This window comes from Pyrus communis, chromosome 5 (assembly GCF_041283825.1).
Source record: "Pyrus communis isolate YQ-2024b chromosome 5, ASM4128382v1, whole genome shotgun sequence".
In the NCBI taxonomy this organism is placed as follows: Eukaryota; Viridiplantae; Streptophyta; class Magnoliopsida; order Rosales; family Rosaceae; genus Pyrus; species Pyrus communis.
In genome coordinates, this window is record NC_142569.1 from 10509147 (window position 1) to 10650135 (window position 140989).

At 36.6% G+C, this 140989-nt stretch overlaps 15 protein-coding genes, 2 non-coding genes and 2 pseudogenes across 35 annotated transcripts in view; 11 read left to right on the forward strand and 8 right to left on the reverse strand.

Annotated features, from left to right (window-relative positions):
- Nucleotides 1-1422, reverse strand: part of LOC137725696 (F-box/kelch-repeat protein OR23) — a 3018-nt gene extending 1596 nt beyond the window's left edge. The window contains exon 1 of one of the 2 annotated variants that reach the window (XM_068464465.2): nt 363-1422. In XM_068464465.2, coding sequence (XP_068320566.2) covers nt 363-1348 — 986 coding nt within the window. In that variant the 5' untranslated portion in view covers nt 1349-1422. The remainder of the gene's footprint in view (nt 1-362) is intronic. The other variant, XM_088694250.1, reaches the window with a different exon arrangement.
- Nucleotides 1423-2071: 649 nt separating this feature from the next.
- LOC137725337 (myosin-16) lies at nt 2072-12406 on the forward strand. Of its 11 annotated transcripts, none has more exons than XR_015962551.1 (31): nt 2096-2234; nt 2345-2391; nt 2797-2919; nt 3564-3707; nt 3822-3967; nt 4051-4207; nt 4410-4468; nt 4836-4995; nt 5075-5224; nt 5338-5474; nt 5572-5718; nt 5829-5930; nt 6218-6275; nt 6358-6459; nt 6808-6845; nt 7155-7281; nt 7375-7545; nt 7731-7862; nt 7942-8051; nt 8185-8245; nt 8672-8849; nt 9095-9294; nt 9437-9505; nt 9609-9677; nt 9796-9870; nt 10092-10151; nt 10442-10657; nt 10782-10921; nt 11331-11597; nt 11859-12077; nt 12163-12406. XR_015962551.1 is itself a non-coding variant. In XM_088694249.1 (30 exons), the coding sequence occupies exons 4-30, from the start codon at nt 3697-3699 to the stop codon at nt 11900-11902; spliced, it is 3216 nt and encodes a 1071-aa protein (XP_088550375.1). In that variant the 5' UTR covers nt 2079-2234; nt 2345-2391; nt 2797-2919; nt 3564-3696; the 3' UTR covers nt 11903-12406. The 11 variants fall into 11 exon arrangements, 6 of the variants coding, with proteins under 6 accessions (XP_088550375.1, XP_068320085.2, XP_088550372.1 ...); XR_015962548.1 differs by having other exon boundaries at nt 11341-11597; XM_088694249.1 differs by having other exon boundaries at nt 2079-2234; nt 3782-3967; nt 11341-11597; nt 11859-12406.
- A 6913-nt stretch (nt 12407-19319) lies between these two features.
- LOC137721537 (transcriptional regulator SUPERMAN-like) lies at nt 19320-20623 on the forward strand. The gene is made up of 2 exons (XM_068460634.2): nt 19320-19577; nt 19718-20623. The coding sequence occupies exon 2, from the start codon at nt 19763-19765 to the stop codon at nt 20351-20353; it is 591 nt and encodes a 196-aa protein (XP_068316735.2). The 5' UTR covers nt 19320-19577; nt 19718-19762; the 3' UTR covers nt 20354-20623.
- Nucleotides 20624-29835: 9212 nt separating this feature from the next.
- Nucleotides 29836-32727, forward strand: LOC137724379 (uncharacterized). The gene is made up of 2 exons (XM_068463124.2): nt 29836-31415; nt 32359-32727. Exon 1 carries the CDS (start codon nt 30043-30045, stop codon nt 30652-30654), a length of 612 nt encoding a protein of 203 aa, XP_068319225.2. The 5' UTR covers nt 29836-30042; the 3' UTR covers nt 30655-31415; nt 32359-32727.
- Nucleotides 32728-33265: 538 nt separating this feature from the next.
- LOC137726595 (bet1-like SNARE 1-1) lies at nt 33266-35444 on the reverse strand. Its single transcript, XM_068465531.2, has 6 exons — nt 35307-35444; nt 35126-35188; nt 34332-34479; nt 33801-33857; nt 33619-33678; nt 33266-33497 (listed from the first exon to the last, which is right to left on the reverse strand). Exons 2-6 carry the CDS (start codon nt 35137-35139, stop codon nt 33408-33410), a joined length of 369 nt encoding a protein of 122 aa, XP_068321632.2. The 5' UTR covers nt 35140-35188; nt 35307-35444; the 3' UTR covers nt 33266-33407.
- Nucleotides 35445-35984: 540 nt separating this feature from the next.
- On the forward strand, nt 35985-38515 carry LOC137726431 (deoxyhypusine hydroxylase-B). Its single transcript, XM_068465361.2, has 7 exons — nt 35985-36301; nt 36900-37033; nt 37115-37341; nt 37427-37565; nt 37790-37916; nt 38014-38132; nt 38226-38515. The coding sequence occupies exons 1-7, from the start codon at nt 36118-36120 to the stop codon at nt 38256-38258; spliced, it is 963 nt and encodes a 320-aa protein (XP_068321462.2). The 5' UTR covers nt 35985-36117; the 3' UTR covers nt 38259-38515.
- A 570-nt stretch (nt 38516-39085) lies between these two features.
- On the forward strand, nt 39086-45930 carry LOC137725386 (poly [ADP-ribose] polymerase 1). Its single transcript, XM_068464049.2, has 19 exons — nt 39086-39467; nt 40109-40158; nt 40250-40445; nt 40628-41064; nt 41476-41671; nt 41752-41907; nt 42021-42081; nt 42184-42244; nt 42336-42587; nt 42719-42956; nt 43046-43158; nt 43252-43328; nt 43468-43628; nt 44093-44284; nt 44411-44519; nt 44695-44777; nt 44898-45035; nt 45285-45467; nt 45633-45930. The coding sequence occupies exons 1-19, from the start codon at nt 39318-39320 to the stop codon at nt 45678-45680; spliced, it is 2901 nt and encodes a 966-aa protein (XP_068320150.2). The 5' UTR covers nt 39086-39317; the 3' UTR covers nt 45681-45930.
- A 2677-nt stretch (nt 45931-48607) lies between these two features.
- Nucleotides 48608-49819, forward strand: LOC137722870 (LOB domain-containing protein 16). Its single transcript, XM_068461980.2, has 2 exons — nt 48608-49037; nt 49381-49819. Exons 1-2 carry the CDS (start codon nt 48729-48731, stop codon nt 49708-49710), a joined length of 639 nt encoding a protein of 212 aa, XP_068318081.2. The 5' UTR covers nt 48608-48728; the 3' UTR covers nt 49711-49819.
- A 17135-nt stretch (nt 49820-66954) lies between these two features.
- LOC137724366 (LOB domain-containing protein 29-like) lies at nt 66955-67813 on the reverse strand. Its single transcript, XM_068463114.2, has 2 exons — nt 67535-67813; nt 66955-67409 (listed from the first exon to the last, which is right to left on the reverse strand). Exons 1-2 carry the CDS (start codon nt 67811-67813, stop codon nt 66969-66971), a joined length of 720 nt encoding a protein of 239 aa, XP_068319215.2. The 3' UTR covers nt 66955-66968.
- A 29054-nt stretch (nt 67814-96867) lies between these two features.
- LOC137724733 (LOB domain-containing protein CRL1-like) lies at nt 96868-98109 on the reverse strand. Its single transcript, XM_068463446.2, has 2 exons — nt 97665-98109; nt 96868-97548 (listed from the first exon to the last, which is right to left on the reverse strand). Exons 1-2 carry the CDS (start codon nt 97941-97943, stop codon nt 97243-97245), a joined length of 585 nt encoding a protein of 194 aa, XP_068319547.2. The 5' UTR covers nt 97944-98109; the 3' UTR covers nt 96868-97242.
- A 6378-nt stretch (nt 98110-104487) lies between these two features.
- Nucleotides 104488-109366, reverse strand: LOC137726402 (uncharacterized). 2 transcript variants are annotated; one of them, XM_068465328.2, is made up of 8 exons: nt 108759-109366; nt 108362-108652; nt 107846-108045; nt 107357-107707; nt 107015-107215; nt 106799-106869; nt 105411-105550; nt 104488-104951 (listed from the first exon to the last, which is right to left on the reverse strand). In XM_068465328.2, exons 1-8 carry the CDS (start codon nt 108802-108804, stop codon nt 104596-104598), a joined length of 1656 nt encoding a protein of 551 aa, XP_068321429.2. In that variant the 5' UTR covers nt 108805-109366; the 3' UTR covers nt 104488-104595. The 2 variants fall into 2 exon arrangements, with proteins under 2 accessions (XP_068321429.2, XP_088550377.1); XM_088694251.1 differs by having other exon boundaries at nt 107846-108060; nt 108759-109194.
- On the forward strand, nt 109291-109378 carry LOC137727190 (small nucleolar RNA Z102/R77). The gene has a single exon (XR_011067760.2). It is a non-coding gene; the product is annotated as a small nucleolar RNA Z102/R77 (small nucleolar RNA).
- A 144-nt stretch (nt 109379-109522) lies between these two features.
- LOC137727189 (small nucleolar RNA Z102/R77) lies at nt 109523-109611 on the forward strand. Its single transcript, XR_011067759.2, has one exon. It is a non-coding gene; the product is annotated as a small nucleolar RNA Z102/R77 (small nucleolar RNA).
- Nucleotides 109612-112990: 3379 nt separating this feature from the next.
- On the forward strand, nt 112991-115046 carry LOC137724734 (1-aminocyclopropane-1-carboxylate oxidase homolog 11-like). The gene is made up of 3 exons (XM_068463447.2): nt 112991-113629; nt 114413-114731; nt 114831-115046. The coding sequence occupies exons 1-3, from the start codon at nt 113121-113123 to the stop codon at nt 115035-115037; spliced, it is 1035 nt and encodes a 344-aa protein (XP_068319548.1). The 5' UTR covers nt 112991-113120; the 3' UTR covers nt 115038-115046.
- Nucleotides 115047-115274: 228 nt separating this feature from the next.
- LOC137723759 (early nodulin-like protein 2) lies at nt 115275-116292 on the reverse strand. Its single transcript, XM_068462952.2, has 2 exons — nt 116074-116292; nt 115275-115823 (listed from the first exon to the last, which is right to left on the reverse strand). Exons 1-2 carry the CDS (start codon nt 116246-116248, stop codon nt 115564-115566), a joined length of 435 nt encoding a protein of 144 aa, XP_068319053.1. The 5' UTR covers nt 116249-116292; the 3' UTR covers nt 115275-115563.
- Nucleotides 116293-118255: 1963 nt separating this feature from the next.
- Nucleotides 118256-120696, forward strand: LOC137726838 (basic helix loop helix DNA-binding superfamily protein). The gene is made up of 2 exons (XM_068465793.2): nt 118256-120098; nt 120300-120696. The coding sequence occupies exon 1, from the start codon at nt 118315-118317 to the stop codon at nt 120052-120054; it is 1740 nt and encodes a 579-aa protein (XP_068321894.2). The 5' UTR covers nt 118256-118314; the 3' UTR covers nt 120055-120098; nt 120300-120696.
- On the reverse strand, nt 118302-121291 carry LOC137724735 (1-aminocyclopropane-1-carboxylate oxidase homolog 11-like; annotated as a pseudogene). The gene is made up of 2 exons (XR_015962554.1): nt 120741-121291; nt 118302-120634 (listed from the first exon to the last, which is right to left on the reverse strand). The product of XR_015962554.1 is annotated as a 1-aminocyclopropane-1-carboxylate oxidase homolog 11-like (transcript).
- Nucleotides 121292-121872: 581 nt separating this feature from the next.
- Nucleotides 121873-134162, forward strand: LOC137724736 (1-aminocyclopropane-1-carboxylate oxidase homolog 1-like; annotated as a pseudogene). The gene is made up of 4 exons (XR_015962553.1): nt 121873-122702; nt 122802-123123; nt 123480-123696; nt 133718-134162. The product of XR_015962553.1 is annotated as a 1-aminocyclopropane-1-carboxylate oxidase homolog 1-like (transcript).
- A 6187-nt stretch (nt 134163-140349) lies between these two features.
- Nucleotides 140350-140989, reverse strand: part of LOC137725569 (transcription factor bHLH155) — a 5904-nt gene continuing 5264 nt past the window's right edge. For all 5 annotated transcript variants that reach the window (XM_088694253.1, XM_068464297.2, XM_068464296.2 and 2 more), the window contains 2 exons: nt 140842-140967; nt 140350-140755 (listed from right to left, as the gene is read on the reverse strand). In XM_088694253.1, the coding sequence (XP_088550379.1) occupies nt 140666-140755; nt 140842-140967 (216 nt within the window). In that variant the 3' untranslated portion in view covers nt 140350-140665. The remainder of the gene's footprint in view (nt 140756-140841; nt 140968-140989) is intronic.

Consider the following 140989-nt stretch of genomic DNA (forward strand, 5'->3'; position numbering starts at 1 on the left):
GGCACACCTCTCGGTCAAAATTCCATTAACCAACAAAGATAAATTCAACACCCAGTGAGGTCTAAGAAAATGTAATACACATCGATACACCAGAACATGAGGCAGCGCCAAGTATTCCCTATCTAGATCACACATAGTACATTCAAAAAACCAACTGTTACCCACTAAACTAAACTTAATTGACATCCAATTCAAACCAATCCAATAATGATACCGAAAGACACTTGAACTTGAAGCTTTGTATAGATATTTAATGCTGACACTAACATTGGATTGTCACTAGCAGAACAGAACAAGCAATGTTACTTCAAGCCCGAGATTAAACACAAAACCACAAAAGCTAAAGATAATGGAAAAACTACCTGAATATAACATTCCGATCAAGCATGAAAACAGCAGGTCGACCGCGATCATCGCCATCTTCCACGACAACAGTTTTGCCCAGTCTCATCCTCTCCCCTGCTTCCCACATATCTCCAACCTCTCGCCACCTGCAACCACCATTCCCATTCTTCAATTCCATTACCACGGCATCTCTGTAATGCTCGTCCACCGGAAAAAGCCCTGATATTGTTCTGGACTCGCCGTACCCACCCATAACCCAGAACTCCCTCTCCTCGCCATCCCCAACAAAGAACCCCGCGCACCCAGCCCGAAAACCTGGCAACCCGTCCATTGCAACCCATTCATTTCTACCAATGTCATACCGCTCGACTGAGCTCATTCGGCTTCCAGCCGCGCTGAACAGAGTGTGCCGGGATCCGCCGCCAGCGACGAGAATCTCTCCCGAATTTGGAACTGCGGCGCAGGCAAAACTTCCACGCGGCGTGAGCATCGGAGCGAGGAAGTCCCACGAGGAAGTGCTGAAGTCAAATCGGAAGACCGCGGAGGACGGCGAGGGGCGGTCGATCGGAAACGAACGAGTGTCGAAGAGCGAGCCGCCGATGACGTAGAGATGGGGCCCAATGGAGAGGGAGGTGAAGTTGCAGAGGCCGTAGACGTGGGGGTTGCAGGGCATGGGCGGGAGGGGGCACCAGGCTAGGGTTCGGGGATCGAAGAGGTAAGGGGCGGCGACGGAGGGGTCCTGGGGGAAGATGCAGAGGAGGTGGGAAAGGTTGCTGCGGTGGTGGGTCTGGCGGAGGGCGATTAGGGTTTTGGAGGAGAGGAAGAGCCTCCATGATTTGCAGATGGGTCGGAGACGGGCCTGGTGGGAGAAGGGGATGAAGGAGAGGATCAGCTCAGCGACGTCGTTTGGGAGGCCGGGAATTAGGGTTAGGGATTCGTCGATCGGAATCAATAGCGAAGATGAAGAAGAAGGAGGAGGAGATGGAGGTGGAAATCGGGTCATTTCTTCCTCTTCGGGTTCCCAGTGGGCGTTGAGCTTTTTACCTTTTTTTTTTTTAATTGCAGTTTGGTTTTTTTTTTTTTTGGGAGATGCAAATTTTGCAGAATGTCCAAAATGCTACAGTTGAGCAACACGTGGATTGGCGGTTGATAACTCCCTCCAATTTTTACAGCTTACAGTTTAAAGTTAATTTTTATACAATATAATAAAATATTATGTTAAAAATATGAGTTAGCAGAGAATTGATGGAGAGTGCCACTTTTTTTGAACAAACAATATCATCTACACTAAGAGGTGGAAAAGTGAGTTAAGCCTCAAAATGAACTAGCAATAATGTGATTTAAATTAATCTGCAACAAATGTCAAGTTTTCTTCTAATCTTCTTTGTCAAGAGCACAAACCAATAAGAAGCACAAAGGAGTCACAATCTATGAATTGTTTGAAAGCATTTTAAAATGACAGAAAGCGATTTTTGTGAAAATATTTTTAGAACTAAATTTTAGTAAAAATACAAATAAATTTAAAAAAAAAATATTTAAAATGCTTTTAGGACCTAAAAATTTTTTTTTTTATTTTTTTAAACACTTTCTAAACGAGCTTCTAATCTCTTTAAATTGATTTGAGATTGAGCAGTAAGTTTGGACCCAATACGGAATTCATTTTCCAAGCCGTTGGATCCATTATTTGGGCCCAATAAAAAACCAAGGAATTTAACAGCGGTCGTCTGTTTCTTGTGAAGAAAGAGTGAGAGTAAGGCGCGAAGGGAGTGAGAGGGAGCCACAAGAATGGCGAAAATGTGGGAAGTGCGAAGACTGCCACTTCCACAAACCAAACGACACGAACAACGCAACCCCAAACCAACGAAGGACAAAAGGAAGAAAAGCAAAGAGTAAGCTACTTCTGCAAGTTTTTTCGTTTCCACTCTAAAAATCTCTGATTTTTTAAGAGAAAATGGGACCCGAATCGCTGAAATCTTGATGGGTTTTGATTCTTGTGTAGAAGGGTATCTGCGTTTCTGGGTTTCTGGTTGAGAATCAATCGTAATGGTATTTTTAATTTCGAAACTTTGTTTACATTTCCGGTTTCTATTTGTGAATTTCCCATGGACATGTAATTTGATGCTGAATGCTGCTTCTGTAGTATGTGGAAAATGGGATCATTGTAATTTTTCTGAAAAGATGATATTTTGAACTGCTCTAAACTACAGGAGGTGGATTCGAACTTGGATGCAAAAGGAATATCATTGTAATTATCTTAGATTGAAATCTTAGGGGGATAAATTATGAGATCCCATTAGTTTTTTTTTGTTTCGTGGTCAGTAATCCGATGAGCTTATTACCTACTATTACCTACTGAAGGCTTAAACTGACTATTGTGCTACATATTGTGCTAGCAAAATGTGAAAAAGGAGATGAACTGATTATGTGGTTAAAAACTTTTAACTGCTGCAGGCCAATCCAGTGACCATTGTTGTTGGTTCTCATATTTGGGTTGAAAACCCAGTTTGGATTGACGGAGAAGTACTAAACATTAAGGGTGATGACGCTGAGATTCAAACTAGTGATGGGAGTAAGGTAATCTATTATTTGCTAGTTTCATTTTCAAGGATTTTGGGTGCTGAATCTTCATTGGTATTTATATGATTTTGTATGTGTTTGGTTCATTAGGCAAAGATGTAGCAGTTTGTAATGTGATTTTTTATTTTTGGCTTACTAAAGGGAGAGTTAATAACTGGAATTCAAGCACGATAAGATTTTGTATGTGTTTGTTAACCCAACTTCGGGCAGGAGTTTTCTGCATCATTCTAGTTTCTGCTTAGAAATATCAAGATGTTATTTAAGAAGAGACCGAACCTGCTGTTATATTTTTTGTGTTGGATGGTTCTTCTTCTGCATGGTCTATATCATTGTGGTTTGCCCCTTTCTTCCATCCTTTTCCTTCTCCTCTTCTTTTGTAAGATTATCTATATTCTCTTGGAAGATTTCATAGGCATATCCTTTTTTTTTTTTTTTAGTTTTTTGCAGGAAAACATGCAGTTCTGATATCATTTTGGGACTGACTAAAAAATCTCATTAGAAGCTTCTGTTCTATTTTTCAGTCATTAGTTTCCTTATAAAAAGAGACTCCACGAGTTATGTGCCAAAATATCACTTAGATGCAGCTGTACTGAAAGGCCAATTTGTTATTTTGTTAAGTCGACCTACTTTGTGTTGTCCAGGTTGTTTCAAAGCTGTCAAAAATATATCCAAAGGATACAGAAACTCCTCCTGATGGAGTTGATGACATGACTAAGCTATCATACTTGCATGAACCCGGAGTGCTTCACAATTTGGCAACTAGATATGAGATAAATGAAATTTATGTAAGATTTTTCTCATCTTCTGTTTTGTGTTAATTAATGTACACCCTGGTGAAGAAAGTGATTAATCACTGCAGCTATGGGCGTCTCTGTTATAATACTTTGGCATCATGGCAGACTTACACTGGAAACATTCTCATCGCCATCAATCCTTTTCAAAGTCTCTCACATCTGTATGATGCTGATATGATGGAACGGTATAATGGAGTACCATATGGAGAACTGAGGCCTCATGTTTTTGCAATAGCCGATGCTGCATACAGGTTAACTGTGTTTCTTTTGCATCCTACTCTTTATCCCTAAATGATGATGCAGTTACTTAAGTGAATTTCCCAAATGTGATCAGGGAAATGATTAAGGAGGGAAAAGGAAACTCGATTCTGGTTAGTGGGGAAAGCGGAGCTGGTAAGACCGAAACAACTAAAATGCTTATGCGCTACCTTGCCTATTTGGGTGGTAATGCTGCAGCTGAAGGGCGGACTGTTGAACAAAAAGTTTTAGAAGTAAGCTGTGTATTTTGGTATCTAACATTTTTAGTGAGTAGAGTGAGATCTGAAACCTTGCATAACTATCCTTTCCCATATCACTAAAGAAAATGATGTTAAGTGCCAATCCTTTATTTATTTTCTCAACCGGGTAATATTCATTTTATTGTTTCCACTTGTACCATTCTAATTTGTTTTGGTTGTAACTGACATGGTGCAGTCAAATCCAGTTCTTGAAGCATTTGGTAACGCTAAGACTGTTAGGAATAACAATTCCAGGTGAGAAATTTTTAAATGCTTTAATATTTTGTGTTGTTTCTGCTGTTAGTACTTTTGTAGGCGCCGCATGACTTTTGATAGACTTTTACATTTTAGATTCATGGGCATTCAGTGTATATTTATGTCAAGAGTAGAGAATGATACCGGTTTGCATGTACACTCAAAAAACCAGGGTTGCAAGTTGTTTGTGATGAGATTCCTGGTGGAAAAAAATACATTGAAATTCATAAAACCCTTCTTCTTCTTTATTTTTCTTTTTATTGGGTGGGGGGTGATTATTTGGCAACATGATCTATTTTGAACTGTACGACAGTGAAACTTTCGTAGTCCGTAACTAACTTTTGTTCTCTTGAAAATATTGGTGAAGCCGCTTTGGGAAATTTGTCGAGATTCAATTTGATAAATGTGGTAGAATATCAGGGGCAGCCATTAGAACATATCTCTTAGAGAGATCTCGTGTTTGCCAGATTTCGGATTCAGAGCGTAACTATCACTGTTTTTACCTCCTCTGTGCTGCTCCACCTCAGGTAGATAGCTCAATTTTCTACTTTAGTGCATGTATATGATATTTCCAAAATTTCCGTTCACAGAATTTAATCTTACCAGGAAATAGAGAAATATAAGTTGGGAGAACCTAAGTTATATCACTATCTTAATCAATCAAATTGCTATGAACTTGATGGCACGAGTGATCAGCACAATTATCTCTCCACTCGGAGAGCCATGGATGTTGTTGGAATAAATGCAGTAGAACAGGTATTTTCTTTTGATTTGAATCTAACATTTGTTTACTGCTAAGTTAAGCATCATTATACAGAACTTCTGGGAATAATTCTCTCTCTCTCTCTCTCTCTCTCTCTCTCTCTCAGGAGGCTATTTTCAGAGTTGTAGCTGCAATTCTTCATCTTGGGAATATTGATTTTGCCAATGGGGGAGATAATGACTCATCTGTTCTGAAAAATGACAAATCCCTTTTTCATCTTCTAATGACAGCAGAACTTCTCATGTGTGTCTCGAGCTTTGCTATGGACACAATTCCTTTTTCTTTTTCTTTTTTTATGTCAATCAGAGTGCAGTTTTGATCTGTCTTATTCGTATTTCAGGTGTAATCCTCGGGCTCTGGAAGATGCACTGTGTAAGCGTGTAATGGTTACTCCAGAAGAAATTATTAAAAAAAGTCTTGATCCCCATGGCGCAACAGTTAGCAGGGATGGATTGGCCAAGACTATATATTCTCGTTTGTTTGACTGGTAAGATGCTAGCTTCTGAATCATTCTCACTCAAATGATTACCGTGGAAATGAGGCATCTAACAATATTGGTTTTATCTATTTATGTATTATTTACGTTTTTATCTTCAGGTTGGTGGATAAGATCAATTTCTCAATTGGACAGGACCCTAACTCCAAATGTCTGATTGGGGTTCTTGATATATATGGTTTTGAAAGCTTCAAAACTAACAGGTAATGGTTGAATACAGAAAATGTTTCAACCTGATTATGTTCTGTGCATGTGAAAAAACAAAAACTTTCTAATCTATATTTGGTGCACATAAGAAGACCTGACACTACCTAGCATCAGGTGACTTGAACTCCTGATCTGCACTAAGGTACTTGGGAAATCGTCCATATATTGCTGAATCCAAATTCACTCAGTTATAGATAATAAAAAATTGAGGAGATGAAATTAAATTTACCTAGACTCTCACTGAGTATTTTCACTTCTAACTTATTATGTCTCGTTAATGCAGTTTTGAGCAGTTCTGTATTAATTACACTAATGAAAAGCTGCAACAACATTTCAACAAGGTATGAGGTTAGTCATACTTGAAAACTTCAGTTTTAAGTAACTTTTTTTAATATATAATCTAAGTGGTATGATTTGATTCAGCATGTATTCAAGACGCTACAAGAGGAATACACTAAAGAGGAAATTGATTGGAGCTACATAGAATTTGTCGATAATAAAGATGTCCTTGATCTCATTGAACAGGTCTTCTTCTTACTCTCTCTCTCTCTCCCCCCTTTAAAAACGGAGACTTGTCCCTTTCCTGTGCTGCATCATTCATGATATTAGAGTGTATTATTGTGAACGGCCATCTCTGTGGGACATCATGTTTGTTGTTGCAACCCTTATTTTAGAACCCCGAATGTCTTTCAATGCCATGATAATAATTGGTAAAATTCTGCATGTGTTTCTGAATGGTACATTGAATTTACTCTCTTGGTTTTATTTTAATGTATTTCTGATTTGCTCGTCCAGCAGTTAATTTATGAGTAGTATACTGAATTAGCTGCCATACACCCATACACTCATCACTAGTTGATTTCGTTTCTGCAGAAGAAAGGTGGGATTATTGCTCTGCTTGATGAAGCTTGGTATGAACATCTCTTCATTCTTAACTGCAGTTACATGCACACACACACTTGCTACAAAATGGTTCTTGCTCAGATACTTCATATTAGGTGAAGTTAAGATAGAAAATCTCCACTTTCTTCACTGAAATGCTCACATGTGCACAGAGATTCCTGCTCAGATACTTCATATTAGGTTGGATGGCACACACGTGCACAGGATCTCCACTTTCTTCACTGAAATTGAACATTATTGTGTTGGATGGCACTGAAGTTTTCGGTTCATCTATATTTCTAATCACATTTTTCTTGGACAACATTTTCGCATTGCAGTATGTTTCCAAAATCAACTCATGAAACATTTTCAACAAAGCTGTATCAGACATTCAAAGATCACAAACGCTTCATCAAGCCAAAACTGACCCGCTCAGATTTCACCATTGTTCATTATGCAGGAGAAGTGAGCTTGGTTTCTGTATTTTGCACTGAAATCTATCTTTTGTAATGTGGTTTCCACTGAACTGTCTTTTCTTTTTACACTTTTTTTTTTCAGGTACAATATCAGTCTGATCAATTTCTTGACAAAAATAAAGACTATATTGTTCCTGAACATCGAGATTTGTTAAGTGCATCAACCTGTTCTTTTGTAGCAGGCCTTTTCCCTCCACTTACTGAGGAGGTGGCCAAATCTTCCAAGTTTTCATCCATCAGTTCTCGTTTTAAGGTATCTTCTATTCAGGCCATCTGCCTACAATTGCGGTCTTGGAAAGAATGAGTATTGTACTATTGGTTGTTTTGGATTATACCTGACTAAATACTGGAAAAGCAGTTACTCATGTTTTTTCTTGTGTCATGAGATGATTTAATTCACAAAGGTGAAACTTAATTTTTCTGACCGTGTTGATGCAGCTACAACTCCAACAATTGATGGAAATACTAAATTCTACAGAACCCCATTACATAAGATGTATAAAGCCGAATAATGTTTTAAAGCCCGCTGTATTTGAGAATGATAATGTCATGCAACAGCTACGTTCTGGTGTAAGTATAATGTGAACTGTGTGTATACTACTATGACTTATAATGAATTGGTGGCCTTAATACTTTGTCATTTGCATAGGGTGTTTTAGAGGCTGTCCGAATAAAATGTGGTGGATACCCTACTTACAGGAGTTTTTCTGAATTTTTAAGTCGATTCCATGTCCTGGCCCCAGAAGTTTTAAAAATGGAGTAAGTACCAACTTACACTTTCATTTTTAATTTTTTTCACATTTTCATCTTCAATCTCGTTGGTATCTTTTCTGCTATTTCACTGGTATTTTGGTTATGTTCCCATTTCTGAACTTAATGCCTATATGATCAGTTGTCCTGAAAATGAAGCCTGCGAAAAGATTTTGGTGAAGATGGGGCTTAGAGGTTATCAGGTAATAAGAACATTAGTGCTTATCAATCACTTTTACATTGACAATCACATGACAAGTTCACAACAGAAAATTGTGGAACTCCAGATATACTTGGATTTGCCGTGGTGGTTCACCACAACTATCATATAGTAGGAAGCTCCTAACCTATGACTATTATTGATTGGATAGCTAAGATGCAGAACCCAATTGAAATAACTGAAAACAGAGAGAAGAGGGAATGAGGAGGGGAGGAAGGAAAATGGGAGGACCAATAGAAATTCAAGACACAAGATTCCTTTGTAAATAATGAAAAGTTTCCCCCAGATTTTGATCATGGCTTATTTATAAAGCCAGTGTGAAATCACCTTAAAATCAAAGATTACATCATTTAGTTGCAAGATATCTTTATATATTCAACTAAGCTTTATTTATGTATTATTTTTGCAGATAGGGAAAACAAAGGTTTTCCTAAGAGCTGGTCAGATGGCTGAGCTAGATGCAAAGAGAATACTCTTACTTGGCAACTCATCTAAGGTGATTCAAACACGAGGCAGGACTCGTATAACTCGTAAAAAGTATGTTTCTACACGGGAGGCTTCTATTTGTGTACAATCATTTTGTAAAGGTGAGTGCATAAAAAGAAGAGGTAGCCATTTTCTTGAGATGTTCTTTTTTTTTTTCTCTCTTTTTAAGGCAAAATCCTGAAAACTTTTAGTAGATTTGATCCTCCTGATTTTATGTAGATTTGCATTACCCTAGCAGTTAGTGCACTTATCAGCTATATATACTAAATACCTTTGCAATTATCTGCATATACTCGCTAGTTTTTTATATACGATATTTTACCAGTATTTCATTGTTATGATTCAGGAGAACTGGCTCGCAAGTTATTCAAGCGCAAGAAGAGGGAGATTTCTGCAGTTAAAATTCAGAAGACTGCCCGTAAACGCCTGGCAAGAAAAGACTATCTCAGAATCAAGTTCGCTTCGACTATCTTGCAGGCAGGTGTACGGGCAATGGCTGCCCGTGATGAATTTAGATATAGGGTTAATGCGGCAATTATTATTCAGGTGATTATCCAGCTTCCTGTATTGGTAACTTTCTATGTACAATATACGTAGTTTGTTGCTCTTCACTATTTTAAAGTTTAAACAAATTGTCTTAATGCCTGGTGAGGAAAGACTCTCAACTTTGTTCTCCTTGCTCTTACAGACAGGTTTAAAGGCAATGGCTGCTCGTGATGATTTTAGATGTAGAATTAATGCGGCAGTTATTATTCAGGTGACCTAGTTCCTGTTTCTCTATATTACATATTTGGTTGCTTTTCACATTGTGAAACACCTAGAGAAAATCTCAAAATTAAATTCTCCTCAATTGTCTACAGACAGGTTTACGGGCAATGGCTGCTCGTGATGTTTTTAGATGTAGAATTAATGCGGCAGTTATTATTCAGGTGGCCTATTTTCCTGTTTCTCTAATTTTACATATTTTGGTTGCTTTTCACATTCTCTAAGGATATGTGAAACACCTGGAGAAAATCTGAAAATTAATTTCTTCTCACTTGTCTACAGACAGGTTTACGGGCAATGGCTGATCGTGATGGTTTTAGATGTAGAGCCCAATCTAAGCCTAAAGTTATTGTTCAGGTAATAAGAAACTTAAATGAAGTATCAATAATGCAGCACCAAATTTTTTACTTCTAAGCTCTTGTTAAGAAATCATGCTTCGCATGTGAATGTTAAACCTTGATGCTACGGTTAATGTGGCACCAAATATCTTCACTTTTAAATTCTTGTAATGGAACTATCCTATTTACAGACGACTATTGTACTTTCAAGTTCGTTAACTGGTTTGCTCATTTGTACAGACTGATTTGGAGACAAAAATAGCAGAAACACCGAAGTTGGAGTCCTCCATGCAAGCTAATGTAAGCAAAGTTGATGGAACAGATTTGTTGCTTTATTATCAGGTTTCACTGATAGAAATTAAGAAAGCGTGCCCTATTATTAAATAATACCCAATTCCTGATCAAAGTGCTGAAATCAATGGATGGCACTGACAATAATGTGGCACGAAGTATCTTTACTTCTAAATTCTCATGATGAAATCTATTTTCTTCAGAGGAGTATTATACCTTGTACAAAATCAGGAGCATTATGCAAGGTAGTGTTTTTTAAGTGTTTTTACTTTTTACTGAAGTTTAGATTATGTTTGCAGACTGACTCGGAAAAAGAAAAGGTTGAAGAGGCAACAAATGCAGAGTCCTCCCTGCTTACTAATGTAAGCAGAGGGTTTGAAATAGATGCGTTGTCTAAAAGTCAGGTTGCACAGGTAGAAATTGAAGATGCATGCTGTATAACCAAAGATCTTTCAAGTCCTGATCAAAACGCTGAAAGAGTTAAAATTCTTACTGCAGAAGTTGAAAGTCTGAAGGTAATGATATTGAACATATAGATAAGAGAAATACCATTCTATTTATTCCGTTATTGTTGTCATCTTAAACTGGCTTAGGAATTACAGCATGTACAATTTGATACTCCTGTCTGTTTTCACATAGGTCATGTTGCAAGCTGAAAAACAAAGAGCCAATGAGTGTGAAAGGAGATACGTAGAAGCTCGGGTATCAAGTGAGGAAGGACGTAGAAAGTTAGAGGAAACTGAAAGGATAGTTCTTCAACTTCAGGAATCTTTGAACAGGTAGTACGAATTATACTCTATCAGTATTTCGGTTCTCATTCATCTTGTGTATGTGCTGGTCTAGTTCCTTCACAAAAAAAAAAGGAATCAAATATAGTTTCTATGTGTTAGGACTATGAAATCCTATTTTTGCAAGCGTGTTATAGGTTTTTCTTTTTGAAAAATAAAAAAGTAATTCAATTTAGAATCACTGTAATGAGATTCCCAATATAAATTTCTTTTGACCATTAATTAAGATTTTTCTTTCTTTGGGTACATGCTGCAATAAGCTGGAAAGCACCAGAGACAGCATTTCAGTGATGGTTGCTTCTAATTTGTTTAGATTTGTGCATATATGACAACTTGCAATCATTCTGATGTTTGTAAAGCTGCTCATAAATTCATTTGACTAATACTAAATATAATCTAGTGTGTTTCAGGATGATATATTGCATGTCAAACCAAGTTTCCGAGCTGAAAACAATATTATCTACAGCATCCAAGTCAAGTTCAACAACTTCAGGACCTTTTGTTAGACACGAAGGGTTTGATAGCATTTCCAGTAACTCTGATTATTCATCCACGGACTCAGATTTCACTTTTCCAGCTCCAGCTACAAGTTCAGCAAACTTTTCTTCTACTGGCCCCAGTTCTATCCAGCTTATAGTTCAGGACGTTTCAGGCGGAGAAGTTTCAGGTTAGTTTAGTTGTATGTATTTTGGTTTTCTGGTCATATGTAGGTACTTTTTAATTCGGAACAACCATCAATATTCTAAGTAAGTTTACAACTGGTCCCCCACTTTGTAAGTGGTTTCACCAAAGACAGTGGTCCTATATCATACAAAACATGCAATATTTCTATGGCGAGATTAATTTGCCACAATTCAATATGTTTATGACTTGTGAGTTGTATTTCGGTGTTTTACGTTTTCATTTTTCCCTCGATGATACATTGCAGGATCTGAAAATGAGAAGGAGGGGGCTTTTGATGACTTCTTCTGACGGAGCTTGTTCTAATTATTTTCTTCTTTCTTGCTTAGACATGGGTCTCTCATTAACTGTCGGACTTCTGGCACTGTAAATAGATCACCAGACTTGAACATATACGTCCCATATGCTTCATACCGGTTCATAGACCAACAAGTTTCTCTCAAGAGTATACAGATCCATTGGCCAGGTAGTGTGTAGCAAGGGATCAAATGTAGTAAATTTGGAGTAGTACGTAGTCGGAGCTCATTTACTAACGTCCTTTGTGATTTCAGTTTGCCTTGTTAGCTGGCCACGGCCCTAACGTGCACAAGAAGCTTCCTCCAATTTTACTTTAGCATTTCACTGTAATTGATTTTATTAGACAGCTTCAGGGTGTTAAATTATCTCAACTCAATGTATATATTGTGGTGCTTTTTTTTCAGACAACTGCTCAAGCCAAATTTCTCGTTTTCTCATAATTTTTTTGGTATAACTGTAGCACCGTCATGTGAGTAAAATCTTAGAAATTTCAGGTTATAGTCAGATTCGATAACGGGGAACTATCCCGGATTTACTTGTAAAATTCTCTTATGTTTTGATTATATTTTTCAGCATTTTGGTTTTTGGAGTAAAATCCCAAATCCCTTTCATGCATAGCATATAAGTGGCAACTTGTAATTATATGCGGTATAATCCTGCAATTCATAATTATAAGGCTTCAATCATTCATAATGCATAATTAAAACCGGCATTAAAAAAGGGTGCAAACAATCATTGTAATGATTGTCCATCATTGTATTGTGAACGATAAAGCCTCAATTTATGTCTACCTATAAAACTCAACTTGAGCCTGATGCTTAAATTTTGCTACTTAATCCCTTAAAAATCAAACTCGCGTCTCACCTTGTCCATGTCGTCAAAATATGTTAAAAATCCAGCAAAACTATTTTTGTGGCACGCATCTCAACAACAGCTCCTATTTGTACCATGTAAACAGCTGCAACGGATTTGTCAACAAATTTGGACTGTAGGTAGTAAAGTGAAACGCAAGTTGAGTTTCAAATACGTAAGTAACCAAATATGAATTTCAAGAAACTGAAGTTGAGTTTAGAGGAGTGTTTCTGTTTATAGGCCATATATAAAATATCGCTAAAAATTAATCACATTGGTGTATTATATTGAGTCCACCAATAGAAGTATGCCTACTAGAGAGGTTGTACACAACTGCATTTCCTCCAACTTAATCATGTTGTGGAAAATCAACAATAATGAGATACAAAACTTGTTTGGGCCTTAAACAAAAATAAGGCATGCTACGGGGCCAATTTATTTTTAGGAAATTTTCATGAAAATGGTTTGAGTTAAGTTTATTTTAATAAAAAATTATGATATAACTTAATTTAATGAAAAAGAATTAAATAGTAATGAAAAACCCTTACATTTTAATAAAAAAAGACAAAAGAACTTAAATTATAATGAAAATGACATAATTTTAATATAAAAAAAAAAGGGGGTAAGTTACAAAAAACTACATCAACTATGGGTCGAACACAATGTCATACCTTATGTTTGAAAAATGACAATGTAATACCTCCCTCAGTTTTTCTGTTAAGTTTGACTGTTAAGTTATGAGCTGGCACTCGTGGAACCCACATCCTTACCCAACTAAATTGAAAAATTAATTAAATACTAATAAATATATTTCAACAAAAAAAACAACTAATAAATATAGGAAATCATTTTAAAAAATTATTAAGAAATTGTGGGACCCACCCTTATCCCTCACCTTGTCCCTTCTCCATTCATCCTCTACCTTTGTCCCCCCCTTCTTTTTCCAGAACCCCCTCATTTTCGAAGATTTTCGACCCAAACCCTAACCTTAATTCCCCAATTTCAAACAGAAAACCCCAATCCCCCCCCCCCCCCCAAAAAACCCTAACCCTAAATTTCAATTCTCCATGCCAATTGCAAACAGAAAACCCCAATACCCCCCAAACCCTAACCCTAAATTTCAAATTGTTGGCCCCAATCACCCCTACATCAATGTCTACACCACCACAATCGTCGCCCACAGCCTCCGCTAAGAAGCCCCAGCCATTGTTGTGGACCCAAGAGGAGACGGTGCAGCTAAGGAGGGTCCAGCAAAACTCGAGTCAGTGGGAAGATTTAGTGGTGATCGTGGCAACCAGATGCAACTACGAGTACGGCAAGCAGTTGAAATCCACACTGCGTTTTCGAAGATTTTCAACCTATCTTCCCACATCGCATTTGTTACCGTCGATTGGTACATTCTCGGCTAGAGGCTAATAGGCATTCGGGTATAACTGTTGTGCCCATCTTGGGCCAAAGTCGGGTTTTCGAAAAGGGAAGAGAGAGTGGCGAAGATGGGAATGGCATTGGGTGAATTGGGAGTGGCAGGAGAGGAAGAGAGTGAGTGAGTGAGTGAGTGAGTGAGGCAGAAAGTTTTCCTGAGGACTAGGAAAAGACAAATGTCACATCCCGGTCCGGGGGGGACCACTTCCTGGGCCCGCTCGACCACCGTAGCACGATATTGTCCGCTTTGGGCTTTCCATTCCCTCACGCTTTTGTTTATGGGAACTCACAAGCAACTTCCCAGTGGGTCACCCATCATGGGATTGCTCTCATGCGCTACTCGCTTAACTTCGGAGTTCCCATGGAACCCGAAGCCAGTGAGCTCCCAAAAGACCTCGTGCTAGGTAAGGATGAGAATATACATATAAGGATCACTCCCATGGGTGATGTGGGATGTCACAACAAAGGCGGTGGGTTTTGTTGTTGGGGGCTACTGGGGATAATTGCAGAGGAAAAAATGGGAGGGTCTGGAAAGCTAGAGGACGGACAGAATAGGGAAAAGGGTGAGGGATGAGGGTGGGTCCCACAATTTCTTAATAATTTTTTAAAATAAGTTTCTATATTTATTAGTTTTTTTTTTTTTTTGTTGAAATATATTTGTTAGTATTTAATTAATTTTTTTAATTTAGTTGGGTAAGGATGTGGGTTCCACACTTGCCAGCTCATAACTTCATGGTCAAACTTAACAGAAAAATTGATGGAGGTATGACATTGAAACGAATTTGTAAGATGAGGTATGACATTGTCATTTTTCAAACATGAGGTATGAGATTGTCATTCGACCCATAATTGAGGTAGTTTTTTGTAATTTACCCAAAAAGAAAATTAAAAGCCTCGCCCAAGAAAGAGAATCAAGGCCTAATAGCCCTGCTAAATGGTGATTCTTTTGAAAAAAGCTATTCAGGAACAGATGGAACGTTTTTTACTTCAGGAACAAGTATAAACAAAGTAATTACTTTGAATCTTCATCAATCTTAATTTTATATAAATAAAAACAAATTTAAATAATAATAAAAAAAATTCGGGGTTCTTTTCTTGATAGTGTGCTTCTTCCCCTTTTGGCCACTAATGTGTGTGGTGCCCCTCAATTCATGTAATAAACTATTGTTATTAGGTTGTAAAAACCTGACACGTGATACCTGTGTGTCCATCATAGACACTGTTTATGAAACTGAACACTATTTATGAAACTGAACAGTACTACACTATTTATGAAATTGAATGATACTACACTATTTATTGGTCCAATTTCATAAATGGTGCCTGGTTCTTGGTTCTCTTTCAGAAAATAGTGCCTAGTTCTTGGTCATGTTTCATAAATAGTGCCTAGTTATTGGGTTCAGTCTCATTAATAGTGTATAGTAATTGGTACAGTTTCATAAATAGTGTATATTTCTTAGTTCAATTTCATAAATAGTGTCTAGTTATTGGTCCACTTTCACAAATAGTGTCTAGTTCTTGTCATGTTTCATAGATAATGTCTAGTTCTTGGCCTAATTTCATAAATAGTTTCAACATATTGGTTTAGTTTTAGAAATAGTGCCTAATTATTGGTTTTGTTTCATAAATAGTGTCTACTTATTGGTCCAGTTTCATAAATAGTGTCTAGTTATTGGTCTAGTTTCATAAATAATGTCAACTTATTGGTCAAGTTTTATAAACAATGTATAATTCTTGGTTCAGTTTCATAAGATTTGAAACTTAGACCCTTTTTGGTCCTATAAAAGCACCTATTACGCTGAAAACAATGAACCTATAAGTGGTCCTTTATATTAGAACCTTGAGAAGATTATTACGTTCTCAGTAATTATATTTAAAAATTGTTTTCAATTACCAAATTAAAACTCCCTCACATTTTTACATACCTAAAATAATAAATGGAGCTCTTCATCCAATTTCTTGATCATGGGTGTCATCTTGGAGAAATTTTTCCTTGTGCCAGTAACACAAATGGTACACCACGTGTTAATATATAAGTGGTGAGAAAATTTAATATTTTATGTTATTAATTTTTTTAACAGAAGAATCTCATCAGTTATATAGAGACACTTAGTGTACCACCCACCAGTGTTCTGGGTACATTGAAAAATCTCTCGTCATCTTTACTACTATTGGGAAACAACACCACAAAAATAAAACTGGGGAATTTAATTTAATTTGAAGTTTTTTTTTCTCTTATTCTAAGCAAAAATAATAATAATCTTAATGCAAATGACGATGGGGGAAAAGAGGGAAGTGTGGAAAGGGCCCAAAGCGAGTTGGATTTTTTGTGTTTCTTTTTTTTTTTCTTTTATCATTATTATTAAATAAAGTTAGTGGATGGTTTTTTTTATTAAAATGCAAAGATTTGAAGTCATTTTCTTTAGTTTTCCTTTATGTTTATGGTTTTTATCATAAATGATCTTTGAAATTGAAACAACCTATCAAGATGGTCCCTAAAATTGAAAAGCGATCAATGTAGGCCCTGAAATTGAGTGTTGCAAAATCAATTTGGTCATTCCGTAATAATTTCGTTAAAAATTTTGCTATGTTCTAATGTGTCACATAAGTGAGTCCTACAACTCTAATTAAATTTTACCATGGAATTAAAAATATTTAAATAATAAAAAATAAAATTTTATGTCAAAATTAAAAAAAAAAAAATCTCCTGTCGTCTTCGCCAAGCAAACTTGGCTGCCATGGCAGTGCTGCCCATCGTGGCAACCAGTGGAGGATCTACAGAGGGATCTAGGAGGTCCCAGGACCCCTCAGTGACCCTAAATCCCTGCTAGAAATTTTTCGGGGGACCCGTCAAACACAAGGTCTGAGTTGCTGTGTAGGATGCAGATAGCAGCAGAGAAGAAGACAACGCAGGGAGAAGAAAGAAAATAAGGGTTTTTAACAATTGGTCCAAAACGACAGTGTTTTGGTCAATTGTTTTAAATTAAAAAAAAAAAAAAAAAAAAAAATAGGGAGACAAACGCTGTCGTTTGCCATGCCTGATGACTTAATATTGTTTTAATTTTAAAGCCCAGCCCCTGAGCCCTGCATCTTTCCCCAAAGTTCCCTCTTTCCCCACTGCTTTTCCCCAATTCCCCATTATTTGGTTCCCTCTTTCCCCCCATTTCAAAACCCTAAATTTCTAATCCCACCCGTGACCCAATCCCATGTTATAATTACGTAAGTCCAATATCATACCTCCACTTGTTTTAATTCTCCACTCCACCACTATTTGGTTCAAAATTCAAATAAGTTTTTTGGAATTCTAATCTAATCTCAATTAAATTATATTAGATATTGATGGAGATTTTTAGTCTATTATTCATATGATTCTTGATATGTTTTATGTCTGTATACTGATTTTATCATTGGAATTTAGATGGAATTTTTGTTTATTGGTTAATTGGTATATGCTTTGTGTTTTTGGTTAAATGTGTAGTTTAGAAATAAGAAATATGGAAAGATTTTTCCTTCCAAAGCCAATAGCACCATTTATTTGTTCGAGTAGTTCGAGCTCAAGACAAAATGAGTGTGACATTGATTTTAATAATCTTGAGAGAGAGCCAGGAAAAAGAATTCGAATGAAGGACTATTCTTCTAATATTCAAGATGAGGTTCAAAGAGCATATTTGCAAATGGGACCTTGTATGCCTACAAAGCATGAGTTCCCATACACTTTGCATGCAAAGAAAAAGCGATGATTTGTTGTTTCGTGATTTTATAGCTTGTAATGTTGTTTTGTGTATGATTTTGAATGAAATGTATTATATTTAACTTTTTAATGTTATTTTTGTCTATAAATTTTTTGACATTTATTATTGGGACCCCTCGAGTTTAAAATCCTGGATCCGCCATTGGTGGCAACTCTGCCCACCATGGCTCAATTTTTGGCACTCGACCCATTCTAACATAATCGGCGCCACCTCACCACCCAATCGAATTACCATGATAAAAATCTAGTTGAACCAAACCATCTTCTCCGTTTCTGACTCCAGCGTCGCTGACACCAACCTTCTCCCCATCATATCCTCCGATCTACTGCCGCACCCGAGGCCTAGACTAATGGCCCCACACCAATCTTTCCAACGAGTAGCATAAGATTTTGGCAAAACCCTCCACACCCATGGGATCTGCTAGGAGTGGGCAGGGCTGCCATGGCAGCCAAACTTGCGCGAGGAAGACAATGGAAGGAAAAAAAAAAGTATTTTTTAATTTTGAAATAAAAATTATTATTTTTTATTATTTAAATATTTTTAATCCATATGCTAATGTATTATTAGACTTGTGGGACCCACTTATGTGACACATTAGCACGTAATAGAATTTTTAATGGAATTGTGACAGAAGGACCGCATTGAATTGCGACACCCATTTTCAGGCACTACATTGATCGATTTTCAATTTCAATGACCATCTTAATGGGATGGTTCCATTTCAGGGACTATTTGTAATAAAAACCCTTATTTTTATTTACTCAAGGTCATGCAATATCAGCCCACCAGCTTCAAACCCCAATCTAGGATATCTCCCTAGGACTCGGACGACTACCTCTCACTACTCCACTGTTGTCCTAGGGCTCGGACTCGACCCTCCCTGAAGAGCATCTGCCACATCCCACATGGACGACCAGACACAGGAATCTCTTGCTTCCTTAAATAACAAGGAATGCATCACCAGACATGATGATGTCATCATGCCAATTGTGCAATACGCCGTAAATCTCAAAAGAAGGCCAATAACCACAAATTGCAGTCATTATCAGCGTCAAATGACTAATCTACTCTTGCTTCAGGTCAACGATCCAATATGATCGAGGTTACTCCTTCAACTGCCTATAAATAGAGCCAGAGTTCTTCAAGCTCAGAACTTTCGTCAAATTCAATCTCTATGAATATACAAACCTCAAGGGATTCTTCTATAATACAACCACAATTATTGGGATTAATGCAAAATCCTGTTGAGGGACTTCATCAAGCTATACATGCTATTATATACTGCAAGTCCTGTACAAATAATTACACACCCTTCAAGTACGTAGTGTGCTTTTAAACGTCATATACTTTTACATATTCCCATATTCCTCCAATTCCCACTGACCACAAAACCTTCGCATCATGTATTAAATTTGTAGAGTAAGGCACATTTGCTAGACATCTCTCTCCTAGAATCAGCGAAAAGTTAAAACAGTGTCTTTTAAGTCTGTACACTTCCATTGCTAAGTAATATCCAGATATAGTATCAGCATTTGCCCTTTATTATTTAGTAGTTTCATATCAAATAGGGTTTTCATTATTTCAGTCTCAGCTCAGCTAGCTTTCCTCGATCCGAACTACTAGTTCTCTGATCCAACAGCTCAGTGAGTCTCTCTCTCTCTCTCTCTCTCTCTCTCTCTCAAGCTGTGAAATTGAAAATGGGGTTTTCATTTTACTCATTGTAACATGATTATAAATTTGTTTTATTTTTTATTTTTTTAATGTTTCATTTGATGAACTGAAGGATCACTTGAGTACTTGTGGCAAGATACCGAAGAGATCAAGATCAATGAATTGTATCAACTTCTTTGAAGGAGAAAATTTATGTGATATTTCATGGGCTACAAGAAACTTCGCATGTAGCTTTTGCAAGAGAGAGTTCAGGTCTGCTCAAGCTCTTGGGGGTCATATGAATGTCCATAGAAGAGACAGAGCTAGGCTGAGACTCCTTCCTCCTACCCTTTCTTCAGAAATATGTCCTCAAAACCCTAACCCTAGTTCTTATTTTGCTACTTCATCATCCTCATCTCCTTCATCATGTCATTCCTTGTTTTCTCCTTCTCTGAGGACTCGGGTCTCTGCACCTTCATCAGCTTCATCTATGGATGAAAATAAGAAACCGAGATACGACTACTGGCCGGAAAATCACTTTCCTGATCTGATTCCCAAGAAAGGCATGGGAGGTGGTGTTGATCATGAGGCTGGACACATATTTAAGGGTTTTTCACAAAGAGATGATGAGTACTTCAACAAGATTGATCTGGAGAAAGAGAATAATATAATTCGGGTTGACTTGGGGTTGGACTTGGATTTGGACATAGGGTTGGTCAAAGATCACAAGGAGGAAGTGGATCTGGAACTTCGACTTGGGCATCTTTAGGTGCAATGTTCTTCACTACTTTTGGGGTTTCTCTAATTACAATGAAATTAGATCAGATGCTTTGAGAAGGCGGAGTTTTTAGAATAGATCTATTGCGATGATTAAATTATATGTCTGTGCAAACTTCTATTTCTGCTTTTTTTGTCTTTATTTCTCAGTTAATTTCTTTAGTACTTAAGCTACTAATCTACTTCATGGCATGCTTAATTTCTGTACAAATTCAGTCCTGCAAAATGTCTTTAGTCTAATTAATCTTGAAATTTTCATTTTTTTTTCTTGTTCTGAGATTTCATGTGGTGGTATATTGTGGGGTTACTGGCTGGTCCTTGTTTGGGTGATCGTGCAAATAGAGCTGAGCTGTCTCATAAAACGGCATTGGATTGATACACTGTTTGAGATATATCATTAATTGTTGCAAAGAAAAGGGATGGTTGTATAGTTGATATTCTCTCTTGTGATTGTTCTCTAGGAAATGCAAACCAGCATCTTCTTTCTCTTTCTATTTTTTCTTCCTTTACTTTCTTGGAAATGGGAAAACTGGAAGCAAAATTGTATGGAAAGAGGGCCTTTTGTTCATAATTAAATTTAAAAGTTATAAGTTCCTGCAAGCTTAGTTATTTGATCTTTGTTGCTCTATCCTTTCTTGTGCAAATGAGCACAAATTTGATCATGTATGTTAAGTGCATATATGTAGTACGGTTTGTATATAATGTTATATAACTACATATATAATTAATCTTCATCAATAATACTTACATATTGAAAATATTAGATCTGCATGTATGTACTTTTGCTTTTTTATTCAATTATTCCAATGTTGAGCAGTTTAATTAGCTAACTAACTAAGTTAGTTCGGTCAAAGAAAAAGCCTAGCATAGTTAAACCAAGCAGAAGATTCAAATCTAATTACTTAGGGCTGGTTTGGTATTGCTGTGAAGAAAAAAACCACTTCTGATGTGCTGTGAGAATAAGCTCATTTTTGCTGCTTCACGTTTTCAACTTTTTCTTCACAAAAAACTGTGAAAATAAGCTGTTTTTAAGTGTTTACCAAACACCTTTTTGAGCTCAGTTTTTTTTTACACCCCCTTTTATAAAAGCACCTCAGTACCAAACCATTACTTACTACACTACGTGGTTGCGAGTAATTACAATAACTATAAGTAAAAGAATATTAGTTTATAAAAAGTAAGATAGTCAAAATAGCAGTTCTAATTTTACTTGAAGGGAATGAAGATTTTTTAAGGCTACGCAAATTTAAGAAGCAGAAATTAAACACCAATATTTTTATTTTCCCTGGCTTTAACCTTTTACAAATCTGTAGTTTACAAAAAGGAAAATTGGATTTACAAACGAGTAGTACTATATATTATACAATTTACAACCGGAATAAAACTTGCTCCTGCTTAAATCAGAGCTGTACGTGCACTCCATTGGATTCAAAATATTTTCATGAAAATATATGAGAAAAAAGAAAGAACAACATTTATGGCTACAGCACATAGCCAGGATATTGTAATGACTTATCAGCAGCTGGAGGGAACATTAACATGTAATATCTGCATCATGATTTGATCCCCTACGTACGTACGTCAAATATTACAGATATCACAATTGCATGTCAAATTAATGCAAATTAGAGCAAGACATAATTATGAATGCAAAATAATCAATATTTTTGCATGTCACGTATGTGTTGCCTTGTCGAATGTCCAACTCGATGCAACAAAGTGGTGGTTAATTTTGCGTTTTTTGCCCTCTCTCTCTCTCTCTGCAGCAGAGAAATCGGGAGATCACTCTCACCAGGATCCAAAGATTTGCATTTCCCGACTTCTGATGTTTTGCATGTTCCCCATAAATCCCCAGTCTCGCAGTTGCATGATGGCCTTCCTTATTTGGAACCTCATAATTTGCCCAATGCAACCCAAAACTAGATAAATGACACCCCACACACACACACACACATACACACATACACACATACACACACACACACACACACACACACACACACACACACACACTCTCTCTCTCTCTCTCTCTCTCTCTCTCTCTCTCTCTCTCTCTCAAAATCTCCACTATACTACTACTATTCAAGATTTTTATTTAATAAATTAATAGATATTGTTTCAGGAAAGAAAGATGAACAGTTAACGGGATATTTGTGAAAAGGAAATTGGTAAATAAAAGCTAGGGTGGTCATTGGGGGAGTTGGATGGAGTTTGAAGTTTGAAATGAGGTGAGAAGATTAAAGTTTAATTTGTAGAGAAGAAAATGGCAAGAAAAATGGACATCTGGGTGAGTAGGACAGAACCTGCCGAAGTGCTTGATTTTGTGAAAGATGAGGGCATGGGATAAAGTAGGCTAGTCGGCGCACGTCAGCATCCCCACCCTCTTAATTCTTTCTCCCAAATCAAATGGTACATACACCTCCTTCCTCTATTCATTATATTTCTTACTTCTTTTTCTTTTTACCAAAAACAAAATCGAAATCCTTTTCATCAAATGTTTTCATTGTATTTTGTACTAGTCTTATTAAAGATATGGAGATTTCTTATAGTTAGATATTGAATATTGAATCTTTGACAAAGGAACTCGATGTATATAGTAAATTGAAGCATAATAGAAAATTAAGATAGGTTAATATAGCGAAAATGAGAACAAGGTTGAGGATGAGAGATTTTTCAATGTGTCAGGAATGCTAGATTGGTTATGTCTTTTGTTGGGGGGGGGGGGGGACCGAACTGAGAAATAAATTGAAATCAAATCAAATTGAAGAACGTTGAGGTTTCATCATAGAATCAATTGGTAATATAAGGAGTAGTCCAACTCTTTATAAGCTCTTGTATGGTTTGGCCACTCACCGATATGGGAATTTGTCCTCACATTCTCACATGCCCCTCATGTGTGGCAAATTTTTAAGTCTAACACGTGGATAACACAAATTGGATGACTTGAAGCACATGTGACTATTGGGCTTCACACGTGGGTCAGTCTTCTTTGATACCAAAAATATTGGTGTTCCCCCATAAAGCTAATATGACAATATGAGAAGTAACACAACTCAATATAAGTTATTACATGGTTTGGTCTCTCATGGATATAGAACTTTGTCCTTGCATTCTCATACAAACTCACCATAAAATGAGGAATATTTCAATCTTTTGGATTCTTTTTTTCCTTTCTCCAATTCTCCCCAAAACACAACATTGGATTAATATTAAATAATAACAAACATTATATTGTTTGGACGATTGTTTTAGGCTAATCAAGTGCTCTCCTTTTTTTTTCCTTTATCTAAAAGGGATTCAAATTCGAAATGTCTTTTAATATTGGGAGAAAAGAAAATACAATTAGACTGAAAAATCTATTGACACTAATCCTAAAACACTTCACAGTACTATGCTACAATCAGGAGGGAATTAATAGATCTTTGTAGCCAAAAGAAAAAGGAAGAAGAAGAGAAAAAACAAGAGTAATTAGAGTGTCCATCTATTTAGTTCTAATCATCTTTCTTTTGGTTCTTCATGTATAAGTTTTAAACTACTTAGAGTGTTAGACACACTAAGCAATTAATCTGACATTTTGTTAAATATTCTCGTTCTATTCATATGTTTCAAAATTTCTTGACCGTCTAGCATACACCATTTCATATCCACAGCAAAACAATGAATTAGTTAATTACAAATAATTAAGGTTAAGTACCATCTTATTATTATTATTATTTGAATATAGGAGGTATCCCACCATATATTCGTGATAGACTAATCTCATTATTCATGCAACTTCGGTAATGCATGAGACAATAACATATTTTTAGTCTCTAGGTACGGTGAAGCATATCTGTTGACCCTAAAAAATGTATCCGTTGGAGTTCGAACTCAATTCAGGGCTCCAAACTTTTGCTCGCTTTCTACTAGACCAACCCGTTGATGTTTAACTGTGGAACATTTCTTTTTTCTTTTTTCTTTTTTCTTCCTCAAAATAGCTTTCATCTCTTCTCTTTAGATTTAGTTTGAACTTTGAAAGATATTCCCATTTGAAAGCTTGACTATTTGAGAATGTTTCCAAACTGCAAACGCCAAGGAATCCATCAATTTCGGTCTAAACCACGAACTTCAGCAAGAAACTCAATAAAATTCCAAAAACTTTATTTATATGTTAATGTTATTGATGCAATGGGTCTGGAAGCCGGTGGGTCAATTGTTGAAAGGGAGTCCGTCTGCCGACTTTGGTTCTAAATTTTTTGTAAATATTCATGGCTCTGTTTTATGTTCAATTTTAAAGTAATCCTAAGAGCAGAAAAAAAAGTGTGATTGATACACTGTTACAAAAAGTTTTAAAAAATAATTCATGAATTTCTTTAGGAAAAAAGATTGAGTATTGTGAAGATTTAGAGTTCGATTTTGGTCGGATAGAGGAAGTACTAATCAAATTCCCTTTTTTTATTAGCTAACAAATTAAAGGCAAACAAACAAACATAAAGGTCATTAAAACTCAAATTAAAAGATGCAAATGATTTTGATTGAGAATTGAGGTTTGTTGCAGCATTACTCGCGTTGTTGTTGTTGTTGTTCATGTTCATGATCATCTTCTTGCTTGTCCATGAATGTATGTAATTCCATCTTTTCATCATCTTCTTGCTTGTCCATGAATGTATGTAATTCCATCTTTTCTTCTTAGAAATTTCCCTGCAGACTTAGTCTTAATCGTCTTCTTAATAATTCTTAAACCCTTCGTCTTCCACTTGAAGACAAAATTCAACGATAAAGATTAACATGAACTGAGGTTTTGTCTACTCATTATTTTAAACTATGCACCTTTTTGTCGCCCACATCAGAAAAGGATATGATACAGTGATTAATTTGAATTAATCAAATATAAAAGAATAATGCTTAGCTACTAAAAGAAAGCAGCAAATTTTTCTGAAAATCCAATCACTAGTCTAAATAATTGAAATTAGAAACTATGAGAGAAAAAAAAACACCACTATTCCAAATGACTAGGCCAAGAACCAAGGCTCGACCTCTAAGGCTCAATCCGGATTTCAGAATGTGTTGGGAGGTCGAAGAAGAGCTTTGATGTGAGGAAGTCAGATAAAGGTGGTTGTGTGGGGAGGACATCTATGAGAGATTACTTCTTTGCAGGTTGTTGATATTTTTTTTCGGGTCATTTGGAGTGATGTTGGTTCAAGTTTTAATTCTTTAATTGTTTAGACACGTATTCCTTTGTAATTGGACACTAGGCCTCGTTTGGCAGCTCGGACTGTACTGACTATTTCTATCGGATAGGATAAATAGCCACCGGATAGTAATGACTAAATTAATCAGGCGTTTGGTGCGGTATCAGACTAATAACCGTATTATTTATACTGTGTTTAGTACTGAATGGATAAGAAAAGGGAAGAAAAAAAATTGACAAATCTTTGTTTTTTTGTTTGTTGAGATCTGAGACGGAGCGCCGAAAAGTCTATGGTGGAGGAAACAGAGAGAGATGCAACGGCGGAGAAGAGGGAGGGAGATCCTGCGGTAGCCAGAAGAAGATGCAGGGAGAGAAGAGTCTTATTCTGGGTGGTTGGATGGAACTTGCTGGTGGTGGTGGTTCATGGTGGCTAGCGGAGGAATTGGGTTTTGGGATTTGTGGGATTCTTTGGTTTCTTGGAAGCTACTTGGAATTTTGGGGAGTTTTGATTGGGAAAATGGAGGGAGTGTGGTTGGTTTTTGTAAGCAGAGAGAGCCGGCTGGGAAGAAGAAGAGAGAGGGGAGACGAAGAAGAAGAATAGAGGGAGGGAGAGAGCCCCGACTAAATTGTCCCGTGGTTTTGGAGAGTATAAGGAAGCGGGTATTCACAAGATAAAATAGGTGGGTCGGATTATTTAATCCGATGGCTATTTAATACGAACAGACACCAAACACCGTACTCCGTATAATTAGTACTATCCGGTGCTTTATACGGTGTGCCAAATGAGGCATTGTTCATTTCAGGAGTACTTCCTGCTTTTTTTTTTTAGCAGCCAAACACTATACTAAAAAAAATAAGGAAAATTAATGAAAAGAGCTTGAAAACTTTGAGTTTTAACGATAAGGACAAAATAAAGAGTAAAATGATTAGTACCATGTTTGACTTTTTAGTGTAAAAATGTGGTTTTTCATTAAAATGAACAGTACCGCGAATTTTTTATTAAAACTCCCTAAAAAATAGTGTGTTCTTCGGTTGTTTTCGTACATATTCAATAGTAGGATAACAAGGTAGAACTTGTATGACGGATTCATACTAAAAGCGTGGACTGAATATTAAGATGTTTTTGTCCACGTATATTATATAGTGACAGCACATGTTCATTCACGCATATAGAATGAATTTCATTTTTTTCAAGAAAAATATATAATTGCAGAAGATTAATTATTATTAACTAATAATTTGTGGACTTAATGCAGTCCAGTCATTTTTCATGTAAACCTCTTGTGCTAATTTGCAGACGACATATACCTAATGCCAGTAACCTGCTACACTAAATTATTACATTTTGGCCTGCATTCTTATACATATTATATACACATGATGTTATACAATATAATATATATATATATATATATATATAGGCGCAATGGAGAGTTATGTTTAACATACCACGTACGTATGATATCACCATGAGTCATGATGAACGAACCAATATTAACAATTTCATATTATAAACATTTTATGTTGCAAAACAATTCGCCGAAAGAAACATGTATATAGAAATATGTACCTGTTAAATCCAGTCGTGCTCAGAGTTTTTCTTATCACTTTGAACAATAATATACAAATTAAAACCAGAAGCATGAGCTACTGAAATTAGGGCACGATGTTGATTGTGATGACACAAAACTGATGTATGTTTTGTAATTGATTTACACAACTATATGGTGTAATCAGTATATGCTTACATACAACTGTAAGCTCCAAAAATGCACTGTTCGTTGCTTATTATATGTGTATATATATATATATATATATATATATATATATATATATATATATATATATCATGTGGAGGAAGTTTCCTACAGCTTTCCTCACGAATGCGATGAGTAACGTCGATCAGTTCAGCATGAAAAACTGTTTTCAATTATTATTTTAATTTGTTTTCGTATCTGCATGTCATCATTTAATTTGTGGGATTGTTCAAACTTGACTACATCTTAATTGGTCTCTAATGGTTAAACCACGTATTGAAATACGCTTTGCTTTTGAACTAAAAGTTTCTAAGTTATATGTGTATATATGATCATCTGGTGCTTTAATCTAAAAGGGTTTGTTTCTATTTTGAAAGGGAACTGTTATTAACACTCTAAAATTCTCAATCTACATTCCTTACAAGTGTAACTTTCTTTCTAATTATAAAAAAAGTTTGGAATGTCAAATGAGACTTTTAAAGTGCTAATAACAATTCCCTTTTGAAAATATAGTTTTACTACGTACCATATTGTAACTCCAAGGGTCACTAAACCATAATAATTGATGTTTTATTATCGAATGTGTAAATTAGTTTAATGTTTTATATTGGTAGGTGGTTAATATTTTGGGGGTTTTGAGTGGAAATGGAAGTTAGACAAGTATAAATAAAACGAGAAAATCATGAGGGAATAGTTGAGTTATAATAGGGCATTTAGTTGCCATAATTGGGCGGATAATTAAAATGATTTAACATAATTAGGACATTGTGGCATAAGTTGTGCTAGCCTATTGTGAGGCTAAGCCCACATTTCTCCCCTAGTGTAAATAATATCGTTTGTTAAAAAAAAAAGGTTTCTTTTGTAAAAAAAGGGACCAATTGATGGTTTCGGCACAACAATCTACCCATTCAGGTGCAACTCATAGGGACATTTCAGCTTCCTCAAACCACCATCATGTGATTTAACATCACCAAATAATTAAACTCAAGACATCTCTGTGGAGCCAAAAATAATCACAAGGCGACACGTGAATTTTTGGTTAAAAGGACAAAGTTACCCTTGAGACACACTGGTTGTCTTACACACGAGGAGTGGACAATCATTCTTTAATTAATCAAGCCAAGAGTGTCCAAAATAGGTAACAAATTCCAAATTATCTCATCCATCCTCATCTTAGGTAATTACTTCATAACCTACAAATTATTCCATATAAATGGAGATTAATTGGCTAATTAATGGATTAATTCCTAATTAATCCATTAATCACCAATTAAATCACCCATTTTCACACAAAAAACCTCTAAGGGCTAGCCACCTCCATTCCCTATATATATGACCCTATTTTCTCTAAAAAGCTAAGTCCACACTCTTGCTAAAATTTTCCAAAACTCTTAAACACTTTTCTCTCTAAATTCTAACTTTGGCATCAGAGGTTCTTCGGCCAAAGCCCACCCCCCCTCATTTCATCGTGGGCACGTGAGGCTCTTGGCCTTAACCTAAGGTGTTATTTGTTTTGTAGGTGCAATTTTATCCAAGATCAATGAGGAAGAAATTTGCATCCATAACGTCGTGTGAGCCAAATCACTGAGTTAACCCGTAGTAATTACACGGACCAATATCTAAAAAACCCTAAATAATATACATGTAATGACTAATTTATCATCTTCCTTGTCTAATCTTATTTCATTATATTATTTTCTTATTCAACTTGCATGTGACATGTCAACCACTAGACACAAGAGTTTCACCACAACTCAAAAGAAAAAACATTTAAAAGCCCCAAAACTCAAACCACATTGGATCCTAATTACTGGTCATTCTGAAACTCTAAACCTTTATTTCACATTCTAAATTTCAAAAGTAATCAACCACAACTTAACTAACTTTGTTAATCCCAAATTTACCAATTCCTGAAACCTAAATGCATAAAAAGTATTAAAATTCAAAATCTTGATTAATGTACTAGAACTCCAAATTTCACTCAATTTATTTATATTACAATTCCACAATCATCGTACTAAAACCCAATATATAATACTAATTTGACTCTACACATAGTCTGAATCTAAGTAACTGCATAATAGAAACCGCACCGCAGTTTATGATTTCAACTTTCAAGTCTCTATCAAATCATTAAGGATAGAAGAGTCATTTCCAACTATTACCAAAGATTATATTGATTTTTTTTCATTAAAAAATTTTATATTGATTTTACCTATATTTTCTTAAAAGTTATACAATAATTTCATTTTGACACACAAAAATAACACATACTTATGTGCTTTTTAATTCTTCCTTTTAACAACATAACTTTTAAGTGTAAGTCACTTGAGAACTGCGCATGCAATAATTTCTTTCAAGTAAAAAAAGCAAACATTAAGTGATGACTGTGTGACAATCACACCTACAATAGAGATATGACAAAGAAAGACCCTCCCAAATTAAAGACAAATAGAATAAGGAAATAATATTAAATAATTAAGAAAACGCGTGTTCAATTAGCAGTGAACAAGAAGAATCCAGTTTCCGCCGGCTTAACAGAAAGTACTCTGAGCAAAGTTTTAAGATTTTTCCCCAACAACACCTTCAGTCCAAAGTTCCCAACCCTCTCATGACAATACCTATGCCTTGTGCTTGTTTCCTCTCGCCCCCTTCACCAACACCTCCTCTCTATAATTACAAACCCTAATTTCCGATCTCCATATTACCATCATATATATCCAAGAAAACCAAAACTTGAAGGTTTTTTTTAGTATGGAATCCAACCATCCGGATCATCAAGATTCGAAGACCTCTAGTACTGATGAAGAAGCTGAATACCGACGGGATGTGAACGATGACATGGGCACAGGGCGGTCTTACGAGTGTGTGTTTTGCAAGAGAGGTTTCACAACGGCGCAGGCCTTGGGAGGACACATGAATATTCACCGGAGAGAGAGAGCCAAGACCAGACCTAGTTCGGATCCTACTAATTTGGCTTCGTCGACTAGCAAGGCAGTAGAAGATCAGAGTCATCCGAGGGCAGCGGTATACCATGCAATTCAAAGCTACCCGCCACATTATTTTATAGCTCCTCCGGATGACCATATGAACTATAGAACATATGTGCCTGCACCTAATACATCAGGGGTGTTAAGGCCCCCGCATGCAAATCATATTAGTGATGAGGACTTGTGTGCAAGAAATTATTTCCCGAGGCATCGGAATTTGCTAAGAGATGATCATCAGGATTGGAGATCAGGGAGTAGTTCGAGCTTGGGAATGGGCCGGCCATCAGATGATTACAAGGAGAGAGTGTTTAACGGTGGCAGTGAAGAAGCGGATGATGAATTGGATTTGGAGCTTCGACTCGGTCATGATCCCTAAGTATATATGTTATTTTTATCAAACATTTGAGAGATTATAAATTATACATTTTTATTAATTAATTTGTACACTACTTTTTGGTTGTGAGCGCAATTATGGATTTATCTGTACATTTTTCCATGTTTTCTGTTTTTTTTTTCATGGCGAAAAGGTGAGAAGTTTTTAGAATATGCCAACATCCCAAATTTTCTTGGCAATTTTCTAATGGCCGGCAGGATTTAAAGGCAGGAAGAAGGAGCAATTATACCCAGATATAGTAAAAAAAAAATGTATTTTGCTTCATCCATAAACACACCTAGCCCTAATTTTGGGTAGGTTTCTGTGAGAAGTTTTCTTATAATGTATATGTCTTCTTCTTCCTTCCATTGTGTCTGTTTCTTAATTATCCCCCCTTTTATTTTTCACCTAGCTAGCTAGCCCAAGTTTTGCTTACAAATTTGTGCTGCTGTACTTATATCATATTGTATGATTGAAATTTCTAATTATCCAGCATTACATAATTAATTTGCTTGAATTCTTGCTTCACTAACCTATATGTCAGTTATGTTTAATTGCTTTTTTTTTTCAAGAAAATGAATAGGTACAGGAAACTGTTAACACTAACTGGGGAAGCTTGCTTGATTCACTTTCAAGTGCTCTACATGAAGTTTTTCTTGTGCCATATGATCTGTGCCAAATGGTCCTGTGTACGTCTAAATCATCGCATACCATTGGTCATTGTACCTCGATTGTTCAACCCCAACTTGCCATTCACATTTCAGGTGAGCTCTGAGATTTTAGATTAAACTATATATTCATTTTTGGTTACATTAGAGAGATTTGGAATCTGGAGTTAGGATTTTCGACCGTATATGAATTGATATATGAATTTTAGGTTGCACACATAAGCTTTGTGCCGAGAAAATTTGTTTCATACCGCAAATTCTTGGGGAAAAATATATTTTCTTGTAGTGTGATACAAAAGTCTGAATAATTAATTGTCTAAGGTTTTCAACTCGATTTTAGTGTCACTCTGTATACCTATACAGTAACAAATTAATTTTCACTCTTAAGTTGTAGTTGTCACTCTCCTCTAATAAATTTGGCACTCTTTTAGATTGTCTGTAATATATCTCCACTTTTTTGATCATTTGGGAAAACGAGTGGCGTATTTTGTGGGGCTTTGGGAACATTTTCCAAGGTTAACCTAAAACGATGCAGCTTCTAACTTTCATTACATGATAAAACAATCAGCAGCAGTACTAATTTACTCACTTATAAAGGAATAGTAAAACCAAGAATGAAAGATCCTTTATTTCATACAAATGATAGTGCCCACACGTACATGGAGATGAGAGTCGAACTTAGCTAAGACATTTGGTGCAGAAGTAAATGTTGCAATAATATTTTCTTGCATTTGGGTATATGTATATCTGCAGACTGCAGACTGCAGTAAGGATTAATTTGTGATATATCTGCAGACTGCAGTACTGTTTATATTCTTGATATATAATGGACACACAAATTAAAAACCGTAGGGGAATGTAGGCTGAATATATATTAAACTATATAACAAAATATTATACGTACATAATCGGCTAAACGTATTAATATATATATATATATATATATATATATATGTGTGTGTGTGTGTGTGTGTGTGTGTGTGTAAGAGAAACCTGACTTGACAAAAGAACTAATATTTGAAGAATTTTCAACATGCAGGCCATGGCCGCCATGGGACTACATGCAGTTAACAATTTCATGATGACTATGGGGCGGCTTTGACCCGCTCTTTCTTCAACAACAACCACAAGATCAACACATATCGTGCTAAAGAAGGCCGTTCAGCCTGCAGCCCAGGGAATATCTTCTCAGAATGCGTTTTTCTAAATTGCTTTGATTTACGGTAAGGGAATTGTTATTGACATTTCAAAATTCTTATTCTACACTCCAAACTTTCTATATTTAGAAAGAAAAATACACTTGTAAGGCGTGTAAAATGAGATTTTTGAACTGCCAATAACCTTCCCTTACTGTAATCGTATTTTGAATTTGTTTACAAGTTTACGGTAATAGTGATTCGGATTTGGCTGCAAAACTCTTGTTAACTCACCTAACGGTCCTAACCCAATATCTTTTGAACACTTGTAAATTGCATTTTAAGGTTCTAAATTACTTTACCACAAGGTTAAATGTTCCCGAGAGTTAACTTCATGCATGTAAACCTGTCGTTGTACAAACAAAGGGAAGTCAGTCAAGTGCATTTGAATATTCGATGGGAGGATTTTAAGGATTTTAAGCCCCCATTTTGTTCTTAAATTCAGGACGTTTAGAAGTCAAATAAAAGAAAAAAGAGTCAACTAAAAGAGGTTTGACGAGAGGATGCGAAAATGAAATCGTAAGAGGCTGATCGCCGTCGTCAACATTAGTGGTTCTCTTATTGTTCTGCGAGTTGACAACGGCGACAGCTTGTTCAAATCTTGTCTTTGAAAAAACTAGCCGCAATATTACTCGACTCAAAGACCGTACAACTGTACAACCTAGGTGGAGCTTGAAGGACACAGCAACTGATTGAAACAGACTCGCCGGAACAAAGATTTATGCACTTAATTATTTCTGCAGCTAAACATAATTAGAAGATCGATAATCTTTATACAAACATACGAGAATATCTTTACAAGCAGAATTTAAACATCGGATCACGGCTAAGGGCAAGCATCTCCCATATTCAGCTTAAAACTAGCGGCTGTACCAAATCCATCATGGATTAATTACCTAGTGAGATAGTATATGACTAGAAAAATGACCACAAACGATGCGACTAGTGTAAACATTCTCTGGCTTGACTTGGTCTCAAAAACCTGAACAAAACGAAACCCGTCAGGACATCAGGAATCAGAAAGGGACCCTGAGAAGGATGAATGAGGGAAAGAACCCTCTAATCTCAGAAGGAAAAGGATAAATTTGGAAAGGAGTACGTACCATCTTAAACTTGTCCATTGTACCAGATAGCACTCCCCTCGATGAATCCATATCATTTCCCTGAATTAGACAATGCACGTTATTAAAACAACTTGTACCATTGTCCGACCAAAACAAATGTAAATTGAAATCTATGGTAGAGAACGCTGTAATAATAATTGGGCTAGCAGCAGCATACATACCATTCTGTCTAACATGTGATTATGAGTCTCCACCTCCTCATGTATATCACCTGACAACTGTTTGAGAGAAATGGATAAGTATTTGGCGGGGATATATTAAAACCAATGAAGCTATAAAAATACTGACATCAATTGCTATAAGATAATATTTTGTCAAATCTAGCTTATAAATGTTTAGTAACTTTGTTAAAAGAAAAGCCAAAGAATCATACAAACCCGTATTCCTAATCGAAGGATTTCATAGTTGCTTTATTTGTTCCCAATAAAGCAAAGGTAAGGATCAAGACGTTATGCAAGATTTCAACACATAATCATACTACAAATGCTACAATCTTCCTCCTCGAGGTATAAAAAAATTTGACGAAATCATGCACTGACTAGACAACAACACAAAATATTAATATCATGACTTAAAAACCATGTATATCAAAGGTAGTAAACAAACCGGAACAGTAAGACTTGCATTACAACTTTCAAAGTTTCCAGTCATTGAAAGACAAGGGAATGAGGGGTAAGGAGAGCAGAGCTTACTCTCTTCAGCAAATTGACTCTATCTTGCAATCCATCCACTGCCCTTTCGTTATCATGTTCATCAATTTCATGTGAGTAGGAAGCTGAGGACCTGATGCCGCCCTCCTCAATGCCATCAAAAAGAGCAACTTTGTTGCCACGGAAGTCCCTAAACATAAAGAGATAAGTTCATTTTAATGTAAACGAAACATGCCACATTCACAAGAGATGTTTCCTACAAATGTAACATGGGAAAGCTCCACAAAATTTAACAGAATCCTTTTTTCGGGTGAAAAAATAACAAAAGCTTCTGTAACAAGCACCAGTAATCAAAGAGGTTGCAGTATCCAATCAATCAAACCCTTTTCTCATCAAATTATTGTTAAGACATCCCAAACAGGCAACTCCATGCCGAATGAAAGCTTACTCGAATACAAATCTCGTTTTACTTTGTACAACCGAAAGCAACTCGTACTCAAATCGGTCCAAAACAGCTTAAACATAACTCAACAGAAACACTGACTGAACCCGAAAACTAACCCAAAAATGATCACAGACCCAATTCCAAAACGGGTTTTCGAGTTTTCGAGTTCACGAAATTCTCAACGTTTATCACTCAGTTAGTAATCAGCACACACACCAAACATCAAAATCGCATAGCGAAAACCACACTACATACACAGATCTAAGTACAATTTTACTATTTACGTAACACAATCAGGTAAATTTGCTTCAGAACGTTCTAGAAAACAAAAAACTAAAACTTGAAAAGACCAAATGAATCGGATTCGTATCGGAATCGGAACCGAGCTAACCTTCGAGCATTCATGGGTGACTTTGATCCCGGCGAAGCTTATTTGATCTTTGAATTTGATTTACTGCAAACAAATTCAAATTTTTACAAAAATCTAAAAAAATTGAAACCCAAAATTAAAATATGATACGAGCAGAGGAGAAGGGCGATTCAGATCTGAGATTGGGAGCAACGAAACGTACCGTTTTGGAGGGAAGCGGAGGATTTTTCCCTGCGGAGTAAGAAACGAGGGGAAAATTGGAGGGGCGGAGTGGAGTCGCTGGGATTTATATTCTGTAACAACTGATCTAGCGGGGGAAGGAAGGAACGTTACTTTTGTGGGTCCCATTTGGGTTGTGAGTAAGAATATTGGATAAGAAGTGGAATGTTTTTACTGTGCTGGGTCTTGTTGCAGTAAAAGGATTTTTTACTGTTCACAATGTGGCCGGTTACAAGTACGTATCTATCTTGCATTTACGTGAGTTAAATTTAAAATTTATTCGACTAAATGTAAATGAAAACAATTATCAGGGTGAAGATCAGCTTAAATGATCCGATGATTCTAGGGATGATAAGTTAATCTTCTTCAAAAGATCACATCGACGTAAATGATTGACAATTATATGTCGGTTTTTCGCCATTCAAGTTGTAGTATATTTTAATGGTTAGATTATTCGACTGTTAAAATGATATGTGAGTTGGACGTACTTGAATAAGATTACAAAACATAAAGAAAAATTAAGGGCTGATATTTTTGAGCACGTGATAAACATTTTAATGGACCGGGGATGCTTCAGCAACTAGTGGGCTGGGCTGATCTAAATAGGGTTCTTTTGACCCGGACACAGCCCATTCTATATAAAGTGAAAAATGTAAAAAGCAAAAAAAAGGTGGGAACTTCATCGTCGTCTTCGATTGGCGGGCATCCGATTCTGGTCTGACTTTGACAAACAAAACCCTAATCCGAAAAAGGTAGGGCTTGTTGGAATTCGAATACCTCACATCTCAAGCTCAATGGGTTCATTGAATGATGACGCCGCCGCCACCACCGCCACCAGCTTCGAGTCCTCAACGGAGATGGTGAAGTTCCTATGCGACCGGTTGCTCGACACGACACAGCCCATCTCGGAGCGCTTCAGAGCCTTGTTCTCTCTCCGCAACCTCAATGGCCCTGCCCCTCGCGACGCCCTCATTGCCGGTTTGTTTTCTTTATTTGTCTGCAAGTATTTCTTGTTAATCATTATATTTGCGGAGCCAATTTGCTTGGAATTTCAGGATTTGTCTGGATTTTCAGTCTCTAGAAAAAGGTTAATTATTTTATGGATTGGTTAGAAATTTGGAAGTAGTTTGATTCTTAAAGCAAAAATTCACTATCTTTGAGCTGAAGTAAAAGTTTGGAACTTTGGAGCAAAGGGCTGGTAGCTCGGTTAGTTAAGAGCATTCATCCGTGCACCCATGGTCTTGGATTTGCTTTGCCCCCTCCCCCGCATGTATTACAAGAAAAAGTTTAGGACTTTGGATGAATATTACGACGGTGATCGGTTTTACTAGATAAGTGAACATTGATCATTAGGTGTTTGTTGATGGAGAGGGTGTTATGCTGCACCTCCGGCATTACAATTATGAATGCTGGGAAAAAGGGTTGGAAGTAAACATGCTATATATTGTGGTTTTGTTTTTTCTTCGGTAAATTATTAAAGGAGGTTTTACCTTCGTTGATCTCCTGACATATGTTATTGTATATGTTGATGATTAGTGTTTTTCTAATCGGATTATGGATGTGTTTTCCTCTGCAGCAACAAGAGATTCTTCCAATTTGTTGGCACATGAGGCAGCATTTGCATTGGGTCAAATGCAAGATGTGGATGCAATCCCTGCCTTGGTAGCCGTTCTCAATGATCTCTCTTTGCATCCCATTGTTCGTCATGAGGTGAGTTTACGTTGCTCTACTCTGCTAATATTCCTTGTGTTCTTATAATATGTCTCATTATTCTTGTTGCATTTTATGCAGGCAGCAGAAGCTCTTGGTGCAATTGGTTTAGAGAGTAATGTTCCTCTTTTGAAGAATAGTCTAGCACTAGATCCTGCTCAGGAGGTCAAAGAAACTTGTGAATTGGCCCTTAATCGGATTGACCAATTGAAGGATGCTAATTGTCAATCCAAGGATGAAAAATCACCTTTTATGTCAGTTGATCCTGCTGCACCAGCTACTTCTGGTTCTTCTGTCTATCAGCTAAGGTGTGCCTGGTTATCATCTGCGGCTTAAATTTTTGTCCACTTATTCGAATAAGTTAGATATCTGACTTGTGTTAATCGTTTTAAGGGAAGTTCTTCTGGATGTAAACAAAAGTATGTATGAGCGCTATGCGGCTCTCTTTGCTCTGCGGAATGATGGTGGAGATGAAGCTGTCACTGCTATAATTGATTCCTTGGGGTCAAACAGTGCTCTCTTGCGTCACGAGGTTTGTTTATTACCTAATCGAATCATACTGAAAAATTATAAATGTAGACCGGACATGCACACACTCACAAGGGTGTTTAAAGATTAATGTTTCTAATTGCTTTTAGAGTATTGATCAATTGACACCCATGCAAGACAAGAAACTTTTGCACCACTTAACTGATGTAGATTTTTTCAGAAGTCGGTGTCATGTGATCTTCATATCTTCTTTGGTGTGATTTACAGGTTGCTTATGTGTTAGGCCAATTGCAGAACAAAGCTGCTTCAGCCGCTCTTTCCAACATACTTATGAATAGAAATGAGCACCCAATGGTTAGACATGAAGCTGCAGAAGCTCTTGGTTCCATTGCAGGTATGACTGCTATGTTCCCAAATGCATCTGTCTGTAAATAGAGTAGTAGTATATCGACGTTTTGGGCTATTTAATTGAGTTACTGCTTTGTGTGTAGATGACCAAAGTGTATCACTTCTCGAAGAATTTGCGAGGGATCCTGAACCAATTGTGTCACAGAGTTGCGAAGTTGCTCTAAGCATGCTGGAGTTTGAGAGATCAGGAAAATCCTTCGAGGTATGCATATCAAACTACTGTTTGAAACCAATCAAACTATAGATTTAGTGTATCTTATCAGGAAAACGACTGAAGTCTCCGTTTTATGTGCAGTACCTCTTCATGCAAGCTCCTCTAGTGCAATAGATAATGACATATAGTTTCCATCACGGGCGCGTTTCATCCGTACACCCCGAATAGCTCCAACGGAGGCAGTTTGTCCATGTTGTGCAGCATGGAGTTGGGGAGAAGCAGAAGGAAGCAAGTTTTTTACTTGTCCGTACCGAATGAATTAAGCTGTATTGTTATACATGGCTGTTCTAATATATGGTTACAAAGTTGTTAATTTGGGATTATTGGACCTACACGATCATTAACAAATAAAATCACATTGATATGCAGCATTGCATCGTGTAATATGACGAATGTGAATCTTTTGTTCCTTTCAAGTGTCGCCCACGTGTGAGTGGACGATCGACATGATGTGAGCGGTTGCCTAAACCATTCACGCGATCGACCGAACCAAGCACAGCTCTTAAATAAAAGGGAGTTTTAACGAAAAGTTTACGGTACTGTTTATTTTAACGAAAAATTATATTTTTACATTAAAAAGTCAAATTTAGTATTATTCACTTTACTCTTTATTTTGTCCTTATTGTTAAAACTCAAAGTTTTCAAATTATTTTTATTAGTTTTCCTTAAATAAAAAGTACCGACATCCACAGCCAAATTGAATTTGATTGACTTGGTTCCAAAGGAAAAAGATCTTCGTCGAATTTTTTTTTAGAAATTCTGTGATCGTGATCGTTTATCGTATATTGTACGATCAGAAATCATTTCAACATTTAAAATTAAATATAAATAATATTTAACAAAAATTAACACATGATGCATAATGAATGATTATGATCGTAAGATTCCTAAGAAAAAGCTCCAAGGATTGACAAAAAGCTTCTTTAGCACGAAGTATTGACAAAAAAAAAAAACAAAAAAAACCAATAAAGCTTCTTCAACACGTTGTGATGATTCGGGCCGGGTCGGGTGAAAAAGGGACAGAGCCCTCGGTCAATTGAAAGCAGACAGACAAGGAGCCAGTGTGAAAGCACGTTGCTCTTCTTCTTCAAAATCGCACTGCGTCTCACTTCTCAGTTGTAGAGAGAGAAAGAGTGGAGAGAGAGAGAGAGAGAGAGAGAGAGAGAGAGAGGAATGGAGAACCCGCAGCCCCAAAAGCCATGGAAGGTGGAGTACGCCAAGTCGTCGAGATCGTCGTGCAAGACCTGCAAATCCCCCATTGAAAAGGAGACGCTCCGCCTCGGCAAGATGGTCCAGGCCACCCAATTCGACGGCTTCATGCCTGTAATTCACTCCCCTTCTCTCTCTCTCCTCTCGCTTTCTCTCTCTAACCCCCATTTCACCTGCACTGTTACTCTCATTGCCATTGGTCCATTGCCAGTAACCCAAAACAGGAAAAAGTTTAAGAAAGAAAACGAGAACCTTGAAAACAGCGATAGTGTGAGAATTTGAGTTTCTAACATTTGGGTTTTTGTTGTTTTTTGTGCATTTCCAATTACTTCGCATGTTTGGTAGTTAAAAGTTGGGTACTTTTAGTTGGGTTTGTTCAACGTTGTTTAGCATTTTAGTTACTGTTATGCAATTGGGAGCTTAAGCTTTGTTTGTTTTGAAGCAAATAATGCTTGTGTTAGTCGTTGGTCGTTAGTCGGACAGTGTTCTTCGGCAGAAAGCTTTTCGAGATTACATAAGGAAATGCTTGTCAGGAAATGTTTTTATTTTTGAGTTTTAGAAAGGAGACAACTTTTACAGCTCTAGTTTAAAGTCGAAACCTGGTTCAAACCATAATCAAGAAAACTTAATTCTATTTCTGCTCGAACAAAATGGATACTTTTGCTCTCTTCGACACCCCTCGTATTTTCTTGTTTGATTTCCTCTAAAGTACTGCATATGTAAATGTTTCGACTTGTTTTTGTTTTCTGAATCAGATGTGGAACCATGCTCGTTGTATAATGAAGAAATCGAAGCAGATAAAATCGTACGTGTAGCTGTAGTGTTTATCATAATCTCCTTTGGATTTAGTGGATGAATGCAGTGATTTAACTGATTTTCTTTTGTCTTGCACTTAGAACTGATGAGGTTGAAGGCCTGGAGCTCCTTCGTTGGGAAGATCAGCAGAAAATTAGAAGTTATGTACAAAGTGGTGGACCCCCAGATACAAGACCGGCAACAAGCAAGTTCGCTACTAAAGAATGTGGTATTTCAGTTTCACCAACTTCTCGCGCTACTTGCAAGCAATGCAGCCAAAAGATTTTAAAAGCAGAGGTTGGTAATTATTATTCAGGAAGTAAATTTTTGTATTTGTTGTGTGACAAGCTTTCGTCTCAGTTTATCCATAGAAACCCATCATCATCATATACAAGATACAGCATATTTCTGTAATTCTAGTTAATATGGTGTAACTGAAGTTGACTACTCTGCATGATTTCATTTTATTCCAACTTTAGGTCCGTATATCATCCAAGCCTGAAGGTCAAGGGCCTAGGGGCCTGGCATGGCACCATGCCAACTGCTTCTTGGAATTATCACCATCCATCGAAGTGGAGAAGTTGTCTGGATGGGAGACCCTCCCAGTTTCTGATCAGGACGTTGTACGTGCCTTGGTTAAGAAGGTTCCTTCTAATGCTGGCACAAAACGAAGAAAAGATGCTGGTGATGATCAGAAGTTAAAAGTTGCTAGGTCTGAAGGAGATGTGTCAACGAGCAGGGATGTATCTGTGAGGAATGCTACTGATGTGGGGAGTAAACTGGAGGCCCAAACTAAAGAGCTGTGGGCACTGAAAGATGATCTTAAAAAGCATGTGATGAATGCAGAGATGCGTGAAATGCTTGAAGTCAATAATCAAGATTCAACAGGATCAGAGCTTGATTTGCGTGAGCGCTGGTAATCCTCTACATTCTTCTTAGTGTGGAAATTGGCTATTTTCTTCTCTCTTTAGTTTCTTCTGTTTTTAATTTCACTTTTAAAAAACAGTTTTTTTCAATTAAAAAAATTGTTTATCCATAAATGCTTTTATGCATATTCCTTGTTTTGTAAAGGTTCTCATAGGCTTGTTAGATTTTGTTGCCTGATTTGTTTCCAACCCCACTTAGTGGGATAAGGCTTTGTTGTGGTTGTTGTATTTGTTTCCATAATGTAGACCTTTTTTCTTCTAGACGTAACCAGCTATGCATAAATATATGTGTTAATTGTTATTGGGTAATCATCATTTCTAAGTGGAACATTTTTTATTTTTTTATATTTTAAATCTGATTTACTTGAAGATGACATTTTTTTATTGCTATACTTATTTAGTGCTGATGGAATGATTTTTGGAGCACTTAAGAGCTGCCCACTCTGCTCTGGTTTTCTTCGATATTCTGGAGGTATGTACCGGTGCCAAGGCTACCTATCGGCATGGAGTAAGTGTTCTTACTCTACTCAGGAACCTGAACGTCTTGAAGGGAAGTGGAAAATCCCAAAAGATAAGGATAATCATTATCTTAATAAGGTATTCAACTATGGTTAATTTCATATTGGTTTTGGTAGACAAGTTATGAATTGAGTTTTATTTATTTATTTTATTTGCAGTGGTTTAAATCACAAAAGCTTGCAAAACCTGTGCGGATACTGCCTCCATTAACACCTAGCAAGCCTTGTGGAAGTCAAGGCCAATCTCAGTCATCTAACAGTACAAGCTTGGCGGATTTAAAAGTTGCCTTTTGTGGATTACCAAAAGAATCAACAGTATGGTCTTTTTTGTTCATTTTAATTTGCATTTAGTTCTTATTATCTGTGGAATTATCTTTTTTCCTTAGTGTCAGTTCTGTCTATCTATCTCATCGAGGGTGATATTGCAGGAAGAATGGTGTAGAAAAATTGAGGGTCTAGCTGGAGTGGTTCATTCAAAGATCAAAAAAGGCATGTGCTTATAATTTTGATTTAGTGCTTTCTTTGGGTTATGGCTGTGTTGGTAAAAGATGCATAACTTTAGTTATTCTTGCTTAACAAATTAAAGTGCAGATACTAATTGCTTAGTTGTGAGTGGAGCATTTGATGATGATGCTGAGATGAGAAAAGCAAGGTTAAGCTGCTATTAAATTGCTGGTCTTGACTTTTGGGTATATTTCTACATCGGTTCCTTTTTATCTAACTGGGTTAGGTTACGTTTTCAGGAGGATGAAGTTACCAATCGTTAGGGAAGACTATCTGGTTGATTGCTTTAAAAGACAGAAGAAGCTTCCATTTGATATTTACAAAGTCGAAGCGCTCCGTGAATCCTCTAGCATGATCACTGTCAAAGTGAAAGGTCGAAGTGCTGTTCATGAATCTTCTGGTCTGCAAGATACAGGACATATTCTTGAGGATGGGAAGAGCATCTACAACACAACTTTAAGCATGTCTGATTTGTCAACTGGTGTTAACAGGTGTGTTCGGTTTATTCTATCTTTCTTGCTCACATATTTGAGCCTATTATATCTCTCAATAAAAATTCACAATATGCGATATAAATTCTTCTTTATAACCCTCTCTTGCTGTCTCTCTTTTCTATGTAAAGTTACTACATTCTCCAAATTATACAAGATGATAAGAGTTCAGGCTGCTCTGTGTTCCGTAAATGGGGAAGAGTGGGGAATGATAAAATTGGAGGAAGTAAACTGGAAGATATGTCGAAATCAGATGCGATCCATGAATTTAAACGTTTGTTCCTTGAGAAGACTGGGAATCCGTGGGAAGCATGGGAGCAAAAACAAAATTTTCAGAAGCAAGCTGGAAGATTCTTTCCATTGGATATTGTACTTCTCGTTCTTTTCTTTCTTTTATATTTTCCTGAACTCTGTTTTTTGTTCTTAAATGATATCTGACTAAAACTTGGATTTTTCAGGATTATGGAGTTAATAAACAGGTTTCCAACAAAAACCAGAACAATGCAGACAGCAAATTGGCTCCTCAGTTGGCAGAATTGATGAAGATGCTTTTCAATGTTGAGACATACAGGTTAAACAAGTTGATTTCTTTAAATGTTTGTCTCTCCCCCACTCCGACTTTTTATTTATCTGTAACTCTGAGACCGATTACTAAGTTTTGCAGAGCTGCCATGATGGAATTTGAGATAAATATGTCAGAAATGCCGGTTGGCAAACTGAGTAAAGCCAACATCCAAAAGGGTAAACATTGAAAAGAGAATCTCTTCAATTTTCTGCAGAGCTCAAATATAAACTGTTCTATATTCAAATTTAATTTCTAGCTCTTTGGATAATAAAGTATTGTCGTTTAACTTCGTCATTTCCTGTTCTCTCTGTTCAGGGTTTGAGGCATTAACGGAAATACAGAATTTATTGAATAATAATGGTCATGCTCCTTCCACAAAAGAAAGCTTGATTATAGATGCAAGCAACCGTTTTTTCACTGTGATCCCTTCCATACACCCACGGGTTATCAGGGATGAGGATGATTTTAAGTCAAAGGTACATAAGGATGTTTTGCATATGCTCAACCCAGTGGTTTCCTTCATGCCTTTCCAATACCAAAAAGATGGTTTTTCTGCTCCTATATTTCATATGCATGTATTTAAATGATGTCATTGAGTTTTTTTTTTGTTGATGATACCAATCTCTTCCTTGATGGGTTGCTTATATTAATTTTTATGATAGCACTTTAATATTAAATGTTTCATAGTACAAATTTATCTTTATAACCATGATTATTTTGATAAGTTATTTACTTCAAAATATGTGATTTTGGTAAGAAAATATATTTAAAGTTTCATTACTTATCATATGTTAAAAGATGAACTCATGGAAAAAGAAAAAGTTCATGTAAATGGTGGGAAAGTGGAGTTACTGCTGCTATGTTCACATTGCAACTGATATTGGCAAGTTCGCATAGTTACAAGCGAGGGATAAAATGTGCCTTCATTTATCCTTGGCAGGTGAAAATGTTAGAAGCTCTCCAGGACATTGAAATTGCTTCCAGATTAGTTGGTTTTGATGCTGATAGTGATGATTCCCTTGATGAGAAGTATAAGAAGCTCCGGTGTGATATTGACCCAATCCCTCATGATAGTGAAGATTATCAGTTGATTGAAAAATATCTTCTTACTACTCATGCCCCTACACATACGGTGGGTTTCCATCTTGATACTTTCGAGTTCTGAGCATGCTGTGCTGGTGACCTATCTTTATATACTCAATATTTAATGTTGATTTATTCCCTAAATCTTGTGTCTGGCATCTTATTTTATTATCAGGATTGGAGTCTTGAACTCGAAGAAGTTTTTGCACTTGAAAGGGAAGGCGAATTCAATAAATTTGCTCCCTATCAGAAAAAGCTGAAGAACAAAATGCTTCTTTGGCATGGTAAGTTGCACCACCTATAAACTTTAATGTAATAAAATTTTTGTGTTGTGAGATGGGATCGCCTATAGTTGCTTGCAATCTTTCTCTTGCCAAGGTTGATAGAAATGTGCTTTTAAATGTAATTTCAGACCTATAACCAACATTAGGAATAAAACTGATTACTTTATCCTCCCAGGTTCTCGGTTTACAAATTTTGTGGGTATACTTAGCCAAGGACTGAGAATAGCTCCTCCTGAAGCTCCAGCTACTGGTTATATGGTCTCTCTCTCTCTTGCACATTTGTGTCTATATATGTATTGCGCGTCTCTTCATGTGCATAGCAGTAGTGTATTATTTTTTTTTCTGCAAGACTAAGAGTGTAAACATTTTGCATTACAGTTCGGCAAGGGAATTTACTTTGCTGACCTTGTCAGCAAGAGTGCACAGTATTGCTATACAGATAAGAAAAATCCTGTTGGCCTCATGCTTTTAAGTGAAGTCGCATTGGGGGAGGTCTACGAGCTCAAGAAGGCTGCAGTGAGGACATTTTCCATTATCTTCTTATGCGCTTTGATTGTGTGTTTTGATATTCTTTCTGAAATTTGACATTGTGCGTCCACTCATTCGAGCCCGTGGTATATACTTGCCATGTGTAACTTAAGCAGTAGTGTGTGGGGGTTCTTATGCATCCTAAAAATTTCTAATCTTGGCGTCTGGAGCCAAAAAATAGCCATTTCTGATTTGAGTTTTGCCCATTAACTTAGTGTTTATGCCACGATCTTTCAGTATATGGACAAACCTCCAAAGGGAAAGCACTCTACAAAGGGGCTTGGCAAGAAAATACCTCAGGAGTCACAGTATGTAAAATGGAAGGACGATGTCGTCGTGCCTTGTGGCAAACCAGTGCCATCAAATATCAAAGCTTCTGAGCTCATGTATAACGAGTACATCGTTTATGATACAGCTCAAGTAAGTTCTAAGCTTTGTTTTTGTTATCTCTGGCATGTGCCACTTTTGATACTATTTTCACTTCTTGTGCTGATTTAAAACAAATAGTATAGAAGTAAAACTACAACTGTAGTTTTACAGTTTTTAGGAACATAGTAACTTTACCGGGCAATGACATGTGGACAGGTGAAGATGCAATACCTGTTGAAGGTGAGGTTTCATCACAAGAGGTGACGGAGACGTATTGATGTTCAGTATTTTGGCTGCGGTGTACAGTCAGGTGGTGGTTTGCTAAGAAACTCACACGATGTTGATGTTGGATGTTTATAGCGGTAAGGTCTATTTTGGGGATTTGTGTGAGATCTTTGAACTTTTGCTTCCGGCATTGTAAAGAATGTTTTTATGCTACGGAATCAAATCCTCTTCGGACATTTTGTTCACTTTTGCTATATGTTATCAATGAGGATGTCATCGTTCTGCCTTCTTTCCCCACGATATCCACAATCTTTCTATAGCAAAAAATGCCTAGTGTTTGAGACCAACTTACGTGAAACAGATTTACCGTCATATTGAGACACTGGATGGACATGTTGCAATCCAGCAGGCAACTGGAGCATCTAACTGGGCTGGGGTATCATACCAAAAAACAACTGGACTGGGACCAAAGGGAAAAATTAGAAAGAAAGATGGACTGCTTCTAAACGTAAATGTCAAACCTTTCCCAATTGGACTACAACTTGGTGTAAGTTGGTTTTCTTTTGGAGAAAGACTTTACCAACAGACAATTTGTCAACCTGGCAATCAAACAATGGTACACAACAATGGTATAAAGGTAATGTGTTCTCACTTGTCCACATAACATTGTTTCATTGATTAATTGTTTCAAGGTGTAGAATCATCATTTAGAGTTTAGACTTTATGGTTCTAGTCTTGGATTGGATAATCTCTTCGGTTTTAGTTTGTAGGACCAAAATTTGATACTTAACCTAAAATTTGAAGCTCTAAATGATAACTCTACACTAAATAAAGAAGATGAGCACATGCTAGCAGTGGATTGCTAAAGCGGTTAGGGTCTTCTTCCTTAACTTACTACATCCCAGGTTCAAACCCTTCATATGCCAATTAGTATAGAATAATGTAGAATATCGCTTGTACCAAAAAAGAAAATGAACACATGAGATATAGATATATTTTTTTGGGTAATCTAAATGCTATGTAACGGCAAAAAGAAATAAACTACGACCCAAAGAAGAGAAAATCGTAACCGATGTGGGATCTTGCAAACAGCTTTGCATGTGTGCCATGTGCTTTGATGATGATCAAAATTTGACTCCAACTGAATGTTAAGCTAAGCTGCCAACGTCATGTGTGAATGGATAGGAATTTTTTCTTTATATATTATACATTTTGCATATTAATATACTACCGATCGTCCATTCACATTCATATGTTTTCATATTAAAATACCACCGATCGTTCATCCATTCATTCATGTGCTCAAGTGCTTTGGTGGTAAGAGCTTGTCCAGTAAGCTGATCTGCATGCAGAAGCAGAAGCTGAAAGCTGAGCTCAGAAGCATGAATCTGTGACATGGGAGTGTAGCTTTTGTTGCAAACAGCCATTTTCCTCTGTTAGGATGACGACCCTTCTCATTCATTTGAGTTGAAACCTCTTCTCATGCACCAAAAACATTTTATATATGCACCCAAAGGAGGTGGCAGGTCAAAGTAACTCCGACCTCACTGAAGCACGTTTTCTATGATTCATATCCATGCATTCATTCATAGAACTTTCCCTTGGCATAAATTGGGTCATATATATACTTGGATTGACCAAGTTCCATTTTAGGTTGGTAATTGTGTCTTGTAAGCGACTCATACTAGTTGAAGCCAAGACTAGGGTTTTTGCCCTAATCGACGGACACGTTGAGAAAATCTCATTTTTACTCATTTTTCTTCAAGTTTGATTGTCTAGTGTTGGTATTGAAATCACCATTGAAAGCTTAACTTTAGAGTTTACAGTCTTATATTTATTAATTGCTTAGATATAAGATTTTTAAGCGCCAAAATATGAAACTTAAGCTCAAAAAATCCATTTTTTACACGTCAATCCTTTGAACAAAACGAATCTCCTAAAAATATCTCTAAAGAGATGTTACTTGTTAGTTGATGCTAACTGAACTAGTTTTTTTTCCCTAATTAGCGAAGTGTCTGGACTGCAGCAACAAGATCGGTAAAAAAATCCCCAATTTTGCAGTTCTTGTGGTTCAAGTTGAGGCATTTAATTTGTGTCGGGTGAGATTTTGTGAAAACGATGGCCTTATTGAAACCACTTTTGACTAATTTTCCTTTTTGTCTGATGTGATCAATGGTGTGTTACATAACGCACGAGGATAACACAACTGCACTCACTCACTTCATTATAGACTTCTAGCTCAAATTTTCAGCTACAAGAAAGCCCCAGCCTCATCATTTTCTGACTACCTGACCAATTTCCAAAATCTCGACCAAATCGGAAAAACCTAATCACAACGGGTTGTATTTTCGTGTCTGTCTTACTAATTAAGTTTTTAATCACGTGACGAATGACCAAACAGAAAAACCAAACCAAAGCAACGCAGCACCAATTTTCTTCACGAAGTTGGAGAATTGGGGTGTTGAGCTTGAACAACATGACTGACTAATTAGACAAATATCGTACGTATTGAATAATAAAACCCTATTTAAACCATATTGCTCAAGGTAACTGAATCATTAGTAATTGTCGGTAGAAAAATATACCAGAAGAGCTGTGGCAAGTAGCAGTGAGTGAACCACAATGTCACAAAACGACAATTTGCAGCAGTTCCCAGGTGCGGCGCCGTTCGGCGGAAAATATAAACTTATTCAAACCCTAAAATCAAACTTTGCCATTAAAAATTTACTAATCAAACTCAGTAGCCATTAATCATCCACACTGGAAAAAATATAAATAAAAAAAATAATTGTGTTACAAATAAGATGAAGGCTTCAAAAAAAAAAAAAAAAAAAAGTAGTCCCCACCATATTACATAAACCATTAAAGATTGTCCCCTTAGAACCCTACATACAGACCTTCCTTTGTCCCCCGTTCATTTCTTATAAGACTCCCCCTTTTATGTTTCTCAATGCCCCACTTTCCTCCTCCAACTTCATCACCATTTCCTAGTGTGCTCGTGTGCCTAAATTCTCATTATTTTTACTCTTTTTCCACCAATTTTTGCTCTCACTCTCTCGCTCGGATCTCTTTGTTTGTCTACCAAAAATGGCTTCTGGGGGTGGTGCTGGCAGCGCTGGGACTGGCACTGGGTCTCCTTGTGGGGCATGCAAGTTTCTGAGGAGAAAGTGTGCTTCTGATTGCATATTTGCACCTTATTTTTGCTCCGAGCAAGGACCTGCTCGTTTTGCTGCCATTCACAAAGTGTTTGGCGCCAGCAATGTGTCCAAGTTGTTGTTGCATGTTCCTGCTCATGATCGTTGTGAAGCTGTTGTCACAATTGCCTATGAAGCTCAAGCAAGAATTCGGGACCCCGTTTATGGATGCGTGGCTCACATTTTTTCCTTGCAACAACAGGTGATTAATTAAACTCACCCTTCTCTTTTATCTGTTGAATACTGAGCTAACCCTTTTATTTTGAGGTTGAATTAGCCAACCCTTACAAATCCTTTCCTCTTTTTGTTGAATTAAGATAACCCTTTTCTATTTTCCGTTGAATTAAGCAACTGCTTTCTCTTTAGGTTGAATTAAGCCAACCCTTTTGTTTTTAGGCTGAAATATGCAAACCCCTTTTGGTTTTAGGTTCAAATAAGCAAACCCTTTTCGGTTTTAGGTTCAAATAAGCCAACCCTTTTGTTGTTAGGTTGAATAAACCAAACCCTTTTCATATCATTGTCTAAAAGTTAGTATTCATATGTAGGTGGCATGTTTGCAAGCACAATTGATGCAAGTAAAGGCTCAACTGGCTCACCAAAACCTCATTGATTCAAGGAACATGGAGAGTACTCAGTGGCAGGGGAATGTGAATGGATCAGTCTCAAGCTTTCCAAGTTATCCGAGCTACGTGAATCCTATTTCACCTCAGAGCTCGCTGGACTCCATGGACCCCAACAGTGATATTGCCATGCATATGCAGGAGATTCAAAGCAGCAGAGAGGAGTTCTCGTATCAAGGTTGTTCTAAAAAGAGACAATATAATGGTGACTTGGGAGAGCTTCAAGCTTTGGCCCTCAGAATGATGAGAAACTGATCAATCCCTACATCATGTTTTGTTTCAACGATATGACGGTGGCCCTTCAGATGTTTCTGTGACCAATGATGTATAAACTGAGCCTGTTTTTTTTTTTTTTTTTTTTTTTTTTTTTCTTTCAAGAAAAAGAAATTAGTACCATTAATCATATAGTCTCTCTCTCTCTCTCTCTCTCTCTCTCTCTCTCTCTCTCTGATATGAGAGATTTTTCAATGTGACCGGTACAAGGAATGATACATCACGTGTCATTGTACAAATGGTGAGATATGTGTGCTAAAAAGTTAATAACTTAAAAAATGAAATTTCCCACCACTTCTATTAAAACACGTGGTGTACCATTTGTGTTCCTGTCACAATTAAAAATTTCTCCTCTAATGTCTCACTAAAAATATTACTGCAGTTGCATAAATTACTGGGCTAATCTAAGTCATCAGCTTTAATCTTATGAAGATAATGTAGTTTTTACTGAGGGGCAATAATAGAATACACCACACTGAGGTAAATTAATCTTGAAATCTGAGTCCTCTTGAATTGTTAATTACCTCATTTACTTATCAAATTCAACAATGAAGACGTTTGGCCCGGCTTACAACTTTAGTGATAGGGCATTATTTCATGCCACCTTCAAGTAAAAAGTTTTAACTATTGTCCTCCCCCTCCATTTAATACAAAAGATGATACTTTGGGACACTCTGGCATTCAAACATCTAAATAATTAACCAATTTTTCATGGATTTAGCTAAGATTCAAGCACTCTTGGTGTTGTCCCATTTTTCAAAAACAAGAAATTATATATATGTACAAACTTTAGCCTGAAGTTGCTTCTAGATACAAATGGTGTCTATTCTATTAATTAGATATATGATATTTGGATTGACATGCAAAGGCATGTAAAGGAGAACACCTACACCTCTGGAAATCCCATGATTAGTTTAATCTTTTTCCTTATTAACCAAGATTGTTGGTCCAGCTGTCCCCCTTTTTTTTAATTTTTTTCACTATTATTAGGAGGAGGGAGAGATTTCGAAACTATTATAATAATTTAAGGGTTGGGGAAGTTTCGAATTCAGAACGTATGAGTAGAAACCCAACACCCTATCTGCTAGAATATTGGATCACATGCATTGGTCCAGCTATCAATCATCACCAAAAACAAAATTAAATAAATAAATCATCCATCCTAATGTACCATGTTTCTTATTTTATAACTAATTAAATTAAACTTACCAACTTAATTTAGCAGCTTTAATTCTTTATACTGAAGCATACTCCTAGCTAACAAAACCACAAGGTGTTTCACCGGGATATACATCCCCGAGGAGCTAGGGTTTGACATGATGAGTTTGCTTTGAAATCTATCATCTCCCTAAAGGTGGTGTGATTAATTAGGGGAAGATCAAGAGAATGTTATCATTGTAGTTAAAGTGCAAACACACTCTTGAGCTTTGAGATGATACTACTTAATGGCCCCACTTTGCTGGCTTAAGGTTTTTGTTCTAATAAGTAGGTTCACCTAACATTAGTACACTAATCCAAATTTAATATTCTCAAACCTATGATTTTGTATTCCTATATATAGACAAAGTGTCCCCTTGATTGAATGCACAAACCTGCATCATTAGTTAGTACATTGGCAACTTTAGGTTTGTCAAACCAATTAACCAAATTGTTTCTCCAAAATCTTGTAATTACAAAGAAGATTAAGACATATTAATCTTATTTGAAACAAGTTATAAGAAGAAAAAAGGGTTCATTGGGAAGAATAAATAATAGTTGTGAGGCCGCATTAAGTGAAAATTAATCAATTTTTATTTCTTCGGGCCCATAACTGTAGCGTATACACTAAATTTGTAGTCAGTCCAGTCAAGTGGCCTGTAACCACTTTCATACTATCTTTTGCCTCTTTGGCATTAAACAATTGCATTGTGGGAAAATAATGGAAAATGCACCTATAAAAACATATGTTCATCGACCTCTCCACTCCATCAATTGCAATTACAGGGCTTGTTTGGTGGACTGGTTGGAATATGTTGTGACCAATTAAAATTGATTTGAGTTCATCTTTTGTTTGTTGTGTCAAATATGATGAATCCACACTAGAATAAGTTATCTAACATGTTCTTATACATGGTTACAACTTACTAGTTTTGTCTTACATGTCCTTGCCAATTCCATTTCTAATGCTCAATCACATCTAGCCAACCAAACCACTTAGAAAGTAAATATACCACAAAATATTAATTAAAAAAAGGGAGATGAGCGACCATTGAATGGGAGTACTTCAAATAAACAAAGCTATTACGACAAATGTGAATTGAAAAACAAAAATAGAAGACATGAAGAATTGAACTTGGGTAGAAAATATAAAGAAAACTAAGAGCTTCAAAAGTAGTTTGGTATATTTTCCTTGCCATGTCTTTTCTTAAAAGAAAAGGAGATGAAGAAAGGTTTGCTATGTGTTTGAATCTTTGGACTTTTACAAATGCTTCCCAAACACTACGTTTCATTTTAATTTTGCTCATATATTTCATGTAAAACCCCGTCCCAAAATATGTAATTTCGTTTTAACGGAAATAATGAAATTACGATCTTGTCTCCTATCCTTACCCAATATGGTTTCCTTTTTAGATTTTCTCTCAAGTTCTCCTTCTCTCTTTGCCTGGCACGTGGCAGACCCCCACCTTTTTCCTTCCTTCTCCCTCCTTCTCCCCAAGTCAACTCTCAACTCACTCTCTCTCTCTCTCTCTCTCATTATTCTCTCATTCTCGATGACATACCCCAAACACCCACACCCGAGGAAACACGATAGCACCACCATCACTGTGGTGGGTCTTCTCTCTCTCTCCATCGTCTCTGTGAAGCACAGAGAAACTAAGAACCTAGGTTCGGTGAACCCGTTGTGTTCGAGCCTAGAATCCGGCCAACTCCGGCCACTTCACGGTGTATTGCAGGTACAAATCTCTTCTCCTCCCTCGTATCTTCATTTTAGTAAGAAGACCGTAGAGTAGAACAGTGAGACGGTGTCGACCAGAGCTCGAGAGGCTCTGGCTTTCATTCTCGACGAAATCGGGTCATTTTGAACCAAACCCGGAAACCCAAAACCCCAAACCCATTTAACCCAGGCCTTTAGGGCCGCGCCAGCTCGGGCCTTTGGCCCGCTAAACCCTCGGCCCAAACCCCTTAAAGCTAAGCCATTGGGCTGTGCTAACTAGGGCCCTTGACCCGTTTAACCCTAATCCCAACCTACTAAACCCTTAACCCAAAAACCCTAGGCCGGACCCTTGGACCCCAGGTTTTTGGGTTATGAAAACCCAAGCCTTCGGCCTGTTGACCTTAGGCCCATGAGGTCTAAACCCTTTAAGACTAGAAACCCTTCGCCCCAAGCCGGTAGGCCGCGCATAGGCATGCGTGGAGCACACACGCCGCCAGTGACTTTTCGGGTAACCCACGGTGGCGCGTAAGGGTGTGTGCCGGGCATGTGGGGGTACCCGAGGACCCCTTTTATGTTTTTCGACATCCAGAATCCACTTATGATGTTCGTTTCCCGAAATCCAATCATTATGATATAGTTTTATTAATTGGACCCCTTATGTGCTTAGGTGCGATTATTAGCGGCGATTCCGTTCTTCCTATTTCACACGGCTATTCGATGACAAAGTATCTGTGAGTGAACCCCTTTTAAAATGCATGTTTTAATAGTATAAATGCATACATGAAAAGCATGATTTAATGGTTATGTTTTACGAAACGTTTATGAGTAAATTAGTTTTACACTTTATGATTATCATGCTTTACTGAGAATATTTTGGAATACCATACTTTATCAAATTTATGTTCTTTGTAGTATATATGATGGATGACTATATACTACTTATGAACATGTTTTTACACTCTTGGTAGTATATATGATGCATGATTATATACTATGAAGATGTTTTGAGATATATGTACGTATGTTGGAAAGATTATATTTAATGTTTTGTGTTTATCTAGTGGTCATTGTTCTACCTACGGGCGATGATACTTATTGGTCTACGGGTTGGGTGATGTAGGGGCCTATGGGTCGGAAGATATTATATTAGCCTACGAGTAGGGTGATGTAAGGGCCTACGGGTCAGAAGATATATTATATTTGGCCTAGGGTCGAGTGATGTAGGGGCCTACGGGTCAATTATGATAGCACTATATAGCACACTATATACGATATATGTTTTATGAAAGGTTTTATGACATGCCAGGGTTTTCGAAAAAACCTATCACATATTATGCTATTAGTTTTCATAAAACTTTGAGGGTTAGTATGTTATTGAATAACTATTTTAGTATTATATATGTATATATATATCAACTTGGTCCACTCATGTTTGTTTCGCGCCCCCTAAGGACATAGGAACGAGGCTTACGATATGAGCTACGAGGCATTCCCCTACCAGTGATTTCATACTATCCTCTTTGACTTGACATTACTTGTAATGGCACCTTCCGCTCGTATTTTGAATTAGATGTATGCTCTAAACATGTCATACATTATCACTATGTTTTCAATGTTGGCAGTTGAATAATATTATATTATTTTAGTAGCTTATATTTGAATATTACTTTGCATAGTTACACACAAAATTTATATGAATGTTTCACATGTTCTCGGCATATGCATTCATTAAATGGCTTGCGTCACCCTCGGGTGTCGCCCAGCATGTGGCCATCCCGATGTCCCTCGGACATTGGGATCGGGGCGTGTCAGATTGGTATCAGAGCATACTTAGGACTTCATTATACCATTTGGTAATCATAATCCTTCTTGTGGCCATAATCTTTTGTTCTTCTAAATCTTATTTGCCTCTTATCAGAATTATGGACCATCATGGTGAGAATGTACCTCGGCGACCTTGTTCTGGTCTAATGAGAGAAATTCAACAGTTAACCTCCATTTTACGGAATGGTATTCCTCGTAGTAGCAGGCCGAGTTGTAAATATATGGAGATTGCTCATAGCCATGACGTTACGGAACTTAAGGTAGTTGGAGCCTGTGAGAAAGTTAAGGATTGGTTAGAAGAGATGGAGGATACCTTAAAGAGCATGAGACACCCAGCGTCTGAATAGGCGAATACCGCTGGTTACTTCCTTTAGGAAGACGCGAGGTTTTGGTGGAAGTCAACGACAGGCTCTCGTCCACGTAATTCTTTAATGACTTAGGCTACATTCAGGAGACTTTTCAGCGCACACTTTTTGAGCCTCAGTTATCAGTTGAGGAAGAGACAGGAATTCCTAGAGTTTCACTAAGGCAATCTGAGTATTACAGAGTTTGATAGCACTTTTCAACGCCTGTCGAGACATCATGGGGGAACCTATGGGAACCAGCGGGAAATGATGATTCAGCTGCAGATTGCTATGAACCTAGACTATTAGGAGCTTCTGGCACCACAGAGGCATGCTTCATACGAGGATATGATTAAGGCAGCCTTGATGATCGAATAGTCGAGATGGGAAAGACTTAACCAAGATCGACCTTAGAGTCACAATCAGCCTCGGAGCCAGAACCAGCCTTGGAACCGGAATCAGAGAGGTAGTGGTTTCTGAACCCGGAGTACGAGAGAGCTTTCTACTTCTTCTAATTCATTTAGCCCTAGACACTCTCAGTCGTTCAAGCGACAAGGTCAAGGTTCAGGATCATCTAGTAAGGGCTCAGTCAATGAATCAACGAGGCGATATTTCAGTCACTTTAACCCCAGTGCGGCTGATTCAAGCTTGTGTTACATATGTGAAGGCTTTGGACACATGACCTATGATTATGCTACTTCACATCTACCTGATAGTTTTGCGTCAGGTTTGGGTTACGGTGGGAGTAACAACCCGGGTACTTCGAGTTATGGTGTGGGTAACTATTCGACTACTCAAAGTTATGGTGGAAGTGGTAGACAAAGTACTCAGTTTTCTGCTAAGAGGCAGCTGTATCATTCTAGAGCAGCTTCAGGCAGTTATGCCTAGGGGAACCAAGCCAACTACAATAGCCAGGGTGCTAGGACTCGAGGCGACCATAACAGTGGTTCAGGACGTCAGGTCCATGGGCGTATCAATGCCATGACTCAGTAGGAGGCGGAGCAGGATCCTAGAATCATCACTGGTATGTTACTTGTTTGTGGTAATTAAGCTATTGTAAGATCCCACATCGGCGAGGTGGGGGTTGGTCCCTGGCCTTATATGTATATACCCATATTTTCTTAGCGAGACATGTTTTGGAATGAGGCCCAAGAACAAATCCGTGATGGTGTAGCCCAAAGCGGACAATATCTTGCTACGACGAAGGCTGGGATGTGACAATTTGGTATCAAAGCCAAACTTATCGTTTGTTCGAGTGTGCCGACGAGGAAATCGGGCTCCCAAAAGAGGTGGATTGTAATATCCCACATCGGCAAGGTGGGGGTTGGTCCCTGGCCTTTTATGTACATGCCCATCTCTTCTTAGTGAGACACGTTTTGTGTTGAGGACCAAGAACAAATCCATGAGGGTGTGGCCCAAAACGGACAATATCTTACTACGGCGGAGGCTGAGATGTGACAGCTAGAATTCTGATTGATTCAGGTGACACTTATTCATTTGTATCTTCACAATTTGCACGAGTTATAAACTTGCAACCTATATCGCTCAGATATGATTTGTTTATACAAATGCCACCTGGAGATCTGTTTTATGTACAGTGGGAGTTTAAGGATTGCCTGGTTATTGTTGAAGGGGAAATTTTGGAGGCCAATTTAATTTCCTTCAAACTTGTGGAGTTCGATGTCATCTTGGGAATGGATTGGCTATCTAGGCACCATGTTTATGTCATATGTAGGGAGAAATTTATGACATTTAATTGGCCTGGACGACTATCAATCACGTTTCAGGGCGAGCGACGAATCTTTCCAAATAGTATCATTTTTGCCATCCAGACAACTAAGTTATTACAGAAAGGTTGTGTGGGATTCTTAACTCACGTGATTACATGGGGTAAACCTTCTTTGTATGTTGAAGATGTGCCAGTGGTGAATGAATTCACCGATGTATTTCCTGAGGATTTGCCAGGGTTACCACCTACGAGGGAAATCAAATTCACCATTGATTTACTCCCAGACAACAACCCTATTTCCTTAGCACCATACAAGATGACACCAGCTAAGTTGAGAGAATTGAAGATCCAACTTCATGAGCTAGTGGATAAGGGCTACATCCAGCCCAGCATGTCTCATTTGGGTGCTTATGTACTGCTTTTCAGAAAGAATGATGGGTTGATGAGACTTTGCATCGACTATAGGCAACTGAATTGGGTGACGATGAAGAACCATTATCCCCTGCCTTAGATTGATAATTTATTTGACCAGCTAAAGGGTGTTTAGGTATTCTCTAAGATTGACCTTCGTTCAGGTTACCACCAGTTACTGATCCAAAATGAAGATGTACCAAAGACTACATTCCGTACTAGGTATGGACACTATGAGTTCCGTGTCATGCCTTTTGGGTTGACAAATGCGCCTGTAGTTTTCAGGGATTTAATGAATAGAATTTTCAAACCGTATCTGGATCAGTTTGTTATTATGTTCATAGATGACATCTTGATCTACTCCAAAAGTAATGTTGAGCACAGGAAACATTTAAAGTTGGTGTTAGAGAGGTTGAGAAAACATCAGCCGTATGCAAAGTTCAGTAAGGGTCAATTTTGGCTAAACCATATCAGTTTCCTCGGACATGTGGTTTCTACTGAGGGAATTAGTGTGGACCCTCAGAAGATTTCGGCAGTGTCTATATGGGAGCAACCTAGAAAGTTTACTGAAGTAAGAAGCTTTTTGGGGATGACAGGCTATTACCGACGTTTTGTATAGAACTTCTTGTCAATCGCCTTGCCTTTTACTAGTTGACTCGGAAAGGGGTCAAATTCAAGTGAGATGAGGATTGTGAACGGAGTTTCCATGAGCTTAAGCAGCGTTTTACTCAGACTTTCATCCTTGTTTTTCCGAACAATGGTGGTAAGTTTAAGATTTACAGTGATGCATCTTCGTTGGGATTGGGTTGTGTTCTGATGCAACATGGGAAAGTTATCGCCTATGCTTCAAGACAGCTCAAAACTCACGAGAGAAACTACCCTACTCATGATTTGGAGCTCAGAGCAGTGGTCTTTGCTCTAAAAATCTGGCGACAGTACTCATACTGCGAGATATGTCGCATCTTTATTAATCATAAAAGCCTGAAATATGCTTTCACTTATAAGGAGTTGAATCTGAGGCAGAGAAGATGGATGAAACTCATTAGTGACTACGATTACCCTATTGAGTATCATCTTGGTCACGCCAATGTAGTAGCAGACGCACTTAGCCAGAAATCCCATGGACAGCTTGCCTTCCTTTGAGCTATCTATGTTCCGCTATTGTTTTCCCTTCGAGAAACTGGCGTTACCGTGACACCAGATTCACATGGAGCCTTGTTAGCACACTTCCAAGTTAGACCTGTTTTGGTGGATATGGTTTGGAAAGCTTAGAAGCTTGATTAACAGTGTACAAACCTAACTGAGCAGGTACTGAATAAGTCAAGGCAAAATTTGAAAATCCAAAGAGATGGAGCCTTAGTGATGGGAAACAGGTTGTTTGTGCTTAAGGATAATGAAGTGGTAAATAAGGAAATTCTGGATGAAGCTCACATCTCAGCGTATGCCATACATCCGGGGAGCACCAAACTGTATCACACCATCCGTCCGTTTTATTACTAGTATGGGATGAAATGAGATGTGGCAGAGTATGTGAAAAGATGTATTATTTGTCAGCTGGTGAAGATAGATAGATAGAGACCTGAATGGCTAATGCAGAATCTCCCTATACAAACGTGGAAGTGGGAAGACATCACCATGGATTTTGTGTATAGTTTGCTGAAAACACAGTCGAGGTTTGATGGCATTTGGGTGATTGTGGACAGACTCACTGAGGCCGATCACTTCTTACTTATCCGACAGACCTACACACTGGAGAAGTAGCACGGTTGTTCATCAACAATATTGTCAAACTTTATAGTGTACCCATCACCATTATTTCGGATAGAGATCCAAGGTTCACCTCCAAGTTTTGGAGAGCATTCAATGACACCATGGATACTCAACTATTGTATAACATTGCTTATCATCCACAGACCAATGGTCAAAATGAGATGACGATTCAGACCTTGGAGGACATGTTGAGAATGTCTGTTCTCTAGTTGAACAGTAATTAGGATAGCTATTTGTCTATGATCGAGTTTGTTTACAACAATAGCTATCACTCCAGTATCGGCATGGCACTGTTTGAGGTATTGTATGGGCAGACATGCCGAACACCATTGTGTTGGACGGAGGTCGGCGAAAGGGTGTTAGTGGGGCCAGAAATTGTTGACATTACTAATGCTAACATCCAGTTGATTAAGAGGAACCTGAAGGCAGCACAAAACAGACAGAAGAGCATTGCGGACCGTTATTCCAAGGATTGAGAGTATAAGATTGGTGATTTTGTATTCCTGAAGTTGTCCCTACCAGATTACAGAGAGAATTGGTTTAGTTGCTTATAGGTTGGAGCTACCACCAGAGCTGTCGCAGATTCACAACATATTTCATGTTTCCATGCTTCGGAAATATATACCAAATCCCTCTCACATCATTCAGCCGAAACTATTAGAAGTGAATCAAGATATGAGTTATGTCAAGAACCAGTGGCGATCATTGATTGACAGGATGAAACTTTGAGGAACAAAGTCATCTCGTTGGTAAAAGTGTTATGGAGAAACCATGCAGTCAAGGAAGCGACATAGGAAATAAAGAAACTGATGAGAAGCCAGTACCCGTATTTATTTATTTGAGGTTGTAATTTCAGGGACAAAATTCTTTTAAGGGGGTAGATTGTAAAACACCGTCCCAATATGTAATTTCGTTTTAACGGAAATAATGAAATTACAATCTTATCCCCTATCCTTACCCAATCTGGTTTCCTTTTTAGATTTTCTATCAAGGTCTCCTTCTTTCTTTGCCTGCCAAGTGGCAGACCCCCACCCCTTTTCTTCATTTTCTTTCTCATTCTCCCCGAGTCAACTCTCAGCTAACTCTCTCTCATTCTTCTCTCATTCTCGACGACACACCCACCCACACACTCCAAACATCTACAACCAAGGAAACATAATAGCACCACCATCACCGTGGTGGATATTATCTCCCTCTTCATTGTCTCTGTGAAGCATAGACAAACTGAGAACCCAAGTCCGACGAGCCTGTGGTGTTCAAGCCTAGAATCCGGCCGACTATGGCCACTTCATGGTGTATCATAGGTATGAATCTCTTCTCCTCATTCCTATCTTCATTTTAGTAGGAGGATCGTATGGTAGAATGGTGAGACGGCGTCGATCGAAGGTCGGAAGGCTCCGACCTTCATTCTCAACGAGACCGGGTCATTTCAACCCAAATCTGAAAACCCAAAACCCCAAACCCATTTAACCTAAGACATTAGGGCCGCGCTAACTCGGGCCTTTGGCCCGCTAAACCTTCGGCCCAAACCCCTTAAAGCTAGGCCTTCAGCCTGTGCCATATAGGGCCCTCAACCCGTTTAACCCTAAGCCTAACCCACTAAACCCTTAACTCAAAAACCCTAGGCCGAACCCTTGGATCTCAAGCTTTTGGGCCTTAAGAACCGAGCCCTCGGCTCATTGACCTTACACCTATAAGGCCCAAACCCTTTGGCCCAAGCCCAGACCCGAATTCGGCCCAACCCAACCGGATCCTAGGAACATAGACCGCGCGTAGGCATGCGCGTAAGCGTGTGTGAAAGGCTGCCGATGCCGGCTCGGTGACTTTTTCAGCGACGTGCGACAGTGCGTGGGGGTTCCCAAGGCCCCTCCTCATGTTTTCAACGTCCTAAATCCATTTATGATGTCCGTTTCCCAAAATTCAATCGTTATGATATAGTTTTTTAATTGGACCCTTTATGTGCTTAGGTACGATTATTAGCAGTGATTCTGTTCTTCCTATTTCATACGGCTCTTTAACAACGGAGTATCTGTTAGTGGACCCATTCTAAAATGGATGTTTTAATAGTAGAAATGCATACATGAAAAGCATGATTTAATGGTTACGTTTTACGAAATGTTTCATGAGTAAATTAGATTTGCACTTTATGATTATCATGCTTTACTGAGAATATTTTGGAATACCACACTTTATCAAATTTATGTTCTTTGTAGTATATATGTTGGATGACTATATACTAATTATGAACACGTTTTTACACTCTTTGTAGTATATATGATGGATGACTATATACTATGAAGATGTTTTGAGATATATGTACGTATGTTGGAAAGATTACATTCAATGTTTTGTGTTTATTTAGAGGTCACTGTTCTGCCTACAGGCGATGATACTTATTGGCCTACGAGTCGGGTGATGTAGGGGCCTATGGGTCGATTATGATACCACTACGTAGCACACTATATATGATATATGTTTTATGAAAGGTTTTATGGCATGCTAGGGTTTTTGGAAAAAACCTATCACATATTATGCTATTAGTTTTCTTAAAACTTTGGGGGTTAGTACGTTATTGAATAACTGTTTCAGTATTATATATATATATATATCAACCTGGTCCACTCATGTTTGTTTTACGCCCCCTTCAGGACATAGGAATGAGGCTTACGTTCCGAGCTATGAGGCATTCCCCTACCAGTGATTTCGTATCATCCTCTCTGCCTTGACATTACTTGTAATAGCACCTTCCGCTTGTATTCTGAATTAGATGTATGCTCTGAACATGTCATGCATTATCACTATGTTTTCACTGTTGGCAGTTGAATATTATTATATTATTTTAGTAGCTTATATTTGAATATTACTTTGCATAGTTACGTGCCAAATTTATATGCATGTTTCACATGTTCTCGGCATATGCATTCATGAAATGGCTTGAGTCACCCTTGGATGTCGGCCAACACGTGGCCATCCCAATGTTCCTCGGATATCGGGATTGGGGCGTGTCATTTTATAACCAACAAAATTCGACAATGCTCCAACGACTACTAGTGTCAAATTGGCCAGAAAATCTGGTCATAACGTCATGACCTAAATTTTCTCTTTTTAATTCTTTAACAAGTGTATTTCTTGTTTAAAAATGCAATTCCTCATCGAAAACTTGATAAAATAAAAGGGGGCGTTTTGATTCAGATGCCTAGCTTTTGAAATTTTGAGGTTAAACATCCGTGCCTTTTAGAATTTTGACTAAACATCTTCCTACAATTTAGGTGCCACATAATACAAAATTATATGATTTGTCATTATATGTAGTGTATCAAATTAATTGTAAAATCTCTAGTGGTTATGATTTAGTATTCAATTTCAACATAATTTTTTTTACAATTTTAAAAAACAACTTGATATTTGCTTCTATTTCTTACGTACCTTTTTTTTCCAACTCCACACTGTATTGGAGTACACACCAACTCTTCCAATCGATGTGTATATCGTACCACTGTTTAAGTTAATTTAATGACTGTTCTCCACCAACTTCGATGGTGGTATGATATATCACACCTTCAAATTTGAATATTGATACCATAGGGTAAGCCTTTTGTTTTACCGCACTTTGTATCCATGTTTTCATAATTTTTCATGAACCATGGTACATTTGGAAAGTTAATTTCGATTGGTGCGTTGCCTTCTAAATATTATAGTGGGTACATTTCACTTTAACATGAGGTACATTTCAAGTTGGATGGTACGTTTGGAAAGTTAACTTCGATTGGCGCATTGCCTTCTAGATATTATAGTGGATACGTTTCACTTTGACATAAGAGGTACGTTTCAAGTTGCATGGTACTTTTTAATTCGACATTTGTATGTTTTAATTCAATACTAGTATGTTTTAATTTGACTTTGGTACGTTTCAATTTGACATTGGTACGTTTCTATTTGAAAAATAAATTGTAATGATCCATGTCAAGAGATGATCACGGAACATTCATAAGCCAATAAAATAGATCATTGTTTATGAACACCTAATTTCTCTATCTCCCCTAACAAGTTTCGGCTTGTTTTCAGTAGCTATTCTATCTCTCCCTCTTTCTCTTTCTCTCTCCCCTGCAAAAATTCTCACGACTGTACCTCTCTTTTGATGAACTGGGTGACAGAAACGAAAAAAAAAAGAAAACTGTTCTCTAATTTTTAGGGAGATAATTAAAAATTAATAATAGATATTAAGGGATAAACTGGAAATGAGTATGTATGCTTTTACATTAATAAAAGATAATGAATTAAATAAGAAAATGCTGATGTGGACATAATTAAAGCATCTAATTAAAATTTTAAAAGTTTAATCAAAACTTAAAATACTACAAATATTTAGTTTAAAAAATATGAAAAAGAAATGTAGAATCTAATTTTCCCAAAATAAAATTACAACTTATATTGAATGATTATGTTATTTACACTCAAACATTTTGCGAAAAAATCCAACCGAACTTGAAAAACTACAGTGCTTAGAGTAGTTGGTCAAGGCAAATATATTGATAACCTTTAAAATATTTCGGATTTAAAATGGGATAATATTTTAAATAGAAAATGGAATTGAGTAGGAAAAGCACGAGGGGACATTGCCTCTAGGGTTTAAAAATGCCAAAATTTGACTGTTGACTATGGATGCACACACGTGCAATGTAAGCCATTCAATCTTAGGGATCAGTGACAGAAACTGGAGGTGGGGCTCTGTCTAATTGTCTTTACACCAAGTGCGTGCCGCTCTACTTAAAGAAATGCATTATTGAATTGAAACAAACGAAGTTTTATGACAAAGAAAAAGATAGAAGGGATGAACAAGAAGAAAAGAAGTTTGGCCGCAGAAGAACGAAAATGGGATTTAATTAGATCATTGAACTTTGTGCTGAGCTGCTTCTTGTGTGAAAATGACCAATTTTTGCTGCATACTTTGGAGGGTTTGTTAGAACTTTTAGTGTACTTTTGTATGGTTCACTAAAGTTTAGTTAAAGTTCAGTTATAATGTGCATGATAATTTTGTCTTCTCATTGTAAACAAATGAATCGAACTCATCAATATGTTTATTTCGTGTTATAATCCTTTTATGTAGTTTGGCAATGATTTTGTTGTAACAAAACTTGATGGGGTCACTTACAAAATTTGGTTAAAATGATTTTCTAAATGCACAATAATAAACGTTTCGATACACGCTTTTTTTTTTTTAAATGTTTTTTTTACACCAACAATATTAAAAATGAAGAGAATCAAAACATAAGACCCTAAATGCAGAAATAAATATTTTTAACCGCATGAGTGAAACCTTATACACAATCTTTTAAGCTTAAAAAAGCCAGCTATGGTTGGTTTTCTTTTATACTAACAAAACATTTCTTTTGTATATTTTGACAAAGTAGTTTGCATCCTTTAAAATAGTTTATTTTATTTTTCCTCAAAGTGGTCAGATGGACTTGAATGGATTTGATGCGTTTGTGGGCTTTTACCATGACTTACTTAGGGTTTGACAAATAAAAAAGTGCCCATAGAGTTGGGTCTACATACCAATTAAGGAGTTTGGTCCAACTTAATTGGGAGTTTTAACTTTCAACTGAGGAAAGCAAGACTAGTTTTTCTGTTTACTTTTTACTTTTGACTTCTTCAAGGGTAAGCCATGAACCGTAACCCTAAACCCTCGAGAATCATAATGCAGCACTAATTTTCGTTTCGACTTCAAATGGTTGTTAATTGTAACTAGTTTTGTGTGCCCGAAACACCGAAACATGTCCTATTTACGTATGAATGCCAAAAGCACAAGAAACTGGCCTTCAACGATCAGGAGAAGTACGCATACAAACAACACAAAATTTATAAATTAGGTACCCTTCACTTACATTATAGTCTGGCTGAAAATATTGACAACTACCTAGCTACAGTAATTGTCTGAACTTCTGAATCCTGGATAATGCACGCCCTAAAAGAATGTACAGTGTACGCGCAATTTTTTCTTTTTAACTGTAATCGTAATGGTACTTGGACTTGAGCAAGAATTTAATAGTACAAAACCAGTTCCCCTTTTTATGGAAGGATTAGGGCACTCCTGATTAAGCAATCAATAAGCACCAGTACTGTAAATCAACGGAGTTTTGTAACCCATCAAATTTGGGGTAATGGAATTAATCTGCATCTCATTATGTTTGATATGATAAAGTGGCTAAAATAATAGTTACTTGTATATAGACAGCCAGGGTTTTGGTTTGTTCTGAAGATAGCTAGGGTTTTGATCCCATTACTAGCTACGAATCATGATGATCACTGCAAAATACTCATTAGCCATCACATTTCAAAACTTTTTTTTTTTTTTTGAATAAACGATATTATCTACACTAAAGAGAAGGGGGTGGGCTAAGCCTTACAATGGGCTAGCATAATGTGGTTCAAACTCACATTTGGCGAGAATCGAACCTAAGACCTGTTACTTACAAGTGAAGAGGAATACCACTAGACCGTAGTACTAAGTGACATCACATTTCTAACTTAATTCGTTATTGTTAGGAAATATTAATGAAAATGCTGGAGATATACATGAAATCCTTTCACTAGAATGAATATGTAGATATATAGATAGATAGATAGGGTTTGATCTTAGCCAAAAACTCATAAGCATGCAGTTCAACTTTAGGCCCAAAAACATTTGCATTGATGAACACACTATGTATAATTACATGTCAGAATCAGAGAAAGCATGCATGTATGTGTGTGTGTATGCACAGTCTACTACACTGGAAAATTCTCACACAAAGAACAAAGCATCATTCTTGACAAAGTTAATAATAGTTTAATTAAGCTGCATTTGTCATGAAGATACAAATATCAATTGAGTTCTCAGTTTTCCACTTTACCAAATGTGGTATTCAGATATCTCTATTTGCATGTTTTTCAAGAAATCATGAAACAAATCTGGGAAAGATAAAATTTTGAAAAAAGGAAATAAACAGAAGGGTTGGAAGACTAGAGTTGGGAGAAAATTTTCAGGTTTCCTCCCAAGTTCCAAGGACAGAGATAGGCTTTTGATTTCATTGGGATCAGGACTTTCTGAATTTGAGTTCCAATCCTCCTCATGTTAATATTCCAAGAGTGGCACTTTTCACACATCTCTTTTTACCTTTGATTTGAATTGAATGAATTAAAGAAGATCAAAAAATGGAAATTAATAAGATGTATGTGGAATGTAAAAATGGGATGTGGATAGCACCACCCTATTCCAAATATGAGATAAGCTGCAGATTTAGATGTTATCCTTTCATGAATTAACTTCACCAGGTAATTCAATCATCTATAATTTTCTTAGAAATTATTCAAGAATGAAAACAGGTATAGACAGGTGGTGTAATATATTATATATATAGTACATACATATTATATATATCAAGATTTATATAAGAATTAAAGGGAACTAACTATGAACTTCACCAAGTACTTCAATCATATATTTTTCTGAAAAATTATTCAAGAAAAGAAAAGAAAAAATAGAAAAATGGTCTAATATATATATATATATATATATATAAGTATATAGCAATATAGGAAATTAATTAGATGCTTAAACATTCAGTGCAAATAAAGAATTAAACTAACTAGCTGCACCTGGTTGCACCTAGTAAATCTTCAAACATTAAAATTCTATTTGATCTCATTGTTAAAGCAATTCTATTGTAGACGGAATATTCTTTATAAGCTAATTAGGTCTGGTCATTAGATTTGTCCAGTAGGCCTTCAAATCAGTATATCTTTAACTTGAGATCAAATAATTGACCTATAGAACCCAAAGATAAATAATTTGTGAAATGCAACATACTAGGTTTTTTTTATGAAAGGCAGTATTAACAAAGCAAAACTAGGTAAAAAATTTAGGTCTACATGAGGTCCAATAAACAAAGTAAATTAGCTCAATCAGAATTCATGAGATCTATCTAGTTCTGTCAGAGATCGATTAGAGAAATGACCTTATATTATTTTACTAATATAAAAAAATTACACTAGCTTAAACATATCTATGGTAGCTAGGTAGGGTTCCCACTTGTATGAACATTTCTAGGGTTCATTATACTTCCTAACTTAACCATAGCAACAACATTTAAAGTGCATGTTTCATAGTATGCAGGGCTGCAATTCAAAACTGACAAAGTAATTTTAACTGATGAGATAATAGAACTCGTGCATCGGTGTACTCATCACCCGGTCACCTTATTATGATTCATGAATGCTGGTCAATGTAGCTGAAAGCCACTGATTGAAGTTCATTAGCATCATGAAAACCCCATTGCTTGTTGTAATTGGTTTGCACGTCAAAAGAAGACATGGAGTGAGAAGTGCCCTCTTCAAAGCTGCCATATGAGGAGACATTTTCATCTGGGATATTCACTGAATTTTCATGACTCCCATTAACAGAGTTATTTGAGTTCATCATTCCATTCTCATAGTATGATGTGGTTCCAGCATCATTGGTATGGTTTGAATTGAATTGTGGAAAAGTGTTTGAAGAACTTTCTAGCTCATGGAACCAACTATGAACTTCTGTATGAGAAGGAGCTTTCCCATAAAATTTCTCATTAGGGTTTGCTACAGCAGAGCCCTTGAGAAAGCTTTGAGCTGCTTGATCCTTGAGGGAATCTAATTGTGCTTGTAAGCTGACCACCTGAAGATTTCAAAGCAAAAGCATATATTCATCAATCAATTGGACATATAATACCTGTAAGGTAAATAAACAGAATTAGGTTTTCTATTGTTATCCACAAGTTCGAGCTGGTCAAAGGATACAACCTGCTGTTGGAGAGAAAAAATATGAGAAACACAACCATAAATGGGATCCTGAAGCCTGGCTTGAGCTTCATATGATATCGTCATGGCGGCTTCACAACGATCACTCACCGGAAGGTGAGCAAGCAGCTTCGACGCATTGCTTGCGCCAAAAACCTTGTGGATGGCCGAGAAATGGGTAGCACCTTGTTCATGGCAGAAGTAAGGTGCAAAAATACACCCTCTTACACATTTTCTTCTCAAGAACTTGCAGGCTCCGCAAGGAGAACCAGAACCGGTCATGATTTCAATTAATGTTTTAATTTAGGTTTTTTTTGGTGATATCTGCTCTGTTAGCTCATAGTTTGTGCTCAGCATTATTTATCACCATACGTTTATAAACACTACAGGGAGAGTGGAGTTGATTATAAAATAATCAATAATTAATTGCTTTAGGTTCCCTTAATGGGGAACATACTTCATTATTTTTTTCCCTTTACCTTCCATCTTAAATTTCTATGCAGTCTCATATTTGATTCCACTGTACATCTACATCCTTATACGACAAAAAGAGCTAGCTACCACAAACCAAACTCATTTCTATCCTTTTGATGAACAGATCAACTGTAGTTTCATATTTTGTGGTTGGGTAGAAATATATGTAGAGCCAAAGTATCAATTACAAGCCTGTATTAAACCTATCTGCAAGAGAGCATAGCTCTACATCACTCGTGATCATGTACTTCCAACAAATGTGGTTAATTTTTTTAGAAAAATTAATGAAAAGAGTTTGAAAACTTTGAGTTTTAACGAAAATGACAAAATAAAAGGTAAAATGAATAGTACCAGGATTGACTTTTTAGTGTAAAAATGTGATTTTTCGTTAAAATGAACAGTACCGGAAGTTTTTCGTTAAAGTTCCCGATTTTTTTCGATGGGCCCTTAAAACTCAATTCCAACTTGAATTTGTTCCTCATACAACTAAGTTCATGAAATATCCGTTAGTTTTGCTTATGTGATTTGTAGGGACACATGTGAAACCCACCACTCTAATTATATATGATGTCAGGTATATTAAATTATATTTTTTAAGTTGAAGCGTGTGGCAATAATCTGATAATCACATCAACAATAATTGGGGGTCGCTCATGTCACATAAGAGAACCTAAATGGATGTTTCACGAGATATAAGCAATGTGGAACATAATTATTTGAGTTACAAAAGAGATAGTGAAAAAGTGGAGTTACAGGGGAGAAAATTATACTAAATTGGGTTCCAAAAACATTGCACTGAAGGTAAATTTTGGACCCGCGAAGGGATTGTATTTACAATTGGACTAATTAACTCTTGCCCCCGACAAAATTGTGGTCATGAGACAAGCTCACATCACTAACTAGCTATTTAATTAGCTGGAGAAGAATTACTTAAAGTAATCAACCCAGGTTAGGGAACTGCTGGCCCCTTAATTCATAGAAATGGCAGACACGAGTATATATATATATATATATATATATATATATATATATATATATTTTTTCAATAGTTTAATTAGTAGGAAGTTGCACAAATGGGAGAACACTTTTAATCAGATTCAATTAAATTGAACGTTAAACATATTTGGTGGAATCTGCCAATGTGGTTCTTGGATTCATTGGGCGCATAATCTATAGATAATCCCAAACCGTACGTGCAAGAAGCATAAGGATATAGAAGAAAAGAAATAAAGCATATTCGAAACTGAATGAAACAAGAGATCATGACATTGGAACGCAACACTTGCTGCCCAGGTAAGCACAAACGTTCGAAAATCTCCTCCTTCCCTTCTCTTAATTTTATTTGTTTAAGGTATGGAGTCACGGTTTGTCTGAGCAATACAGTGTATATTAATTAACTAATCTTTGTGCAGGACAAGCCAAGAGTTCTCGAGGAGACGGGGAATGATAACTTGGGAATCACTCAATCAAGAGCAACGGAGCTCGCTCACATCGCTAATCGTGGATTCGCTTACACAACCAAGCCAAATGCTTGATTGGGCAATGAGAAATCACTCACTTCAATTGCACAACGCGAATACAATTTTTTAATTCATTCAAGTCTTTCTAGTACAATATTTATAAGCATTTACAAATTAATAGACTTCAAGTTTCCATGACACCCTTACAACTCCCAAAATAACTTAACAAATTCCTAAGTAATTAAAATACAAAACCTTTGTTATTCCAAAGCATATTAATGGTTTCAAATTGTTTTCGCCAAGTCTTCCTCCCGCATCATTCTCTTCTTCTCGAAAAAAACTCGTCCTCGAGTTTCAATTGACCTCTCTTTTTTTTTTCTTTTTTTTTCCTTGATCTTTTGAATGTCCAACCAAAATGTTCCACAATACCCAATTTAGCACCAAAATTTTCCAATTCCTTGAGCAAATCCAAATAGTAGAATATTTCAAGTAATTTGCTTTCCAAAACTTTCTCAAGTTCTGTGAACTACTTAACTGTTTCATGATAGCAACAATTTCTTTTGAAAAATGCTCGTCAATCTTCTAGATTTCCTTTTGATATTGATGACTTGGAAAAATGCTTTGGTCCAAGTATATTTTCCTACTGTGGAATGCAATAAAGGATTCCCAAATGTAGTCACACATATAATGGGTATCAAGGTCAAATATTACCTTTTTATGATGATGCACGCACCGTTCTGTCACAGATGAACTCATTCTTTGGTCATCGTAGCAGTATTCATAAAAAATTGGAGCAGGATTAGCATTGACTCCAAGTTGCAAGCAACACTGGTGATTAAACCACCGTAAGCATAGCCTTGTAATCTTCATCTTGCTCGCCATAAATTAGTAGAGAACACCCATCGAAAAAGTTCTCTTTGAGGTCGTCATCATCATCAACATACTCATCATAAAATTGGTGGTAAATTCCAAACGACAAAACTAGTTTCTTCAACAGTGTGCTCTTCAAACAGATTGTAAATCACAGCCATGGTCTTCAATAGTAGCAGATAACTTGCTCTAATACCACTTGATGCAGGACAAGTCAAGGGTTCTCGAGGAGACGGGGAATGATAACTTGGGAATCACTCAATCAGGGGCAACGGAGCTCGCTCACGTCGTTAATCGTGGATTTGCTCACACAACCAAGCCAAATGCTTGATTGGGCAATGAGAAATCACTCACTTCAATTGCACAACGCGAATACAATTTTTTAATTCATTCAAGTCTTTCTAGTACAATATTTATAAGCATTTACAAATTAATAGACTTTAAGTTTTCATGACACCCTTACAACTCCCAAAATAACTTAACAAATTCCTAAGTAATTAAAATACAAAATCTTTGTTATTCCAAAACATATTAATGGTTTCAAATTGTTTTCTCCAAGTCTTCCTCCCGCATCAAATCTTATATTAATCATGATCTCTTTTGCTTTGTCACCCACAGCTACAAACATGTAGACGTGCAATTAGGCCCTACATCCCTAACTTAATCATGACACCCTAACTTTAAGTATATACCTACCCTTTCCAGCTCCCCTTTTTTAAATTCGGTTTTGATCAATTTTATTTTTGGGATGATCATATAATAAGGGATATAAAGTTTGGCAAGGATGTAATTATTTGTTTCTAATTTGTACTCGTTAAAATCTTAAGTTGTGTATATGCAGACATTGGAGCTATGCCAGCACACATGCATGACCGGTTTATGACCGGATAATTGTGAGAGTTTCTACCTCGGAAACACTACTTCACAGACATCGAATTTTCAATTGGCAATATAAAGAACAGTTCAACTAAACAGCTAAGTATGGCACTTGTGGACGTCATTAGAAGGAGTTTGTGCATGGCAATGGAGCCATATGGACCTCATTGGCAATCATTAAGGCAATGGCGGAATGAGTTTGTGATCATTTGTATTTGTTGGCCACTTGGGCATGGAAATAAAGTACAGAGGGATATGTTGGCGACAAGAAGGGTTACGAATGAATAGAAGATAAATTAATTGCCTTTTGGGATATATATATATGATGTACAGTCGGGATTCAACTAACCCTTAAAAGAGAACACCAATACATCTGTCTAAGTACTTTGTCTTAAAACTTTTAGGGATAGTTAAAGAAATACTGAACTGAATGCATGCATGTTTCATTTCATGGGATGCGAAATGTTACATTATGTACTTTACTTGCGCCCCATTAGATTTTGTGTTCATTAGACCACCTCTCTTCAAATGTTTCGAAATTTTTACAAGGCTCTAACACACTCGAGGTTTTATGTTCAGTTTCTTTTTCTATCGATTGTGTAAAAAATATAAAAATACTTCATAATAGTTTTATTCTAACCTCCACTGAGTTTTAATCTTTTAAATTTTACATTATACTTTGATTAAAAAAATCTTTAAAACAAAAAAATTTATGCTTGCATAAAAAAATAAAAACAATATAAATAAATTTACCTTAGCCAGTAACCATTGAGAGAGAATGTGGCTGACGAAAAAGAAAGTGATGAGAACATAGGAAAGGAAATGACTTTCTACAAAACACCACAGAGACATAGGGATAAATTGACTACTAGAATTTTTGGAATAGTAGAATTCATTTTCAAGTAAATTCCAATAAGAGAGAGAGAGAAATTTTAAGCTTTGGCAGTAACTTTTTCTTAGTGAACAATTAGCTTTGACAGTTTCGCTTTGACGATTAAAGAGAGCAGACCATGGTGTAGAATTCGCCAAGATGACCAGAGACTAATTTTTTGGGGGTTGTTGGCCTTGGAAGGTTTGATACCACAACCATCGTGACACTTTGGTTTGAAAAGACTTACTATGCACATCAGACGCCTGTTAAAACAGAAATTTCACACAAAGAAAAATGGCCTCAATATGATCGAGAGAGAAATTTCACACATGATTCACACTTATAACAAAGGCATTAGTATTTTTCACATGTGAAAAATGCTAGTCATGAAAGAATTTTGACTCTTGTTGAATCGTTATCAATAAAGAACTTTTCATGTATAGTCGATTGCTATAAGTATTTTCATGTATCGTAAATTATTGTGTAAAAAGTAGATTCGCACATCTAGCCCTCTATTAAGAAGAATGTTAAATTTAAAAAAATCAGCTTTGTCTGTTTAACTTTAATTAGTGTATTTTTAACAAACGATATTTTTTTTATCATAAAGGAAAATGGATGGACTTGGCCTAAGAATTTGGTAATAATAAAATGGTTTAAATTCGTATTTGACGATAATCAAACTTAAAATTTTTTATCTACAAATAAGAAGAATATTATTAATAACTTTAACTAATATTTGAAACCAAGAAAATTGTTAAATTGAACTTAACCAAAATAAAATAAGAAGATGATAAAGGACGAGGGGACAGCGGGGTTAATATTCCTGGGGATTGCAGTGCACGTGGTGAATAAGAAAATCGCGAATCGAATCTACTTCAATTATGATGTTGACACGCCGCACGAATGGCACTGTTTTCGCAGACCTGAAGGCCCCACAGCTACCAATTGCCACGTCACTACCAGCTAGAGGAATGGCAAAACGATAAAATTAGAGTCCTCAGTCCTGCTATTTCCGAGTGTTATATTCTTTGGTCAATGACTTGCAAATAATTACTACGCGGGATCTCTTATTTTATTAACCATTCTTGTTAAGCCTTAAATCATCACTATGAAGAAAACTTCACTTGACACTCAGTTAATTTAGCAATATTTGTCCTTCATTCGATTTGAAAAGGTCTTAGATTTGACACATACGAATTTAAGACCAAAATATTTATTTAGAGGTATAGTAATTTTGATACTAAATAGTGATACATCGATTCTTATTGTGAATGGAACAACAACCTGTTGTATATATGTTATGCATGGTCGGCATGTGGTGTAAGTTACGAAAGAAGTTGTTCTGCATAGAAAAATTGTTACAATGAGTTTTTTTTTTTATTGGAAAGATATTTCAATATACTTGAAACATTGACAATATATCATATGGTATTATATAAGTCGAGAAAAGTTTTTTCTTTAAAATGTCTCTCTACTTGTATAAAGATATACAATGTATATGCCTGTATTCTGATACACTAAAATATCTCTTGCCATATTGAGTTCGGAAATGGATTGCTTGTTTTTCAATTGTGTATTCCCCTACTTAGCTCATATCGCACACCTTGTAATCTTAAAAGTCTTTTTGATTTCATGCCCGATCAAATAAATTATCAGCCAATTGGTTATTTCAATGTCGTGCCCAATTATTGTGTCAAAACTGCATTGGTAACAACATATTTTGCCAATAATGTTAACTATGGTATACTCTTTGGTACTTTGCAATCTTGTAATCTTGCATTACTTCTAATTGAATTTGATAAAGAGAAATTTACACACATCTGTACTGCAACGTCAAAAATAATAACAAATTTTTTAATATGTACAAAGTATAATCTTGTATTAAGATTTTAGTTTTTGTTTCGACTTTTCTATACAAGTTATACTAAGGAGAATGATTTCAACCCTAAACCTTGTGTTAGGGAATTGACATAGGGTGAGCCAAGGATCTCAACGGGACGGGAAATAAATAACTTGAGAATCACTCAACCAGGGACAACAGAGCTGGTTAATCGTGGATCACTCACTAGTAGGAAAAACTATTTGCGCGACAAAGCAAAATTCATCGCGCAAGGACGTTTTGCGCACGTTTTGTGCAACGAAAATAATTGTCTTCGTCGCGCAAGGTTGGTGAACTTTGCGTGACAAAGAACTTCGTCACACAACAATGTTTGCACGATGAAAGTCTTCGTCACGCAAAACTTATTCAGTTTTTAGGGCAGAGCATTCAACGCATGGGAATCAAAGGAACACTTGTGCGACAAAGGCTTCGTCGTGCAAGTTACAGTCAATTTTGAGTCACATCATTTAGTGCATGTGAATCAGAGAGGAATCTACACTGTATTTAGTGTGAGTCTTTGAACGACAAAGCCTTCGTCGCGCAAAGGCCCTAACCTTCTTATAAATATGCACTTATGCTCTCCTTATTCTACAATTCTGTTCATGCTGAGATGGAGGATAAAAACAAGGATTAGAGCATGCTCGCTAACCCATATGATTTGAGGCAACATGTGAAGTTTGTGCATGCGATTGGTGTAGCCATGCAGAATAATTGTCCTACTGTTGAGTAGTGTTCTTGGAAATATGTGCCCGAGAATGTGAAAAAGGCGGTGATGGATGAATTAGTAGTAAGTATATTGTGAAATTTTTTGTTATATGTTGGAATTAATTATTTGCATATATGTGTAACAGTGTAAGTATATTCTTGATGATGATACGAACGAAGAGTTGATGGAGGCGGCGTTGAAGGGAGGTTACAAGCGGTGGCGTATAACATTGAGCGGAATGGAGGACCATCAAAATAGTAATTTTAAATTTATGTTTTTTAGGACAATATTTAAATTTAAGGTTTTTTTTATAAGTTATGTATTTGGACTTAATTAGGCTTAATTCCTGTTTGGTTTTTTAAATAACTGAATGGAATATAATATCAATTTATTTAAGGTTTTAATTATTTTTAGAATAAATATTATAACTGAAAATTTGTTTGTAATTATGAAGTTTACATAACGCAAAACTTCATAATTACAATCGATCACGTTCGTCGCTAAAACGTTTGCGCAACAAAGGCTGTTGCTGTGCAAAACCTTGTGCGACAAAGGCTGTTACTGTGTAAAACCTTATGCGACAAAACCTTCGTCGCACAAATGGCATTCAGTTTTAGGTCAGCATATTTGGTGCAGATGTTTGCGCGACAAAGTCTTCGTCGCGCAAAGTCCCTAACCTTCCTATAAATATGCGCTTATGCTCCCCTTATTCTTCACAATTTGTTTCAAAAACGCTTACCAAGTCTGCAGATTATAATCAGTTCGTTCTTTGATTGTTGGTACGATGGCCGACAGTGATGCACATTCGTCAAAGACAACGGATGGCGAAGGTTCCGGAAAAGGTTTCCGTTGTAAATTTTTCATTTTGTATAAATTTTTTTATTTAGCATCAATATTATGAAAATATATTTTGTGGATAGACAAGAAGAAATTTTCTACGGTATGGGTCCGAGACACTTATGGTTGCAGCCGTTGTTGAATCACTGCTGACGAAGTAATAGGGGTTGTGAAGTCAGAACAGTGCGCTAGCTTTTGGTCCGACGTTGGAGCATTGGTGCATACCAAATGTGCTACGGATTGGGAGCCTTGGAGAGCCATCTCTGAGGAGCTAAAGATGCACATGATTAATGAGTTAGTAGTATGTGTTAATTTTATTAGTTAAACAATAATGTTTGTTAAATATAATATAATAGTGAACTTTTAATTTATTAATTTTTGCATGACAACCCAATTGGGATATTGACTAAAGTGACCCAAATATGATGAAGGCTATCAACAACATGTTCAAGTCGCGTTTCCGGGAATGGAAGTTTAATAATCAACGCGCGGCAGAACTATAGCAAGAACCAGAACTACTGGCGGATGAGTAGAATAAGGTTTTTTATTTTTATTTTATTTCTTATTTAATAATTAGATCTGAATTTTAAGTTTTTTTAGTATGAAGAGTTTAATTAAATATGTACTTAATGTTTATGTGGGAGTGGGACGTTTTTTTATTTTTTATTTTTTTTATTTTTTTAATTAGAGATATGTTAGGATTACATGTAGGTAAGGCTTTGAAAAAAAAAACAACAAAATTGGTTGTGTGAAATTACATTTATGCCCCATATTTCTTATTCATGTTCTATTTTAATTAGAGGGTTAAACTAGTAATTTCATAGGATTTTGGTTGACAATAAGTGTTTTATTAATTAGTAGAGATTATGAATAAAATTAATGCATTTTAATAAATATGTATATTAATTAATTATGCACAAATGGTATAAAGAAATAAGTTCTTGATTTATTAAGTATTTATGTGGTTTGAAATTATTCTTTTTTCGAAAAACGAACATTAAAAAAAAAAGTAATGCATGACGAACTATGTTTTGTCTCGCAATGTGTTGTAAAAACGCGGCAAAGCGTAGTTGGATGGCACCAAAAAGTTGAAGCGCAAGGTTCTGCGTGACAATGCTTTCGTCGCACAAAGTCTTTTACTTTTCTAAACTTAACCAGAATGCAAGAAGGCAGAAGCTGCAAAACAATTGCAGCAGCTGCCTTCCCCTGCTGGAATTTCTAGCCGTTAGGATTGTCGTTAGTCTCGGAGGTATAATTTTTCTTAACTAACTTATTTAATTTACATTCATTTAAATTGTGTTGTATGTAGTTTATAGGTGTTGTGAGTTTATGTATTTGTATGCAAACATTTTTGTATGGATGTACAAAAAATGGTTTGTAATGTTCATATGAGCCTAGTTTCTCGTTTGAGAATTAGTTAGATTTCATGAATAGATACTAAAGCATAACTGCGGTCCAATTAATTCTTAAATTGTCCCAAAATTTTGGACAATTTGAGAATGCACAGTTACATGTTGTATTTTGAGGTTCACGCATTAGAATTTGAACGTGGGAAATGTGGTAGCATCTCTTTGCGTTCTTCGGGTGCACTGTAGTTTTTTGTATCTACATCGTGCACTTGAATTACTACAGGGAGATGCTGCCGAAATTTTCCCACGATCGAACTCTAAGGTGTTGGAACCGTAAATTACAGCACGTAACTGTGCATTCTCGAATGGGATAGGACCTATACCGGAGGCATAAGGTTGCATGTCATAATTGAAGTTGTTGTAACCCTTGTAAAATAATTTTGTTTGCAGGTAAAATGGACAAACAGTGGATCCATAATCCTAACAGATGTGTTGATGATTATTTGGATGAAATAAATCAGTTCATTGATTTTGCAATTGCAAACAAACGCGGTTCAACTTAAATTCGGTGTCCTTGTAGAAAGTGTAACAATTTAATGATTGAATATTTTGAAACTGTTTGATACCATTTAGTCAAAAATGGGATGATGGAAACCTATACTACGTGGAATCATCATGGAGAACAAATACAATATGCTTCATCCTCCCATATTTCCCAAGCAATGGATACAGTTGAATCTGTTGTGGACCCAAATAACCAAATTATGGACATTATCAATGATGTTTTTCCAAGCACTAGTTCGAATACAAATGAGGAAGTAGAAGATGACATCCATCCCACCATAGACAGTGAAACATTCGAAAAATATGAAAAACTATTAAAAAGTGCAAAGCAAGAATTATACCCCGGTTACAAAGGATTTTTGGTGCTTACAGCCATTGTTGAGTTGATGCATGGCAAAATAAAGTTTTGTATCTCAAACCAGTGTTTTAATTACTTTTTGGGGGTTTTCAAGAGGATGCTTCCAAATGACAGTTGTCTTCCTAAAGATCATAAAAGTGCAAAGAAAGTGCTAAGTGGTCTTGGATTGGGATATGAAAAAATTCTCATGTGTAAAAATAATTGCATTTTGTTCTACAAAGAGAATAAAGCGTTGGATAAATGCCTTGTATGTAATGAGTCGCAGTTTAAAATGACCTTTCAGAATAGAACAACAAAGATTCTACAAAAAGTTATGCATTATCTCCCATTAAAGCTTAGGTTGCAGCGATTGTATATATCGACGCACATTGCAAGCGACATGAGGTGGCATAAGGACAGACAAGTGGATGACGATGTTATGAGACATTCTGCATATGGAGAAGCCTAAAAAAAGTTTAATCGGGTGTACCCCAATTTTGCACGTGAGCCCCGGAATGTGAGATTAGGACTTGTGACAGACAAGTTTAATCCATTTGGGGTTGTAAACCAAAACCATAGCACTTGGCCAATCTTTGCAATTCGGTATAATTTACAGCCTTGGAAGTGCATGAAAAAAAAAAATATGATGATGACGTTGTTGATAACCGAAGATCCGGGCACGTCTATTGATGTGTATTTACAACCGTTGGTTGATGAACTAAAAGAATTATGGGAAAACGGTGTTCCCATGTACCATAAATCTACCGGGAAGATGTTCACTTTGAGAGCAGCAATGATGTGGACTATAAACGATTTTCCTACGTACGCTATGATGTCTTGGTTGAGCACTAAGGGCTATTACGCGTGCCCAGTTTGCAAAGAGAACACAACGTCTAGTTGGCATGTGGGAAAAGTTTGTTACCTATTGCATTGTAAATGGTTGTCGTGGGACCATGAGTGGCTTCAGAATGAGACAACCTTCTTCAATGACACAAAGCTCAGCCAAGACCCAGAGAATGGTCTGGAGATAAAATTTTGGCTCAGGTGAATCAGTTGAATTTTGCTCTGTTGGGCAAATTCGTAAATAGGACAAGACCAAACACACATCGAAACTGGACACACAATACGAGGTTGTTTGAGCTCCCGTACTGGTCCAACTTAAAATTGAGACACAACATCAATGTAATGCATGTTGAGGAAAATATGTTTGATATACTGGTCGGAACTATACTAGACATTGAGGGAAAAACAAAGGACACAATAAAAGCTCGGATCAATCTGAAAAAAATGGGCATTAGGCCAGGTTTATGGATGACGAGGGACGGAGATATAGCCAAAAAGAAGCTCGCATCGTTTTTGGTGAAATCAGATTTGAGGAAAAAGTTTTTGTAGTTTCTATCTTCTGTAAAGTTTTCAGATGGGTATGTTTCAAACATTGGCCATTGCTCAAACGTGGATGGAGGCAAATTTTCTGGCCTCAAGAGTCATGATTGTCATGTCATACTTCAGCGCCTTCTCCCAGTAGGAATTCGACACCTCTTGTCTAAAGACATGGTGAAGCCGATTATATTGTTGGCGAGATATTTTTCTCAATTAACTGCAAGATCTTTGCACAAGTCCAATGTTAAACAGTTGTGTGACAATATTATTGAACTGCTATGCAAGTTTGAACAGATCTTTCCTCCAACTTCCTTCACAAACATGATCTACGTCATGATTCACTTGCCGGAGGAGGCACTTCTAGCTGTACTCGTCAACTATCGATGGATGTATCCAATAGAAAGGTATATAATCACCATAAATACTTTAGTTCGTGATGTATGTACGATTTGACTAATTTTATACGATATTTTGTTTATTGATGTAGACTACTGAGTGAATTAAAAAAATAGTGTACGGAACAGGGCAATGCCCGAATGATCAATTGTGGAGGCATGGGTTGCATTTGAGTCACTTACATTTTGTGCAATGTACCTACAAGATGTTGAGACTACATTCAACCGACAGCAATGCAATAATGATGGTGGTGTGAAAAGTGAAAAACTTTTTATTTTTGCCCAAATTGCACGACCCTTTGGCAAACCAATCAGAGGGCAGTCATTTAACAAAAATGACATAAAGGTAGCACATTGGTGTGTACTTAACAATTATGACGAGACGATTACCTACCTAGATGAGCATGAAAAGTTGATGAAGAGGGAACATCCTTCACATTTATATGCCAAAAAACATCATGAATTGTTTCCTCGATGGTTTCGTGAAAATGTAAGTTGTTCGTGTTTTGGGTTATTTGCATAATTGTAAATATTAAACTAACACGACAACTTTTTCTCATTTATTTAGGTGAAGAAATCGAAGGAAATGAATTCGCCCACTTACACTGAAGCATTATACAACTTGGCTATTGGGCCCCTATGCGTAGAATTATACTTCGGTTGTCTTGTAAATGGCATCAAGTTTTTTGCAGCTAATCTCGATGACAAGCTTTGTACGCAAAATAGTGAGGTACATGTTCCGGGTGCAGGCGACATTGCAGACATTGATTTCTATGGAAAACTGACAAATGTTGAGTAATTGCTTTACAAAGATCGTTGTCAAGTTATCCTATTTAAGTGTCACTAGTTTGATACAAACCCACGTAGGGTTGGAGGTGTTAAGCGACACGATGGTTTGCTATCGGTCAACACCAATAGATGTTGGTATAATGACGACCCCTACATTTTGCCAATGATGGCCAAACAAATTTTCTATATAGATGATCCTAAGGGCAAGAGGGGATGGAAAGTAGTTCAAAAAATTAAGCACAGAGGGCTGTATGATATTCCGAACCAAGATCCTGCTGCTGATGACGATTATGGTGACGTTGTTGACCAACAATTGGAGACTTCAACGAAACTTGGTGCAGATGCACTGCTGGATATGACTCTTGTAGAAGAACCATATTAAGTAGTCAAAGGTCCTGAAATCGAAATACAGATCAACTCCATTATGACTAACCTTATGGATCTACCGCGATACAATGCACCTGAGCGCACGAACGACGATCTTGACGTGCCTACAGACGAGGAGGAATGGGAGTTTGAATCTGACGATAGTGATGATATTGATTCTAATTTATATGAGGTTAATGAAAAATTATGATGTAAATGTAATGATATTTATTTTGTATACAAACACAAGTTTCCTTTAAAATTTGTAACAAAATTAATTAAACAAAAAAAAAATTTATTTATTTAAACCAAGAAATAAATTAAATTTACACCAAGAAATAAATTAAATTTACAAATATGCGCAACGAAGTTTTAGAAATGTTTGTCGTGAAAATATTAATTTTTTTTTTAAACTGGTGGCGCGACGAAAATTTAAACACCCTTGTCGTGCAAACATGTAAAAATTTGATTTGTTTTTTGCCAAAATTAGGCATTTTTTATTTCGGCACCTTCACTCTATCTCTCTCTATCTCAGACTCACTATATCTCTCTCATTCTCTGCATGCAAAAACCTCAATCTCAGACTCACTTTATCTCTTTCTTGATTATGTTCGAACTCACTCTCATCTCTCTCTCTAGATTCTCTCAAGCTCCTCTCTCTCATCACTCACTATCTCAATGTCACCCTCTCTCATTTTCTCGCACTTTCTCTGTTTCTCCATCTCTCTGTCACTCTACCAATCGCATCCGCCACACTTCAACACCACACGACCTCCCCATCGCCGCAACATTACTAGGTAAGCACCCAGTCTCCCTTAATTTAATTATTTATAAGTGCAATTTTCTCAAATTATTCTTAGTGGATTCTAGGGTTTGCTAATAGATTCTACCTTGAGGTTATCGTTCGATTTCCCTTCAATATATTTGTTGCATCATATATGTCATTGTAGATGGGTCAATTTGTTTGTTTGTTTTTATGAATAAACTTGTTTCTTGCAATACTTTTTTTTATTCCTATCTCATGTTTTCATTCACCTTATATATGTGAAACAAAATGCATATAATAAGATGACATCTAAACAGATTCATGATTGTTTTTTTCTTTTTCGAACTTTGTCTACAACTGCTGAACAAAACTTGATTCATATATAAAGATGTGGGTTGTCATCTCCCTTTGTCCAAGTCATGAATATGATACATTGCCCTCTTCCATCATTCATCGATTCCTTGCAAGTTGCATTGTCTTGCAAACTGTTTTGTCCTTTCAACTTTTCTTTTTCATGTTTATCATTTAGGTTTGCATAAGGCATGTAAATATGTTAAACAATAGGCATGTGGGATACTATAAATGTTCCTATAGTGCATGAATGTCCTATAGTGCATGAATATATATTTTACGGTTGTATGGGTAATAAAGATATATCTTATTTTGCTTCAAGGTTAAGATATTTTTTAGTATATCTAAACCAAATTAAAGTGTTGGAATGTAACTTTTTTATTAATTGTTTTTGTACATATCAAACTTAATATCAAACCGGCAAGCAGCTAGTAGGGGCAGTCAAACAACTTCTCCAAGAGGTAGTTCTACTACCACCTCCACACCTGATATGGGCACGAAAAGTGTCCCTTCGGTCATGCTTTTGGGGCCAACGGTGTCTATGACTTCTGTGTCATCAACTTTTTCGGTGACGCATCCTGTACTAAGTGGCCGGCAGACTCATCGACAGCCCCAGAGTTCTGAGGAGGCTCAACAGTCTGGTGAGGCTTCTTTTGTCCATGGAAAAGGGTCCCAGACAGGAAAGCTTGCTCTGTCCATTGATAAGCTTGCTTTTGGTTTCATGATGGTCAAAGAAACATTGACATTAGTCTATAGGCATGCTTGAACCTTCAAAACTATCACGTTCCCATTGATTAGAATGAACTTACTAAGAACTTCGCTTTGAGTGCTTTGCCTCTATTGTTGTTAGTTCATGTAATCCCACAAGCAGATGCTCTCTATATTAGTAGAACCATTATTGTAAACGACTTAAGTTGGCACACCTAGCCTTGGAAGCCAAAACTTGTTGCAGACTCGCAGTGTGAAGTCATATCAACAAATTGTAAATTTTGTTTTAACGTCCCCAATTGGTATAAACTGTTTGAATTGTTGGGTGGATTTGTTGTTTTTGTTGTTATATTGTTTGCGGGTTTTAGGAAATGTTATAGTTTTAGGGGATGTTCTGCTGAATTTTCGATAGAAAATAGAATTCGTCTAATGTTTACTTTGTTTATTTGGTAGTTTAAAAAAAAAAAAAAAACCAGGGGCCTTTGAAAACTACTTAAGACATCACAGACTACCCACACCACAACCGAGAAGGTCACCATTATGTGGGATCCTTAACATCGTGTGGCTACAACAAATGAGCAGCACAATGCTTTGGCCACCGACATTGACTCGGTTATCAAGAACCATTGCCCCCTCATGTGGTAGTCATGGAAAGTTGTCCCACATGAAGTCAAGTAAGCCATTTTTCATGAATTATTGGTAAGTATTTTCAACCTCAAATACTAAATTTTTATTAAAGTATACAAAGATTTTAAATTTTAACTACTATTTATTTGTTGAGTCTTGCAGCATCACTATGAGCTCTACAACCTCGATGCCAATCAAATGTAGTACATCAACGACCTTTGCTCTGGTAGGTTCACTCAATGGAAGTGTAACCTTCACAAGCATTATGAGCTATATGACGGTCCGAAGGTCGCTCTAGTAGTTGGGTGCCCTATAGAGTTGGTGGACCGCCAGGATGAATGGGAGTGGATTTGCGACCATTTTCAAGACGAGAAATACCTCGTACATATAATATATATTTCAATAATATATTAATATGAAAAAATTACAATTTTAAACAAAATTTTCATTTTTTTCATTCATTTGTTATAAATATGTAAACTAATACGTTTTTTTTTTAATTCAATAGAAAAAAGTGAAGGCAAACTCGATCAATCGGTCGAAGAAGAAACTTCTTCACCGATCCGGCTCACGACGCTTCTCTTATAGGTTGGAGGAGCGACGTAAGGTAACCATATATTTATTTTAAATTTTCAATCTTTTTACTCTTTATTACACAATTGGTAATCTATGTTAACACTTTTTAAATTATTTCAGGGGGTCAAAGTTTCCTGAAATTGACATGTTCAAGGAGGTGTACATTCGGCCCGGGGATGCACTGACGGAGCAGCTTCATGTAAGTTATTTCAATTTTTTAATATTCAATTAGTATTATTATTAATTACATGTATATTCAAATTAATTTGTTTATTTCATTTTTCTAGTCCACCATGGTGGAGAAGGGCCAAACCGTTCTAAAGGAGGTGGCTTCCCAGCTTCCCCTAAAGACCCTGATCGATGAGGTGTTTCGCCCTGAGGATACTAGTTTTCAGATCATGACAGACACACTCGATTAGACCTTAGGTCGTCGGCATAGGAATGTTCACGGGGGCTTGGGAAAGCCTGCCTTCGGGACCCGTCTGCCTCATACTCCAGGCAAACAACAAAAAAGGTCGAAATGTTGATATCTGAAGTGGCGGACCTAAAAAAGCAGATTGCTACCCAGCAGTCTCAGATTACAGCCCAAAATAATTTGATGAACCAAATCCATCGCGCATTTCAAATTTCTGGCATTCACTTCCCTGATGTTGAACCACCTCTAGAAACGAGCTCCCAACCCCCCAACTCAATAACAACACCACCAGCTAGCGATTATGACATCGAGGACTACCCATTTTAGTTTTTTTTTAAATTGTTTTCGAATTTAAAAATACTTTTTTCCATTGTATGCATATTTTCAATAATTTTTAATTCAATATTGTTCTTTACATTTTCTATTTTTAATTTCATTAAAATAATTTTTACATAAAACAATATTAACAACATTTAAAACGAAAAAAATAATAATTTATTTATAAAAAAAAAACTAATTTTAAAATCTTACTGCGTCGACCTCTATATCCGTCGCGCAAAAGTTTGTGGATCGAACCTCTATGTCCGTCACGCAAGAGTTTGGGGGTCGAACATCTACGTCCGTCGCGTAAGAGTTTAGGGGTCAAACCCCAGTTTCGTTGCTTGGTAAGCACAACGACCACCAATTCCATCGCGCAATCTTCATTTTGCGCGACGAAGAGCTTTCCTCCATCACGCAATGACTGACGTCACGAGCTTTGCATGACGCTTTCTTCACCACCCAATGTTTCTGGGGATGGTATTGGCCTTTGTGCATCGCTTTCCCCTTCGTCGCCCAAACAGTTATTCTTAGTAGTGACTTAATACGACTAAGTCAAACGCTTGATTTTAGAAAGAGAAAATATTGACTTCAACTGCACAAGGCAAATATATTATTTTCATTCTACCTTAAACATACATATGTAGTCTTTAAATAGAGAAATCACAATACACTGCCGTGATAGATACTTAATTAATACTAAGATTATAGTTACTAAGCATCTAATTAAAACATGGCTTTGAAAGATGAGAAGCCGCCAACAAATATGTTTAATATAGGGACCATATTTATTGTCGTGTATTGCATCAACGAGCAAAAGGTCTTGAGGAGATGGGAGATAGTTAACCTGATTTTACTGGGTTGACAATGCCCAATTGACAATCCTACGATGAGGAACGTTTAGGATATGAATGTGAGGAAGAAAGGTCTCATGATCAGTAACATTTAGTATGAATTAAAATGAAACTGAAATACATTATGTTTGTCAAAACCAAAAAATCGTCGAAGTCAGAATAACATACAATTGCTCATCACTTACTATGACATCTTGCAATTAAATATCTCCTACTTACGTCGACATTGGAACTCAAAGAACCATGTTAAATTCAACAACACACTACTACAATATTAGCTTTAGGTGTCGGATGATGGTGGCGGTTTAATAAGCCATTATGTCGGATAAAAGATATCCAACACATCATTCAGCTAGTGTCAGATAACAATGAAATCCTGTCAGTTATATCCAACATAAATTCCTGGCGGATATTTCGTGTCGGATGCAACCGTAATAAAATTATTATAACCGCCAGTATTTTTGAATTCTTTTTTTTTATAAATATTTTTAACATATTCCGGCGGTTTTTAAGTTAATGGTGGCGGTTATAACTGACAAAAATTGACTGTTTTATTATTTTAGTTTCTAGCAGTTATTATTTAGTATTCTGGCGGTTATAACCGACATAGATTGACTATTTTATTATTTTAAAATGTTATATTGATTATAAATAAATAAACACATGGTTTTAATATTTTTTTTTCACTCATGGCCCTGTCGGATATTGTAACAACCCGTCCCAAAAAACTATGATTTTTATAATTTTAAAATGTGAAATTTCGAAAATGCCCTTCTAGGCAAATGTATTGACTTTTGTTGACAGCTTTGCTGAGTCATGTAAGATCCATTTTTCTTAGCGTATCTTTGTAGTACTTGTCGCTACAAACGTGTGGGCGCAAACAAAATGTAATTTGGAGTTATAACAAATGAAGTTGAGGGAAAATTGTAAATTTATTATTTTCTGGAATGCTCCAGATTTTTGGAGCAAAATTTGGAAAGCCACGTGTGTGGCCCAGATTAAAAGGGAAGAAAAGTTGGGTGATGGAGATGGAAGATAAAGAAGAGAAATGAGGAAAGACCCGGACCAATTAGGAAATAGAGAACCAATGAGGAGAACCAATGAGAAAACAAGAAAGAAGGAAAAATGAGGGAAGAGGAGAATGAGGGGAATCGAACCGGTTTTCCCTTAACCCGTGACCCGATGGTGACTCGTGATTTTCTCTAACGAAATTCATCATTTTTCCGACAAATTGAGCTGATCTACCACTCCCAATCATCATCTCGACCCTTCCTCTACCATTTCCACACCAAATTCAAGGAGATTGGGTTCGGGATTGTGGAGAAATGCATTGATGGGTGCGAGGGGCAGTGATCCCTCAAATCCGAAGGTGATCTCGTCAACCACGACCACCAAAAAGCTTCCATCAACCATAGGAATTGGAGTTGAATTAAGAACACACAAATTCAAGGGTTTTCGGCAGGTTCGTGGCGATTTAAGGCTTTTCCCGGCCAAATTGGCCTTAGTCACAGGCGTCGATCATTCAAGACTCCTCTGTATTCGTGCTAAAGAGTTGTAACGCGGACCTCAAGTGAGTAGGCATTTGTTATCTACACACACACACACACACACTTACAGTTTCCAACAACATTTTTATATACAATTATGCTTTGCTTGCCATGTCATAAATGAGTTACATTTTAAGTATTGCATTATTATAAATCGTGAATTATATCGTTTGATGCTGTTGAGGCTCAGGTAAGCTTCAGGTGAGTATATTGTGATGGCATTGGTTGCATGGCACATTGTTATACATAGATGCATTTAGAGTTCATCATTGCTGCACCCCAATGTTAATGCTCCCGCCCGAGGCCAGGGCACAGTCTTTGTTCACCTCCCTCATTGCACACTCACCTTGGATCCAAGTTTGGTGCCAGCCCTATTGTACAGACCACAATAGGTGGTTCCGACTCGTAGGTGACTCATGATTATTCGCACAGCTTTCACGTGATCGTAGCACTTAAGCGTACATATTTACACCTACTCTGTCGTACAGACCACAATAGGTGGTTCCGACTCGTGTGCTAGCATATATTGATGAGCTATAGGTCCAGTCGTACAGGTCACATTAAGTAACTCCGACTAGCATATTATTTTATATTGATTTCATCTGGTTTACATCTTTTAATGCGAAAACGTTATGGCATGGCATACTTCAGTTTTTACTGGCCTTGTGCATTGGTATTCGTATGTATATACGTAGTATTATTTTGTGAAAATTATACGGGTTTTACAGTGACCGGTTATTACTTTTAAAAAAGAGAAATGTGTTTTCTAAAGCTTAGTTTTTGCCCACTCGCCCTTCTGTTTTTCGCCCCTCTGGGTTTTAGTAGTTGAGCTTCTGTATCAACGAGGATTCTTGGCATATCTTAGTATAGGTGGCTACCTATGATGGTATAATCATTATCTTACCTTACTGTACTTTACTTATGCTCTGTAATCACGTGTGAAATGGGTTTATTCCTGGTCATAGCGCACTCTTATAATTAGGCACTTTTAGGTTTAAATTTATTCACATTTTCCACATCACTACACTTTATGGCTTCGTCACCTTCTAGGTGTCGACCAGCACAGCTCGATTCAGAGTCCTAGTTGACATTCCGGGTTGAGGTGTGTCAGTTTTAACCGACATGAACAAAGCAAAATTTTGGGCGGCCGCCAAAATAATCTTTGAATGTTTTTTTTTTCACTCATGGTCCCGTTACCTAATCTCTGAATGTTTTTTTTTTTGTGACTTTTTACACATGCTATCTCGGAGTATATACGAACATATTTGACGGTTGGATCATTGAAACTAGCTTCGTAGAATGCATATCCTATCAAATTGATAGATTTAACAAACACTTAAGAGTTAATGTTATACTTCCATTAAGTATAAAATAAGATTTATCCACTAGTGTCAATATTTTAAATTGAAGATCGAATTCATTCATTGCATTCTTATAGGGTCGAGAAGTGTAGCTGTAAAAAATCATCAAAATCGGAGCTAAATAACTGTTAAATTGTGATTTTTCATTTATAACCATTGAAAACTTTTGTTCCGTTACCTAATCTTTGAATGTTTGTTTTTTGCGATTTTTTATGTATGCAATCTCGGAGTGTGTACAAACAAGTTTGACGGTTGGATCGTTGAAAAAGGTTTCATAGAATGCATATTGCATCAAAACGGTAGATTAAATAAACACTTAGAGTTAATGTTAAACTTCCCCATCAAGTATAAAATAAGATTTTGTGGTATCCACTACTGTAAATATTTTAAATTGACAATCAAATTCATTCAATGCATTCTTATAGGGTCGAGGAGTGTAGCTATAAAAAAATCATCAAAATCAGAGCTAAAATAACCGTTAAATTGTGATTTTTCGTTTATAACCGTCGAAAACTTTTGTTCTGTTACATAATATCAAAATGTTTGTTTTTTGTGATTTTTTATGTATGCGATCTCGGAGTGTGTACAAACAAGTTTGAAGGTTAGATCATTAAAAAAAAGTTTCGTAGAATGTGTATCGCGTTAAAACAGTAAATTAAATAAACACTTAAGAGTTAATGTTATACTTCCATTAAGTATAAAATAAGATTTTGTGGTATCCACTAGTGTAAATGTTTTAAATTGAAGATCAAATTTATTCATTACATTCTTATAGGGTCAAAGAGTGTAGCTGTAAAAGATCATTAAAATCAGAGCTAAAATAACCGTTAAATTGTGATTTTTCGTTTATAACCGTTGAAAACCTTTGTTCCGTTACATAACCTCTGAATGTTTGTTTTTTACAATTTTTTATGTGTACAAATAAGTTTGACGGTTGGATCGTTGAAAAAAGTTTCATAGAATGCATATCGCATCAAAATGGTAGATTAAACAAACACTTAGTGTTAATATTATACTTCCATTAAGTATAAAATAAGATTTTGTGGTATCCACTAGTGTAAATATTTTAAATTGAAGATCGAATTCGTTCATTGCATTCTTATATGGTCGAGGAGTGTAGCTGTAAAAAAATCATCAAAATCAGAGCTAAAATAACCATTAAATTGTGATTTTTCGTTTATAACTGTAAAAATTTTTTGTTCTGTTACCTAATCTCTGAATTTTTTTTTTTTTTGTGATTTTTTACGTATGCGATCTTCTAGTATCTACAAACAAATTTGACAGATAGATCATGGAAACTAGTTTCGTAGAATGCATATCTTCGTTAAATTTGCCTAAATTTTGAAGTGGGAAAAGTAATTTGTGCTAAATTTTTATTTATGTTTTTCAAGTATTGATTAGACAATATTTAGTTTGTGTGATGACATTTTCATTGTACAATTATTATTTTTTCTTTATCGCATATTTTACATGGGTTATTATCTATTAAACCAAACAATTATTTATTTAATTTTAAAAAAAAGTATTCTATTTAAATACATATTATTTATTTATTTATTAAACCAAAAAATTATTATTTTATTTTTTAAAATCATAACAAAATTTTGGGGGGGGGGGGGTGAGAATTTAAAATTTTGGGAGGGAATTTTGCCGTCATTTTTTTTTCTGTCAGTTTTTATTTTAAAATTTTTTTCTATTGGTTTTAACCTACAATAATGAAAATTTTCCAAAACATCTCTTTCTTGCACCGATGCCTTCCCCCTTTCCCCTTCCTTCCCCCTTTTCTCCTCTCTTCATTTCCTTCTCCTTCTCTTCTCCCCTTCTCCTTCTCGATTCAGTCTTTAATTATACATGAAGATATTCATTTATACGGGCCCTTATGTGGTTAATATCATTTCTCGAATATGGCAAGTTTTAGATTAGAATCTTAAACAAATCTACCGCATTAGTTTTGCATGAATCTGGATGATCAAGTAACTGTTGTTGATGGCCTTATTTTTAATGGGAGCTCTTATGTTTTTCGAAGAATGGAAGAACACTCTAGATGTTGTTGTTGGTTGAATATTTGCATATCACGGTTTTTTTTTTTTTTTTAATTTTTATTTCCATTCAGTTTGAGGGTTTTTATTCGAAACCAAAAGGAATTCAGCTAGTATATCCAAAGGTGCTAATCTCTCCACGGGCCAAATTTGATGGTACTTTAGATGTCACAGGATGTTTACATGTATTTAAGCTGGATAAAGAATGCTCTTCACTTTCCAATTTTATATGCAGAGAGAGATGCGAGTCAGAAGTGACCAATAATTTGTCAAGTGGAGAAGGGGAAGAAATGATTCAGAAAGTGGTTTATATATATTTTTTTATTATTAACGTATTTTTCGTTGGTTTTATCTGACAGAGAATGCTCTTATTTATTCATTATTAATAAATTCTTTGTCGGTTATATCCGACACAAGTTCTGTCGTTTTTAGAGTATTTTCTGTTGAAAAATTCATTTCCTGACGCTGACAATTCTGTCGCTTATTATATCTGCCACTGCATCCATTTTTTGTTGGATTTTTCTTAAAATCCAACAGTAATATACGTTTCTTGTCAGTTATCATAACGACACTAATAAAGGGTTTCGTAGTAGTGACAACAAACAAACCATGTTCATACTTAACTTCAAATATTTGGGATGTATTAGAACTCAAAGAATCATATTTAATGAAACATTTATGACTTCAAATATACCCAATATTTTATCAAATGAACTTACCGTGTATTTTAACCTCTCATCGATATTTTCAAAACAAATAAACTTGAAAGATAATGAAACCAAATTAGTGAGCTCAGCTGCAACTTCCATAGATCGTCTTATAGGAAACGTGGAGATGGAAGGTTGAGAGGTTTTGGGTGATAAGTAGTGAAGTCATAATTACATACAATTGTAGTTCATCCCTTACATGGTTTTCTGCAGTCAAATATCTTCTACTTACATCGAAGTCGGAACTCAAAGAACCGTGTTAAATTCAACTAAAAAAAAGAACCATAATAAATACTTAACTTCATATATTATTAAATACTTAACTATATATATAATTGATTAAGAAGTCATATTTCCTTGGATTATTGAGATGTATCTGACATATGAAAACAGTACTCTTGTTTGATGGTTGAGAAGCAAAATTACGTCCAAAGCTTCAAAACAAGAATTTAAATTAATTAAGAATATATATATATATATATATATCTATATACACACACACAAAAATTATATAATGCTTTAGGGTAATTAACTTTGAGTTTATATTAAAATTAATTGTAGTTGGAATAGGGGGCAATCATTCAAAGTCCAACGTGTTATAAGGGATGAGCCATGAAATATATATTATACAATGAGTTAAGTGAAAACAGTACTCTACGTTGTCGTTTCATCCAATGGTTATTGACATCAGAGAAGATTATGAGAAGGATGGGTTTGTTTCTGTCTAAAAAATATATATATATATATATATGGTGGTGATAAAATAAAGTGGTGATCACGACGGAGAGCCTTTTCAATGACTTGGGCTAATAAGGAAGCTAATCACAGGTGGATACAACCTGGGAGAAACTAACAGATTAGATGAATCTAAAAGATATATATATATATATATATATATATATATATATATATATATATATATATAGAAAGTTAACTTGATTGCGTCATTTGGAAGATCTTTTGGCCAACTAATTAGCCTATGGCAGTAATTATGTTAGGAGATAATGGAATTGGATCCCCTCCTGAGCAAATGGTGGGGACCCTCATGACTACACAACACAGACCGTTGGATTTTGATCCAATTGTTATAATTATTATAACTTTTAGAAGGACCTTCATGTTTGTAACCGTTGGATCAAAATTCAACGGTCCGTATTGTGTGGTCATGAGGATCCCCACCATTTGCTCAGGAGGGGATCCAATTCCGGAGATAATAAGGTCCTACAAAACGTTGTTTTAATTGTAGCTTGTGAGTTTAGCAAGGGACCATGGGGTCAAGCTTAGTTTGAACTTTGACGGATCTTAACATGATTCCTTCTCTGGATTATTCCCCTTGGCCTTGACTATATTGAACCTTGAAAACCTTAAGGATTTCTTTCTATTAAATTCACTTCTTCCCCACACTGACTAGATGTGTTCATTGTAGTTGTATTTACAGTTCTAAAGTTCCCATCACAATAAGACTAAGGGTCAATTCGGTATTGTTGTAGTTTTTATTTTTTATAAAACTACTTGGGTTTTGAAATTAATAAGTATTGTAAAGTTAAAAATATAGTTAAGCATTTAGCAAATTGTATTTCAAAAGTTCTGTGAATATGAAACAGTGTCACATCATTTAGTAAATTTGATGTAGAACTTTTGTAGCTGCCTGAAATGTCTAAAATGAACATGATGTCAAATAGTTATGTATTAATCAGTTTAGTAAAAGGACTTGCATTTATGGTAATGGTTTTGGTGGGTGTGGGGGGGGGGGGGGGGGGGGGGAAGGGGGGCTTGATGGTTGATGTATATTTAAACTAACCTAAATAATAGATTAATTTAAATCAAATTAAACTCGCAAACGCACGAATCAATTGTAGAAATATATGCAAATACAAGGTCGATCCCACAAGGATTGCTTTAACACCAATTTAATCGATTAATCACACTAGACTTAATTAAACAAGCAAAGGATAGATGGAATTGAATAATTGAGTAATTGATTAAAACTAAAATGAACAAGAAAAAGAAAAGACAATTAACTAAATCAAACACATGATACAAGAAAACTTAAGGTTATGAATCCACCAATAACAATCCTATTTACCTTTCCTAGAGCCAATTACTATCCAATTACCATGCCAATGTTAAAGGTTGTTCTTTCTAAGGTATGAATTAATCCGTGGCCAGGCATCAACTCTTGTATCTTTACATGATAATTATATCCTATTGGTTAGGCATACAATTAAACACATAAAAACCCATTAAGCATAGAAGAATCATCTCAACCAAGTAGGACTAGCTTGATATTGGTCATCCTCATTAGTTTGTCTACTCTTCTTAATATTAGTTCCAATAAACCTAATTGATATTGGTCATCCTCATAGATTTATCTAAATCTCTAGATGAAAATTTTCTAAAGGTGATCAGTCATTAGAAACTCGAACCTAGAATAAAATACCCACAAAGATTAAGAATCTAACATGACATATAATCGGATAGTAACTAACAAAGTATTTCGCAAATATTCATGTCATGGCTTCATCATAAACCTTAGAAAATAACTTAGTTACACATAGAAATAAAAATAAAAGAAAGATAGAATCCGGAATCCATGGCAAAGCACGTCCCTAAGCTCTTCTTCACTTATTGCGGAGATGGTGAATGGTAGTATGGTGCGGTGATATGGGTATGCGGGGTGATGGATGGATGGATGGATGGATGATTATATGGATATTTTAGAGAGAGCTTAGGACCTTATTTAAACTAGAAAAACCCAGGGGGCGTTTGTTTGCCCTCACTAACTCGGACTGGACTGGACTGGACTAGCTATTAGTCCAATACTGTGTTTGTTCCATGCTGGGACTAACATTAATGAGACTAAAGGGGACTAGCATGGACAAAACCCTTCACTAAGAGGTCTTAGTGAGACCCCCCAATAACCATGGGACTAGCTAAGACTATCCTCTATTTCTTGTCCTTGTCATGCTCAATGACCACTCCCGACAGACTCCTCATCATCGCCGGTCACCTAGATCAATCATTAACTTCCCGACTCTCTTTCAGATCCATTTCACAACCAACTTTCATATAAAATATACCAAATTGAAGCTGGGAGTGACAAGATTACGATTTTACTTGAATCGAGGCCAAAATGTGGTCGAATGTGGCTGGAAAATGGCCTGGAAGTCTCGGCCTGTTTGGGCTTCTTCAAATCCATGACAAATTCGAGCATGCAAAGCTAAGATCTCGGTCCAGGGATGGTGATGAATTTTTTGGCGGTGTTAACTTCATCCAATTTAATGAGGGTTGGCCAAAAAATACATCGGGAAACCTGCAACTCGTCGGGAAAATTGGAGCCGTGAGGTTCCGTTCGAACAACGCATAGCTAGAGAGGGAGGGAGGACAGAGAAATAGAGACTGGAATCAATAAGGAGTTTGACCAGGAATGAGAAAGAGACATGAATTGAGAGGTCTAAGAGGAAAAAAAGAGGGAGAGGGTGGGACGATGAGAGAAGAGGAAAAGAGTGGGACGGAAATGGTAGGAAAAGATGGAGAAAAAGATAAGATCATAATAAAATATTAATAATTTATATATTAAATAAAATAATATTAGAATTTGTTATTATCCAGCTTCTTAGTCCAATACTGCGCCAAACGCTTCACTAAGTTAGTCCAGTTGAGTCTAGTCTAAGCCAGTCCAGCTTAGTCCTTGAAGCTAATCCAGTCCGAGATAGTCCTGCACAACAAACGCCCCAAAGGTTTGGGAGAAAGTCTCTTAAAATAAAACAAACTCCTAAACAATTAATGACACAAACTAGGAAAGAATCCTTCTTGGCTTGGGAAACACGTCATCTGTCTTGCACGCCAGTTTTGGGGTCGATTTATCTTCTGGAAAATTCTGTAAAAATATGAGAAACGTAGCTTTATCTTTTATATTTCTAGGCATATATCGCATGCCACTAGGAAAAATCGGGAAAGCCTTCAAATCTTCATTCTCCTGCAGCTGCACAATTCTGACGGGAAAATTACTTATGAGGGATTGATTTGTGAAACTAGAATGAATGGCTCCATGGAAAATTATGAAATTCGGTCACAACGATCTTTGGCCTCTTAGCTTCCTTCTTCAATTTGCCTTGCATCAAAACTCCTCCGGAAAGTCGAATTATCAACAAAAACATCCTAAGTGCACAAAATGGCTGAAACTGAGAAAATGAAAGTAATAAGGTTCTTTTATAATCAATTCTTTAACAAAATTTAGGGATAATTATTATGAAAATATGATAAATAATGCACCTATCAATTGTATTGATGGTGATTGTGATGGTGATGGTGGTACTTGTAATGGTGCTGTGTGGCGGGGATGGAGACAACAACAATGGTGATGAAGACCGACGATGGTGTCAACCATGGTGTTGGAGGCTGATAAACCTACTAGCGGTGATGGTAAGGGTGTTGGTGGCACTGTGGAACGTGGAAGGTGGGGAGGAGAAGGTGGTGGCTAGTTTGCTCCACCAGGGGAGGATATGTAGAATTGGGAGAGAGTAAGTGGGAGAAGTACAAGAGCTTAACACTACGTTTGAATGAAGGAAATAAACTTGGAATTTTGATAAAAGTTAGAATTTATAAATTGACATGTATTAATTCTCTTGTTTGGATTCATAAATATAGAAATTTAGAATTTCCGCGTGTAAAAAAAAATTTGGAATTTGGGACCTCCAATTCCCAAGTTTAAATTCCATGTAAATATGTGTCATTTCCAAAATTCCATGAATGAGAGTTTAAAAATAGCAAATTTCGTTTCAAATTCCTTTGTTCTTATAAGTTAGCAAGATAAGAAAATTCACAAAATCTAGAAAATAAAATTCCGCCATTTCAATTCCAATCATTTAAAATTCGCCTTCATTCCGCTGTCAGAAGACCATTGATTTTGGAATAATTTGAATATTTTATTTCTACCAAGCACGTTTTACTACTTTTTTTTTTTTTTTAGTATATCGATATTTTTACACTAAGGGGAGGGAGAGTTCATCTAAGTCACACAATAGGCAACCTAATTTGGTATCGAATTCGTCATCCATGAGATTCGAACCTAAGACCTCTCACTTCCTAGTGAAAAGGAATACCACCAGACCATAATATTAAGTGACAACACACTTTACTACTTAACTTTAAAGTGAAACATTTTTTTTAATGCTACTTGTGGAATTGGCCTTTATGACACTTAAGTGAGGTAAGGATCGAAATCTAGAGAAGCCCGAAAAGGGTGTATACACCCAATTTACATGAAAATTCGTGAATTAATTGCATAATGTGGTAAAATGGTAGAATCAGAATATCCAACCCAAAATCAAATTGACAATAGATGCAGATGATTTTATGTTATTAATTCCTTGTCCATTATACCCCTTTGTTCCTTTTATCTTGGCATCCCACTTGTAATGCAACGCATTCACAAGTAACTTTTTCTAAAGTCAATAGGAATTAGGTTTATATCATAATGGGACTCACATGTACGATTGATCGAGTTGAATTAGTTGGTGCTGCAATATTTTCCAACGCCTAGACAATTATTTGTCATTAACCTTGGATGCTATATATTATGCGCCTAGGGTTGGCCTAGGCCATGAATACAGCCTAATGTCGCTTCAACATACCTATCGAAGGGTGAGTGATGGTGGGGGAGCTCGATCTTTAATCATTGAGAAACTTGAGTTAAGAGAAGCAAGGTCTCATGGATATATTAATCAGAACTTACTTCATTATTGAAAATTGGATTCTATTTGGAATTACCATAAACTAATTATATATTGATAAACTTATAGGTCTAGCATGGTTCACCATCAACATTATCGATATTGTTTTAATTTAATCATTTATTACTTGATGTTTGGTTTTATCACAAAAGACATGGGTGATGTATTACAGGTGGAAACTCTCATAGATTAATTGTATATTATTTTGTCATATGACCGATGTCATGAGATCCTATTCTCCAACAAATACAACATGAAAGCAAATGGAGAAATATAGGGATGGTATAATTAGAACAATGCCTTGATCTTCATTGGACCCCGAAAACCTCCGAGGACATACATAGAGTACTGGCCATATCACATTATTTGGGTGAGAAAAATACCGTACAGCATGTTTTAGAAAAAAATATTTGTGAGTGCTGTATGAGCACTCCTAGGGTTCTTAGTCAGCTAGCTTATGTCTCAATAAAAATTTGCAAAACCCTCTTCACATTTGTTGCATTAATTAATATTCCGGCGAGTGCTGCTGATGACTGAAGTTTCACGATCCGTCGTCAGTCATGATCTTGATCAAAACCCCATGACCTATTGCTCATCTGCATGTCTAATGAGCACATGGAATTAGAAGGATCTCCGTACATGTCATCAAGTACTTCTGGAATCATGAAATTTGCGTTTGCCCCGAAAGAGTTAGGATTCTTGTTTCCGGAGTACAATGGTGTCACTGATTCATTAATCACACTTTGTGGCATCAGTATGTTGGAATTTTCCGACTGATGCCAACCTTGGAAGTTACTGCTGGAGTAGCCTTTAGCTGCTTGTTCCTTGACTGAAGCTAGTTGTGCTTCTAAACTGATAACCTGCAAGAGTCAAAAAATGAGATTAATCATCACGATCTGTCGAAATTAATGAAGTAGAAGTTAATTAATTAGGGGATATAGTTCCAATGATTAAGTAGTTAATTAATTAAACTAACCTGTTGTTGGAGAGAAAAAATATGGGAAACACAGCCATAAATAGGATCTTGAACCCTAGCTTGAGCTTCGTATGAGATTGTAAGCGCGGCTCTGCATCGATCACTCAAGGGGAGTTGAGCAAGCAATTTCGCCACATTGCTTGCCCCGAAAACCTTGTGGATGGCCGCGAAGTGGGTGGCGCCTTGTTCATCGCAGAAGTAAGGTGCAAAAATGCAACCCCTAATACATTTTCTTCTCAAGAACTTGCAGGCTCCACAAGGAGAACCAGAACCTGTCATACTAATTGATGTTTTAAGAGAGTTTAATTAATCTGGTTTATGCTTGAATTAGAATGTGTTTAACTCTTAATTTCTGGTATGCGCATAGCATCACTCCACGCTTATAAATACTGTGAGAACTTAGAAAGTTAGAGAGTGGGAGCAGTGTTAATCATATTACAATGAATACTTAATTAGAATAGGTTTCCTTTATGGCCTACAGCACTTTACTATTATAATTTATTCTTTCAATTCTCTCGCCAGAATATACTAAATTTTCATGCTCTCAAATAAGATTCCTTAAACGACAAATGAGCCTATCAGCTTTCACAAACCAAACCCATATATATCTTCATTCACAATTTTTCTTTAATTGTACTATATACTGAGTGGTACAAAAAATCAATAATTAAAATTAAAAATAAAAATCTTGGATTGTGGAAATTAAATTTAACAACTAACACACCTAAGAGCTACATAACATTGAAGCAACATCCCTTAGCACAACTTCCATGCGACACTTAGTATTAGAACATTGTATTCTTCGTGTCATTGGGGTTAAGGGGGTATTCTTGAGGTTTTAGGGTCACCTATTCCTATTTCATGGTGCGGCTTGTAGTGCTCCTGGTTAATTTGGCAGGAATTGGGGGTATTTTACTATTTTCTGAGATCACTTAATTTGGTAATTGCTTAGGTTGTTTTGCGACTTGTATTGGAATTGCTTCTTTTTTTGAAGTGGCGTTGCATACGGTTATTCATGCTGAGGATTTGGCCTGGGCAAAAGGTTGACAAATTTGTGAATTGAATGTGACCCTTCTTTAACAGTATTTTTTCTACCTCCTCCTTGTGATAGGATTTCATGGCGTCTACGGATTCACTACATTAATTGTCTTGCTCTTCTCTCTCTTTCGCATGCATGTTCATGTCACTCATATTTTTTCGAGAGGAACATCAGGTTGCTGATAATTTTGCCAACTTCAGCGTGAATCATTATGTGAGTTTATTTTGGGATCCGTGCCCCCACCCGGTGTGCAGCTTTGGCTTATGTTCACAACCTTTCTGCGCGACCTAATTACAGGTTTTGCTAGTTCGGTTGCTTTTTGTTGAGAGAATGTTGGTTGGTCTTCATTTTTCTTTTATTACACTAGCTTTAGCACTAGTACGTTTGTCAATTTTTCTCTGTATTGGCTCACCAAGCATAAATTTTCTGCGAGGGTACGGTTCACCCTCTGATCTTCGTTTGTATTATTTTTCTCTTTTTAATAAATTTGAAATGGAAGGACAGGCGGTGGGCTCCTTGAGTGTGTAGGACTCTGTTTTTGGTTAAGGGTAGACGTTTTTCACGTCCTACTCTGATGAGTTAATTAAAATCGCCTAATCTTCTATTTTTATTTAAGCCACACCCCTTGATTTTCTTTTATAGTTGATTTGGATCCCTTTTTTTTTTTTTTTTTTTTTTTTTCCTGCTAAATTTGTAAATCAATTAACTTCAATGGCAGACCAAATGGCATAAACTATATACTACATTGCATGAACTAGAAAAGCTGGCTGCTGGCAATGGATGTGGGATTCCATTGAACAATTGATTAATCATCACATTTCATCTTTCTACAATATTAAGGTTCATGAACCAGCTGATCCTCCCCATGTTACTCCTGATTCACATTGATATAAGCAGTTAACAAAAAATAACAATCTAAAAGTATGGTGTAACTTAAAACATCATATAGATGGTTCTAAATATTGGACAGATTGAGAACATAATATAACGGAAGAGAATATATCTATCTTATTAATTATCGTTACATTAAGGATTCATGTATGTGCGACAACTCAATCTGCGCCACAGAATAAAGCTGAAAAGTTGAATTACAATATAGAGAGATAATGAACATTTGTAACCCTTGATCTGTTATTGAAATCCACGTGTTAGTTAGCTTATGGAACCAGGCAAGAGTCCTTGAGTTTTTAAATAGGAGCAACGGACACATTACTGACTAAATAATGCAGAATGGAATAGATCAGGCCTACAATGGTCGATTCAATGGATGATTACAATGTTAATCTCTACTTGTGGGGATAATAATACTCATCAAGTACAGATAATCAAAGTTTAAAGAAGGCAATAAAGGTATAGAAAAAGAAGAATATATTCTACAAATGAATGAAACAAAAGATAGTGACACTGGAATAGAAACACTTCAGGAGTTGAGAGGAAGAGGGACAATTTTGCCTTTCTAGCTTTTCAGGTCACGACTTGTCGAGAAAGTAGTAGTGTGCTAATGTCATTAACTCAACTTAAGCACCAATATTCAGACATTTGCACAACTAATGGTGCTCTAATTGAGGTCCCACACCCCAACTAATCTAATGGTAATCATAAGTTAAGCTAGTTATTTCATTTATGTAGCAAATATTAAATTTTTAAATATTACTTGGTTGATGAAATTGAAGTTTTTAATTTAATTATAGATTACAAGTTTGTTTTTCTTGTCGAATTTATAAATTACAAGTTGGAACTAGTACTGCACAGTTGAGCTTATATGAACGAAGGGGCTTATTGAGCTGGTATAAACCAGATTGGCTACCGTAAATCTTAAAATAAGAGTCATGTGTAAGTGTTGGCCACTTGAAGAATGGAAAGGGAGGAATGGTCTTGGAGACAAGAAGATATTATAATTAACTAATTAGTAAAGTTATTTTTTTTATTTTATTAAAAGGAGGTCAGCTGGTGTCTTTACCATGATGATCTATTCTTTCGGGACCGAGAAGACTCACAGAGGCTTTCAGCCTTTCCCTAATCACCATCGTACAATTCATCGGCTTTAGGAATCGAACACAGGATGTGTTGTGTGATATACGGGCCTAGATTTCCCAAATCACTGAGCCACTATGTAGTGATTAATTAGTGAAGTTATTAGACTAAAAGAAAGTTGTTTTGACATATACATATAGGCCTTATGCAAAACTTTAACTTTCTCCAAACCTTGTAGCGAATTTATCCTTACAAGGATAAAACTCATTAAAAATATAGCTCAATTGTTGCTACATGACTTGCAAACTTGGAAAGGGATCCTCTCCGGTACCTTCAACCAAGTCCTAGGGATCTAACAATCCGGATCCTTGAAATTTGATTCAACGGTTACAAATAGAGATTTATTTTAAAAGTTATAATAACTTTAACCGTTAAATCAAATTTCAAGAATCCGAATTGATGGATCCCTAGGACTTGATGGAAGGGATCTGGATCGCTTCCCTGCAAACTTATCCACATGGACTGTGTCTTTAATTGTTAGAAAAAAGTTTGAACTGTTTCCTTAATTAATTAATTGTTTGATAAGATTGACAAATGTTCTAGGTAATCTAAAAGTTCTTATGTCCCTATTAGTAATTATATACTCTACCAAAATAAAGCATCATAAACTCTTCTGTATAACATAATATACTTGGGCTTTGAAATATAATAAAGGATGCTCTTAGATGAAAACCTTATTGTACTTTAAAGAGAGTTTTAAAATATTTTTCTTCAACTAGGAGGAAGAAAGAAACTTTGAGCAAAGATTCTGAGTAGGGTTCGTAGGATAGGAAAAAATAAAAATAAAAATTTAAGTTACTGGTTGTAACATCCCACATCGTTCAGGTGAGTGGATCATGTAAGCCTTATATGTATATTCTCATCTCTACCTAGCACGAGGCCTTTTGGGAGCTCATTGGCTTCGGGTTTCGTAGGAACTTCAAAGTTAAGCGAGTTCGCGAGAGAGCAATTCCAAGATGGGTGACCCACTGGGAAGTTCTCGTCTGAGTTCCCAGAAACAAAACCGTGAGGGTGTGGTAGGAGCCCAAAGTGGACAATATCATGTTACGGTGAGGGTGTGGTAGGAGCCCAAAACAGATAATATCGTGTTACGGTAGAATCGAGTCCAAATTATGGTTTCTTCTATTTGCACATAAAATTGTTAACACCTACTCATAATTAATATGAAAAATTATGATTAATTAGTAGGTGTTTATATGCACATTTCATTTCTTCTCCAAAAACAGATCCATGTCTTCTTTTGTATGAATTCCTCTATTTTAATTGTGAATAATTAATTCGATAGTTTTTATTTTTTCTTTTATGTTATTATCTTGTTATAGGCCACTTGCTTTTCTTTTTTTTTTCTTTAAAAAACTTGCTTATTTTTAAGCTGTATATAAGATGTAAAAAAAAATGATGCTGACAAGTGTCCGATTGACCAGTCAAATTCGACACCAAGTAGCATATGGGGCCAAGTGCACGTGTGGGGGTGATTGCTTCAGTTTTCTTTGTTCCAATTATCAAATCTAGAAGTAGAAGACTATAACTTCACCTACATTCCTAAAGAATCCGACATGATTGTGATCCAAAGCATAAGAAGATAATCAAATTGTTATTAAAAATAACGTTAATTGATTAAGATTAAGCATGCAATCATAATGTCATATTGTAGATATTCAACCTTCAACCTCCAGCTAGTTAATCTAATGACGTTGAAGAAATATTTTTCCTATTTTAGTGATGTATTCCTTACGTATCTTTTTATACATACCATTTGAGTTATAAAGTGATAAGTAAGATAGAGAGAGACATGAAACATATCCTCGTTACATAAGAGTTTTTCTCGTAATCTTAACGAATTGATGATAACTTGTGAGTACAACATCAATAGAATTTTCATTTTCAAAAGGTTCCATGGAGGCAATTAGACAGCAATAATCTTGCTGTCCATGTATTTAACATATTATTTCATCTTTGTCTCTTTGGCCATCTTACGTCTTAATTTGCTTACAGCTCTACTTATAAAAAAACAGAAATCATGTTGTTTGAATAGAGGGCAATTGTTCAAAGTCCAAACCCTAATATAAGGGGGTGTCACATTTGGATCATCTATGGTCTTCTAGTAAGAATAATGAGGACAAATATACGATGTAACTTCTCTTAGGGTTAATGAACGATAGCTTAATTAGTGATAGTGAAGGTTTTGTTTTTAATCATGATAGACCATGACTTCTAAGATAGTGAGACAAACTAGGAGAAGCTAAGAGAGTCTATGAAGTTCAATGGAAATTACAATTATGGCGTGAGTTCAAAGTAATTTTCTGTAGACTGCTGTTTTGTCATGACCCTTTTGAACTTTGAATTTGTGTAAAATCCGCCAATAGACAATACCTCATTGCACATGTCTCCCAATCTGGTCGGATATGTGCCACCTATTACCACCATGAGAACATCCTTTCTTGATCAACGTTTTCACTTCTTTCCCCACAACTATATATTTTTATTAAAATCACCGCCTTCGTGTTGTTGGAATCACTTTGCGATGTGATTCAATGATAGTAACTGCCTTGTTATATTATATTTTGCAGAAAATGGGAAAAGTTTGAAGTTATTTAACCATTCGATCTTGATTATGAACATTTCGCCTCGTCACATTATTGTGCAATTGTTATACGATTCAATGGTTTCAAATTGTATTATTTATGTAATCATGTTTCTTAAACAAAATTCAAAAAAATAAAGAGTTCAAATCATCAAATCGCATTGATGGTTTCGACACACCTGCAATTCCTTCTAATGAATTGTAGAAAAGTATTCCTATTAAGAAACGTAAAACCAACGGATTATTGACAATTTTACAAGAAGTGTTTTATTATTGATTATTAACAACCTTAAGCAGCAAAGCAAACCCTAATATATCACACTTTTGGGGGTTTTTGTCATATATATATTTTTTTCATGGGGGTAGAAGTGCTTTTAAGCTTTACCTAGGGTGGGATCCTAAATATAGCTCTATCTGCCTAGCAGTAGCAGACTAGGTATGGCTATTGTTAATATAACCTAAGCTTTCATGGCAGGTAAATGGTGGGGAACCCGATCATTACTTACCCAAAAAGCTTAAAAGAAATAAGATTACCGTCCAAACTGGAGTTCATTATCTGGGATTAAACTATGTCACAATCACAAAACATCAAAACTAAAAGGAAGTAAAGACAAATATTAGGCAATGAAGATAAGAAGTTGGAAAAATCCCACCACTCAAAGGAGAAAAAAGGGTTACCCATGCCAGCTAGGATTTGCAATCAACTTGGCAGTTGTAAAACTAGAAAAATGTTTTAAGCAGCAAGTAAAAGAAGAGAATGGGATAAGTGTAGGTAGGTACGCCTTCAAACGCGATGACATGTGTTTTAATGTTTTCACATGATATCGGATTTTTAGTTTAGAATGTCACAGATTTAAGGTGGAGATGTAAGAAAATCTCTCTCCAATAGCAAAAGAGAAACTTACCTACAATTGGGACGCCATTGTTGGAAGAAATCAAACCCACCAAGCACTGTCATGTAGAGAAAGTTAAAATAAATGACAGTACTTAATTGGGTTAGTTTACTCCAGAGTTGCGTCCTAGTTGTAAGTTCGTTCTTCTCCCAACGGGGTTGCCTATTGTTCAATCTAGTTTTTGGCAACCATTCCGAACTGATAAGCACATAGAGGTAGCAGATCATCACTTTGTACCCAAAATACTGTAGCAAGACACTGGATAAACATTGGTTAATCAAAATTGCTAAATTTTATTAAATGCAAAATTCAAGTTACAACAACCTTATATACGAGCTACGTTTTTACAGAGGTAAACTCAGAGCCGTTTGCTTTGATTATTTAAGAAAATTTGTCTTCATCATCGGAGGCAGGCAAACCTTTGAGCACATCTCTTAATGCATAGTAATGGCTCACACACTTGTGGTCAGTAATTATGTTGCTTGACAGCACAATCCTCTGAAAATGCTCACCCGGATGCCTCTTCCAAAGTGTAAAATACTCCCTTCTGCTGCCTCTGCTGCCGGTACGAGCATCCACATTCCTCTTTAGGCAGTAGACGGTACCTGGTACAAATAATTCCTCAGGCACTTTACAGGCAGCTCCTCCACTTTTAATAGCACCAGCATTATCTGTTACTTCTCTGTCATTTAAAGGGACCCCGGGAGCAGTAGGAATTTTCTTTATGATGGGACCATCTGTTCAGACACCATAAGATAATTTGGTGAAGGGAAGATAATGTGGTGTCGAGCATGTTAAAGCTTAAATTATTCATTAACGATTGATGAGGTATAACGACCCATCTGCTGAGATTTGATGCTTCCCCAACAAAACAAACACCATCAAGCAGAGAAGAACCAGAAATTTCCAGTGCATCCACACCCCTTACTCCAATATAATGAAAATCATTCATGCAACATACAGATAAGCCAACAATTATACAATTGAAGGTGCGAAAAATGCAGCCTGAGATTGTTTTGAAGATCAAATCCACACATGGCCAACAATTGCAGCATAAATATTGATCAAAGACAGTACAAATATATAGCACTTTTGTTACAACGTCCATGTCATGACCCAGCAATGCATAAAGATACAATTGACTGAACTAAAATACACTAGCATTGACACACTAGGCACAGAGCAGGGTGAATTACCAGAAGAATGTTTACTGCTCCCAAACTTTGCATAATCAGAAAGCTTCCGAGCAACATCTTGCACCGAAGACACAACCTGCTTTGCATTTGTAACCAAATCTATGACACTTTTCCAATCTTCCTTCTCAATCACACTCATCCTGCAAAACGTAACGTAGAAAAATAAGTATGAAGTGTGAAATTTTGATAAAGCCTTCAAAGTTAACATCAAATTGCCACTAGTGCAAAACAAATTGATGCTCACAAAAGAAGCAACTTTTCCGCTTTCCGTTTTCCATGAATTGATGAATGATGCTTTCCAGTTAACATAAATATGTCAAAGTTTCATCCAATTTGGAGCCAAAGTTATTCATGGCCAAATTCTTTTCTTATCCACAGCAATCCAAGCAAGAGGAATAGACACGAACTATTAAAGGTGCACACTAATTTTAATTCCAAGCAGTAGAACAGGCATAGCATAGACCTTACCAAAAGAAGTGCACATAGTCTTTTCTACCAAAATAATTGAAAGGCTTAGGGCATGTTTGGTACTCTACTTGAATTCAACTTTTTAAACTCAAAAACAATTTTCAAGTTTTAGGCCTTAAAAACTTGTTTGGTAGGACTATTTTCAAAAATTGAACTCAAGACTAACTCAAAAATATAGTCTATTCTCTAAAAACATAAAAAGTGAGTTTTTAGAGTTTTTAAACTTAAACTCACTCCTTTCTTTTCTCTCTCCTTCCCTCTCGTTCCAAATCTATCTCTCTTTTCTTCTTTCTTTCTCCTCTTTTTTTTTTTTTTTTTGTCATCTCTCCTCCAATCCGCTCTCTTCATTCTCTCGGTTATTTGTCTTACTCCTCTTCCTCTTCATCTCCTCTTTGCTCTTTCTCCCTCTCCTGCGACCACCTCTTTTTAGATCTCTTTATCTAGTTTAAGTCGTAAGATTTAAAAATTTTAAATCATAAACAAATCAAGTTTTTGAGTCTTAAAGAAAATTGTTTTCAAAAAATGTTCTTAAGAAATGTTTTGAGAAATGATAAAAAATTTCAAATAGGATATCAAACAGGCCCTTAAATTCCTAGAATCACCAAAATATCCATAGATTTCCAAATTTCCACTCAGGATTTATCCCAATATGCAAGTTCAAGATCCCGATCCTCTGAATTATTGGAATTAGAAATTTCTGAGAGTAGACAGTGCAGGCAAAGTACCAGGAATGTAGAAAGTATCAATTGCAACTGCAAGCAATAGATACAAAAACTAGTTCAAAATCTTCTTTGAGTTCTCAACCATTTGGTATATGAAGCATTTTGGTCTCAATTCAAACGACTAGTGTGCGTTTTTTTTTTCTCAACATATCTTGAAAAAGAGGTGACAAGAAATTGTGAAGAAGCACATTTACTTACCAATCAGTTTTAAGAATTTCACTCCTCAACCTCGTTAGAGATGCTGGACTTAGCCTAGGTATAATATCATCCTGCATGAAAATAAGTCCTAAGTTTGTAAGAATTTAAGAAGGGCAAAATAACAAATAAAACCAAAGAAATTTAACTGCAACGAGTAGATATAATTAGATTGAAAGTGCTTCTTCTAACAAAAGAATAATTAAAGCATCTTCCCACCTGCATCACAACAGTTGTGACGTAACTGGAGCAGTTTTCGGCAAGTTCTTTGGAGACACAAGGCGGTGTTGCATACCCCACGGCAGAGACAATTTCTGGGTTGAACCCCAGCTCCTTAACTGACTTTTTACGGAGCATTATTGCAAGTAAAGCAGCTGTAGAACCTCCGAGAGAATGACCAACCAGCCTTAACTTAAATCCCTGTTAATGAATTGGGCTCAACTACAACCAACAATGACAAAAAATATGGTCGGGAGAAAAAAACGTAAAACCCACAAACAAGATTACATCACCTAAAAAAACAATAACAAAGAAAAGTGGGAGGGTAAAAAGATTCGCCACCTCATATTTCTCCAAGCACTTCCTTATATTTCCCATCTCGTGACTAAGAAACCAGCGAGCAGCTTCTGCAGTGCCAAAGTGCGTTGAATAACCCTCAAACGTGACTTCATCATCGCTTGAAGAAACAACATCAGTTATAAGGTCATATACAGTATGAGTACCACGGATTCCTAAAATCACAAGTTTTTTACGAGGATCTATCCCTATATAATATCCAGGCCTCATGACACTGGAATCTTTGACAAATTTCAAGACATTGCTTTCACGAAGCATGGTGTTCCTTGCAAGAGCTGCAGTACTATCCTTATAAGAACCTTTTGCTAACTCAGAGTGGTAGATGAGATCTTGCACCTAAAACACAAAGCAAATGCCAAATAACTAAAGACAACCACATTTTTTACCACAATCAAACTTGCCACAAAATATTATGAGTTTATACAAAGTAAAGAAACATTTTCAGAATTAAAAAGGTCATGTAATTGGTATTACCATTGAATCTGAGGAGACCTGAACACCATTAACATCCTCAAACGGATTTACAGAAGCTTGACGAAGATAAATAAGAAACAAACCAATGGTGAGATCACTCAAACTCCAATCCTCAATTCCTATCTTACTCCGTTGGATGTTTGCAATGATCTCCGAGACTGATCGAGTTGTCGGTGGGGTTTTGTTTCCCACTCCATTTCCTGCAATTTTCGAAACTGAACAATCTTCACTCACAACTCAAACTGAAAGATTCCAAATTAAACAAATTCAATCGAAAGCAATGACTACCCAAGTTCTAAAAGACAAATTCTGATTCTTTTCAACCATGCCAAAACGCAACTTCTAAATTACACAATATTTTTCTCATGAACAGCTAATACTGCAACTTCCAAATTACAAATTCATTCAAAACAATGACAACCCAATTGCCCAAACATGACAAGTTTTTATCTTTTTTAACAAAAACGATATTCTAAACTACTCTAATTTACGGAAAAGGGATTCGAACTCGGGTACCTGCTGGGGTTGGCAGAGCCCACCTGCACAATTGAAGAGCTGGCTCGAGAACTCTGGGCAGCCAAGCAAGCTCCAACCTTTTCTCCTTACCATCCACCAAATCTTCATCCTCACTCGAATAGCTGCTAATGCCATCAGCAGCTTGCGGAGGAACAACAGCTTTCAGCTTTTTCGGTGTGTCCGATTCTCCTCCTTTCTGTGCTTTCGAGTGCTGCGATTGAAACCGATTCACGTAGCTGTATACAAACCGCTGGTAAAATTCCTCCCTCTTCACACAGCTTTGCGTAAAATCTACACATTTCGTGATCCAAAATAAAATATAAGCAAACATTCAATCTTGCAGGTTGAAATGAATAAAAGAACAAAGCAAAAGCGCGTTTGGGCTAAAAGTGCTTACACAAGCTGTGGAAGAGCCGCTTGGAGAAACGCTTAGCCAATTCCATAACTAACAGAAAGAGATAGAGAGGGAGACGGCTCGGAGATTTAAGGCGGTTGGCAATGGCGGTGGCGGTGGCCGCGGAGGAGGAAGCAGAAGAGCAAGTGGGTTGAAACAGCTTCGAGTAGTTTCAGTTTTTTTCCGGGCATATCAATTGGGCTAGGCCGGGTTGGGAAAACCGGTGAGGCCCGGATAGAGACTCCAGGCTCTTAACCCAAATGTTGCCCTAAAGGCCCAAGCTTTCACCATAAATATCCAATCTTTAGGGTTGCTCTGGCATCACCATTTCACACTCTGCGATAGCAGTGGCGGGAGCCGCTCTGCTGCCGAAAAGCCCCGGTCTTCCTTTCTGCTTAAACCCTATTAATATTCTCTTTCTGTAGTTTTCTTTTGTTCTGCTAGTGCTGGTGAAAAACCCTAATCTTTGTTTCTGCTTAAAACCCTAGGAATCCTTTGTTTTTTTTTTTTTGATTTGAAATTGTGCGTTGGGGAGATTTGAGATGAGGATTAGATTTCGTATCCCTATTGGTTTGAACGCCGTCATGATGGCGAAACTATGTATTAGCTCTATCTGATCTTTCTCCCCCCACAAAACCCTAAATCTGCTATTTGATTTCATTCATCAATTTTTGTGTTTTTTTTTTTTTTAATTTTCAAATTTTGCAGTTTTGTTTGAATTTTGTCCTTTAGTTTTGAAGGAATTGATGGGAAATTGGAAGAATTGAGAATGAGGTGATGATTTGAACTTTGTGTTCCCTATTGGTTTGATTGGCCGCAATGATGGCATCAATGTATTAGCTCTATCTGATCATTCTCGATCCTTCCAACCTCTCGAAGAAAATGAAGAACCAACTCAAATCTAATCAATTATCTAATAATGTTTCAGATGTGTTCTTAATTGGACATGCTTCGACACTTACATTTCGATATTGGTATCGAGACTTTGCTTCCCGTTAAATTTATTTTTGCAAAAAAATAGATAAATTAAAAATTATTAAGATATTTATTTGTAATTAAAAAAATGAATACGGTTGGACCTAACAAAATGTTTATCACAATGGATGTCAAAGTGCGTCTCCAGATTTTAACCTTATAAATTTTGGGTTTAAAGACTTATTTTGATTAATGCAATTGGGCCTGAATAAGACTAGGATGGAGTTGGGTTGAAAGACTTATTTTGATTAATGCAATTATAGTTTGCTTATGTGAATTGTTTGGGAAATTTGGAAAAATAATTCAACCCCATATAAAATCATAATCTTCATTTTAATTTTACGCTAATTATAATCAAAACTTGAAGTAAAAATACTAATACATCTTAATATTAGGTTTCTCACAACAACCAAAACACGAAGATACCTTAAAATGAGGAAATAATCTCTATCATATTTTTTTTGTTTTCATTATTCTCTACAACTTGCTGCAAAATTATTATAAAGTTAAAATTATGACTATAGTTCTATATAAAGGGTATATTAATACTTTTACATCAAATTTTGGTTATAATTATCATATAATTAAAATTATGATTATAATTTTATATGGGATTCAAAATTTGGTTATTTTTCCAAATTTTCTCAATGTTTGGCTGTTGTGGGGCTAATTCTAAGTGAGATTTAAGGACGTGTTATTTAGGTCTTTTCAATTTATGGGTAAAGATTATGTTCAATAGGAAAAGGTTTGTGAAGTTGGCCCATCGGTTCTGGATATCTTACTTCTAGGTGTTGTTTTGGCATTTGCGCTGCTTAAAAGTATCATCGTTTGGTAGAAAAGTTTAACTACCTACATTTTACATCCTTAAAATTTAAGGTGATTTAAATCGGCCATGAGGTTTTAATTTTCTCAACTTGCTTCTTAAGGTTCTGAAATTGTATGAATTTACATCTTTTTTATATTTGAACGTCTAATAATCTATTAAAAAGATTAATTTTTAGACTATGTGGTAAAAATATGGCTTATATATGGCAACTCAATTATAAATCTTACTCTCATTACGTCATCAATTTAACGAAGAAAACATAACTTTAACACCCCCTGTCTCTCCGAGTTTGTTCCCCTTCGCTCTCCTCTCTCCATCTGACCTACAAGTACAATCCACCACAGAGGTAATGATATGAAGTTTCCGATGGCTTCTGCACCAACCGGCGGGGTCGTACCAATTTGTAATAGTAACTTGCATCAATACTTCTAAACTTTAAGTTAATTTAAGGTACTTGAATTGAAGAGGAAACCATTAAAAAAAATCCTCATTAATCAAAAAGTTATCAAGTGTGTTGATCACGTCGTTGTGGTGTTACTAATTCACTTGTGAGATAAGTATTTGATTGAGAAAGTTTTTAGTACGTATGACCACTGAAATGAATGGTTTTTTTTTTCTAGAATATATGAAATGATCCAGTGCATGCGCATGGGTCTTGCGACCCCATCTGCCTATTGTCTTCTTCTGTGAGGTTCGCCTCTTTTCTATTATCTCTGTTTTTGGAAAGCATCTCATCACCGCATAAAATTGCTAATCCACGTGTTATAAATGAGTAAAAGATGAAAGTTAATAATTATATTCACATAATTTAGCATGAGACAACTAGCTAGACACCTCTATAATCTGCTAAAGCAGTCGGCAATGTTTTCACACCAACTTCCCCACGGCATTATTTTCATATAAAAAGATGCCTGAAACCTCCCCATTCTGTCACTCATCACAAACAGAAATACCTGTTTACCAAAAGAGTAAACATGGCCTCTTCTGTCTATTTCATTGACATTAGTCATGTTAGGTTCACTTTGTCTCTTTTGAATCTTTGCAGATTAATCAGATAATTCATTGTCATTTGCTTGTGCAATAACACTCGTGAGTTTTGTGTCCACGTTAAACAAAGAAAAGTTTAACTACCTACATTTTACACCCTTAAAATTTAAGGTGAATTAAATCGGTCATGAAGTTTTAATTTTCTCAAATTGCTTCTTAAGGTTTTGAAATTGTATCAATTTTACATCTTTTCTATATTTGAACGTCTAATAATCTATTAAAATGATGAGCTTTTAGACTATGTGGTATAAATGTGCCTTACATATGGCAACTCAATTACATATCTTACTCTCACTACGTCATCAATTTAACGAAGAAAACATAACTTAAACACCCCCTGTCTCTCCGAGTTTGTTCCCCTTCGCTCTCCCCTCTCCATCTGACCTACAATCCACCACAGAGGCTAATGATATGAAGTTTCCGATCGCTTCTGCACCAACCGGCGGGGTCGTACCAATTTGTAATAGTAACTTGCATCAATACTTTTAAAATTTAAGTTACTTGAATTGAAAAGGAAACCATTGAAAAAGAATCATCATTAATCAAAAGTTTTCAAGTGCGTTGGTCACATTGATGTGATTTTACTAATTCACTTGTAAGATAAGTATTTGATCGAGAAAATTTTTAGTATGACTACTGAAATGAGTTGTTTTTTTTTTAGCATATATGAAATGATCCAATGCATGTCCCTGGGTCTCGTGACCCCATCTGCCTATTGTCTTCTTCTGTGAGTATCTCAAGTGCGTTGGTCACATTGATGTGGTTTTACTAATTCACTTGTAAGATAAGTATTTGATCGAGAAAATTTTTAGTATGACTACTGAAATGAGTTGTTTTTTTTTTTTTAGCATATATGAAATGATCCAATGCATGTGCCTGTGTCTCGTGACCCCATCTGCCTATTGTCTTCTTCTGTGAGTTTCGCCTCTTTTCTATCATCTCTTTTTTTTGGTAACTATCACATCACCGTATAGTATTACTAATCCACGTGTTATAAATGAGTGGAAGATAAATATTAATAATTATATCCACATACTTTAGCATGAGAGCAACTAGCTAGACATCTCTATGATCTGCTAAAGCAGTCGGCAATGCTTTCACACCAACTTCCCCACGGCATTATTTTCATATAAAAGATGCCTGAAACCGCCCCATTTTGTCACTCATCACAAACAGAAATACCTGTTTACCAACGAAAAGAGTAAACATGGCCGCTTCTGTCGATTTCATTAACATTAGTCATGTTAGGTTCACTTTGTCTCTTTTGAATCTTTGCAGATTAATCAGATAATTCACTGTCGTTTGCTTGTGCAATAACACTCGTGAGTTTTGTATCCACATTTCTTGATCATGATCTCCATCTTTTCTAAATTAAACAAAGAAAGTATTTCCTTTCGTTCTCTCGATTCTATATAAAGTAGAAAACTTCACTCTTTAAACTTGAACTCCCAAAATCAAGCCAGGATCAATAAAGTTGTCACTCAAACTTTTCACTAATCAAAAAGATATATTTCAAGATGCCTGGGTTGGATCATGAGCTGGAGGAAGAAATGAAACAATTCGACGAAACAAAAGCTGGTGTGAAAGGCCTTGTAGATTCTGGGGTGACCAAGCTCCCAAGGATGTTCAAACACCCTCCAGAGGATCTACCGTCCCTTAACCATAACAATGGCATTAGCAACCTCCAAGTTCCTGTCATTGATCTCGAAGATGTCGAGGACAGCGAAACGCGGAGCAAAATCATCAATGACCTCAGAAAGGCAGCTGAGGAATGGGGTTTCTTTCAGATTGTGAACCATTCAGTTCCAGTTGGTGTGATGGATGATGTGCTGAAAGGCATTCGACGATTTCATGAGCAGCCCCAGGAAGCCAAGGAGGTGTGGTATTCGCGCGATTTCACGAAGAAGGTCAACTTCGTCAGTAATGCAGAATTCAAGGTGTCTCTTCCAGCTTGTTGGAGAGACACATTGTCTTGCAAGGTCCTAGAAGATGAGCATAACTTCGAGGCAATCCCTGAAATCTGCAGGTAAACAAGTAATGCTACACTCACCAATTATATTAACTTCTGTTAACTAACTTATATCTCCTTGTATCACTCAAATCTGAGCTCACTCTGAAATCTGTTTAAACACTGACGCGTTTAAAATAGAAGGAATTGAATTGATAAGGAATTGAATTGAGAAAGAGTTGGAATGAAGAGAAATCAAAATTAGATTCTTGTTGAAGCTGCTTACTTAAATGTTCTGGAATCGGAATAGAAATGATACTAATTTCATAAAGTTGTTTACTAATTCAACAGAACCAGAATATAAACAAATATGATTACTAAAATGCCCTTGTCCCAAATCAAATATTTTATATACCTTTTCTAATAAAATTTGATATAATATATAATAGTAAGAAAAAAATTTAATATATAATTTTTTTTATAAAATTTGTTATAATATATAATAGTAATAAAATTTGATATAATATAAAATAGTAAAAAATGACATTCTAGGGTTAATGGGTTTATAAAGGATAATCTCAGAAAAAAAAAAAAAAAAAAAAGAGAGTAAGTGATGGCATAAAGGAAACAAAAGTGTCATTCCGATTGCCTAAGCAATCAAGAATACAAATATCATGTTAATCTAAGAAATCCAAATCCTCCAAATTTTGGAATTGAATTCCAAAATTTTGTATGGGTCCCACCTTTTTTTTTATTCCCCAAGTTTAGTAAACAAGCATATACCCCGTAATCAGAATTTAATTTCATGTCTTAATTCTAATTATGGTTAGGTAAACGCGTCCTAAATTATTTATTTTGCAGGGCGGAAATAAAAGAGTATATGAGGTACCTTGTTCAATTGAAGGATAAACTTTCCAAATTAATTTCGGAAGCTTTAGGTCTAACCAGCGATTACCTTGACAACCTAAGGTGCTTCGAATCGAGGTCATTGGCATGCCACTATTATCCAGTTTGCCCAGAGCCCCATTTGACTCTCGGCGGACACAAGCACTCTGACCTCGGCTTCATCACCTTGCTCTTGCGAGCTAGTGAAGGCCTACAGTTACTTCATCAAAATGTTTGGATTGACGTTCAACCGGTGGAGGGAGCTTTGCTTGCCAATGTATCTGATATGCTGCAGGTACTGTAACTAATATAGCTATCTTTCCCTTATCTTTTATAGCCCTGTGTGCGTGATGGAATACTAATAGGTCCATCTAAATGTTTATTTGCTGTACAGATCATTACTAATGGCAAGTTCAAGAGTGCAGAGCACAGAGTAGTACTTCCACCAACCCTCGAGCCCCTTACATCAATTGCATGTTTCATTGGCACAGACGACCTCCAAAAACTATACGGGCCGTTAAAGGAGCTTATATCCGAAAACAATCCACCAATTTACAAAGAAGTCGTTTTTGGAGAGTACGTGAAACGTTACAAACTATAGGTTTGAAGGGATAAGGATGGTAACTTTGTGCTTACTCACTTCAGAGTTTCTCTGAGACTCTGCGAGTTAAGTCACGCACCTTGGAAGTGTTATGGTTATGTTGCTATGTTTCTTTTCACTTTTCGGTTCTTTTAGTAATATTGTAATTTTCCTTTTTTCTGAAGTTCGGTACGGATGATCTTCTGATCATTTCCTCTCTCAATTGTATTAGAGGACAATACTACTAAGAACGTGTACTTCTACATCCGAAATTTCGAGTTTGAATATATTATTGAATCAGGATCAAGACACTACAAAAAAGAAAGCAATACATGGCTATTTTTAGACTAACTGTTCGGAAACAAGACAAATTACTCGGACACATTCCCCCCCTATAACTTGTACAGTGCCATGGGAAATTATTTGACTCAAAACCCTCCAAAATTATTGAAAATACATAATCAATCTGGTGTATGTGTGTATAAATGTATTTTGTATACCGTCTCTTCTTCCCGGACGTTTCTATTTGTGTGTTTTCGAACTGTGTTTAATTATTCCAACGTGGCAGTGGGACAGCAAACAACTTCATCAGACCATCCTTGCAGTTCTTGCCATCTTTTTCACCACTGGCAAAGTAGTAAGGCCTCCACTGAGTCAGCTCGACCTTGAAGCCGTCGCCACCTCCCTCCGTCTGACTCGCCAGCAGCTTGGCTTTGCTGAAGTCGCAGGTTATGTAGCTCCACAGGTTAGGCAGTTGGTATACGCTATAGCCGGAATTTGCCTCGCTCGGTGGATCATATTTGAACACTGCAAAATAAACAACAATAATTGACGCATGCAAGTAATAATCGAGCTATGACATCTGCTCTTTACTTAAAAAGCTGATTTCGACATGGCATTGATAATATGTTGATATTATTGTTGCAAACAAAGTATAACATACTGATGCATTATCGATACAGTATCAATATGCTATTGACTATTGTAAATTTGTAATGAAAAAATGGTTGTCATACAGAAAGACTTTAACGCACATAAATCGTTAGAGGGTGCTAACCTAATTGGTCATTTTTGTAAAAGGGGCTGTTCTGGAGAGCCCAATCAGTGTAGTTGAACCCGAAACGCCAGCCTTCGGACCCTCCAACGATGACAGTTCTGGCCTCGCTCACTGCCAATAGAGAGGCAGCAGCAAGGAGGAGGATGAACCCTTGTGCATTAGAACTCAAAGCCATTGTTACACCTTCGGTAATGTGCTTACGAAAAGTATACAAACTTGAATGTGTGAGAAGGTGATGAAAAAGATGAGAGAGTCGTGGGGTTTATATAGGAAATCAAAAGTGACTAGTACTGCTTCTTTCTCTTGGTTGGTGAAAATGTGAGGCTTTTGATTCAACTAATTCAGCATTTTCACATTTCCAAGTTCCAGAAGCTGGATTTTAGAACCCTTTTTCTCATTTGGAAATTACTGAATTGCCAACTTTCAGATTGCATCATAAGTTTTTCTCGTTAATTAACTTCTTGTGTGTTAACATAAACCGGAAAACTGGAGGGGTAAAAGAGTAAAATTGATTGGCCGATGACAAGTGATTCTGGTCAGCGTAAATTTGGTGATTATCCATGAAGAGCAAGAATTTCATGTAATTGCTATGATTAGTGGCGCATTAACAGTTTAGAGACATTTGAAAGGTCAACCAAGGCAACGGAAGGCAAGCGTGGGTATGTTTTGAGAAGAAGATTCAACTGATACTACAATCTAGTAATAATTATATTCATTTGTAAATGAGATGTTTTATGTTTGAATCTCGTAGATAATGAATTTCATACCTAATTATGTTGCTCATTTTGTAATTTAGCCGAACTCCCCCATTCCTTTAGTATAAAATATATTTTTGTGCTAAAAAAATTATTCTATAATGGATAACCTTTTTAAAGTCATAATTTTTTTTACTTGGTATATGCTTTTGGTGGGTCAACTCGGCTTACAGTGGCTAGGAATGAAAAGATGAGGTTGTATTTCATCCATAATGCAAAATGAATTTAGGCGGGATAGGGGCACTGCGTCGTCCTGTGAATTGGAATAAACTTCATATTATAATAAGTTATAATTTTTCTTGTCCCATCTAAAGAAAACACACCTCCATATTATTATATTATCGATGAGTACAAAAATAAGCTAAAAATAGAATATTTGGCACATAAGAAATCCGATTTATGAAATACAACATTCATTAAGGATAAATAAGTCAATCAATAATATTTCAGTTATGTATTAGAATAAACTTCATATTGTAATAAGTTATACTTTTTCTTGATCTCATCTTAAAGAAATACACCTCCACATAGTTATAATTGTACTAGGTAAAAAAATATGCAAGAAATAAAATACTTGATGTCCAAGGTATCCTCTTTGGAAAATACAATTCATTCCGAATAAATAATTTTCATTAATTACACCTCTATTAAGTAATAACCTCCCTAAAGTATAAATGGTCTGGTCCCAATTGTATTTAATTTTAGAAGGGTTTTACTGTATTTCAATCTTGCAGATGGCATTTTACTACAAATGATGGTGCTCCACTGATCTTTCCTCCTATAATAACTAACTATTTACCCTATTAACACTATTATTTTATTAATATATATATATATATATATATATATATATATATATATATATATATATATATATATCAATCCCCTCCCGTTGAGAAATTCCTCAAGTATATACACACAAATGATCAATAGCATTTTTTAATTAAAAAATAAGATTTTTTTTTTTTTTTGGCAAATGGTCCTGAAATTGACCCTTTTTTGTGCAAGTCTTTTTTTCCTTTTTTTTTTTTTTTAATCACAAATGGTCCCTAAAATTGACCCACACCAAGATGGTCCTTGAAATCGAGCAATGTAGTCCTAGAAATAGGTGTCTCAAATCAATGTGGTCATGTCGTTACAATTTTGTCAAAAATTATATTATGTAATGATATAACACATAAATGGGTTTCACAAGATTTAAAGGGTTTTATCATAAATGATCACTAAAATCGATAGTTAAATTCACACTTAACGTGCATAATAGTTGAATTCATTATATTAATCCAATGGTTATGATTTTGTTAAATATGAATAAATGCACCGATTTTCTTTGACTAAAAAAAAAAAAATATATTACATGTAAAACCTCGGTATCAATGTCAATGTGTCACCCATTCTTATTCGGGTAAGATTACACATATACCACATCGACAAATTTGCTAACAAATAAGTGGAAGACTTCTAGGAGGCGCCACAACTTGTGCGGATGAAATGCGTAACGAACTTTAACTGTTTTTCAAACCCAAAACGTCTTCTCCAACCGCCCAAAACCCTAAACCCTCAGAACCCACCATCCATAGTTGAAAAATTAAAGAAATGTTCGACTCCAACAGAGCTAGAAAGTGTATGTGCCTCAATGATCAAGACCAATGCCATCCAAGACTCTTTCTTTACGAACCAACTCATCACCGCCCTTTCGACTTTTTCCCACCTAGATTATGCAGTTTTAGCCTTCACCCAGATGGAAAATCCGAATGTTTTCGTCTACAATGCGATGATCAGAGGCTTTGTTCGTTGCGACCACCCATTTCAGGCTTTGAATTGTTACATCAATATGTTGAGGGACATGGTTTTGCCTAGCAGTTATACGTTTTCGCCGTTGATCAAGGCCTGCACCTCTCTGTCCACATTGCGGGTTGGAGAGTCTGTTCATTGTCACATTTGGAGAAATGGGTTTGGCTCACATGTGTTTGTTCAGACTGCTTTGATTGATTTTTACTCGAAGTTGCGGCAAATAAGTGAATCCAGAAGGGTGTTCGATGAAATGCCTGAGAGAGACCCTTTTGCATGGACTACAATGGTTTCGTCTCACGCTCGAGTGGGGGATATGAGTTCGGCGAGGATATTATTCGATGAGATGACGGAGAAGAATGCAGCTACTTGGAATACAATGATTGACGGCTACGCAAGAGTAGGTGATGTAGAATCTGCAGAGTTGTTGTTTAATCAGATGCCAACTAGGGATATAATATCATGGACTACTATGATTGATTGTTATTCTCAGAACAAGAAATTTCGAGAAGCATTAGCAATTTTCGATGACATGAGGACTAATGGGATCAACCCTGATGAAGTGACCATGGCAACTGTTATTTCAGCTTGTGCCCATCTCGGAGCTCTTGACTTGGGAAAAGAGATACATCTTTACACGATGGAGAACAGATTTGATCTCGATGTTTATATCGGATCTGCACTGATTGATATGTATGCAAAGTGCGGCACATTGGAGAGGTCTCTTTTGGTTTTCTTTAAATTGCAGGATAAGAACCTGTTCTGCTGGAATGCAGCGATCGAAGGGCTCGCAGTTCACGGATATGCTAAAGAAGCACTAGCAATGTTCAGCAAGATGGAAAGAGAGAAGATCAAGCCAAATGGGGTTACTTTTGTAAGTGTTTTAAGTGCCTGCACTCATGCAGGACTTGTAGAAGAAGGCCGCAGGAGATTTTCAAGCATGATCCAGGATTATTCCATCTGTCCTGAAGTTGAGCACTATGGATGCATGGTGGATCTGTTGAGCAAAGCCGGCCTGCTTGAGAATGCACTAGGGTTGATAAGAAGCATGGAGTTTGAACCAAACTCTGTTATATGGGGTGCATTGTTAGGTGGATGCAAGCTTCATAAAAACTTGGAGATTGCTCAAGTTTGTATCAAGGAGTTGATGGTGTTGGAACCAAATAGTAGCGGGTATTTCAACCTTTTGGTGAACATGTGCGCTGATGCGAAACGATGGGCAGAAGTTGCAGATATTCGATCAACCATGAAGGAACTTGGAGTTGAAAAGGGTTGTCCTGGGTCCAGTTGGATTGAAATGGAAAGGAAAGTTCATCAGTTTGCCTCATCTGATGAATCTCATTCAGCTTCTGCTGAAATTTACTCGTTGCTGGCAGAATTATATGTGCAGCTGAAACTTGATGTTTGTGTTCCTGAACTTGGCTCTGAGCTATAGCAGTGCAGTCTTTAAAACAAAATTGACATCCACAGGAAAATACGGTAATTCAAATATGTATACTCAGATTCTTTCCATCGTGTATCATTCAAATCTGAGTTCTTTATTAAGTAATAAACACATACTCATTTCTAGCACAATAAACCTCATTACGAAATAGGAAATGAGTGTAAAATACTCTCCCGGAAAACATTGCAGCAAGAATAACATGTTATTTACTTGGTAATTGGTGCATTGTATTGTAGGAGTTTCATTTTTCATAATTCCAAAGTGATATTTGGAACAGAACGGCGTTTTCCTCTGCACTGTCACTAGGTTCAACTCGACGCAGTTTAAAATGAGGCAGGGCAGATCCACCATTTTTTCCATTGACTCTGTAATATGCAGTATATTCTTCATGAAGGGTGTCCCTGTATATGGGTGGATTCCTTTCAGATAGAAGCTCCTTGATTGGCCTGTACAGTTTGAGTTTGTCCTTGGCTCTAGGAACAAGAAAAGATGCAACTGATATTCGAGGCTTGACAAGCGGGGTGGTGAGTACTCTGTGTTCCACACTCTTGAACTTGTCTTTAGTAACGAGCTGTAGATACATACAATCACATGAAATATAAAGAGATCTCTACCTTTTTCTTTGTCTGATAAGATATAAGGTATTGAAGAAACTGTTTAACAACAGATTATCATACCTGCATAAAGTCACCAAGGTTTGCTACTAAAACTCAATCCACTGGCGGCACATGGACGCATTGGTTCTTATGAAGAAGTTAGAGCCCCCAATCTTGTCTTGCAGGAATAAGGTGAGAAAAAGGGGTCTGAGTGTTCGATTGTCCCAAGAGTCAAATCAGGCTCCGGGCAAACTGGGTGGTAGTGGCATGATAATGTGAAAGATTTCAAGCACCCTATCCGCGCTATGTGATCCGTGGTCTAATGCTTACGACAGTAGTTCAGAAAGCATATCCCGCAGTTTAATCAAGTTTTTGACGTGCTCGCTCACTTCATTTCTGCAACACAGAAAATGATGAATTTGGTAAAGTTCAAGTTTACAGTATGTTACATGTATGTAAATATTATGACTGATGAGTTGGAAATGGCCCGTTTGGAATTGCTTCTCTAGAAAGCACTTCTGCGTATAAGCACATTCTGAAGAAGCATCTGGAAGGTGCTTCTCCAGAAAGTGCGCTTTAGGCTGTTGGAAAATGCTTTTAGCCATTTTAAAAGCACTCCCAAACAGGCTCAAAATTTCTTAGAGCTGCTGCAGAAATTAAAGTATCTGCAGACTTGAGGAAGTGCTTCAAAGTCCCATTGATCCTCTACGGCTTTGAAGGACAAGGTGTCTCTCCAGTCTGCTGCTGATTTCGCTCGCACTTTCAAATCTCCACAGCAATAATAGTTCACATGCCAAGTATAGTCACGGGAGTACGACGCCCTCTTGGCCTCCGGGGGCTGCTCATGAAATCTTCTTATACCTTCCAGCATCTCCTCCATCACAGCAATTGGAACTCCATGGTTAACTATCTGAATACATGCCACCTTATCTGATCCTGAAATCCACGCTATTGAATAAATTGCTTTTTTTGAAAGTGCTTGTCCAGAAAAAGCCAAAACTTCCCTGCGAAAACTTCCCTTTTCTGTAAAACGGTGATGCGTAAGACCAAAACCAATATAAGGAAAAAGACTTTTTTCTCTCCTAACTTATATTACTGCGTTGTTACGTCTCAAGATTGTGATATCAAAAAAAAGCTAAGGTTCAATATCTCATTTTCTTGGGAGTTAGTCTCTTTAGCAACCAATATATAATTTTGGTAGCGTCATATGTCTATAAATACTTGTCACATATAAAAAAAATGCACATGTCCGATAGGCACTACCACTTAGTTAACCGGTAACGTCCATGGTCTATACGTACGTGCTAATGTTCAAAAAGTGTACCCGTTTGATAGACACCTAGTACTTAGCGAATAGGACAAGAATAGCACTCACTTTCTTGGCCTTTTCTTCAACCTAAAAGGTAACAATTTTAAAATTGGTAGGTGTCTCTTTGCTTCTTTTTTCTTTCAAATGGCTTCCTAATACATCTCGTTTTAATCACATCTTGCAGAGCCGGGAACACTTCGGCGACATCATTCCCTCCACAGCGAGGATGGAAGACGAGTCCTCGTATTACGACAGAACCAAGGAAGTCGAGTTCAATGAAACTAAAGCCGGAGTTAATGGCCTTGTGGACTCCGGGATCACAAAAGTGCCCAAGTTCCTCATCCATCCACCACATAGCCTTTCAAATTCAGAAACAACAGATGTAGACTTTAAGGTTCCTGTCATAGACTTCGACGGCTTTGATCAAGATTTTCGGCGTGCGCAGACTGTGAAGGAGATTCGTGAAGCATCTGAAACGTGGGGTTTCCTTCAAATGGTTAATCATGGAGTTCCAGAGAGAGAGTGATTGAGAATCTGTTGGAAGTGATTCGAGGGTTTCATGAGCAGCCGAAGGAGCTGAAGATGGAGTGGTATTCTTGTGACTTGAAACGTAGAGTGAGATACTACTGCAATGGAGATCTGTTGGTGCAGAAAGCAGCGAATTGGAGAGACTCGATATTGTTTGATTTCCAGAACGGTCCATTGGACCCCGAGACATTTCCCTTCGTTTGCAGGTACTTCGCTAAACAAACTGTTCAAAGTATTAATACATATTGACAGTATGACAACATAACACACCGAGTAATCTTACGAAAGATTGGTTTGATTAGCAGAGAGGCAGTGCAGGAGTACATCAAACACTTAAAGAACCTGAGATAGGTGTTATCAGGTTTGTTGTCCAAGGCCTTGGGCCTCTGCACTGACTAGCTGGAAAACATAGAGTGCATGAAGACTGAACATCTGGTGTGCCATTACTACCCGAGCTGTCCAGAACCGGAGTTGACCCCCGGCACTACCAAGCATTCAGATCCATCCTCTTTAACTGTACTCTTGCAAGACAATCTCGGCGGCCTGCAAGTCCTCCATCAAGGTCACTGGGTTGATGTTCCTCCAACTCATGGAGCTCTTGTGGCCAACGTGGGTGATCTTATGCAAGTAAGCTCATCATCCTAATTCCTCAAAGATAACTTTTGCTGTTACGAATTCACACACCTCCTATCTCCGTCTCTCTCATCACAGTCTTACGTGACGAGAAAGATAAAAAAATAAGTATGTCAAAATCATGTGATAAGAGAGACGAAATACATATTCTTGTTCATAATCTTAATTCTTCAATAAACTTGTATCATGATCCCATACACCTCCTATCTCTGTCTTTTTTGTGATCTCATCATCATTATACGTGTTAAGAAAGATACAAAAAGCGCGTCAAAATCACCCGAAGAGAGAGAGAGAAACAAAACTATCATCTTGCATGAGAACTCAGTTATTTTCGTTCAATTTATGTGCAGCTTATCACCAATGACAAGTTCAGAAGCGTCGAGCATAGAGTATTGGCTGGAAGAGTGGGGCCCAGGATATCAGCTGCATGCTTTATCTATCCGAGTGCTACAAAAAGATTCAAACCCTATGGCCCAATCAAGGGGTTTCTCTCTGACAACCTACCTGCAGACAGGGAAACACACATTGGAGAGTATCTTGCTTATTACAGATTAAAGGGATTAGATGGTAATTCTGCCCTTCCTCGTTTTAAATTGATAGAAGAGTAGTCAAGCCCAATTTCAGGGCCAGTTTTGGATCGTCGTGTTTTTTTTTATTTTTTTTTTTTTTACTGTTTTTGCTGTACTTTAAGAATATACAGTTTATAATAAGGCAGTTGAGCATTTGATAAATTGTAGTTTTATGTGTTTTGAGTATGAAAACCAGTGTAAATGCATTTGGTAAATTTTAATATAAAAAGTGATATAATTGTATACAATGCCGAAAATGGCCATGGTAGTGTGGGCAACAACGACGACAATGGTGGCAAGGGCAATGGTTGTGATGGTGGTGGTGGTGGTGGTGGTGCCAATAAAGGGGTGTGGTGGTTGGGCTATAGCTTGCAGAGGTAACAATGGTTGGTAGGGGCGGAGACAACGACGATGGTGGCAGTTGTGATTGTGTTTATGATAATGGCAGTTGTTGTAGTGGTAGTGGTAGCGAGTATGGTTGTGGTGGTATTGGTGGTGGCGCGATCATCGTGTGGTGATGGTGACAACAATGGTAATGGCTATGGTGGTGTGAGAGGTTAGGGTTTGTAACAATAAGTGGTGACGGTCACTTTGTTCTCTAAGGTTACAATATGTCTACAAGGATAAATAATGTTATTTTTAAAAATTAATGAGCACATTACAGGAATTAAAAATACTATGTACAAGCTCAACTCCATTTTTTATTAAAGCTATTTTTAAAAACAACTTTCAGATTAGAGACAATTACTTTTAAAATAAGCAAGATATTTTATTTTGAGAATCGTTTTTTTTTTACTTCAAAATTTTCATTCTGCATTCCAAATTTTTTATAATTAGAAAGAAAATACACATGTTTTTTAACTTTAAAATTAAGCAACTTTTAGTGAAAAAATAAAAATACCAAACTAGACCTTTGTCTTCTCATTTTAGCAATTTTTATCCAAAACAAACTCCCAATCTAAGAAGAGAGTCTTAGGTTGGGGGTTTCATGCCATGTCATTTCTCCGCACAAGAAACGCACAAAAGGAACTCCGGCATTCGGGACCTACACAAGCCAGTCTTGCATAGACATGGTACGAAAGCATCAAAATATTATATCTTTAAACTTTGTTTCATGATAATGTAGAGGCTTAAAAGAGTACAAGTAAAGCTCTCGACAAATGAATTGTTTCATTAGAACTGGATATAGAAAATATGCATTATATACTGCTCAAAAGACTATTACTAAGTATCGCTCTACACAAATGACAGAAACTGCAACAGAAGAAATAAAGGGTGAAAAAATTTGCAGACGATCAATAATCTACAAAACCACCCTGAAAGCGAGACAAGGTGTAACTATTGCGTAGAATTCTTGAGCTGCAAAATCTGAACAAGGGACCAGATGATATCTTTGTTCTGTCGTTTCGCCCGTGCAGTCATTCGGAATGAAAATATTGTAGGTCATGATAGTCAACAACAAATGTAGGCATACTAAATAGCAATCCAGTATGGTGGAAACATCAGATACAAACACAGGGACAGATGTAAACAGAGAACGGCTTTTGGTGAGGACTTTCCTTTCGAGAGATTTTTCCCAGGTATGTGAGGGAGGTGAATCAAGGAAAAATCTTCGCAGATAAGAAGTGATGTATAAGTTTATAATTTCTAATATGATCCATCCCATAGACATCTATGAGATGAATCAGATTAAAAATCATGAACTTGCTCATCCGCGAAGATTTCCGCAACATATTCTTCTTGAAAAGATCACAGAGCCCACTTGACCAGCACCTTCAGGCTCACGGCAAGATTCCTTGCCTCACACACCAGGAAAAAGCTCTCGAAAGGAAAGTCCTCACAAAAAGCCCCGTTCTCTGTTTACATTTGTACTGAGTACTGACAGATTCAAAGCTAGTATTAGCTGAAATCTTGTTTTGTTTTACATAATAAAGTTTGTTTAAATTATGTGTCACCAATATAAATAAGCACGTTTATCAACGTTTAAGTAATAAACCAATTATCAACTTTCATGTCTTTTAGTTTTCAAAATTTTGTCTCAAAATTTAGTCTCCCTAGCATTACTCATAAATAGCATATTAAAACTTGAGATAGAAAATAAATGTGTAATGCTAGGGAGACTAAATCTTGTAAACCAAATGACATGAAAATTGATGATTAGATTATTAGTTAAGTGTTGATTACTGTGCTTATTTCTAACACATCATTTAGTATGCATATTTAATCTACAAATTTAATCTACCTAGCATTACTAAAAATAAATTGCATAGTAGTAGCTTGAGTAATAGGCGTTAGAAGAGCATTGACTTAAAACAAGAAAACAAATACAATAATATTCAATTGCAAAGATGGCATGGGATTTACTCTTTTCTTTGGTAATATTAAAGGGAAATAATATTAGAAAAATCAAGATACTCTTTTTTTTTTTTTTGGAAATCAAGATATAGCATTATCCGGACAAAGATGCTAAAGTTTTACAAGAAGGCCTACACAGAGGCAAACAGCCAACTACCAATACTAGAAAAGGGTAGTGCAAGGAGGTTACAAGATACCAAGACGCTGCACCTAATGCTAAAGTGTCCATCCTCACACTACCATATACAATTGGTGGGGGCATGGAAGGCCATCATTACACAAAACATGAACAAGGGAGGATGGGGGTCTATTGACCCAAATATGATCACATACTTCCCTACAATGTCGTGAAGCCAAAAGGTCCATTGCTGAGTTGGCCGATCTTGAAACCTAAGACTAGCGGCAATCATGAACCCCCTCTCCAATAAAAGGGAACGTTTCCCAACTGCCCTTCCTTGCCAAATCCTTTAGGCAAGAAATAGATTCCAATGAATCAGACTCAACCATTATCAAATTCCAACCTCTGCTAATCCCCAATTTACATCTAAGCATAATAGACATCGCCTCCACCATTGCAACGCTTGTCACCTTCACTTTATACCTGCATGCTGCCAAAAACCTGCCATCCTCATCCCTTGCCACCACTTCTGTAAATCCCAGCCCATCCCTTGCAACCGAACTAGCATCAACATTTATCTTTACGAATCTCGAACTCAGTAGAGACCACCTGACACCAATATTTGTTTCCTAAGAACTAGGTACCAGTGAAGTGAGCGAGATTGATTTTGCCTCCTTGAAGGTTGTAGCCGAGTGTGAAATAGCAGCAATAACCTATGTTGGGTATATTTGTTGTTGGTTGAACTGAAAGTTACACCTTGATTTTCATATATGCCAGCATGTAAAGGCAATATATGAAAGCATGTGATTCCTCACCTCCTTCGAACCATTGGCTGACTCAAAAATTTGTAGCGGTCAGCTTGCCCAGGTTTTTATCTCAATCTGATTCATCCTTAAATTCAACCTTCCCCAAAACCAAACCACTTCCACCCACGGGCATTCAAGGAAAAGGTGTTCAATATACTCATCCCACAACTAACAAATAGGGCACAGAGAAGATCGAGAAAAGCGTCATTGCTATAAATTTGCCATTATTCCAAGCACTGCATGAAGGGTCTTCCGCATGAAGCACCTAAGCTTTGGAGTGTGGGTTTGATTTTAGAGAGAGATAAAGCTAGGGTTTCTAAAGAGATGAGGGGGACAGGATGATTTGAAAGACCTCAGTGCTGGGCTCGAGGCTAGAGAGAGAAAGTTAGAGAGAAGCGGCAGAAATGTGAAACGAGGGGCTTGGATAGCTGAAAGTGGGTTTATACAGGCACAAGCTAGAATTCCTAATATTTTAAGAGTAAATTCTAGCAATGGTCCTTCAACCTTAACCTAATTAGAGCAATGGTCCCTTAACTAAAAATTCATTCCCATTGGTTTCTCATCTCATCAAAACATGTAGCTAAGGTCTTTTTCGTTAACTCTGTTAGAACTTCTGTCAAAATGAATCATGTGTCATGCACATGAGGCTAAATCAAGGGGAAAATATGGATAATCAAATAAGAAAAATTGTATTAATGGTCCCTCAGCTTTAATCCAACTAAAGAAATGATCCCTTAACTTTAACTCAATTGTAGCAATGGTCATTCCAACATAACTCATTTTGACGGAGTTTACAAAATGACCATAGCTACACATTTTGATGAGTTAGGGCCCAATGGTAATGAATTTTTAGTTGAGAGACCATTACTCCAATTTGATTAAAGTTGAGGGATCATTACTACAATTTACTCTTTATTTTATGTTTTCTTTGTTAATTTATACTTTCTTTTATTTTTTTTCTTTATTTTCCTAGTTAATTTTTTTGTCTTTGTTAGCTATTTTAAGCTTTTAAGGTTTTAATATTTTTGTTTTGTTCTTTATTTTTCCACACCTTGAAGACGATGTGTGGTTTAAGTTTGGGGGTGAGAAAGTAATATCTTTAGTTTTTTTTTAATTTTAGTGTCTATTAAGATTTTCATTCTTTTTAAGTTAATATCTATAGATTATTTTAAATGTTAAATGTAATAACCTATCTCTAATTTTTTAATTTTATTAATTTTAAAAGTGTGAATTGATAAAAATGCCCCTAGAGGCGAGATTGTTGACTTTTGTTGATCGTCTTTTCGTGACGTGTACGAGCTACTATTTTATTCTATCGACGGTACAAACTCATAGGTGCAAACGGAATCAAAATCGAAGTTACTATAGAGATTTTACAGAGAATCCGAAAAATACTTTTGTGAAAACTACTATTTTATATTTTATATATTTCTTATAATTATTATATTAAAAAAATTTAGAGGGATATTTTTAATTATTTTAATAATTTATTTTGATTGTGGGGCCCACACCTCACAACTCTCCACTTCTCTCATGCCACGTGTCTACCTCCCCAGCTCTCTGAAAAACTTTCCCAAAACGCTCTCTCTCTCCAGACCTTTCTCGCTCTCTCACTTCTCTCATCCTCCCTCTGCAACCACCGAGACCATCATCACCGGCAAGTTACCTCGGCAAGCATACCACCTATTGAACCCCCCCATCACGAACCCAAACCAGGCTGAGGCCCTTCCCTTTCCTTTTCTCTCTGCACAGTGGTGCCATCAATATTCATATATCTTTCTCCAACGAGATTTCGATGATGGTAAGTTTCAAAAACCATCCAAAACTTCTTGGATCGTGTTTTTGTTTATGTTTCTAGCTTTTCTAAGGTCTTTGGTGAGGGTTTTGGTTCAGAAACGGCACGGGGGAAAGTTCCCCAGTTTTCCAGCGAAGAACCCAGCCTTTGCAAGCTTTTTCCAGCTGATCTCGACCCTACCTCAACCTCATTTTGGTATATTATTGTTCCTAATCTCCTAAGCTTCATTTTGACTTTTATTTGGTTGAAAATAGTTAGGAATCGAACTCGAACGAAGCTCGGGAAGTTTCTCGGCCAAACTTACCCAGTTCCAACCTTCTTCCCTGATGGGGCTCGCGGTAAAAAAGGGCCCTAAGCCCAAACCTTTGGCCCAACCTGGCCCAGTTCCGAAATGGGCTCAAAATAATCTTGGAATATTCTTGAAATATACCTTGTGTTTATTTTTTTGAAATTTTCTCGGAAATCCTCCTAGGCTAATTTTGACAATCCGAGTATGTTTTTGACATCCATTTAGTGAAATTTTGAAGCTTTAATGTAGTTGACGGGCTCAGTGTCTCGATTGACTTTTTAAGGTTGACCGTTGACTTTTTGTAAAATTTGTCGGGGACCCTTCTTGACGTATTTCGATGCCCTTATTTCAAATCCACACTCCATTTTTCCAAATTGAATCATTTTAGTAGAATTTTACTAATGGTCCTAATATTATGCTTAGTGCAGTTACTATAAGAGATTCCGGTTTTCCTAGTTCAAACGGCTACGATTTTGAAAGCGGTGGCGGATCTAAGATTTTAGACTCGAGGGGTCCCAATAATAAAAGATAAAAAAATTTATAGAGAAAAATGTCCTCTCCACGGAACTATTGATCTCCCATTTTGTTGCGGAGTAGACCCTCAATGATATTTATAGCGAAAAATGTCCTCTCCATTGAAGTAGTTGCAACCGGTAAAACCAAAGCCCACTAAATAAGCAAATATACATATGCACATGTTTGCTTCAACCCTTTCTTCCACCATTTTTTTAGCAAGATTGCTAATCCCTCTTAATTAAGAAAAACCATTATCAGAATGCACAAAATGAATATAAACATCAAGTTTTTTTTTTTTTTAAGGGAAAATATAATATCAAGGTGAGGAAGGGATGGGATGGGACTGCAGGGGAAGTGTTAGGGGTTTGGGTTTTTTTTTTTTTTTTTATGATACAAAGGTAAAATTCATTAGTTACCAAGAAACATTACAAAATAAAGACCCAAAAAAGTAACACAAAGAAAAAGTGGGCCTTGAAAACAAGAAAATAAGCAACAAACTAAGCATCTCACCAAAAGCCTAAGCAAAATATTAGGCCCATAAACAAACAGCAAAAATTGAACAAAACCAAACAATTGGCCTAAACAAGCTTTATAGGCTGAGTCTTAAAATAGAATTTCTTCTTCGTGTGGTCGTTTTCTACAGGAAGACGTCGTCGCTACAGAGAGGTGGTCCAGTGGTTCAAGGCGTAGCACTGGCTGTCGTCTTCAAGTACGAGGGGTCCCCAAAAAATTTCAAAGCACGATTTAAGGTCTCCGAAGGGTCCTGGGACCTCCTAAGTCCCTCTTTAGATCCGCCACTGTTAGCAAGTATCTGTGAGTGAGCCTTTTCTTTTATATATTATTTGAGTTTCCATATATAGATTAATAATGCATTTTCTAACTGATGCCATAATTAAATTGACGTTATAAGAATTGTCGTGATGATGAAAATTGTGAGATTGTTATGAATCCCACAAGATGCACAGGTATGCATATTATTACAGGATACCTTATTTATATTTACGGCAACGAGTAGTATTATGTCGATGTAAATTATTGATTTACCGTTTTATGATTTTATTTACGTTATCTGCTCATCGTTGCTGCACCGGTGTTAGTACTTGCCCGAGCTAGGGCCAGTCTTTCACGTGTATGTTCACGTCGCACCGTATGCACACTTTGGATCCATTATAGGTGCCAGTCCTGTCCTAGATTGCTATAGGCAATAAAGACTCGTATGTGATGCGTATAGCACTAGTCTTCATGTGATTGTAATACTATAGTGTAAATCATTATTACACCCAGTTACATTCATGTTAGAATACCTCTTCATGAACTCGTGTGTCAACATATATCAATGAGCACTCGATATGATATGTTTGTTTATGTGAGATTATGTGACTGTCGAATGTTAGATGTTTATTTACGAAATATATTATGACGTATTGAATTCTTGAGATATTGCAAGCTACGGTAAGTATTTTCATACTATACGTGGTATGTATATTTTGGAAATTATACTTGTTTTATGGTGAGGGTTATTATGTTTTCGAAAAGGTTTTTACAAAACTTTATTTTTAGGCCTACTCACCCTTGTTCGACCCTCCAGGTTCAGTAGCTAAGTTTTCGTGTCGACGTGGATTCTTGGCAAACTTTGATATATGTGCTTACCTCCGACAATATAATTCTCATTCTACCTTATTGTACTGTACTTATACTCTGACATCACTTGTGGAATGGGTTCATTCCCACTCACTAGCGCACTCTTACATTTAGGCACTTTTAGGTTTGAATTTACTCACATTTTCTACATCACTACACTTTATGGCTTTGTCACCCTCCTGATGTCGGCTTGCACAACTCAATTCGGAGTCTAGGTAGACATTCCGGGTTGAGATGTGTCATTAGAACAATTGGACAGGGGTGAAGATTAATTACACAGTAAATTATTTTTTATTTATCATTGTTTAGACGCTAATTCATAAGTTATAGTTTGAAATTTTGCACATTCACACTACATAATTTGTGTGGAGTAAGGTTGAAGCACTTACTTTGGAATTGTATAGTCTATAAAATATGGTGACCAATCTCACATTTCATGATTGTATAAAGTATGCCTTTTCTAACACTTACTTTAATTATTTTTCAAGAGATATTATTTTCTTCTTAATTTGATTAGTCGTCCTTAATATTCAAAAGTGGATCTCCCATCAGCCAGTTTTCTTGAGACTCCTACTGCAAATTCGGGCAAAATTATGCGATCAGTTCCTGCTTGCCATATTATTATGTGCAGAAGATACTTTATAGTGTTTGCCATCATCTTCTTCTTGTTTAATCCCAAGAGACCTTTCTATATCTCAAATCGAATGGTTCATACCTAAAAGCTGGAAGAAAATAATGAAACAGTTTGGGAAATCATCTATTTTACATATTTTAGAAATAGGTTCATTTGTTGATGATTCTATGAGAAAAATGAAGTCGAAGAGAACAATGAGATATGAGGAAGGTATAAATGAAAATGAAGAGGTTGGCAGGTTTCTTATGTGCTGTGAAAAGAAATCTGAAGGAAGGATAAGATACTTGATGGCCGTTGACCCTATAAACTATCAAACCTACGTGGCACGCAGGCCGAGTAATTAATAAGCTAACTACATCCTTCAGTTGTGTATGTGGTGTGCCAACTCGTCAGCCGAGCTCGGCCGGGGAGTAAAATGTGTTGATGTTGCGTAGGCGCACTACTGACTTCTTGATCTTGCGACTGTGACCGAGAAAGGAACACATCTCAGCCTTCGGGTTCTAGAGCCTGAAGACAAGGCTGCTAGTCTTGCGAAGTTCACTGATCGTCAGCGCCGGGTTCAGTCACAGTGATTATATTCGTGAAAGTGTAAGCACAACGAATTGGCACAAGACTACACGGACAAAAGTACTCAAATGAGATATATGTCTTAATGGTAAATGGGGTTCGGTCGTCAGAATGCTGAACTTTAAAACTTACTTGCGAATATCCAATCATAAAATCACTTGGCATTCAATGTGTTGAGCCTAGTAATCTGTAACACCTCACTTCGCCGAGAAGACTAATAAGATGACCCCTGTTAGTGAGGACTTGAAAATCCTTCTTGACCGAGACTTGGATAGGAAACCAGTCGATCTTGGAGCAGTGTTATTTATCCAAACTGAAGGTGTTTCGCGGTCGAATGGTTCTACAACTACAGTGATGTTTATCCAAATTGAAGATGTTCATCGATTCCCTTCACAGTGTTATTTATCCAAATTGAAGATGTGTTGGCGAAAAAGGAAAATAAGAATCTCACGGTTATTGAGAGGTTTCGCGTAGATGGAAAGTTTGTGCAGGGCAGTTTGTGTGCTGAATTGGAGAGGTTTCAAATGATGCACTCCCCTTTCTATGTATATAGTAGCGAACCTACTCCTGGTCGAACCAGAGATGTATCCGAACTAAAACTCCCAAATCTAATCTGATTAGGATTAGGCCAATCCTAGTTTCAATAAGTCTCTGAACCAAGCTCTATAATGAATCAGATTCATTCCCGAATTCTCAATGCCTTCAACTTGGAAACCCTCTTGTTGTACCAGGACTTGACTTCTTCGCTCTAATCCAAATCAATCATCCTTGCAATAGGACTCGACCGACCTGATTGGGCTTCTTATGACAACTGGGCGGCCCATAGTATTTCTGAAAGAGTGTTAAACCGAACATAAACCTAAGCTCAGCCCAACAATATAATTTTGGGCCCAAACAATGGCATAAGTATTTATACCACTCACCCTCAAATCCATTAAAATCCCTCATTCACCTAGACTTGGATTTGGATGTATTCTTTAAAATCCTTTTAAATATTAATTTGAATGCACTATGATTTCAAACTCGTTTAAAATCCTCTTTCAAATCTTCATTGACTACACTCTGATTTTAAAGTCTATTAAATCTCATCAAATCCTAATTTGACTACAACCCTAAGTTTTTAGTTTGTTAGTTTTTCTTTTTGTTCTTGAGTTTTGTTTTGCCTGAGGACAAGCATAAAGCTAAGCTTGGAGGAAGTTTGATGAGTTGATTTTATATTATACATTTTACCCTAATTTTAGTAAATTTTGGTTATTATTTGGTAGAATTTTGATACTTTTCTTTATATTACAATATAGGACATTCGACTTCCTCTGGAGAAAAAACTGATCAAACGGATGAATTTTGGAGTGATTCAAATTGGAAGACGTTCGTGAGTCCTTTAGCTTGAGTGTCAAAGTTTCAGATTTTTCTACCAAGTGGTTATTTTATGATGATTAAATAAAGAAGCAGTGTGTGGTGTTGGAAAAATGACCTTTTTGGGCTTAATTGCGATTTTGGAGTCCAAGACAACATCTTTTAGGTTCCAGCCTTCAAGTGTTTAGAATGTTTCAAGCTTTAAATCTAGCTATCTTGGGCCGGTTTTGGAAGAGATTTGGATCCAAAACGTGGCTAATCATATTATGGGCAGATTTTCCTCATCACTTTGGAATTTTGTTTCCTAGTTTATTTTAATTTATTTGGTTTCCTAGTTTTATTCTAAGTGTTATAAAATCGATGATGTGTGCAGTGGAATAAATAAAATAAGACACAAAATTTACGAGGTTCCTCTATAGTCAGTGTGACTAGAGTACGTCCTCGGAGCAGCAGTGGTGCTTCCCTTATAATAATAAGAGTACAAAATAACTCTATCTCTATTATCCCCTCTCCTCTTCCTCTCTTTTCTCTCTTCCTCTTCTTCTTTTTTCTCTCTTCCTCTTCTGTGAGCCTCCCCGGCTTCTATATCCTCATTTGTTTTATAAGCAAAGAGAACATTATTCACTTTACAAATTTTCCACAAATGAATAGTGAAAATAATGTGCATAAATAGTAACAAACTATTCATGGGGCCATCCACATATTATTCACAACACTCCCCCTTAGATGGCTACAAGTCTTTGATTGACTCGTTAAAATCTTGATTTGTTGTGGATGATCCCCCTAATGAGTATCTCCCCCTGATTTCAAAGCATTTAGGCTGATCGTTGATCATTCTGCTTCAGTCTCTTAGCAAGAAGAGTTGCCGAAAGAGGTGCTTTACTTGTTGTTAACTTTCCACAGGCTTGTTTTTAAACTAGGTTGGAGGGTCTTCTGTTAGACTTCCTTCAAAGGTCTGAATTTACTACTTTTATCTGGAGCTGAATTTGATTCAAGGGTGGTGGACACTTGATCTTGAATCGGACTTGTGATTTCTCAAAGGGTTGTCTAGGCTTGATCTTGAATGAAATTGGACCATGAGGAGCTTTATATGGCAAGTGACCTTTGGCTTTCTCAGGGATGAATCTGCACGTGTTTGTTGCGTTTGTCTCCACATGCTTCAATGTATTATTTTCACTTGCCTTATATGTTCCCCTTACAAAAGTAGTGTATTTTCCTTAGTTTTCCCATATGCAGGTGTGACATCTTCTCTTGTAGTATTTGTCCCCTAATGCACCAGTGGAATGCAACCCTTGCATTTGAATGGTCCTTCAGAACATTACTTCTTAACAACTTATCATGTTTGGCAGCTTCAATGTAAATAACCAACATCATATCAACAGTTGAAAATGAGTACTCGAGAGCAATGCAAGGTAAGGAACCAGGCAAAGGTTTCGGGCAATCAGTTCCAAATCTTGAGCTTGATTCCATGTGACGACTGATTGCTCTCTTTCTCCTTATCCTGCAAGTAAGAACAAAGACAAAGGAAATGACAGGGAGATTGCATGATATGAAATACTCTTGCTCTCGTCCTTGATGATATGAGATAATCTTACTCTGGTGTGACTGGTTTTGAAGAGGTATTCTTGGAGAGGAAGAAAATTGAGTATTTCGAGATGCTTTGTTAAAGATGCATTCTCAGATATGAGGAAGAGTTAGGTATTCTTGCAAGTCTACCTTGTTATGGAGAACGAAGGTCGACATATATAGAGATTTTTCAATAGCAAGTAATGGTGTTATGCCTTTACTCTTGTCAGCAACTGTGTTGTAATTAGAACAGTAAGATTTATGCCTTTTCAACTTTGTCAGAGATCTTTGACAAAGTTGCACGCGATATCCGAAAAAGCTGAGATTGTGTCTGAGAAATGCCAACGAACTTTATTTAGGAAAATCTGGCTTTTGAAATTCGGAGAGCGATGCCTCTTCGATCTCTGAACAAGTGGCTCTGTTGCCTCTTCTTTTATAGAGACATCAATTGTGTTCAAGAGTATGCTCAGAAAGTTGCTGCCTGTAGAAATTTTTCCCTTCTTGCACTTCTAAGATTTTATTTGACCTTATTTTTCCTTCATCATTTCTGAAAATGGCTTGCCCATCTAACATTTGCTTAGATTTGAGTCTTAGGAGTGATACAAACGAGCAGCGTCAGGATAATATATGGCGTCATTCCTTCTTATCTTCTAATGGTCCTCTTACGGTTGGGGACTCTGTGATGAAAAATAACATAACCGCTACTGTGGTAGCTATGAATCTTCTCACTCCAAAGGATAACAGAATCCTTGCAAAACGGTTTGATGAGTCGGCCGTTTAAGACTCATTGGCTCTCAGTGTTCAATGTGCGGGCTCTGTATCCAATATGGGCCAACGCCTACTTGCTACAGGAAAAGAAAGCTTGACCAGCTACAGGAATCCGAAAGTCGGATTCAAAGTGATCACCAAAGGTTCGTTGCTAGATTCCGAAGGCAACTGATGTCTTCCTCTTCTGGTGTTTTGTCAAGTACTGGGGTGTCACATGATCAATCTTCAGTGCATCCCCCTTCTGGGGTATTGCCGAGTACTGAGGCTTCACATGAGCAACCTTTGTGAAGGCTCCATCCTTTTTGTTTGTTTTAACTCATGTGTATGTACATGTCTTTAATATCTCGGAGATATTAATAAATAAACTTTATTTCATTCAATGTATTGTGCTAAATACAAAAAGCATATACTTCACTAAGATGTGGTACTTCTGGACCAATATCAATTTATCTTTACCCTCACGAAGATAAATGATCATTCTTAGTGTCTACATCATTTAAGTATTCAACTCATAATCTTCAATCCATATGATTCTTTAATATCATAACCATTATTGATAAGATTCGTGTTGACATATTGATCGATCTGCAATTCAAGACAATATTTCTCTTAACACTTTATAATCTTTCTAGACTCTTTAGGAGTCCCAATCTAATGTCATCGACTCTTGCAAGAGATTTTAGTATGTTGCAACAATATCATAATGAAAGTACTTACTAAGGCAATTTATACCATCCATTGGTATTTAAGTACATATTTTATGCTTTACCCTTCTAGGGTTTTCTTCAAGCAATCTGAATCCTTCAGGGATTTTCTTCATTTCATGACACATTTTCCTTTGGAATATATACAGAGCAATTTGCTCCCATGTATACTTGAGGGATTTACTTATGGAGATATGATGTGGGCGACTTATAACCCTTCGTATATAATCTCCATTCATATGAACTTGTTTATAACCTTGCATCATATCATGTGAATGTATTTCACAGTATTACAAATGCCCATATGTAACCTTTTAGGTTCAACATCTTTTGGCTATTTGTATTGCATTCAAGTATATAGGTCTATTTTTCCATGTTCTTACAAAATTTTAATGGAATTGCCTTTCTCCATTTTGGCCAATAATTTTGTTGCTGGAAAAAGAACGGGACTCAATATCAACACAGCTCATTGATGAATTTAGTAGCTACTTGTAAAAACCAAAATTATCATTGGTTATCATCAATCCGTGATCCCATATTCTCATGTGCATGCACATGCATAAATTTTTTTTCATTTCTTTGGATATTCATTGCCTCTTCAAGGGCATTACACTATCTCTTCCAAGATAGTCATAGTTTAGAGAATGCGGATCATAACCTCCTTTTGAGCATTATAGAGCTTGGATTTTAATCTCCACTTCGGGAGTTAAGCCATTGGAACCTATGCGTCTATCATGCTTCATGCATGAGACATCAACATTCCCATGTCCACGGATTGTCCTTTCTGGGACGTGTATCCATGCAGCGACTATCATGCTTCCGGCATGTTGCAATTATGCTTCGGGAATGCAATAATTCAGTAGTGCCATATTCTTCTTCTTTCAAATGACTAAACCTTTTAAGTTTGAAGGTCTGCCACGCTTCAGGCATGCAACAGATAAATCAATGACTGCCTCATCATATTGTCCAACAGGGACATTAATTCTTGTAGGTACATTTGCAACAAGTATATGTGATTTCATCACTTTCGTTGCATCATTAAATGCATCTGGCATTTGATTTGCATATTGTTACATCATTCAATTATTCTCACTTCGTTGTTATATTGATTGCTTCATGAATCAAAATAAGACAAATTCTTTTCATTCTTCTGGAACGGCCTTTCTCATCATTCTTCTGGAATGATATTTTCTCATCGTTCTTCTGAAACGAAGTTATTTTCTCCCCCTAACTGTGGGAAAATTGTCTTATCAAAATGACAATCTGCAAACCACGCGGTAAACATATCATCAGTCAAGGGTTCCAAATATTGAATGATAGATGGTGTTCAACGTCAATGCCCAATCCGCGATGATGCCTCATTTCATTACGTTGTGGCAGTGCAATAGGCACAAAGAATAATACAACCAAAAACTCGTAGATGTGTAATGTTTGTTAGTACCCAAACACGAGCTGTATTGAAAAATATTGATGGTTGACAACATGTCTCAACCGAATCAATATTGCATCATGTAAAATGATATGTCCCCATGTAGAAACTTGGCAATTTCATTTTCATTAGCAGAGCGTGGGTAATCAATTTCATCCGCTTAATAAATATTGTTGCTAAACCATTTTGAGTATGGATATAAGCAACTTATGGTCCTTATTTAATAGTCTGTAGACTGAGACTCTTATGGCTTTTATTGCAATTAAGTTGAGGCACTACGGCACTTCAAACTTACTGTACTCATCAAGGAACTTTATGTCCTGATCTTAAGGATCAAGGGACTTCATGCCTGATCTTTTTGTATGATGGAACTTCAGGTCCAATCATTTTATATGATGAGGATCAAGAAACTGCAGGTTTTGATCTAATCAAGGAACTTCGGGTCCTATATATACTCATCGTAACAAAAGAAGTACAATAAATAAATCAAAGCAATATGCGGTAATTCCAGCCATAATGAATCAATTGCATTTAAGTAAATAAAGCTTGTGATAAGGCTTTAATTCAGCATCATACATATAAATCAAAACTTAAAGTAGTAGATGGTAAAATCGTTCATGATAAATAAATTGATTTAAAGTAAATAGAACTTATGAAAGGATTTTAAACCAACACCATTCACATAAATAAATACATATATATATTCTTCTTTCTTTTCAGATGGTGTAACACCATCCAAAAACCGTTACCCCCTTTTTTTTTAATTGTTATTTTTTTCTTCTTATTCGTTCACATGTTGCATTTTTCCAAAAAATTTGCCTTTTGTTTTCTTTCACATGGTGCAATGCACCTTTCCAAAGCTTTGGCCCTATTTCACTTTTTATTCTTTTCTGTGCACAATTCCAACACATCAAAGTAGCTCTTCTCGAGCTTTATGGTTGCTGTCTTTTCTTTGCCCTGAGCAGAAGCCATCCTACTTAATTATCTCTCAACTTCTTGTAGGTAATGGGGAGCTCTAGGGATTTTTCAAGCTTAATTCAGAGGACTGCAACGCCATCAAAAGACAGTGGCCATGGGCACTGGGCCGAGCAACGTAAGACTCAAAACTAGAATTATCTTGAGTCCTCGAGATCCGTCTAGAACAACACGATATGGGTTTCCAAGTTTGATGAGATTCTTCTGGATCTCTGGAAACTAATTATTAAGTACGAGTTTTCTCATCTCGTGACGACTACAGGTCGTAAACTTCAATTCTAACCGAAATTCGGTGGGGCACTTCTGGCACGGTGGGAGAGACGGAAAATGGACATACATTTGCTTGTTTTGTTGTACCTTTGTTTGTCCGAATTTATGGCGTTATGCTTTCCACTGACATGAGAGCTTCTCATGCTGATAACGTGTTATAAAATAGATAGTGTGTGCAGTGGAATAAATAAAATAAGACACAAAATTTACGAGGTTCCTCTACAGTCAGTGTGACTGGAGTACATCCTCAGAGCAGCAGTGGTGCTTCCATTATAATAATAAGAGTACAAAATAACCCTCTCTATTATCCTCTCTCCTCTTCCTCTCTTTTCTCTCTTCCTCTTCTTCTCTTTTCTCTCTTCCTCTTTTGTGAGCCTCCCTGGCTTCTATATCCCCATTCGTTTTATAAACAAAGAGAATACTATTCACTTTAAAATTTTCCACAAATGAATAGTGAAAATACTGTGCATAAATAGTAACAAACTATTCATGTGGATCATCCACATATTATTCACAACACTAAGACCTTTTTCTAGGATGTGATGTTCTATGAAGTATAATTAAGCTATTGTGGCCGGTCCTATTTGTCTCTATGCAATTCTTGAAGCTTTTCAAACTTTTACATCCAAGTTGTTTTCACTCTTTTTTCTATTCAATAAAATTCCTTTTGATTTTTATTACGAGTATACGTAACTAATTTCCTTTTTGCTACGACAAGGCCACGTCTAGAAGATCCGCTGTTCTGTTCATCTCTTTCATCATGTCGATCACTCCAAGTTTGTTGATTCATTGCGTTTTAATGACATGAGACTGATATGGAGTAACAAGTGCTATCAGAGAACGGTTCGTGCTATTAAGAGCATAAAGGAATCAGACTGTCACTTGCATATTTCTCTGCAATTTTCTGGATATACACACACACACACACAAACGAATGCAGTGTTGTTCTTAACAAATGACAAAGAAAGTACAACAGGAGACGGAAAATAATAATGGCACCTTCAGTCTCTACAAAGAAGGGGGGGAAAACTGCTCCAAGCGCTTTTCACTCTTGTTCTTTTCAATTAAAAGGTGTGTTCAAACAAATGAAGAAGAAAACCGTAATTGGCAATCAGAAATCACAAACGACTCACCATAATTTACAAAATAACCTACAGAGACTCCGAGAGCGAGACAAGCTATAACAGTTGCGCAGGATTCTTGGGCTGCAACATCTGGACAAGGGACCACAAAACATCCATTCTGTGTATGCTTCTGTTGTTTTGCCCCTGCAGTCATTCGGAATTCGAATTTAGTTCATGGTAAGTCAAAAAGCCAGTCCATTTTATAAGTGTCTACATTTTACTGATCTTACCTCAACCACAAAACATATCCATGTCTTGTCGGCACGGGCTTCTGTCACGCCTTTTAAGATCGTCAGACCTAAGCTCCTGATAGCTTCAGCTATCTCTAGAAAATGACTGCATTCTTCGCACATCAGCTGCACGGGGAAGAATTCTTTT

Bases quoted from the DNA above. Each gene is read 5' to 3' on its own strand.
- LOC137725337 (XM_088694246.1), top strand. The intron at 3,968-4,050 runs GTTAACTGTGTT...AAATGTGATCAG, and splicing joins ATAGCCGATGCTGCATACAG to GGAAATGATTAAGGAGGGAA. The intron at 11,598-11,858 runs GTTAGTTTAGTT...GATACATTGCAG, and splicing joins TTCAGGCGGAGAAGTTTCAG to GATCTGAAAATGAGAAGGAG.
- LOC137721537 (XM_068460634.2), top strand. From the start codon at position 19,763: ATGAATTGTATCAACTTCTTTGAAGGAGAAAATTTATGTGATATTTCA.
- LOC137724379 (XM_068463124.2), top strand. From the start codon at position 30,043: ATGGAATCCAACCATCCGGATCATCAAGATTCGAAGACCTCTAGTACT.
- LOC137726595 (XM_068465531.2), bottom strand. The intron at 33,858-34,331 runs GTAAGCTCTGCT...TCTCTCAAACAG, and splicing joins GAGTCAATTTGCTGAAGAGA to TTGTCAGGTGATATACATGA. The intron at 33,679-33,800 runs GTATGTATGCTG...TGTCTAATTCAG, and splicing joins ATCACATGTTAGACAGAATG to GGAAATGATATGGATTCATC.
- LOC137726431 (XM_068465361.2), top strand. From the start codon at position 36,118: ATGGGTTCATTGAATGATGACGCCGCCGCCACCACCGCCACCAGCTTC. The intron at 37,034-37,114 runs GTGAGTTTACGT...CATTTTATGCAG, and splicing joins ATCCCATTGTTCGTCATGAG to GCAGCAGAAGCTCTTGGTGC. The intron at 37,566-37,789 runs GTTTGTTTATTA...TGTGATTTACAG, and splicing joins GTGCTCTCTTGCGTCACGAG to GTTGCTTATGTGTTAGGCCA.
- LOC137725386 (XM_068464049.2), top strand. From the start codon at position 39,318: ATGGAGAACCCGCAGCCCCAAAAGCCATGGAAGGTGGAGTACGCCAAG. The intron at 42,245-42,335 runs GTTAAGCTGCTA...TTACGTTTTCAG, and splicing joins GCTGAGATGAGAAAAGCAAG to GAGGATGAAGTTACCAATCG. The intron at 44,520-44,694 runs GTAAGTTGCACC...TTATCCTCCCAG, and splicing joins CAAAATGCTTCTTTGGCATG to GTTCTCGGTTTACAAATTTT.
- LOC137722870 (XM_068461980.2), top strand. From the start codon at position 48,729: ATGGCTTCTGGGGGTGGTGCTGGCAGCGCTGGGACTGGCACTGGGTCT. The intron at 49,038-49,380 runs GTGATTAATTAA...ATTCATATGTAG, and splicing joins TTTTTTCCTTGCAACAACAG to GTGGCATGTTTGCAAGCACA.
- LOC137724366 (XM_068463114.2), bottom strand. From the start codon at position 67,813: ATGACCGGTTCTGGTTCTCCTTGCGGAGCCTGCAAGTTCTTGAGAAGA. The intron at 67,410-67,534 runs GTTGTATCCTTT...TGAAATCTTCAG, and splicing joins TTTTTTCTCTCCAACAGCAG to GTGGTCAGCTTACAAGCACA.
- LOC137724733 (XM_068463446.2), bottom strand. From the start codon at position 97,943: ATGACAGGTTCTGGTTCTCCTTGTGGAGCCTGCAAGTTCTTGAGAAGA. The intron at 97,549-97,664 runs GTTAGTTTAATT...TGACTCTTGCAG, and splicing joins TTTTTTCTCTCCAACAACAG to GTTATCAGTTTAGAAGCACA.
- LOC137726402 (XM_088694251.1), bottom strand. From the start codon at position 108,804: ATGGAATTGGCTAAGCGTTTCTCCAAGCGGCTCTTCCACAGCTTGT. The intron at 107,216-107,356 runs GTGGCGAATCTT...ATTCATTAACAG, and splicing joins AGTGCTTGGAGAAATATGAG to GGATTTAAGTTAAGGCTGGT. The intron at 104,952-105,410 runs GTAATTCACCCT...GTGTCTGAACAG, and splicing joins GAGCAGTAAACATTCTTCTG to ATGGTCCCATCATAAAGAAA.
- LOC137724734 (XM_068463447.2), top strand. From the start codon at position 113,121: ATGCCTGGGTTGGATCATGAGCTGGAGGAAGAAATGAAACAATTCGAC. The intron at 113,630-114,412 runs GTAAACAAGTAA...TTTATTTTGCAG, and splicing joins GCAATCCCTGAAATCTGCAG to GGCGGAAATAAAAGAGTATA. The intron at 114,732-114,830 runs GTACTGTAACTA...TTTGCTGTACAG, and splicing joins ATGTATCTGATATGCTGCAG to ATCATTACTAATGGCAAGTT.
- LOC137723759 (XM_068462952.2), bottom strand. From the start codon at position 116,248: ATGGCTTTGAGTTCTAATGCACAAGGGTTCATCCTCCTCCTTGCTGCT. The intron at 115,824-116,073 runs GTTAGCACCCTC...TTTATTTTGCAG, and splicing joins TTACAAAAATGACCAATTAG to TGTTCAAATATGATCCACCG.
- LOC137726838 (XM_068465793.2), top strand. From the start codon at position 118,315: ATGAAATGCGTAACGAACTTTAACTGTTTTTCAAACCCAAAACGTCTT.